Raw genomic sequence first — 144179 nt, 5'->3', positions numbered from 1 at the left:
TATAAAACTTATTGTTAATGACAATACCCCTATGAATTTGCTGGGAGCAGATGTGTTGAGTGTTGTCTAGGCCACCATACAGTACTCTCCTGAGGGTATTACAGTCAAAAGTCCCCTTTCATATAAACACTAGGGGCAGAGGGATGCCAGGATCTTCCACATGCACATTATACCACAGGAAAATCATGCCCTATTATAGTTACATTTAATTCCATTCATTTGCCAGTTTAGTAGTTTTCCTTATACAAGATGGTATAGTTACAGTGTATTTCTAAGTTGTCTTCATATGATATATAGTTTCTTTAGCCATTCATTCTATTGGCTCAAACCATTAGTCACTGTTTATTTGTCTTTTCCACTTCTTATACCTTATCGGAAGCAACGGGCATTGATATTGGTATTTTTCAAATCCCTTCTTTTTGTATTTGAAACTGTTGGTTATGTATTTATATAGGGCTGCTACATTCTTAGAATAAGCTTGTGCTTTGCTGTGCCCTATGGCATTGTGCTCCCCCATTTTATGACTCAGCACCTTTCGTAATTATATATATTTTAATATATACAATTTTCTTTTGGTAACATATTTTGTGAATCAAATTTAGTTCTTTAAGGGGTACTCTAGCTATTCTAATACGGGTATAAATAATATTTGGACATTAATGAGTGACTTATATAAACACTTGTATAAGACTGCAGAAATGGTGTATATGGCAAGAGTAGTGAAAGTAACACCTGACACCAGAATGTCTGAGGACAGGGAAATGAGTCAGGTCAGACACCGTTTGGGCAAGGGGAAAATCTGATATGGGTCGGCTGCCCATTGCCCCTGTCATGATAAATTAAAAGAAGGAACCACTCCTATGGCCCTGACCAGGGATATTAAAGAGTATGTTAAGGCAGGGGTTCTAGTGCAGAGATCTTCCCCCTGCAACACCCCTTTGTATCCCATTAAGAATAAAAAGGACCCAAGGGTTCCCCTGACACAGAATAGTTCATGACTTACGGGCTATTAATGATGTTACAGTGAGTGTGACCTCAATTGTCCCTAATACACACACCGTACTGTCACAGATCCCAGCTATGTCAAAATGTTTCACAATCACTGATTTGGCAAATACATTCTTCACCTCATCCACAGATTGTACTATTACAGTATGTGGATGACCTCCTGCTCTGCTGCCTGGACCAGATGTCCTTGCTGTGGTTTTTGGCAGGAAAGGGTTGCAAAGTCTCACGTGACAAACTACAGTATTGCAAACAAAAGGTGACATTTTTAGGCCAATAAAGGTACAAGACGCCTGATTAAAGAAGAAAACAGGCAGTGCTGACACAACAGCATAGAGGGAAACAGAGTCCGATAGCTTACTACTCAGCACAATTAGACCCAGTGATTAGAGGTCTCCTACGTGTGTCCATGCTGTAAGAGCTGCTGCATTACTGCTAGGCATGTGAGATCACACTGACTTTTCCTTTGACAATTTACACCCGACATGACATTAATGCCATACTCACACAAGTTCAACCAAAACACCTGTCTATGACTAGACAGCTCAGACTTGAATTGGCTCTAATACTAATCCCTGAATACGTCACCCTCAAAAGATAGAATGTTCTGAATCCAGCCACTCATCTGCCTGCGGATTCAGAAAAGGGGGAATTGGTGACAGCGTTGGCAGGTGAAAAAGAGTACTCAGGTACTTTGACATGACGCACGAACATGACTCCATAGGAACTGATGAGTCAGGAGACAGTGGGTTTTACATATATTCATGGAAAAAACCTGTTCCTAATGCATATTTTGAAGTTTTTATTTTTGTAGATGGCTCCAGATACCACCAGGATGGGCGATTCTACACTGGATATGCAGTAGTATCCTCACATGAGGTAATCCGAGCTGAACCACTCCCTCCTCACATGTCGGTGCAGGAGGCAGAGTTGTAGGCACTCACTGAGGCATGTAGAGCTGCTGCAGGTAAAGTTGCTAATATTTACACATATTAGAATTATGTATGGGGAATATCCCATGATTATGGCCCTATCTGGAGAAGCAGAGTGTTTCTTACATCAGCCGGTAAGCCCATTAAAAATGCAGAGCTGGTGAAACAATTAATGGAGGCATTGATGTTAGCAGTCCAGGTTGGCATCATCAAGGTGAAAGCACACACAAACGGTGACTCCATGGAGGTAGAGGGCAACAGAAGGCCGGACGAGGCAGCTAAAGTAGCAGCAAGGCAGCCTAGGGAGCAGTGGACGGTGGCGGGGAGTCAGCGTATTCCAGCCACACTGAGCCTAGATGTCCTGAAATCCCTCTAGCTGCCCAAACAGAGAAGGAACACTGTGGAAGAATGGGAGCTGAGCTGTACTCAAAAGGAGTATGGGAGAATAAGGATAAATTGTATATACCAAGATCCCTGGATCCCTATTCCTAATTATGGCACAAGCAACACATGGCCCCACTCACACCTCAAAATGTCACGTGTCCATGGTAGATGCCTTCTGGATCGCTCCTGGTTTTCGTTACGCAGCCGCAAAACTCATACAGTCATGCCTCATCTGTGCACAGCACAACCCAGGTAAAACAGTAAAAATCCCTAAGAAAGCGACACTCAGGCCTCTCTACTCGTTTCAGAGTCTGCAGACTGACTACATACAGCTACCCAAGGTAGGAGTATGTGAAAAATGTCCTAGTATGTGTAGATCTCTTCTCTGGTTGGCTGGAAGCCTGTCCGGTAAAATGTGCAAATGCTAAAGCGACTGCAGACAAACTGATGAAAGAACTGATCTGCATGTATGGTGTCCCAGAAACCATAGAAAGCGATAGGGGCACACACTTCACGGGAGAAATAATGAGGGAAGTCATGCAGGCCCTTGGAGTACAGCAAGCATTTTATACACCATATAGACCACAAAGTAGTGGGAAAGTGGAGAGACTAAACGGGACACTTAAGCTGAAAATTCAAAGGCCATGGCAGACACAAAGAGCTGGGTAGAGTGCTTGCCTCTTGCACTCTTGTCAGTCAAACACACTCCAAATAGAAAGACAGGCTTGTCTCCTTTTGAAGTCCTGTTTGTTAGTTTGCCAAAGATTGGTCTGTACTTCCCACAGGTGCTACAGATGCAGCACGGTGCTATGACAGCCTATGTTCAGGCATTGCAGAGAAGACTTAATGTGGTGCATTAACATGTGTTCTCATCCATTCCAGATCCTAATGCCAGTGCAGACGTACATCAGCTGAATCCAGGTGATTGGGTGGTCATACACAGACACGTGAGAAGGAGCCTAGATCCACGGTTTGACGGCCTGTTTTAAGTCCAGCTGACCACATTCACCTCAGTGAAACTTGAGGGAAAGCCCACCTGGATCCATGCCAGTCACTGCAAAAAGATCTTTTCACCAGCAGAATGACTGTTCTCCTAATCACCTTGCTGGCAGTGGTAGGATTTGTGCACCCTGCAGAGACACTGGATAAACTTTTAAATGTTGACAGGGACAACACAAACTTATTCAACATCTTGCTTTTCTTATAAAAGACGCGGAAGGACAAAAACTGTTGGACTGTTGGATCTGTATACACAGCACAGTATCTGCAAGGACTATGCTGTACTTAGCCTTAAGGTACCGTTACACTAAACGACTTACCAACGATCACGACCAGCGATACGACCTGGTCGTGATCGTTGGTAAGTCGTTGTGTGGTCGCTGGGGAGCTGTCACACAGACTGCTCTCTCCAGCGACCAACGATCAGGGGAACGACTTCGGCATCGTTGAAACTGTCTTCAACGATACGGAAGTCCCCGGGTAACCAGGGTAAACATCGGGTTACTAAGTGCAGGGCCGCGCTTAGTAACCCGATATTTACCCTGGTTACCATTGTAAAAGTAAAAAAAAAAAAACACTACATACTCACATTCTGATGTCTGTCACGTCCCCCGCCGTCAGCTTCCCGCACTGACTGTGTCAGCGCCGGCCGTAAAGCAGAGCACAGCGGTGACATCAGCGCTGTGCTCTGCTTTACGGCCGGCGCTGTCAGTCAGTGCAGGGAAGCTGACAGCTGGGGACGTGACAGACATCGGAATGTGAGTATGTACTGTTTTTTTTTTAACTTTTACAATGGTAACCAGGGTAAATATCGGGTTACTAAGCGTGGCCCTGCGCTTAGTAACCCGATATTTACCCTGGTTACACGTGAACACATCGCTGGATCGGCGTCACACACGCCGATCCAACGTTGACAGCGGGTGATCAGCGACCAAAAAAAGGTCCTGATCATTCCCCAACGACCAACGATCTCCCAGCAGGGGCCTGATCGTTGGTCGCTGTCACACATAACGAGATCGTTAGCGGGATCGTTGCTACGTCACAAAAAGCGTGACGTTGCAACGATATCGTTAACGAAATCAGTATGTGTGAAGGTACCTTTACCCCAGGAGCCAAGGAAGGTATTAACACCACACTGCATTTACAATGAGACTTGGACTCAGATTTTCTAGGCTCCTTAAGGCTCTTAATGAGACTAATACAATATAGAGACTCCTTTTTAAATCCAGCCAATTGGCTTAGTGGCCTAGCGGGATGGATTATTTTTTGTATTTTACAGACTTGCATGCAATTTTTATGGTTTTATTTTGTTTATTGCTTTATGTAGCTGAAAAAGTGCTAATATATGTATTACATAAGTTATTGAAGAGTATATGTTTAAGGAAGGAATTTAAGGCTGTGTCATCCATGGTGTATAATAGACCCCGGATAACCACTGCTGACTAGGGAAGTGAGTGTCCACACCGAGGGTGGAAGGGCGAAGCAGGTAGAAAGCCCCCTTATGGGTACTAGACCCATGAGACAGTACCTCCTTTGTGGACATTAGCTGACCCTGTGGCAGAGGTTATACCATTTACAAAAGGGGAAAATTGATATAGAAGGGTTAATAGTTTGCCTTTAAGTGCCTTTTGCCTTTAATTGCTAGAATTTCTAGAATCTATTGCTACAGTAGTCTGATGGTCTCCTCTTCAAGGAGATTAAACTTCTTATTATGTATGTTTTCAATAGTCAGCCACAACATGTTCTGGTTGAGTGGTAAATAAAGTATGACCCTGGGTAATGGTGGGGGCTAGATGAGTTACATTTGTTGTAAATGGTATAAAATACTGCCTCTTGCTGCATTACATCAGATAAAAGTGACTTTGCTCACTGAACGTGTGTGATTTCCTTTTTTCTCCAAGCGCTTGTAAATGAAGTGCGTAACCTCCTGATTTGGCCTCACTGGTGATCTGGCATGTCTGACATTGGGTCAGAACATGCATGCTAGAGTTCCTATAAACAGAATCAAACCACCAGTCATATGGGTTATGTCCTATCCTATATGGGGGACAGAGAGAGAGAGAACATCTGTGAGGACCTTATCTGAAGCCTTAGGCAGTAAGGGACTACAACACCACGGCGCTAGAGGAAGGCTTTGATTTCCACCTGGATAAGGGGACTCCTAACTTGTCTCCAAGCCGGCCGGACCCTGCCTGCCCTGTGATCTAGTGCCCTGGACTGTACCTTGCTTACTGAAGTCTTCAGGCAGCCAAAGAGACTGCAAACTAGTGTCCTCATTCCTTACTGCGCCATTCACCATCTTCCATCTACACACCGGGAGCCCTGGGGATATACTGCACCTGTGGGAAGTTATGCTATCTAGTTGCCATAACATCACCCCGGAGGACCCCTTAAAGCAGCGTTGATCCCCACTGACCAAATACCACAGGTGGCATCACGAACATAAACTTTATTCCCTTAAAAGATCTTTCCCCTTTTACATGGGCGCCCTGGGCCACGGACCGGGTCACCACCGTGACATCCCCCTGTGATTTCAGGACCCGGTACCGAGTACCCCACGGCCCTGGCAGGGCAACTCATCTTGGTGTCACGAACAGGATCAACTGACCTAGCAAATTGGGTCATATGTGCCTACAAGACTGTGCCTAAACTGTGATTTATTGAGACTGTGCACTGTGAAATACCGCTAAAATTGCTGCCGTTATAGCGCCAAAAGAAGCGCTGAAAAAGACAAGTGCGCCATCTTATTACTGTACCATGCGGACATGTCCATCAGCTACAGAGATCCGCCTCCTGATCCTGAATGGCGGAAGGAAGAGAAAGAAGAGGTTCCTCCCTCGAAGGAGGGAGCGGGAAAGACCTGGATGCAGAGAGCCACGTGGAGGACGCCATGGCCAGCAGCCCGGAACCAGAGTGTGGGGTGGAAGCGGAGGACTCCCCAGCAACCTGGAAGGAAGCCGAGGTAAGCCAGCACCTGACGTCCATGACCTCCTGCAGATCGGAGTAGAGGATTTAATCGACCAGCTCCTGGGGATGCAGCTGGACACGGAAACCACGTTCCAGGGCGATGCCAGCGGGGGAACTGCAGGAGCCGCGCCCCATCCAACAGCAACTGACACCAGAGGAGCACCGGCACCAGAGATGCTGTGGAAGGTAAGAACGACAACCCTGCCCTGGTAGCCAAAGACCTTTTAGTTGGCCACGTAGCTGCACCACCCCGTTATTGGTCTGCCCGACTCCAGATCTTAAGGGAATGGGACCAGGCCATGGCAATGGAGAGCTTCATGAAGGCCCCAATCCAGCTTACCACTTTGCCAGGTGAAATTTATGCGGAGAAAACCGTTTACTGCTGGGTAAATCCTGGACCAGACCTTATGAGGTTCCCCGGGACAACTAAGAAGGAAGGAGAGACTCTGGAAGTCCTAAGCTGGGATGAATACCAGCAGCAACTCGCCCGCAAATGGGATGCTAAGGAGGAGGAATACCAGGCCAGGGGCAAAGCCTTTGACCAGAGGGACTTATGTGCCAAGGCACAGGCCCGCAAGGACCGCTATACCAGCCAGGCCCCGCTGAAGCAGGGCACAGTGGTAGCCTTTAGACTGAAAGGAGGCTGGGGTTTTATAAAGGAGTCCAGTCTCTACACTGAGATCTTTGTTAACAGGAGGGATGTGGAGTCCCACCTCTGCGAAGGACACGTGGACAGGGATCTTTACCACGGTGACCGCGTAACTTACACTAGGCACCTAGGTGATAAAGGGTGGTACTCTCTAAATGTGCACAGATGCAGAGACACTGCCCCAAAGCCGGTTAAGCTGAAGATATTAACAGTGCCCCCTAGTGCTAAAGTAGCTACCACCACTACCACTCCCACTGTAACCCCTGCTTGCACCACCACCAAAACAGCAGTGGCATCCTCACCAGTTCTCACACGTACTCAAGCCACACAGACCCTTATTACAGGACGTGATTTGATTATGCGAGAAGACCAAATATCTGGCAGTTACGTGATGCCTAGCAACCACCCAAATCCGCAGGTACTACCCTGGAAACTGCCAAAATCAAAGTAAAAGAACCCTGACTGTTCAAAGTTAATTGTTTAAAAGTTTTGTTTCACCTGGCCAGGTAATCGTTTACCGTTCATCATCAAGTTTGATCGTTTACAGAACTGTGAATCATGAACTGTGCATGATCAGGAACTTTCCATTTGTAAATAGTTTGCACCTTCTTAAAAGTGCTTCCAACTGGTTTTACAAAGGAGCTTTTAAAAAGACTGCTTCTAACATTACTGTGCTAGTTGGTTTGTTTTATAGAGACCTGAAGAAAAACCCGTTAGGCGTGACAGGATTCCAGGTCTGGATACTCGCCCTGTAGCCTGCCCAAGTCCAACGTTGGGGGTTAATGACGAGTCCCTCGCATCGTTGCTGCTGTTATAAAGTTATTGATTGACTTGAGTATTAAATTGCACTACCTCAGTATTAAGAGACTTGTTTGCACCCTTAAAGGGAATGTTAATTTGATGCACTTTGCTGAATCACTATCCAATGTTAGTTAGAAATGTACTTTATGCCAGTTAGTTAGTATATTAGTGAGTTAATGTATTGAATAAGAATAAAATTCAAACTTGAAGCTAGATAGTGTTGTGTGCAGAAAGCATTAAAAATGTTAGATGTTGCACTTCTTCGTTGCTAGAAAATTTCTGCACTTTGAATAAAGATAAAGTTTGCCTTGTACTTGAAGCCTTAAGGGATAGTATACCCGTAGCAGGTAATACAGCTTTTCATAGTTAATTATTGTACTGTTCTATTAAATTGCTCTATTCTTAAAAGTAGGCCTACAATGTAAATATGTTCCTGTAACGTTCAAGTGTTCGCACCTCCCATAAAGGGAAGCTCCAGTTCCATTATTAATTTGGTTTACATGTTTTATAGCACTTAAAAAATTGTATGTCTTTTTGCCAAAATATTGTTGTTCTTCTTTTCCCAGTCCGGGAGTACTGAATTTAACGGTGGGGGAGTGTGGCGCCCCAGGGTCCTGGTCATCACAGTAGCATTGCTTTCCTCATGGGGAGAGTGATGTTACTTTGGAGGCAAGAAGGGATAACTGTAATTAGATAAACACAAGCATGCAACACATTCAGACTCCAGGCCACCAGGGGGAGCTTTTGATCCTATTTTCTATGTGAGATGCGAATCCGTGCTCAAGATTTCCTGGACTCATAAAGAAATTCATCTAAAGGGTGAGCTGAATATATCTTTTTTTCTACATAGTTAGCCTATGACTAAGGTTGTGTGTATACACCTGAAACATGTCTGGTGCAAAGCCTCGCCTTTTAATGTTTTAACTATGTTTGAATAAAGAATCCATTTTATCCCTGGATCTTCATGCTAGAATCTTTCCCCACTTTTTGTCTACCTTCCTGTGATCACCAGTGTAAATGGCACCCTCAGGAGGAACTCTGGGCCAAATTTCCAGCTACACATTCTCAGCGTGGTAACCCTTGTCCCTCTCTCCCAGCATTGTGCAGCATGTCCGACTCCGCAGGTGAGCCGCGGGCGTGTCTGTATGCATAGTGGACATGGGATTTCTTGAAATCCCATCCACTATGCTGTATCATCTGGACGCTGTGGGTTGGACTCTGCGCAAGTACGCAGCATCCAACCTGCAGCATTTACTGATTGTGTGCACATGCCCTTAGGCTATAATTCCAAAAGGTATGATTGGTGCAAAGTCAACACTGCGCATCACAAATGGAATAGAGATGAGCGAACCTTTCAAGATTTGGTACAGTTGGGCAAATGTCCCGATGTTCACCAAACATGTTCTCCAAACGGTTCGTCGAACGTACCCGAAAACCATTGAATTCAATGTCAGGCAAAACCAAATGCATAAACAGCACCTTCCGGGGGGGGGGGGGGGGGATGGGGAGCTGCCAAAACAGCTCAGACTAGGGGCAGACACCAGGAAAAGTGACATCAATTGACCCAGAGTACAAATAGTATAATTACGCAGCATGGAACAGGGCCTATCACAGGGTTTGGACCAACATTTCTAGCCTAAACATTGACCAGTAACAGGTTGATGAGTGGCAGGTGCTTGCCTGGCGCTCTGAGAGCTCTGCCAAATTCAACATGCATGAAGGAGACCCATCTTGGAGTCCAAACATTTACAACAATTAAGGGCAGACACCAAGAAAAGTGGCATCAATTGACCCACAGTAGAACTTTGATAATGGCACAGCAGTAGTCAGCCATGGGCCATGCATGAGGTATCAGGTTCTGGGCCAGCATTTAGAACTTTGAATTTAAGATTAAATTAAGGCAAGGTGAGTGAGGAATAGGTGTAAGCCTGCAGTACTGGGAGTCCTGATACCTGATGAAACAGCTCAAACTGTTTTTGTTGCTCAGTCACACTCAGGTGGCCCAAATATCAGCTTGGTAGACCACTGATGTTACAAAAATTTAAGGATAGATTAGTAACACAGGTAGTTGACTGAAAGTAAGTGCATGTCTACCAATCTGCTCTAGGCAACACACATGAAGGAGACCCAACTTGCAGTTGAAACATTAAAAAAATTAGAGGCAGACCACTAAAGTGACATCAATTTCCCCAGAGTAGAAATAGTATAATGGGGCTCTGACACCCCTTCCACTACAGGCAACCCACCAAACGGAGACCCAAGTTGTAGTCTCTACTTTTCAAACAATTATTGCCATACACCAGTAAAGTGGCATCAATTTCCCCAGAGTAGAAATAGTTTTCTAAGAAAGTAATGGAAACCATCTGCATCCACCAGGCAGTAAAGGCAGCATTTCCATGGCCAACAGTTTGGAGATGGTGGAGTTCAATCTCTTAGCTTTGGCATGTATAGGAGGAAACATTCTTTTATGTAACCACAACTGAGGGCTGGCTGTTGTGCTGAGAGAGGGTGGAGTAGGGTGAACACGACAGACTGCTGGATTGTAAGGTGCAGGCAGAGATCTTATGGTGGATTGAGAAGGATGTGGTGTACTCGGTGAAACAAAAACAGCAGGCATCTCCTCTTCTGTAACAGCTGATGGGTTCTCACTCACCCCGACTGTAGGGGTAGACAAGTGGAGGTTCTGTGGCCAGAGACCTGTGTGAGAACTCTTGCCATGGTTACGGAGGAGAAAGAAGCAGCAGACGTGGTTGATGGAATGGGCAGTAGTTGTGAAGGCTCGCTATTCCACATTTTAGTGTGGTTGAATCAATTCATGTTTGTGCAGCAAGCCACAATGTAACCTCCTCGACTACCTCCTCCTCCACCTTCTCTGCTGAGCTATTCAGCTGCGTGCCTGTGGGATCACACCAAGTGGGATCTACAACCTTATCGTCATCATCTATCTTCTCCCATTCCTGGCCCTGAGAGTCACACCCCTCCTCTTCCTGCCCTGACAGCACAGTGCAGTACGCGTGTACCTCAGGTATCTGAGTCTCATCAGAATCATCTCCATTACTGGGGGTTAATGTCTTGTGACGAGGGTATGGATTCTACTCAAACCCTACTTCGTCCGGCCCTGGGTCCAACAAAAAAAACATTTTAGGCATCGGTGCAGATGGTTTCATCCTCTTGAGTCTTTGAACTTTTGGAGCTCTCTTGACCAGGGAATTGAATGTGTGAACAGCTCTGCAGACTCTCCCATCTGTGGGTCCCCACAGTCACTTGGGCGGTTGGATAGTTGTGTAATGTTGGGAAACAAAGGTAATTGGGTTGCCACATCTGAGGGCTGTACTGTGTGTGATGTTAAGGTGGTGGAGGAAGAGGAGGAGAGACTGCTTAATGCACTGCTTGCCATCCACTGGAGCACATGCTCTTCCTAGCCTTCATCTACAAGGTATACTTGTGCGGCTACCAAATAAAGGGAGTTGAGCAGCCATCCAGTAGCTGATGTTGTCAGTTGTTTCTGGATAAGACAAGATGGTGTTTGTTTAGTAGAGCTTTCAGTAACATTACTACCCTGTTTCCCCGAAAATAAGACACCATCTTATATTAATTTTTGCTCCGAAAGTTGTGCCATGTCTTATTTTCAGGGGGGGTGTCTTATTTTCTCAAGAAAAAGAATTGACAAATTCTTTTTGAACAAAAAAATTAACATTTATTAACATACCAGCGTATGCTGAAAAGTAGTCATCACAAAACAGTAGAAACAAATAAATTGTGAATCGTTTCAAGAATTTCTTGTTACTACCTATAATTACGGTATTTCCAAGTACAACATGTAAAACAACAAACAATGGTTCATTTACTGATCTCAATATTTAATAACACAAAACAAGATTTATTCAATGACAACCATGTCATCATCTTCTGGAACATCATCATAACAATCCAAACTCTGAAGTCCCTGTGGAATTTCTTGTGACTCCATTTCTTTCAGAATCATTGGCCCATATTTCTCATGTCTAGCAATAGCACTGTCCTTAAATGAGCCCTAGGCCAATCAGAGCGCAGGAGCCCTGGGCCAATCACAGCCCAGGAACAGGCTATGGATGATGTCAGCTGGCCCATGTTTCCTGTGCTGTGATTGGTGCAGGGCTCATGGGCAGAGATCGGCACACAGCTCCGAGGCTGTAATTAACTCTTGCGAACAGCGCGGCTGCAGTGGCGGGCACCGGACAGCGGGAGCGAGACACAACTGCATGCCCCATGCACAGAACAAGGTATGCCTTATTTTTTTTTGGGGGGGGTTACCTTATATTAGAAGGCACAGTGCTCCCCCTAGCATGCCTTACTTTCGGGGGCGCCCTATTTTCGCAGGGTATCTAACCCAGGGGTGGGCAATTAATTTTGCCATGGGGCCGCATGAGAAATTGGGATGGTTTTAGAGGGCTGGACTAATATAATTACTGTATTTTTCGGACTATAAGACGCACCCCAAATTTGGGGTGAAAATTGCAGAAAAAAAGATTTTTTATAAGATGGGGGTCCGTCTTATTGTCCGAATTTACAGTATCTTACCTGGGGGCTGGCGGTGGCAGAGCAGGGTCACAGGAGGCATGGTGTCAGCAGAGGTGGGGTGATGCGGTGTGGCGTGCACCTGAGCAGGGTCCCTTCCTGCTTAGGTGGGCGACGCCACGACCTGGTGTCCATGGGGGGGATGCAGCAGTGGTGTGGCGACAGCATAGGTGCGGCGGCAGAGGTGCGGTGTGGCGTGCGCAGGGTCCCTTCCACTGGTGAGGCGACGCAGTGGCCCGGAATGCAATGTGAGCAGCAGAGAGCCGGGTTGAATATCGGTGGCGGCGGCCATCTTCCCGAGGCCGTGCGTGCGCAGATGGAGTGCTCTGCTTCACGGGGCTTCAGGAAAATGGCTGCGGGAGGCCGCGCATGCGCAGATGGAGATCGCGGCGGCCATTTTCCTGAAGCCGAGATCTAAATCTGCAAACTTGACTTCAGGAAAATGGCCACCGCGATCTCCATCTGCGCACGTGCGGCCTCCTGCGGCCATTTTCCTGAAGCCCCGTGAAGCAGAGCACTCCATCTGCGCATGCGCGGCCTCAGGAAGATGGCTGCCGCCACCGATAAACAGGTGATCAACCCGGCTCTGCTGCTCACATTGCACGTGACGTACAGGGCCGATGCATATGAGCTCGGGGCCTTCACTCCAGCCGCCAGCGGTCCTCCTCAGAAGCATCTGGCGGTTGGCCGAGCGGTGCCGGGGGCGGCTGTCAGAAGTGACAGCTAGCTGGTGGGCCGTTTAAAAACATCAGGCGGGCCGGATGCGGCCCGCGGGCCGCATCTTGCCCAGGTCTGATCTAACCCATTTACACGTCAAACACCAAGCCTATTCTGTTGTGAATTCTGTGGCTGAGTTCACTTCTGTGGTCACAAGTGGTATTGCAGTCTCTGGGCTTCCTCCCTCAGGTGTTTTGGTGAGCTCGTTGGCTGCCTTGCTATTTAGCTCCACCTGAGTCTGTCTTCCTTGCTCCTTGTCAATGTTCCAGTGTTGGATCTGAGCTACTGCATCTTTCCTTGGGCCTGCTGCTCTGCTAGATAAGTGCTTCTAGTTTGTTTTCTGTTTTTTTCTGTCCAGCTTGCTATTGTCTTTTGCTGGAAGCTCTGAGAAGCAGAGGGGTGCACCGCCGTGCTGTTAGTTCGGCACGGTGGGTCTTTTTGCCCCTTTGCGTGGTTTTCGTTTTAGGGTTTTTTGTAGACTGCATAGTTCTCTTTGCTATCCTCGCTCTGTCTAGAATATCGGGCCTCACTTTGCTGAATCTATTTCATTCCTACGTTTGTCTTTTCATCTTGCTAACAGTCATTATATGTGGGGGGCTGCCTATTCCTTTGGGGTATTTCTCTGAGGTAAGTCAGGCTTGTATTTCTATCTTCAGGCTAGTCAGCTCCTCAGGCAGTGCCGAGTTGCATAGGTAGTTGATAGGCGCAATCCACTGCTGCTTATAGTTGTGTGAGGATAGATCAGGTACTGCAGTCTACAGAGATTCCACGTCTCAGAGCTCGTCCTATTGTTTTTGGTTATTGCCAGATCTCTGTATGTGCGCTGATTACTGCACGCTGTGTTGCCTGATTGCCAGCCATAACAGTACAAGGAGCCACCCTAATGATTCCCAATAGAGGGAAAAAAGAAATCCTGACATCATTTTTTTTTCTTAGCTCTGTCTTCAGTCTTTTTTTTCCCCTAGACATTAGAGTGCTTCAGGACACAGCTGTGGACATGGATATTCAGGCTCTGTGCTCCTCAATGGATAATCTCGTTGTAAATGTACAAAAGATTCAAGATACTATTGATCAGAAATCGATGCTAGAACCAAGAATTCCGATTCCTGATTTGTTTTTTGGTGACAGAACTAAGTTCCTGAGCTTCAGAAATAATTGTAAGCTATTTTTGGCCTTGAAACCTCATTCTTCTGGTAATCCTATTCAACAGGTTTTGATTATTATTTCTTTTTTGCGCGGCGACCCACAGGACTGGGCGTTTTCTCTTGCACCAGGAGATTCTGCATTGAGTAATGTTGATGCATTTTTCCTGGCGCTCGGATTGCTTTACGATGAGCCTAATTCAGTGGATCAGGCTGAGAAAAATCTGCTGGCTTTATGCCAGGGTCAGGATGATGTAGAAGTATATTGTCAGAAATTTAGGAAATGGTCAGTACTCACTCTGTGGAATGAATCTGCACTAGCGGCTTTGTTCAGAAAGGGTCTCTCTGAAGCTCTTAAGGATGTAATGGTGGGATTTCCTATGCCTGCTGGTTTGAATGAGTCTATGTCCTTGGCCATTCAGATCGGTCGTCGCTTGCGCGAGCGTAAATCTGTGCACCATCTGGCGGTACTGCCTGAGAGTAAACCTGAGCCTATGCAGTGCGACAGGACTATGACTAAAGTAGAACGGCAAGAACACAGACGTCTGAACAGACTGTGTTTCTATTGTGGTGATTCTACTCATGCTATTTCTAATTGTCCTAAACGCACTAGGCGGTTCGATAGCTCTGCCGTTATTGGTACTGTACAGTCCAAATTCCTTTTGTCCATTACCTTAATGTGCTCTTTGTCATCGTATTCTTTCATGGCGTTTGTGGATTCAGGCGCTGCCCTGAATCTGATGGATTTGGATTATGCTAAACGTTGTGGATTTTTCTTGGAGCCTTTGCGGTGTCCTATTCCGTTGAGAGGAATTGATGCTACACCTTTGGCCAAGAATAAGCCTCAGTACTGGGCCCAGCTGACCATGTGCATGGCTCCTGCACATCAGGAAGTTATTCGCTTTCTGGTACTGCATAATTTGCATGATGTGGTCGTGTTGGGGTTGCCATGGCTACAAACCCATAATCCAGTATTGGATTGGAACTCTATGTCGGTAACCAGCTGGGGTTGTCAGGGAGTACATGGTGATGTTCCATTTTTGTCTATTTCGTCATCCATTCCTTCTGACATCCCAGAGTTCTTGTCGGACTTTCAGGATGTATTTGAAGAGTCCAAGTCTGATGCCCTACCTCCGCATAGGAATTGTGATTGTGCTATCGATTTGATTCCTGGTAGTAAATTCCCTAAGGGTCGTTTATTTAATTTGTCCGTACCTGAACACACCGCTATGCGCAGTTATGTGAAGGAGTCCCTGGAGAAGGGACATATTCGCCCATCGTCGTCACCATTGGGAGCAGGGTTCTTTTTTGTAGCCAAGAAGGATGGTTCGCTAAGACCGTGTATTGATTACCGCCTTCTTAATAAGATCACTGTTAAGTTTCAGTATCCCTTGCCATTGATTTCTGACTTGTTTGCTCGGATTAAGGGGGCTAGTTGGTTTACTAAGATTGATCTTCGTGGTGCGTATAATCTGGTGAGAATCAGGCAGGGAGATGAATGGAAAACGGCATTTAATACGCCCGAGGGTCATTTTGAGTATCTGGTGATGCCGTTCGGACTTGCCAATGCTCCATCTGTTTTTCAGTCTTTTATGCATGACATTTTCCGTGAGTATCTGGATAAATTCTTGATTGTTTACTTGGATGACATTTTGATCTTCTCAGATGATTGGGAGTCTCATGTGAAGCAAGTCAGAATGGTTTTCCAGGTACTGCGTGCTAATTCCTTGTTCGTGAAGGGATCAAAGTGTCTCTTCGGTGTGCAGAAAGTTTCATTTTTGGGGTTCATCTTTTCCCCTTCTACTATCGAGATGGATCCGGTTAAGGTTCAGGCCATCCAGGATTGGACTCAGCCGACATCTCTAAAAAGTCTGCAGAAATTCCTGGGCTTTGCTAATTTTTATCGTCGCTTCATCTGTAATTTTTCTAGCATTGCCAGACCATTGACCGATTTGACCAAGAAGGGTGCTGATTTGGTTAATTGGTCTTCTGCTGCCGTGGAAGCTTTTCAGGAGTTGAAGCGTCGTTTTTGCTGTGCCCCTGTGTTGTGTCAACCTGATGTTTCTCTTCCGTTCCAGGTCGAGGTTGATGCTTCTGAGATTGGTGCAGGGGCGGTTTTGTCACAGAGAGGTTCTGGTTGCTCAGTGTTCAAACCATGTGCTTTCTTTTCCAGGAAATTTTCTGCTGCTGAGCGTAATTATGATGTGGGCAACCGAGAGTTGCTGGCCATGAAGTGGGCATTCGAGGAGTGGCGTCATTGGCTTGAGGGTGCTAAGCATCGCGTGGTGGTATTGACTGATCATAAGAACTTGACTTATCTCGAGTCTGCCAAGCGCTTGAATCCTAGACAGGCCCGTTGGTCGTTATTTTTTGCTCGTTTTGATTTTGTGATTTCATACCTTCCGGGCTCTAAAAATGTGAAGGCGGATGCTCTGTCTAGGAGTTTTGTGCCCGACTCTCCGGGGTTATCTGAGCCGGCGAGTATCCTCAAGGAAGGAGTCATTGTGTCTGCCATCTCCCCTGATTTGCAGAGAGTGTTGCAGAAATTTCAGGCTAATAAACCTGATCGTTGTCCGGCCGAGAAACTGTTCGTCCCTGATAGGTGGACTAGTATCTCTGAACTTCATTGTTCGGTGCTGGCCGGTCATCCAGGAATCTTTGGTACCAGGGAGTTGGTTGCTAGATCCTTCTGGTGGCCATCTCTGTCACGGGATGTGCGTGCTTTTGTGCAGTCCTGTGGAATTTGTGCTAGGGCTAAGCCCTGCTGTTCACGTGCCAGTGGGTTGCTTTTGCCCTTGCCGGTCCCGAAGAGGCCTTGGACACATATTTCGATGGATTTCATTTCTGACCTTCCCGTTTCTCAAAAAATGTCGGTCATTTGGGTGGTCTGTGATCGCTTTTCTAAAATGGTCCATCTGGTGCCCTTGGTTAAATTGCCTTCCTCCTCTGATTTGGTGCCTTTGTTCTTCCAGCATGTGGTTCGTTTACATGGCATTCCTGAGAATATTGTTTCTGACAGAGGTTCCCAGTTTGTCTCGAGGTTCTGGCGAGCCTTTTGTGGTAGGATGGGCATTGACCTATCTTTCTCCTCGGCCTTCCATCCTCAGACTAATGGCCAGACCGAACGAACCAATCAGACCTTGGAAACATATCTGAGATGTTTTGTTTCCGCTGACCAGGATGATTGGGTGTCATTTTTGCCGTTGGCTGAGTTCGCCCTTAATAATCGGGCCAGCTCGGCTACCTTGGTCTCTCCATTTTTCTGCAATTCTGGGTTCCATCCTCGTTTCTCTTCAGGACAGGTTGAGTCTTCGGACTGTCCTGGTGTGGATTCTGTGGTGGACAGGTTGCAGCAGATCTGGATTCAGGTAGTGGACAATTTGACCTTGTCCCAGGAGAAGGCTCAGCTTTTCGCTAATCGCAGACGCCGTGTGGGACCCCGACTTCGTGTTGGGGATTTGGTTTGGTTATCTTCTCGTCATATTCCTATGAAGGTTTCCTCTCCTAAATTTAAACCTCGTTTTATTGGTCCGTATAGGATTTCTGAGATTCTCAATCCGGTGTCTTTTCGTCTGACCCTCCCAGACTCCTTTTCCATACATAATGTATTCCATAGGTCGTTGTTGAGGAGATACGTGGCACCTATGGTTCCATCTGTGGAGCCTCCTGCCCTTGTTTTGGTGGAGGGGGAATTGGAGTATATTGTGGAGAAGATTTTGGATTCTCGTGTCTCTAGACGGAAACTCCAGTATCTGGTCAAATGGAAGGGTTATGCTCAGGAAGATAATTCCTGGGTTTTTGCCTCTGATGTCCATGCCCCAGATCTTGTTCGTGCCTTTCATGTGGCTCATCCTGGTCGGCCTGGGGGTTCTGGTGAGGGTTCGGTGACCCCTCCTCAAGGGGGGGGTACTGTTGTGAATTCTGTGGCTGAGTTCACTTCTGTGGTCACAAGTGGTATTGCAGTCTCTGGGCTTCCTCCCTCAGGTGTTTTGGTGAGCTCGTTGGCTGCCTTGCTATTTAGCTCCACCTGAGTCTGTCTTCCTTGCTCCTTGTCAATGTTCCAGTGTTGGATCTGAGCTACTGCATCTTTCCTTGGGCCTGCTGCTCTGCTAGATAAGTGCTTCTAGTTTGTTTTCTGTTTTTTTCTGTCCAGCTTGCTATTGTCTTTTGCTGGAAGCTCTGAGAAGCAGAGGGGTGCACCGCCGTGCTGTTAGTTCGGCACGGTGGGTCTTTTTGCCCCTTTGCGTGGTTTTCGTTTTAGGGTTTTTTGTAGACTGCATAGTTCTCTTTGCTATCCTCGCTCTGTCTAGAATATCGGGCCTCACTTTGCTGAATCTATTTCATTCCTACGTTTGTCTTTTCATCTTGCTAACAGTCATTATATGTGGGGGGCTGCCTATTCCTTTGGGGTATTTCTCTGAGGTAAGTCAGGCTTGTATTTCTATCTTCAGGCTAGTCAGCTCCTCAGGCAGTGCCGAGTTGCATAGGTAGTTGATAGGCGCAATCCACTGCTGCTTATAGTTGTGTGAGGATAGATCAGGTACTGCAGTCTACAGAGATTCCACGTCTCAGAGCTCGTCCTATTGTTTTTGGTTATTGCCAGATCTCTGTATGTGCGCTGATTACTGCACGCTGTGTTGCCTGATTGCCAGCCATAACACTATTCCCCCTTCCACCACGATCTAGCTTTTTCTCACTCATGTTAGATGTACCCTTCCCCTCTGTTTCACAACCCTAGGCCCAGACACCTGTCAGTCACCTGTTACCAAATTAAAAATCAGTATTTATTTGCTGAGATAGTGTGGCTGAACCACACTAAAAGTTGAACTATACTCACCTTCCTTTGGCCCCTGGATCCAGGAAGCATTTACCGACGCTTCTCGCGCGCTCCGGTCTCAAGAGTGCATTGCGGTCTCGTGAGACCGCTACGTCATCATCTCGCGAGATCGCAATGCATGGACTGGTCACCGGAGCGTCGTGAGGAGCGGGAAAGGCGCCGGAAGGTGAGTATATGATGATTTTTTATTTTTTTTTTAATTATTTTTAACATTAGATCTTTTTAATATTGAGGCTGCATAGGCAGCATCAATAGTAAAAAAGTTGGTTACACAGGGTTAATTGCAGCGTTAATGGAGTGCGTTACACAGCGGCATAACGCGGTCCATTAGCGCTGCCATTAACCCTGTGTGAGCGCTGACTGGAGGGGAGTATGGAGCGGGCACTGACTGCGGGGAGGAAGGAGCGGCCATGTTGCCGCCGGACTGCGCCTGTCGCTGATTGGTTGTGGCAATGGTTGTGAGTGTTTTGCCACGACCAATCATCGACTTGAATTCCATGACAGACAGAGGCCGCGACCAATGAATATCCGTGACAGAAAGACAGAAGGACAGACAGACAGAAAGACGAAAGTGACCTTTAGACAATTATATAGTAGATTCCAAATAGTAGTCAATTTTACAACAAAACTTTCTGGCCTCTGCTTAAAAGCTGAAGATGAATTCAACTTTTCAGCTTGCCAATGACTCTAGGCATATATCCAAATCAACAAAATAATATAATGGCTTAGCCAGAAGAGGATCAAAGTTTTGGAATGATCCATCCAGAGCCCAGGCCAGGATTAAATTGACAATCCGTGAGTTGACCTGAAAGAGGTTGTACTAAGAAGATGCCCTCGCAATCTGTCACATTTGGAGTGGTACTGCAAAGAAGAGTGGGCAAAGATTGACAATTGAAGGTGTGCCATGCTGATAGAAAAAAGACAGAATGCAGTCATTAATTCAAAAGATACATCCACAAAGTAGTAGTTTATGTGTGCGCATATTTATGCAATCACATTATTTTAGTTATTTTTATTTTTCTACCTGCAAACATATACGTTTATTATTCGTATGGTTTTTTTTTCTTACATTATTAAATCTCTAAGGCTTGATGAAGCATTGATAATCCATTTCAGAGTAGCTATATAATTCTGATATAAAGATGAAATGAACACTAGTCCAGCTACACAATGGAATAGTTCATAAGTCCAAGTGTACCTCAGTCTCTCCATACTACATTGCCTTGCAAAAGTATTCACCCCCAAGGCTTTTTACCTATTTTGCAACATTACTACCTGTGTTTAAATAATTTTGTAATTGGATTTGTGTGGGTTGCATCAGCACTAAATAGTCTAAGTTGGTGAAGTGAGAAAAATTTAGGTATAATTTCAATTTATGGGATCAAATAATTAAAAATTGGAATGTGCATATGTTTTCATCCCTTTTTCTATGAAATTTAAAAATTTCTGATGCAAGCAATTACCTTCATAAGTTATGTTTAGTGAAAGGAAGATCACCTGTATGCAATCTAAGCATCACATGGTCTGTTAGTGTATACATTGACAAGCAAAAGGGTAGCAATTAGGGATGAGCGAACGTGCTCAGTGATAATCTGATGTCACTCGAGCATCTGGGCGCTTGGAAGTGCTCAGTACTCGGTGAGCATTAGCCGGTGTTCAATTTCAAACTCGAATCCCAGCTCAGCATGTTTGGCAAATTTTATACAGCTAATAGGCATGCAGGGATTGTCATAGCCATCTTAATAGTGGCATTACTGTGATTGGCTGGCCGTATGTATATCACAGAACATGAAATGAAGGTGCCACAATTATCAAAATTCACAGCCAAAGAACACAATATAAAGAAAGAATAATTTACTCAATAAAACTTAACATTTAATCATTAACTCTATAATAAAAACTCATACCACATACGACCTTAGACCAGTGCCAGTTGTTTGACACAAGAAAATAAGATACAGGGTGCACTAAATCCCTAATAAACGACTATCTGTCCCCTACCTTGCCGCGGAGGTTGGCACCCTATGTATCCTGCGCAATGGCGCCCCCGCTCAATGCAGGCAATCCCTAAATCGCCCTGATGGGCCCTTACGTGCAAGAAATGAAAGGTCAAACATATGAGTTTTTGTTATAGAGTTAATGATTAAATGTTAAGTTTTATTGAGTAAATTATTCTTTCTTTATATGGTGTTCTTTGGCTGTGAAGATTGGCTGGCCGTATGACATAATCAGGGGTTATAAAAGGACAGGCGCTGTCAGGCTCAGCACACTGACGCCAATTCACAGCTCTGTGACAGTTGTTATTGGAGGGGGAGTGTTTGTCCAGGGGTGTCTATGCACAGTTTTACCAATCGGAGTCCTGTAGTGTTGATATTGGTGCTGAAGCTGAACCATCTTGTTAGCAGTCCTTGTAAGGGCAAATGTTGTGCCTTGCTGTTTGTATCAGATACATTCTGAATTTAACCTAGTGAGGGAGACAAAGTTGCAGGAACAGGGAGAATAGCTGAATACAGTCTCTAGGCAGGGATTAAGGTTTTTACGTCCATTGCTAAATACACTGCACAAAAAATAAAGGGAAAACTTAAACAACACATTGTAACTCCAAGTCAATCACACTTCTGTGAAATCAACCTGTTCAGTTATGAAGCAACACTGATTGTGAATCAATTTCTCCTGCTCTTGTGCAAATGGCATAGACAACATGTAGAAATGAGCAATTAGCAAGACAATCCTTATAAAGGAGTGGCTAAGCAGGTAGTGAGCACAGACAATTTCTCTGTTCTCATCCTTTTTGGCTATTGTTTTGGTAACTTTTGCATTTTGTCATTGCTTTCACCCCTAGAGGAACTGTACAGTAGCATGATGCATTATCCACAACCCACAGAAGGTGCTCAGGTAGTGCAGTTCATCCAGGATGGCACATCAATGCAAGAAGGTTAGCTGTGTCTGTCAGCAAAATGTCCAGAGCATAGATCAGATACCAGGAGAGAGGCCAGTACACCAGGAGATGTGGAGGGGCTGGAGGAGGGCAACAACCCAGTAGAGGACCACTACTTCCTCCTTTGTGCAAAGAGGAACAGGAGGAGCAGTGCAGTTTAAAGTTTCAGAAACAGACTCCATGAGGGTGGTATGAGGGTCCGACGTCCGCAAGTGGGTGTTGGGCTAAGCCCAACACCATGCAGGGCAATTGGTATTTGCCAGAGAACACCGAGATTGGCAGATTCGACATTGGGGCACTGTGCTCTTCACAGATGAGAGCACATTCATACTGAGCACATGTGACAGACGTGACAGTGTCTGGAGACACTGCGGAGAACATTCTGCTGCCTGCAATATCCTTCAGCATGACTGTTTTGGCAGTGGATCAGTAATGGTGTGGGGAGGCATTTCTTAGGAGGGTTGCACAAACCTCCATGTGCATGTTACAACCCACAACCGCAGATCATCACAGAAGAGGGCAAAAAGGGAAAGGCTTGGGGGACAGCCTAGGCCTACGCAATAGCTGCAAGTTTATGACTTTAAGTAATGCTTGCTCTTAACTAAAGAGCCTCAAAGTAAGAAAGAGCACATGACTGAATACAGTCATAGCATTTAAATTATGCTACTTGGGAGTGTTTTCTGCATACAGATTTCTACAGTGTTTTTACATTAACTGCCTGGCTGTGTGAAGGGAAGCAGACGATTTGATGCTATAGCTGTGACCCTTAAAACAATATATTATGAAATGAATCAGCACAGTGTATTGGACCTAAAAACAAAAAGGCTGACTTTGAATTGAATTAAAAGCAAAAATAAAGAGTACCGTAATTGACCTATTAATATCAACACAAAAACATCCATATAAACGCCACCACACAAGGTCTTTGATATCACGTCAGGCATCGCGTTGGAAAACGTAGGGAAGTTTGGGAACATGACAATATTGTCAACTAGTAGAGTCATAATATACCCAAAAAGAGTAGCCTAGAATTGTGGCACTTCCATAAATATATAAACCAAAAAGAAAAAGGAAGCAAATGCCATAAAAATTACAAAATTTCTTGAAATATATTGGTTAAAACATGATTAAAAAGTAATGCAGGGACACAAAATACAACAAATGCCACTTTTAAAGGGAATATACCATATGTAAAGCATGATATCAATAGAAAATTCACCAATGATACTCAGCTCAGAGGCCTGTAAGTGTGACTGTTTGAGGTGTCTTTTATACTGATAACATGTTCAAACAGATACCATTACTATAGGTAATGAGTGGAGGACAGAGGAGCCTCTTAAAAAAAGAAGTTACAGGTCTGTGAGAGACAGAAATCTTGCATATTTTAGGTGACCAAATACTTATTTCTCACCATAATTTGCAAAATAAATCTTGTCAAATCAGACAAGGTGATTTTCTGGATTTGTTTTCTCATTTTGACTCTCATAGTTGTAGTCTACCTATGATGTCAGTTACAGGCCTCTCTCACCTTTAAAGTGGGAGAATTTGCACAATTGGTGGCTGACTAAATACTTTTTTCCCCACTGTATGTATCAAATATTCAAGTGAATAGTAGGGTCAAAAATTGGTACCGAAAGCAAAGTTTATTCTTTTGTAGTTATGTGTAATGCAGTTTTTATCTCTGTGGCAAATACATTCAATACATACTTAATTTAACTATTACCTATTACATTGAACATGAACTTTAAACAGCATGCAGCATGTAATAAAGTAAGAGAAACTGAACCGACTCTGCACACTGACGCCATTGCACAGCTCTGTTACAGTTAGTATTGGAGAGAGAGAGTGCTAGGACTGTGTATGCACAGCATAGTGAATCAGAATCCTGTAGTGTTGATACTGATGCTGAAACTGAACCATCATACTAACAGCCCTTCAAGGGGCTAATCGTTTGCTTTGCTGTTTGTATCACATGCATTCTGCATTTAGTCTAGGTAGGGAGAGAGTTGCAGGAGTAGGGAAAGTGGCATAATACAGTCTGTATACAGGGATTAGAGTTGTGAAGTCCCTTGCAAAATATATAGCGGCGTTATTTTATTTTGTGTTTGTGTGTGAAGAAATTGAATATATTGTGTGATATATTGAGTATTATGTGTTTTGTGGTACATTTTAGTGTTATATGACACTCAAAACAAGTTAAAAAATGGGGTAAATGTGGATTTACTCTGTGCTGCTGAATAACTGGAAGTCCGGGCGTATTATCGTAAAGAAGTGTGGTTTTATTCAATGCGTTTCAATTGTGGTATTTCCTGATGAAGAAGTCTTAGAACTTTGAAACGCATTGAATAAAACCACACTTTTTTATGATAATACGCCCGGACTTCCAGTTATTCAGCAGCAAATCCTTTATGAGTGAAGAAGTACAAATAAAAATATTTGAAAGCGGCCCTCCCATTGTTGTCTTTCAGGGGTCTTTGAATAACCTTCCTCATCATTTTTATGGGATTTGCACTTTCTACAAAATCTTTATGAGTGTAGAAGTACATAAACATCTTTCAGAACATTTACTTTCCAAATATAATGGATTCAAATAGTCATCCATACAGTTTAGCACAATTATTGGTACATTACGGTGGTAAAAAAAAAAAAAAAAAAAAAACAATTGGCTGTGTTAAGTTTCTCACCCATACACTATTCCATGGTCTGGGGTAAATTTCTGTGATATCTAACCCTCCAAAAAAAGTTCCTAAATGTATCTGGATTCAATCACTCATGCATAGAGTATTACATGTTCTGGGGTAAATTTCGGTGGTATATAAAACTCCAAAAAAGCATTAAATGTATCTGGATTAAATTAGTAATCCATAGAGCATAACATGTTTTGGGGTATACAAGCATGTTCTGGGGTATATAACCCTCCATTAATTGAGCGGTATTATATTGCTTATCCATAGTGTATTATGTCTTCTTGGGTGCATTTTGTTGGTATCTAACATTCCCTCAAAATTTCAGTAATATATATTGCTCATCCACACAGTTTGTGTTCTTGGGTACATTTTGGTGATATGTAACCTTCAAAACAATTGTTCAAAAATGTATCGGTATTATATTGCTCATCCATACAGTATTACATCTTCTTGGGTACATTTCTATGGTATATAACTCTCAAAAAAATTGTTTTCGGCATTGTAATACTCATTCGTAAAGTATTACATGTTCTTGCATACATTTTGGTGGTATATAACTCTCAAAACAAGTTGTCAAATTTTTGTCTGTATTATATTGCTTATCCATACAGTATTACATGTTCTTGTGGCAAGGCTTGTTAAAGGGTCAACATTGACTTGTAGGATTGCTACCTTCCAATAGGTGGCACTAGAGTTCTAGTCCTCTTCCTCTCTGAAGAGACAATTTGCATAATTAGCATATTTCCCAGAGGAGCATTGCGGCTTTAAGTCTCCTCATCTCGGCATGCTTAGCATATCAATCTCCACAAGGAGAAACGATACTTCTTGGATATCGGTCGGACGCCTCTCACACAGCCAAACCAGATCTCCACGTTGCACTGATGAGGGGCAGTACCCCGAAACACAGTGTCTGCAATCGAGATTCTGGTTTGGCTATTATACTGTGTTTCGGGGTGTCAAGATGAAAATATATGTCTTTATACACTTTTGTACTTTTATATATTCTTATGCTGTGAAACAATAAGTTTTTCCTTCATGCTTGCTAATGCATATGTAATTGTATTTAAGATGGCTGCCAGTATTCACCTTTGCCTTAGTTTTTGTTCTTGCCAAGAATCTACTTTCGTTTCTGAAGCTAAAGTATCGTTTCTGGAGAAATGGAAACTTAAAGTGACGTGGAGGAAGGAGGATCCATCATATGACGTCAGACCAACCAGAAGGACTGAATACTAGATACATTGCTTAAACCCTGCATATCCCCGCCCTCTGCACACCTTCCCCCAATTGATCATGTAGTGTTGTGTATTAGAAAATAAAGTAGTTGCTGTGACGTTCCAACTACGTGTGGACACACGAGCATGCAATGAGTTTGAACCAGCATTGTGTCTGACTCATTCTTATCCGGTACCAACATGCTCTTAATCTGATTTGGAATGACTGGTGGATGAAGGGTATTGTCGTGACGACCCTGACAATTTGGCGCAACCAACGTGGGGCGTGGCCGGCGATCCGAGACCCCCTGGACCCATGCCTGGACGTCCGTGGACGACACCCGTAGTGGCTGACCTCGAGGACTGATCACCCTCCAAACACGGTAAGTGGAGATCACATACTATGTATGTGTCACATTTGCTAGTGTTTCAGCCGTTATTGGTTAGTCTGTGGTCTCCTTGGGTCTGGGGAGTGACTGGTCGAGTGGTGAGACCGAGCGCGATCCCGTGCCACGCTTCGAACCAGCAACTGAGAGACGTCGCACTCTGCGCGTCCTCGTGTACACCACACCTCCTCCACCGGTCATTGTACTCCATTCAACCACCCTACCCGTGACTATTGTCTAGTAGTGATAGAGTGAAAGATTGAAGAAGTTGTGGATTGGGGGCGGCTGAGAGAAAGGGATAGGAGAAGCAGCCTCTGTGATATTGTACACATTGGTAATTAAGACGTCCCAAGTGGGGGGACCACCAGAATCACATTGGTAATTAAGACGTCCCAAGTGGGGGGACCACTAGAATCACATTGGTAATTAAGACGTCCCAAGTGGGGGGACCACCAGAATCACATTGGTAATTAAGACGTCCCAAGTGGGGGGACCACCAGAATCACATTGGTAATTAAGACGTCCCAAGTGGGGGGACCACCAGAATCTCAGTGGAGGGGTTTCACTAGGAGACCGCCTCCCAATGTTTAGAATATCGTGACAGGGCAGACTGTAATCACTGGTGTTCAGGTTAGGGAAAAATATTGAGCGCGAGGCTCTTTATTCATAGCACGTCGAACGTGAGGCTCCGTGCTTAGGACACAAGTGTTGCTGTCGCTGTCAGCGGCCTGCTGCAGAAGGGTGTAGTATTCTGTGAGTCATGTTGCGTCTCTTATAGCAGAAGAAGTCCGTGCCCCACGAGTTAAGTGAGGATGCTGTGGAAGTCAAGACAATAGTAGAGTCACGGGAGGGCAAGAAGGCAGTCAAGAATGTTGAGAGGTTGATGGAGAGGAAAGATGAAAGGATGCAGAGCCCGTGTTTGGTTATAAAATACCTCAATCATTAGTTTTTCTAGGGTGTTCTGGCATGAGTTGTGTGAAGGTTTTGTAGAAATTAATTAAGTCTGAGAACTGCTGTATTTCGTTACTCTGTGTGGTTTTCCGAGACACCCGATGGGAGGGGTCAAACAGCTGCGCTGTGCCTTTCTTCTTTGTGTTGAGGAATGCTGTAAATTCTTATCTCTGTGTTTATAGCTGATGGGAGGGGTGAACCCCTGCGCAAATTGTTTCTGATTTCTTCTCTTTGTGCTGCGGGCCAGAGAAAGGGGGGCCATGCAGCTGCGCTGAAGAATATGGTGGAGCTGTGTATATTCTGTCCTTGGTTCAGTACGCGCTGAGAGATTTGTGTTTAAAGCAATAGTACAATGTTGTATTGAATTAGAAAGAATTATTGAAAGTTTAAAGTGAAATATGGTATCCGGACGATGTATTAAAAGTAGTACAAAGATTCCAGAAGAACTTAACCCATTCTAAATCAGCAGCTGCGCTCTGTAGCCCCCACCGCAGCTTCAAGGAGCAGGAACAGCAGCTTCAAGGACACAGCTAGTTCCTTATCAGTGGCCCATTAGACTCCAGCTCCAGCCCCCCTCCCCAACACAAATCCAGTCTCATACTCCAATATTCATTTTAACCCTGTGTCTGGAAATCTCCCTCGCCATGTTAATTCTCAGACCAAGACAAGACAGATGGATTTGTAAACATTGCGGTCAGACAAACTCAGACTGGAGAAATGCTTGTATAATCTGTGCTGCAACCCAACCTAAGTGAATTACGCTGAATCCTGTCCAGATAAGATCACATGTAGTGATATAAGAAGCTGACAGAGGATTGTGGGTAGTGGGGACATTAACTTTTGGGAGTAAGCTGACAGTAATCCTTTTGGGAAGGAGCTGTAGACCAGCATGTCATGTCACCCCCAACCGGTCCTCTAGTCACCCCCACCACCAGAGAACCAACCACATCAGGTAGTGTAAGACAGATACAGGAGTATTATCCCTGGAAGCCCTCTGACTAGCTAGCTATGCTAAAATAATTGGCTGACCCTGAGAACAAACATTTCCCATTTTACAGACAAAGATAATATGATGGATGTATAAGTGCACCTGAGCAGACCTAGAGAGTTGGTGAGCCAAGATGATGGTCAAATGGTCCTTATGTTATATAACCCCTATGCAGATGAGTATAATGAGATGTGTATCTTGCACGCCCTTTCCCGATCAGTTTGAGAAAAAAAAAAGGGGGGGGGGATAGTGTCTCTAACCCTGGCAGTTAGAATATCCTTATGTCACGCTGCTTCAGTATGTGGGTACGGTAATTTTTTTTTTGTATTTTTGTTGTGTGCACAGACAGAGCAGGAAGCCATTGTTGCCACTGTTAGTTTTCGCAAGTATCTGGCAGATCTGAACTGTCGGGTTTCGGCCTCAAAACTTCGGTTCTGCCTTGGTCAAGTGATATTTTTGGGTTACTGTCTCCTTCAGGGTGCCAGACACCTCACAGAAGAAAAAAAAATAGCTGTCAGCTACAAAAGGATGAGACTGAACTCCAGCGTTTTCTTGGATTATGTACTTATTGTTGTCAGTGGATACCGGACGCATCCCGCATAATGCTACCTCTCTACAATGCCCTGAAAGACTGTTCAAAATATGGTGATGATTTTGGCAGATTCCACACTGGATACGCTGTTACTACGGAAGACACTGTAGTGCCCGCAGCTGCACTCCCTCCCTCCCTCATTGTCAGCACAAGAAGCAGAACGTCAGGCTCTGCCTACTGCATGTACTTTGGCCAAAGACAGGCGGGCTAATATATACACGGACTCACAGTATGCATTTGGTATTGCTCATGATTTCGGAGCCCTATGGGCCAATCGAGGGTTTGTTACTACCGCCGGGACTCAGTGAAGAATGTTGAAGCTGTTAAAACCCTTATGGACTCAATCGAATTACCTACCCAGGTGGCCATTATCAAAGTTAAGGAGCACGGTACTATGGAACAGGCCACAGACTGTTAGTAACACCTTTGCGGATATGCAAGCAAAAGCCGCTGCTCTTCTGCCCGTTGAACAGACCATACCAGTTATGGTGACCACACGCTCTCAGCATAAACAGTTACAAGAAACACTGACTCTACAGGAACCTGATGATCTATGCCAGACTGAGGTTTTCTGTCGGACCCCGCAAGACCGCTTAATGACGATGCAGAGAATGTCTCCAAAGGAAGAAGTGAAGCAGTGGAAAGCTGATGGAGCACGTATGGACAATGGTCGCTGGAAAAAGGACCAACTTGTGTGTCTCCCTAAGCGGATGTACCCTGCTATTGCCACGTGGGCGCATGGGCCCACACATCGAGGTATCTGTCGGACCTGCAATCCCGGTCAACTTCAACGTGTACCCCCGAAGCATCTTGCTAAGCCCGACTATCCTTTCCAAAGGCTCCAGGTGGACCTCAACACGTTGCCTAAGTCTGGAAGGTATGAATATTGTCTGGTGGTTGTCGACATGTTCTCCAGTTGGCCAGAAGTATTCCCCGTTACCAACGTGACTGCAAAGATCACAGCAAAGAAACTGGTGATGGGAGTTATATGCAGATATGGTGTTTCAGAAGTTGCTGAAAATGACCAAGGCCCGGACTTTTCTTCTCATGTGTATCAGGAGGTTCTGACAATGCTTGGATCCACTGTAGCCCTCCATACTCTCCACAATCTAGTGGGAAAGTTAAGAGGCTGAACGGCACACTGAAGGGACAATTGACCAAAATGATGCAGGAGACTACGGCTCCATGGCCAGAGCTCTTACACATTCGTACTACCCCTAAGGCAAAACATGGCCTGTCCCCATACGAGATATTGTTTGGTGCTAGGTTCTCAGTTGTAAATTTTCAGTCTCAGTAGTTGTCAGAAGAAACTTACCGTGCTGTTCAATATGCTATTCAGCTTAGTAAAAATGTTGCTAACACCCATGTTTTAGTTTCTTTTTCCCTTCCAGATTCAGCAGAAACCGATATTTGTCACAATTTGAAGTCTGGTGGTCTTATGGTCGTGAAAAGCTATGTCAGTAAAACTTGAAGGAAAGAGCACCTGGATCTACGCTTCACACTGCAAAAGAGACCGAACCAGCGCTTAGTCACAGTGGTGATCGAAGGAAAATGTAGCTGTTGTTTTTGGTCCTGAGGCTGAGGGCCATCTTCGCCCCTACCTTTCCAGCCCCTATTGTAAATAAGAATTCCGGTGCCACTATTCTCTGGGTAAATCTAACGGCCCCGGTAAATATCTGGTGATTTGATTTCTGCAATGTAGTCAAGTGCCCCGAGACTCAACGGGTGGTAGAGGGAATCATCCAGTATTATATATGTGTTAGAAGTTTTCTCCATAGAAACACAAACAGCCCCAAGGAAAAATTTATGATTAGAATGGGTAAGATACAATGTACGAATCCAGAATATCTCTGTAGGATGTATTGCTTGTGCTGCAGCGAATACACATCTATACACGCATGCATTGTTTTTTCCTGATGACAATACTACTGCCTGTGTTATGAATCTGTTGAGGGGTCTAAAGCCCACTGATTGTTCAGATTATGTCCCACTAATTCATGAAGCACCCAAACTAAAGGTCCCAGGAGGCATAACTGTGTTAGCTGATAATTATACCTGCTAAAATTCCCACGACACTACAGGTACACCAGTAGGGGTCTTCGAGACAGGTTTCTGCAAAGGGAACAGTTCCCTAGATACTGACTTGCTAGCTAATCATACACAGTACATGTACGACATTTATTGGTTATGTGGAGATGGTAAGCTCCATCCTAGGTTGCCTAATGCCTGGATAGGTCAATGTACCCTTGTTAAACTAGCTATGCAGTTCAAGATTTTACCTTGGGATCCGGAGACATCTGATGAATATACCAGAAAGAGGAGAAGTCTCGATCAGCTCCACATGAGTTATGAAGAAGATCCATTAGTATATGTCGATGGCATTGGAGTGCCAAGTGGGGTGCCTGACCAATTTAAAGCCCAGAACCAGATCTATGCTAGCTTTACTTCTTTAATCCACAAGTGCAGATTAATAAAAATGTTTATTGGATCAATTACATATATTACAGTGAACAAAGGTTTGTCAATTTTATCTGTGATGCCTTCCAATGTATGGTTGAGGAGTTAGGCCCTAACACTAGAATGACCCTCCAAAACTGACTAGCCCTTGATATGATCTTAGCTGAAAAAGGAGGAGTCTGTGGGATGGTGGGAGAGGAATGTTGTACCTATATCCCTCAGAACTCTGGGGTAAATGGAAAGACCATGATAGCCCTTAAAAAGATAAATGGGTTAGCAGCAGAATTAAAAATTAATGCTGGAGTAGACACATCTTTCTTTTCCGGTTGGTTGGGTGGGCTTAAAGGATTCCTCCAACAAGCTTGTCTAGTACTGATTGCTCTCCTTGTAGTTGGATCGATAATCCTCTGTTGTGTTATTCCCCTGTATAAAAAGGTTATCACTGAGGCAACTCCGACTGGCACCTTCCTTAACCAAGAAGTAGACCCACCAGAGTGCGATGGCACTGATCCAGGGGAGATCCCCAAGTACGTCCCCCTCAAGAAGATAGCATCATCTGAGAATAAGGGGTTTTGTCTAAGAGATTTAGTTTAGGGACAGCGGGAGAACTCCATGTGAAGCTAGTGAAGGGTTCAGCTGCCTGGAGGCCTCTCACAAGGGGAGAGCTTCCGAGGTGTCTGGATGAAGAAATCCACCTCCCCATTCCCCATCACATGGACAGTCTCGAAGGATCTTTCTTGTTAGGGAAAAACTTAGTGTTTAGGGGGGATTGTCAAGGTGAAAATATATGTCTTTATACACTTTTGTACTTTTATATATTCTTATGCTGTGAAACAATAAGTTTTTCCTTCATGCTTGCTAATGCATATGTAATTGTATTTAAGATGGCTGCCAGTATTCACCTTTGCCTTAGTTTTTGTTCTTGCCAAGAATCTACTTTCGTTTCTGAAGCTAAAGTATCGTTTCTGGAGAAATGGAAACTTAAAGTGACGTGGAGGAAGGAGGATCCATCATATGACGTCAGACCAACCAGAAGGACTGAATACTAGATACATTGCTTAAACCCTGCATATCCCCGCCCTCTGCACACCTTCCCCCAATTGATCATGTAGTGTTGTGTATTAGAAAATAAAGTAGTTGCTGTGACGTTCCCACTACGTGTGGACACACGAGCATGCAATGAGTTTGAACCAGCATTGTGTCTGACTCATTCTTATCCGGTACCAACATGCTCTTAATCTGATTTGGAATGACTGGTGGATGAAGGGTATTGTCGTGACGACCCCGACAGGGGTACTGCCCCTCATCAGTGCAAGAAGTATCGTTTCTCCTTGTGGAGATTGATATGCTAAGCATGCCAAGATGAGGAGACTTAAAGCCGCAATGCTCCTCTGGGAAATATGCTAATTATGCAAATTGTCTCTTCAGAGAGGAAGAGGACTAAAACTCTAGTGCCACCTATTGGAAGGTAGCAATCCTACAAGTCAATGCTGACCCTTACTGGGCAGTTCTCGCTTCCTTCATAAATTACACTGACATTTCCAATTTTTTGCTAAAAATTTCAGTTTTGGTTTACTTAAATTATTATTTTTTTTTTAAATACTTTTTAAATTCTGCCTTATATAAAAGTTATTATACAGGAAAGAATTTTCTCAGCAGGTTCTTCCCCATCCTGTTTTCCTTTCATTCAGCACTTTTTCCATTCATTTCAACTTTTTCACTGCCCCACAGACCTTTCTGTAGGGTCTGACGGTAAAATGAACGGATTTCCCATGGACGCCCATTGAAGTTTGTGCTGGTGTCCATGGGCCTCCACCCGTATGGGACCGGTTGCAACCTCGGTCATTACGCCCCTGTTGACCGACAGATTACTACTTTTGTCGACCCCTAACAGTTTAAATTTTCAGAATAAGAAGCTGTCTGGGGGCTTATTTTTGGCACCCTAATCTGATGTTTTTACGGATGCCATTTTGGGTTAGATACAATGTTTCCATCATCTCTCATATTGCAATATTGCGGCAGCGAAAGTAATTCAGATTTTTTTTCTCTTTATGCCAAATCGGATTAATTTATTTTATGCAAGGTATTACATGTAGGGTATTGTCACACTCCAGAAAAAATGGACTACACAGCTTGTTGTGCAATTTCTCTTAAGTCCTTATAAAAATGAAAAACTTGGGGCTAGAACATTTTAGTGGTAAAAATGTAATTATTCTTTGTGTCCAATAGTATAAAATTCCGTGATGCACCCGTGGTGTCAACATGATCACTGCACCCCTAGATAAATTGAGGGGTATAGTTTGTAAAATAGGGTCACTTATGGGGGTTTCTGCTCTTCTGGCAATGCAGGATCTCTGCCAATGTGACGTGGCATCCTCAAACTTTCCAGCAAAATCTGCACCTCAATATGGCGCTCCTTTCCTTCTGAGCTTTGCACTGTGAATCAAAAGTAGTTTTCGACCACATATGGGGTGTTGGCGCACTCAGGAGAAATTGATGCATTTTCTCCTGTTACCAGTCTGAAAATAAAAAATTTTGAACTAAAAACATCGTTGTGGGAAAAATTTGATTTTTTTTTTAATTTCATGGCTCTACCTTATACAAACTTGAGGCAGCCACTTGGGGGTTAAAAGTGGTCACCACACATCTAGATACATTCCTTGAGGGGTCTTGTTTCCAAAATGGGATCACTTGTGGGTGGTTTCCACTTTTTAGGCACATCAGAGGCTTTCCAACAACGACATGGCATCCAATCTTGATTACCGACATTTTTGCATTTAAAAAGTCAAATGGCTCTCCTTTCCTTCTGAGCTTTGCACTGTGCCTCAAAACTAGTTTTCAAACACATATGGGATACTGGTGTAATCAGAATAATTTCGTAACAAATTGACTTCATTTTCTCTTAATATCCCTTTTGAAAGTTGAAAATTTGGGGCCAAAGCAACATTTTTTGTGGAAAAAATTATTTTCCATTGACTCAGCCAATTCCTGTGAATCACCTGAGGGTTAGAAATGCTCACTACACCTATTCATGAATTACTCAAGAGGGGTAGTTTCCAAAATGAGATCACTTGTGGGGATGTCTGCTGTTTCCGAGCCCTGCCGTCCGCATAAACAGTTTCCTACTACCCTTCTGACTTTCTAACAAAAAATAAATGTTTCACAAATGATGCTATGTAAAGTAGACATGTGGGAAAAGTTATTAACTATTTTGTGTGATGTAACACTCTGGTTTAACCCCTTTCTGACATCGGACGTACTATCCCGTCGAGGTGGGGTGGGCCCCTATGACCACGGATGGGATAGTACGTCCAGCGCGATCGCCGGCGCTCACGGGGGGAGCGCGGCCGATCGCGGCCGGGTGTCAGCTGCCTATCGCAGCTGACATCCGGCACTATGTGCCAGGAGCGGTCACGGACATTCCAAATGGCACTCCTTCCCTTCCGAGCCCTCCCATGCGCCCAAACGGTGGTTCCCCCCAACATATGGGGTATCAGCGTACTCAGGACAAATTGGACAACAACTTTTGGGGTCAAATTTCTCCTCTTACCCTCGGGAAAATACAAAACTGGGGGCTAAAAAATAATTTTTGGGGGAAAGATTTTTTTTTTAATTTTCACGGCTCTGCGTTACAAACTGTAGTGAAACACTTGGGGGTTCAAAGCTCTCACAACACATCTACATGAGCTCCTTAGGGGGTCTAGTTTCCAAAATGGTGTCACTTGTGGGGGGTTTCTACTGTTTAGGTACATTAGGGGCTCTGCAAATGCAATGTGACACCTGCAGACCATTCCATCTAAGTCTGCATTCCAAATGGAGCGCCTTCCCTTCCGAGCCCTCCCCTGCGCCCAAACAGTGGTTCCCCCCCACATATGGGGTATCAGCGCACTCAGGACAAATTGGACAACACATTTTGAGGTCCAATTTCTCCTGTTACTCTCGGGAAAATACAAAACTGGGGGCTAAAAAATAATTTTTGTGGGAAAAAATTTTTGTTTTATTTTTACGGCTCTCCATTATAAACTTCTGTGAAGCCCTTGGTGGGTCAAAGCGCTCACCACACATCTAGATAAGTTCCTTAGGGGGACTACTTTCCAAAATGGTGTCACTTCTGAGGGGTTTCAATGTTTAGGCACATCAGTGGCTCTCCAAACGCAACATGGCGTCCCATCTCAATTCCTGTCAATTTTGCATTGAAAAGTCAAACGGCGCTCCTTCCCTTCCGAGCTCTCCCATCCGCCCAAACAGTAGTTTACCCCCACATATGGGGTATCAGCATACTCAGGACAAATTGTACAACTTTTGGGGTCCAATTTCTTCTCATACCCTTGAAAAAATAAAAAATTGGGGGCAAAAAGATAATTTTTGTGAAAAAATGATTTTTTATTTTTACGGTTCTACATTATAAACTTTTGTGAAGCACTTGGTGGGTCAAAGTGCTCACCACACCTCTAAATAAGTTCCTTAGGGGGTCTACTTTCCAAAATGGTGTCACTTGTGGGGGGTTTCAATGTTTAGGCACATCAGGGGCTCTCCAAACGAAACATGGCGTCCCATCTCAATTCCAGTCAATTTTGCATTGAAAAGTCAAATGGCGCTCCTTCGCTTCCGAGCTGTGCCATGCGCCCAAACAGTGGTTTACCCCCACATGTGGGGTATTGGCGTACTCAGGACAAATTGTACAACAATGTTTGGGGTCAATTTTCTCCAGTTACCCTTGGTAAAATAAAACAAATTGGAGCTGAATTAAATTTTTTGTGAAAAAAAGTTAAATGTTCATTTTTATTTAAACATTCCAAAAATTCATGTGAAGCACCAGAAGGGTTAATAAACTTCTTGAATGTGGTTTTGAGCACCTTGAGGGGTGTAGTTTTTAGAATGGTGTCACACTTCGGTATTTTCTATCATATAGACCCCTCAAAATGACTTCAAATGAGATGTGGTCCCTAAAAAAAAATGGTGTTGTAAAAATGAGAAATTGCTGGTCAACTTTTCACCCTTATAACTCCCTAACAAAAAAAAATTTTGGTTCCAAAATTGTGCTGATGTAAAGTAGACATGTGGGAAATGTTACTTATTAAGTATTTTGTGTGACATATCTCTGATTTAATTGCATAAAAATTCAAAGTTGGAAAATTGCGAAATTTTCATAATTTTCGCCAAATTTCCGTTTTTTTCACAAATAATCGCAGGTACTATCAAAGAATTTATACCATTGTCATGAAGTACAATATGTCACGAGAAAACAATGTCAGATTCACTGGGATCCGTTGAAGCGTTCCAGAGTTATAACCTCATAAAGGGACAGTGGTCAGAATTGTAAAAATTGGCCCGGTCATTAATGTGCAAACCACCCTTGGGGGTAAAGGGGTTAAGCAGAGGCGTAGCTAGGGTTTTGGTTCGGGGGGGCGAAGCTTCTGAGTGGGCCCCTAACCAGGTAACCTTGATTACAACTGGGTGATGCCCCCTAATAGTGGAGAACCACAGCAGATGACCGTGCCATTACTGAAGATAATCTCTATAGAAAGACCAACATGGATATTACTGCCATATGGTCAGTGGTAGATACCAGTCCTATGGAACATATAGAGATCAGAGTACAGTTACAGATGGTTACTTACCGCTGACGTTCTTTCTAATGGAATCGTTCACTTATCTCGTATTTTCTATCTGGCCCAGACCGACACGACAACTTCTTCCACCCATGACTCGTCTGCAGAGAATACAACAAAGACACATTTCACTTCTCATATTCCAGCCATCACCATCTATTCCCAACCTGCACAACCTCCTCATCCTGCTGATATCCCAATACTGAGCCGCTGCTGCCGTATGTGTCCCTATTACTGCACCTGATACCCCGCTACTGACGCAGCTGCTGTATGTGACCCTATTACTGCACCTACTGTGTGGTTCTCTGTGCCTTCTAAATTCTAAAGCAGCCCTATAGAAAATAGTAATGCCGGGTGCAAGTGCGCTAGAAAACAGTCCCCATATTCTGCCCCCTAGAAGGTAATATTGCCCTGTTTGCCCCTTTGATAGTCACAGTAACCCGAGTTCCCCTATAAAAATAAGTGCCCACTTTTCATTTAATAATGTCCCGAGTCTCCCCCCTGCACAGCTCCCCTATACACAGCATGATGCTCTCTTATACACAGTATACTGACCCCTTAATAGCCTCCAAACGGATTGATGGCTCCAACACTGTAATCCCCACACTGTATGATGCCCCTCTAGATAGTCCTCAATATAGTATAATGTACCAGATAGTCCTCAATATAGTATAATGCACCAGATCGTCCTCAATATAGTATAATGAACCAGATAGTCCCCAATATAGTATAATGAACCAGATAGTCCCCAATATAGTATAATGCACCAGATCGTCCTCAATATAGTATAATGCACCAGATCGTCCTCAATATAGTATAATGCACCAGATAGTCCTCAATATAGTATAATGCACCAGATCGTCCTCAATATAGTATAATGCACCAGATAGTTCTCAATATAGTATAATGCACCATATAGTCCTCAATATAATGTACTCCCCATAGGCCTACTCTATAGCACAAGGCAACACCCCCATAGGCAGACCCTGTACTATAAAAACAGCACCCCCTATAGGCAGACCCTGTAGTATAAGGCAGACCCCCCATAGGCAGACCCTGTAGTATTAGGCAGACCCCCCCATAGGCAGATCCTGTAGCATTAGGCAGCTCCCCCCATAGGCAGATCCTGTAGCATTAGGCAGCTCCCCCCATAGGCAAATCCTGTAGCATTAGGCAGCTCCCCCATAAGCAGATCCTGTAGCATTAGGCAGCTCCCCCCATAGGCAGATCCTGTAGCCTTAGGCAGCTCCCCCATAGGCAGATCCTGTAGCATTAGGCAGCTCCCCTATAGGCAGATCCTGTAGCATTAGGCAGCTCCCCCCGTAGGCAGATCCTGTAGCATTAGGCAGCTCCCCCCCCCATAGGCAGATCCTGTAGCATTAGGCAGCTCTCCCCATAGGCTGATCCTGTAGCATTAGGCAGCTCCCCGCCATAGGCAGATCCTGTAGCATTAGGCAGCTCCCCCATAGGCAGATCCTGTAGCATTAGGCAGCTCCCCCTATAGGCAGATCCTGTAGCATTAGGCAGCTCCCCCGTAGGCAGATCCTGTAGCATTAGGCAGCTCCCCCCCCATAGGCAGATCCTGTAGCATTAGGCAGCTCTCCCCATAGGCTGATCCTGTAGCATTAGGCAGCTCCCCGCCATAGGCAGATCCTGTAGCATTAGGCAGCTCCCCCATAGGCAGATCCTGTAGCATTAGGCAGCTCCCCCTATAGGCAGATCCTGTAGCATTAGGCAGCTCCCCCCGTAGGCAGATCCTGTAGCATTAGGCAGCTCCCCCCCCATAGGCAGATCCTGTAGCATTAGGCAGCTCTCCCCATAGGCTGATCCTGTAGCATTAGGCAGCTCCCCGCTATAGGCAGATCCTGTAGCATTAGGCAGCTCCCCCATAGGCAGATCCTGTAGCATTAGGCAGCTCCCCCTATAGGCAGATCCTGTAGCATTAGGCAGCTCCCCCCGTAGGCAGATCCTGTAGCATTAGGCAGCTCCCCCCCCATAGGCAGATCCTGTAGCATTAGGCAGCTCCCCCCATAGGCAGATCCTGTAGCATAAGGCAGCTCCCCTTAAAGAAATAAATACACGGTTCTCACCTCTCTTCTCCCTGGTTCCTGTGCTGGTCTGAGCTCCAGCTCATCTCCTGAGCTGGCGCTGGGCAGTGACTCATTGTGCCCCTTGTCAGCTTCGCCGCTGCGCTCCTTCCCTCATCATGGTGGTCAGCTGCATCGGCTAAATGCCGGTACAGCTGACCTTGCAGTGAGAGGCGGGGGGCCCACTGCTGGCCAGTGCCCCCCGCCTGCTCAGGGGCCCCATAGCGGCCAGAGGCAGTTCAGGGAGATCGATTCTCCCTGCTCTGCCGCAGAAGGTAACTGTATCGGTGCGCACAGCGCGCCGATAGTTACAGTAGCGTAGCTCCGGGTGGGCCCCCTCTGAGCACGGGGCCAGGGGCGACCGCACCCTCTGCCCCCCCGGTAGCTACGCTATTGGGTTTAAGGGTACAAAAAATACAAATTGGAAAATTGTGAAATTTTCAAAGCTTTAGCCAAAATTCTGATATGTTCACAAATAAATGCAAAACATATTGGCCTAAAATATACCACTAACAAAGTACAACACTTCATGAAAGAATAACTTCAGAATCAGTGGGATCAGTTAAAGCGTTCCACAGTATTTACTTCATAAAGGGACCCTGTCACAATTGTAAAATGTGGCCTGTCAAGAATGTAAAAACAGGTTTCAGGGTGAAGGGGATAAACCTCTTTTGATGAAGGAATATTTCCAGAAAGATTGTTGGTTTGTTGCTGGTTGCCACTGAACATCTATAATTTGGTTCAATGACTAAGGGCAATATGCACTTAAAGAGGACCTGCCACCAGTTTAACCAGGTTAAACTTGCCAAATCATGAAATAGTGGCCACAGAGCTCAATAAAATGTAAATTTTTTTTATTTTTTCCACTCCAATAGGGAAATATTGGCTAGTGAAGTTTATATGCTAATTTCACTATCAACCAAGGGGGCGTTATACTCTGATATGGGGTACTTTTTCCCCTGCATGAGGTTTAAGAATCATAAGCAGGAAGTGACAAAAATAAAGCATCCCCAGAAAAGGTCTGTACTAGCTCTCTCTGAGATACTGAAAGACATGTAATGACATACAACTGCGCTCTCAATACCACCCACAGCTCACCTACATGTGTGATTACATGTCTTTCCGTATCACACAGAGTGAGCCTGGTACTGACCTTCTCTGTGGGAATTTTCTTTAACCCCTTCCCGACCCATGACGCCACGTAGGCGTCATGAAAGTCGGTGCCATTCCGACCCATGACGCCTATGCGGCGTCATGGAAAGATCGCGTCCCTGCAGATCGGGTGAAAGGGTTAACTCCCATTTCACCCGATCTGCAGGGACAGGGGGAGTGGTAGTTTAGCCCAGGGGGGGTGGCTTCACCCCCTCGTGGCTACGATCGCTCTGATTGGCTGTTGAAAGTGAAACTGCCAATCAGAGCGATTTGTAATATTTCACCTATTATAACGGGTGAAATATTACAATCCAGCCATGGCCGATGCTGAAATATCATCGGCCATGGCTGGAAATACTAGTGTGCCCCCACCCCACCCCACCGATCGCCCCCCCAGCCCTCCGATCTGGCCGGTACACTGCTCCGGCTCCCCTCCGTCCAGTGCTCCGCTCCCCCCGTGCTCCAATCACCCCCCCGTGCTCCAATCACCCCCCCCTGCACTCCGATCCACCCCCCCGGTGCTCCGTTCCACCCCCCCGTGCTCCGTTCCAGCCCCCCCGTGCTCCGTTCCACCCCTCCCGCACTCCGATTCCCCCCCCATCATACTTACCGATCCAGCCGGGGTCCCGTCCGTCTTCTCCCTGGGCGCCGCCATCTTCCAAAATGGCGGGCGCATGCGCAGTGCGCCCGCCGAATCTGCCGGCTGGCAGATTCGTTCCAAAGTGCATTTTGATCACTGAGATATAATCTATCTCAGTGATCAAAATAAAAAAAATAATAAATGACCCCCCCCCCTTTGTCACCCCCATAGGTTGGGACAATAAAAAAATAAAGAAATTTTTTTTTTTCCACTAATGTTAGAATAGGGTTAGGGTTAGGGTTAGGGGTAGGGCTAGGGTTAGGGTTTCGGTATGTGCACACGTATTCTGGTCCTCTGCGGATTTTTCCGCTGCGGATTTGATAAATCCGCAGTGCTAAACCGCTGAGGATTTATGGCGGATTTACCGCGGTTTTTCTGCGCATTTCACTGCGGTTTTACAACTGCGATTTTCTATTTGAGCAGTTGTAAAACCGCTGCGGAATCCGCACAAAGAAGTGACATGCTACGGAATGTAAACCGCTGCGTTTCCGTGCAGTTTTTCCGCAGCATGGGCACAGCGATTTTTGTTTCCCGTAGGTTTACATTGAACAGTAAACTCATGGGAAACTGCTGCGGATCCGCAGCGTTTTCCGCAGCGTGTGCACATACCTTTAGAATTAGGCTATGTGCACACGGTGCGGATTTGGCTGCGGATCCGCAGCAGTGTTCAATCAGGTTTACAGTACCATGTAAACATATGAAAAACCAAATCCGCTGTGCCCATGGTGCGGAAAATACCGCGCGGAAACGCTGCATTGTATTTTCCGCAGCATGTCAATTCTTTGTGCGGATTCCGCAGCGTTTTACACCTGTTCCTCAATAGGAATCCGCAGGTGAAATCCGCACAAAAAACACTGGAAATCCGCGGAAAATCCGCAGGTAAAACGCAGTGCCTTTTACCCGCAGATTTTTCAAAAATGGTGCGAAAATATCTCACACGAATCCGCAACGTGGGCACATAGCCTTAGGGTTGGAATTAGGGTTGTGGTTATGGTTAGGGGTGTGTTGGGGTTAGGGTTGTGGTTAGGGGTGTGTTGGGGTTAGGGTTGTGATTAGGGTTATGGCTACAGTTGGGATTAGGGTTAGGGGTGTGTTGGGGTTAGTGTTGGAGGTAGAATTGAGGGGTTACCACTGTTTAGGCACATCAGGGGTCTCCAAACGCAACATGGCGCCACCATTGATTCCAGCCAATCTCGTATTCAAAAAGTCAAATGGTGCTCCCTCACTTCCGAGCCCTGACGTGTGCCCAAACAGTGGTTTACCCCCACATATGGAGTACCAGCATACTCAGGACAAACTGCGCAACAATTACTGGGGTCCAATTTCTCCTGTTACCCTTGTGAATCAAAAAAAATGCTTGCTAAAACATAATTTTTGAGGAAAGAAAAATGATTTTTTATTTTCACGGCTCTGCGTTGTAAACGTCTGTGAAGCACTTGGGGGTTCAAAGTGCTCACCACATATCTAGATAAGTTCCTTGGGGGGTCTAATTTCTAAAATGGGGTCACTTGTGGGGGTTTCTACTGTTTAGGCACACCAGGGGCTCTGCAAACGCAACGTGACACCCGCAGACCATTCCATCAAAGTCTGCATTTCAAAAGTCACTACTTCCCTTCTGAGCCCCGACGTGTGCCCAAACAGTGGTTTACCCCCACTCATGGGGTATCAGCGTACTCAGGAGAAACTGGACAACAACTTTTGGGGTCCAATTTCTCCTGTAACCCTTGGGAAAATAAAAAATTCTGGGCTAAATAATTATTTTTGAGGAAAGAAAACTTATTTATTATTTTCACGGCTCTGCATTATAAACTTCTATGAAGCACTTGGGGGTTCAAAGTGCTCACCACACATCTAGATAAGTTCCTTTCGGGGTCTAGTTTCCAAAATGGGGTCACTTGTGGGGGGTTTCTACTGTTTAGGCACATCAGGGGCTCTGCAAACGCAACGTGACGCCCGCAGAGCATTCCATCAAAGTCTGCATTTCAAAACGTCACTACTTCAATTCCAAGCCCCGGCATGTGCCCAAACAGTAGTTTACCCCCACATATGGGGTATCACCGTACTCAGGAGAAACTGGAAAACAAATATTGGGGTCAAATTTCTCCTGTTACCCTTGGGAAAATTAAAAAATTCTGGGCTAAATAATTATTTTTGAGGAAAGAAAACGTATTTATTATTTTCACGGCTCTGCATTATAAACTTCTATGAAGCACTTGGGGGTTCAAAGTGCTCACCACACATCTAGATAAGTTCCTTTCGGGGTCTAGTTTCCAAAATGGGGTCACTTGTGGGGGGTTTCTACTGTTTAGGCACATCAGGGGCTCTGCAAACGCAACGCGACGCCCGCAGAGCATTCCATCAAAGTCTGCATTTCAAAACGTCACTACTTCAATTCCAAGCCCCGGCATGTGCCCAAACAGTAGTTTACCCCCACATATGGGGTATCACCGTACTCAGGAGAAACTGGACAACAACTTTTGGGGTCAAATTTCTCCTGTTACCCTTGGGAAAATAAAAAATTGCAGGCTAAAAGATCATTTTTGAGAAAATAATTTTTTTTTTTTTTTCATGGCTCTGCGTTATAAACTTCTGTGAAGCACTTGGGGGTTCAAAGTCCTCACCACACATCTAGATTAGTTCCTTTGGGGGTCTAGTTTCCAAAATGGTGTCATTTCTGGGAGATCTCCAATGTTTAGGCACACAGGGGCTCTCCAAACGTGACATGGTGTCCGCTAATGATTGGAGCTAATTTTCCATTTAAAAAGCCAAATGGCGTGCCATCCCTTCCGAGCCCTGCCGTGCGCCCAAACAGTGGTTTACCCCCACATATGGGGTATCTGCGTACTCAGGACAAACAGGACAACAATATTTGGGGTCCAATTTCTCCTATTATCCTTGGCAAAATAGGAAATTCCAGGCTAAAAAATCATTTTTGAGGAAAGAAAAATTATTTTTTATTTTCATGGCTCTGCGTTATAAACTTCTGTGAAGCACCTGGGGGTTTAAAGTGCTCAATATGCATCTAGATAAGTTCCTTGGGGGGTCTAGTTTCCAAAATGGGGTCACTTGTGGGGGAGCTCCAATGTTTAGGCACACAGGGGCTCTCCAAACGCGACATGGTGTCCGCTAACAATTGGAGCTAATTTTCCATTCAAAAAGTCAAATGGCGCGCCTTCCCTTCCGAGCCCTGCCGAGTGCCCAAACAGTGGTTTACCCCCACATATGAGGTATCGACGTACTCGGGAGAAATTGCCCAACAAATTTTATGATCCATTTTACCCTACTGCCCATGTGAAAATGAAAAAATTGAGGCGAAAAGAATTTTTTTGTGAAAAAAAAAGTACTTTTTCATTTTTACAGATCAATTTGTGAAGCACCTGAGGGTTGAAAGTGCTTACTAGGCATTTAAATAAGTTCCTTGGGGGGTCTAGTTTCCAAAATGGGGTCACTTGTGGGGGAGCGCCAATGTTTAGGCACACAGGAGCTCTCCAAACGCAACATGGTGTCCGCTAACGATGGAAATAATTTTTCATTCAAAAAGTCAAATGGCGCTCCTTCCCTTCCGAGCCTTACCATGTGCCCAAACAGTGGTTTACCCCCACATGTGAGGTATTGGTGTACTCAGGAGAAATTGCCCAACACATTTTAGGATCCATTTTATCCTGTTGCCCATGTGAAAATGAAAAAATTGAGGCTAAAAGAATTTTTTTGTGAAAAAAAAAGTACTTTTTCATTTTTACGGATTAATTTGTGAAGCACCTGGGGGTTCTAAGTGCTCACTATGCATCTATATAAGTTCCTTGGGGCGTCTAGTTTCCAAAATGGGGTCACTTGTGGGGGAGCTCCAATTTTTAGGCACACGGGGGCTCTCCAAACGTGACATGGTGTCCGCTAAAGAGTGGAGCCAATTTTTGATTCAAAAAGTCAAATGGCGCTCCTTCCCTTCCAAGCCCTGCCGTGCGCCCAAACAGTGGTTTACCCCCACATATGAGGTATCAGCGTACTCAGGACAAATTGGACAACAACTTTCGTGGTTCAGTTTCTCCTTTTACCATTGGGAAAATAAAAAAATTGTTGCTAAAAGATAATTTTTGTGACTAAAAAGTTAAATGTTCATTTTTTCCTTCCATGTTGCTTCTGCTGCTGTGAAGCACCTGAAGGGTTAATAAACTTCTTGAATGTGGTTTTGAGTACCTTGAGGGGTGCAGTTTTTAGAATGGTGTCACTTTTGGGTATTTTCAGCCATATAGACCCCTCAAACTGACTTCAAATGTGAGGTGGTCCCTAAAAAAAATGGTTTTGTAAATTTCGTTGTAAAAATGACAAATCGCTGGTCAAATTTTAACCCTTATAACTTCCTAAAAAAAAAATTTTGTTTCCAAAATTGTGCTGATGTAAAGTAAACATGTGGGAAATGTTATTTATTAACTATTTTGTGTCACATATCTCTCTGGTTTAACAGAATAAAAATTCAAAATGTGAAAATTGTGAAATTTTCAAAATTTTCGCCAAATTTCCGTTTTTATCACAAATAAACGCAGAATTTATTGGCCTAAATTTACCACTAACATGAAGCCCAATATGTCACGAAAAAACAATCTCAGAACCGCTAGGATCCGTTGAAGCGTTCCTGAGTTATTACCTCATAAAGGGACACTGGTCAGAATTGCAAAAAACGGCAAGGTCTTTAAGGTCAAAATAGGCTGGGTCATGAAGGGGTTAACCTGCATGATGCCTCCTGCTTATGATTGGTCAATCTCATGCAGTGGAAAAAGTACACGCCCCCAAAGAAGGATCAGTGCTAACGTCCCATCAGTGGAAGGGCAAACAAGAATCTAAACTTTACAAGCTAATATCTCGCAACAGAGATGAGAGATATAAAAATAAAATTCACATTTTATTCAGCTCTGCAGCCACCATTCCATGATATGGCCAGTTTAACATGACAAAACTGGTGAAATGCCATCTTTAATCACTGTGTTGGCATTAGGATAGCTCATTAAACAATCGTTCAACCACGGCATACTTAAATTTTTATGGGGCCTTTAGTCTTTTCCCAAACTGTCTACCATGTGACATTTAATACTTCTCTACAAAATGCAAATGAAATCTCTCTTTAGTCAAGCAATCAGTAGTGATGAGTGAACTTGCTTGGATAATGTGTTATCCGAGCATGCTTGGGCGCTAACAGAGTATTAGGGGTTCTCGAATAATATGTTCGAGTCGCGGCTGTTCGACAGCTGCAACACATGCAGGGGTTGCCTGTTTGTTAGGCACTCAAGCATATTATACGAGCACACAAGCATGCTTGGATTTCATCTCATCAGAGCACGTTCGCTCATCGCTAGCTAATCTGCCCTAAACCTCCCGTCATTATCAGCTTGGCTAAGTCTCATATTGCTCTCTGAAAGGATTGGTCACAGACAGTAGTTGGGTAGGCATGATCTTACTGCATCTTCAAGGGCAAATAGTTTTAGGTTCTGTTCACACTGGCACAAAGGCTTCAGCTTCTGACTTTTCTTTTTACTGATCTGTGATTAATGAAATGTAACAGAAGACTTTACACCATTAATTAATAAGAGACAAGGTAGAAAAGAAGTAAAAGGTATTTTATAAAAAAATAATAGGTTTATTTTTCCCAGAAACATTTTTTTAAACATGACATACAAATCCATTAGGGAAACATAAAGTAATCCAAACAATCCAGAAGAGTAAAAGCAGCCCGTTCATTGAAAAACTCAACAATATAAATAATACATAATGCTGGAAAAACCACAATACAAAAATCGGGTACAAACTTTATAACATAAATGGCAAAAAGGAACAAGAACAGGAAGTGTTTGTAGTCTTTACAGTGAGTTTTGAACCATTGTTTTTTTTTTTAAATAGAATTTTTACTGTATATTAAATTTATTTTTTTCAAGACTGAAATTTTGCAACTTTCACACTAGCGTCAAACTTTATTTCTTGATATCTTTTTTATCAGTCTCATTATCATCACAGGCAGGATTGCAATGAAAGATAAAACTTAAGAGGTTTTATCTTTCATTGCAGGTATGACAGGATCCATGATTCATAATAGGTTATGTCCCCCCTCTCTACACACTGATCTTTGCCCAGATGTCAGAATGCACAGAAAATTATTTTATATACCCAAATAGGATCTGATTCAGCTTATTGGTGCTAACGTCCATGTAGCTGAATAGGGGATACAAGCAGGCCTAACCTTAATATTAATAGTAATCAGTGTGGGAAATTTATTTATTCTTTTACATAAATAATTGATAATGATCTGAAAAAAAGAATATATACCGTATATATATATATATATATATATATATATATATATATATATATATATATATATATATATATATATATATATATATATATATATATATAACATAAAAACCTGATTTAAACAATACATCATTTTACCTTTTTAAGACATTTCTTTTAAACAAATTGTACCATTATTGTCGTGCCAAAGGTCATGATGCATTTTTGTACTTTTAGTGACTAAAAAAAAATTATGTAACATTAAAAAAACAATAAAAAAACAACTTAAAATGCTTTCTTTACACAACACAATGATTGGAGTGTGCCAAGAGTCACATATAATAGGAGTTTTTGATGTTTTTTTTCAGAAGTCGACAATACAGAGAAAAGATACAGTATAATAGAGCTGGATTTACCAGAGCAAAATTTTAAAAAATACTACATCAAAAATTGCATGTGCGAATATATTTGTACACTTAATGTTATTATGTGAAAATAATGAATGTAAGGCAGCAATGGTACACTTACCTAACCAAGGAATCATTAATAGGATAGGTAGATTTCTGTGTACTCAAAGCATCATTGAAATCCCCGATAGCCATAAAGCCTCAGACTACTGGTGCATTTCATTGATAACATTTTTTCCTGTGCCCCTCCAGATGTGTGAGACATGTAATGACTGACATTTTTGTCATCATCACACACAGCTCTGCAGTGAGATCAGGGCTAACACAATACAGCAGCAGTGAACTTTGCCTCATTACAAACACATTTGCAGCAGCAGCTCTCTTCTCCCAATGCTGTGACAGCCCTGCTGTACTGCCCTTTCCACCACACTGGCTGCCTGTGAGATGAAAGGAAATGTGTTAGTAATGAGACTATGTTCAGTTCTGCTGTACCTTGTTAGTTTTGATTTCAGTACAGAGCTGTGTGTGATTATGAGAGCAAAGTGTGAATCATCATAAAAGGGGGCAAAGCCCCCTTTTATTTAGAGGCAAAGTCTCATATTGATCTGTGTCCAGCCCAGAGATCTAAACATGGATTTCTCCGAAATAGGACATCAGATCACAAATATCAAGGTATTTTATTCACCTTCCTAGGACCCGTGTGTCCGTATAGATATCTTATGAGGGTTGAATAGAAAAAAGTAGGCGCGCACTTACCCTGTTGCGGTGAATATCACTTTATTAGGACATATAAACAAACGGATAGCAGGGAGGGATAGAGTCAGCCACGGACAACGATCGTTTCGTGCTCTACGGCACTTCAACGGGTCTTATGAGGGTTGATTCTACGACAGGTCCTCTTTAAAAAAAAAAAAAAAAAAATCTGCTGTACATTTGGAAAAAATGTAAAATTTATCAGCAAATAGCCGATCCCCCTGACATTTCCATAAACACGCAGGCTAGTTAATTGGACACGTCTTGTCTCAAGAAAACTACAGGTTTGACTTGCTCATTTTAATGATTTGTTAAAAAAAATATATATCATCCAAACTTCTCTGAAAAAAAAATCACATTGTGTAAATTAGGATTGAATTTTAAATGTATTTTTATTAATTATTGGACAAGGTTTTTTTTTTGGGTCCCAATCTATATTAAAATAAAAATCTTGCAATTAGTCACTGGGGCTCTTTTTAGGCAGTGTCAGCAGGGATATCACCTATTGTGATTGGTGGCGCTTGTTTTATCAGCGGTATGCATGTCGTAATCCTGTCTCTGCTGATACGGAGCCTTCTGAAAACTCTACTTGAAAGAACAAGATTACCATTTTATTTCTTTTATAAAGATTAAGAAAAAAATGCCATTTTCTTTCTAGTACATTTATAAAAAAAATCTGTTTTGAACAATAGGTAATTTTTTGATAATAGTGGTAATTACTTTTACAAAACATGCTAATAGCAGCCTTTACAACTGTCATGTGGTACACAACATACTTTTATGGGTGCTGCTCTCTTTCACCACTTCTGATGTCTGGCATGGGGGTTAGCTGCTGTATTTGGTGCAGTTGTTGAGCCAACCATCTCAGGACTAGCTCAAAGACTACATCAAATTAACTGGAAGACCACCTGAACGTTGAATGCTTGCCGCCGCAACCTTTCCAATAGAGTACAAGTGTCCACACCACAATGTCAGATAGGCACGGAAATCATATTAGTTATACAAAGAAACAAGGGGGAACACCTCTCTGCAAACAGTGGTTACACTAGTAGTCACTAGGTTTCTCAGATAACACTGAGAGGTTAACTCTAGGTTTGATTTTGCATTTTAGAGGAAATGTTTCATCTAAATTTTCTTTTAACAATTAAAATCAGATGACGAAACATTTTTTTCCTAATTTGTTTTATTTCTCGAATATTTTATTCCTATTTCATGTTCATACTTCTATAAATCCTATTGTCTGAGATTCTGCTGATAGCATTCAGAGATACACTTTACAGAAGGCACAAGTACATAGCTCTGCAACTGTGCAGAGGTCACTGTGCGGGGAGGGGGAGGTAAGCGGTGACAACCACCTATTGTGAATCGTGGCATCTTGTGTTGTCATTATCATCCTACTTGTGATCATGTCAGCCGAGAAATGATCTCTAAAGAATGGGAAGTGTCAGCCTATTGAAAGATTTGGTAGTATTGGTAGTCATTGGGAAAACTACAAGAATTCAGGATTACTTTTAAATATAGACGAAGCGGACAAAAAGGAAAAACCTAACGGGAAATGTTAGAAAACTGGTTAACATAGAACCATGATTTAAAGGGGTTCTCCACTATACTGACAACCACCCCTTCTCAATACCCGTGTTTCTCACCTCCGAAGCCGGCTCTCCCGGGGCTCTTGTGACATTGTTGTGTCACGCAATCCCTGCAGCCAATCAGCACTGGCTTCACTCTCCCCCTCCCCTTAGTCGTAACTGACATCCAGAGGAGGCGGAAACTGAAGACTATGTAGATAAAAGAATGGGACAGTAAAAAGAAGCCTCTTCAATTGACTGTGGACATTACACTATTATATGATATCTTGAAAATGTACATAATCTGTGGAATGGAGTCTATACAGTTTTTTCTTCTTTGGTCTGAAGTATTTTAGAACATAGAGGAAAAACAGGAGAACTGCCATTGAGTTGATTGGCAGACTTATCCTTCTCCCCCTCAAGACAATAAGAACATTTGCAGTAATTAACCATAAGAATCAGCTAATAGGCAAATATACGGTAGCTACAATTTAATAAATACCCCGTTACGTATTGCCCCGTTTCGCTACAGAAATTTCATATCAGCATTGAAGTATACACATAACCCACAAAATATAGATTATATATAACTCTTATTACATAGTACTGTAAGGTCGTCCTTTAAAAAAATATTTGTTACCGCAGGTTCATACTGGGTAAAACTGCCATTTTGCGAAACAGAATTTTTTTTCACATGCAATATAAAATAGTAATATTGCAGCACTGTCCCCTAAAGTGGATACTTTATACTAATGCTAAAGGCAGTGATCAATGGACCACTTCATACAAGCCAATATCTCAACAACTACTATATACAAGCCTAAAATATGACCAATATCTTACACAAATACAGCAATATCTCTTATTATATTCACTACTGTGTTTTGATACCCGCACTGCTTGGTGAAATTTTATTGCATAGGCAATAGTGCATTAGCTGAACAAAAACTTTAAATATTCTCCCACATTTCATAGTCAATCCTTGGTGACCATCAAGACAAAATAGAAAGTTAATTTCACAAATCAACTGTGAAAAAAAAATTAAAATAATATCAATGACCGCTTTAACTATATAGATCCATAAACAGCAGTGCAATGTCCATCATTTCATTTACACGTCATAGAAGGTTCACTGTGAATGGCAGAGAACGAGCCTTCTTTTAAGAGTATTTTCCGTTAACATTACAGTGGTTGTGTAACCCCAGACACTGCCCAGATATGAAGGCACTATACATGCCAATCCTGAGGGCGGCTTATTTATTAGCCTTGTACTTTGAAGCATCCCGCGGTTCCCTGCTTGGGTTGCTCCAGTCATCAGCTTCTGCGGCATTCTTGTAGTGTCGCCATGCTGACTTGTTAAATACTGGCAGTCTCTCGAATGACTCGCCAGAAACAGCCTAAACGTATTAAAAAAAAAAAGAAAATAAAAAGGTAAATCGTAATTTATTCAACAAAATATAAAATGTATTAAAAGGCTTGCCTAGCAACAAAATATTTCTAAAATAAATAGTATGAAAAAAATAAATGAAACCAGTAAAAAAGGGATTTTTGTGTACTCACCGTAAAATCGTTTTCTCCGAGCCAATCATTGGGGGACGCAGGACCATAGGTGTTATACTGCTGCCACTATTAGGACACTAAGTTATACTCCCCTGCAGTATACACCCTCTCACTGGGCAATATTCAACAAGTTCGGTAGAAAAGCAGTAAAGGTACCGTCACACTAGACGATATCGCTAGCGATCCGTGACGTTGCAGCGTCCTCGCTAGCGATATCGTCCAGTGTGACAGGCAGCAGAGATCAGGCCCCTGCTGGGAGATCGCTGGTCGGGGAAGAAAGTCCAGAACTTTATTTCGTCGCTGGACTCCCCGCAGACATCGCTGAATCGGCGTGTGTGACACCGATTCAGCGATGTCTTTGCTGGTAACCAGGGTAAACATCGGGTAACTAAGCGCAGGGCCGCGCTTAGTAACCCGATGTTTACCCTGGTTACCATCCTAAAAGTAAAAAAACAAACAGTACATACTTACCTACAGCCGTCTGTCCTCCAGCGCTGTGCTCTGCTCTCCTCCTGCTCTGGCTGTGAGCGTCGGTCAGCCGGAAAGCAGAGCGGTGACGTCACCGCTCTGCTTTCTGGCTGCCCGGCGCTCACAGCCAGACCAGAGAAGCAGAGCGCCGAGGACAGACAGCGGTAGGTAAGTATGTAGGGTTTGTTTTTTTACTTTTTAGGATGGTAACCAGGGTAAACATCGGGTTACTAAGCGCGGCCCTGCGCTTAGTTACCCGATGTTTACCCTGGTTACCGGGGACCTCGGGATCGTTGGTCGCTGGAGAGCTGTCTGTGTGACAGCTCTCCAGCGACCAAACAGCGACGCTGCAGCGATCCGGATCGTTGTCGGTATCGCTGCAGCGTCGCTATGTGTGACGGTACCTTATGAGTATTAAACGAAATCCCTGCTGGGATAGGAGCACCCTTGACACGATAGGATTTCTGAATAGCCAATCGGATCCACTTGGCTAGAGTGGCCTTGGAAGTGGGTAAGCCCTTCCGTTGTCCCTCTGGAAGCACGAACAGGACATCTGACTTGCGGAAGGGAGCCGTCCGTGAGATGTACCGGCGAAGAGTCCTAACCGCATCAAGAGTGTGCCTAGCTTTCTCAATGGACTGGTACCAGACATAATGAAGGCAGAATAATCTCTTCATTGAGGTGAAAGGAGGAAACAACCTTGGGGAGAAAAAAAAAAGGAAGAAGTCCTCAAGACTGCCTTATACGGGTGAAAAATCAGAAACGGGGGTCGGCAGGAGAGAGCCACCAACTCCGAGACACACCTGATTGACGTAATAGCCACTAGAAAAACTACCTTCCAGGAAATGAAGGTCAGAGAGACGTCCTGCAGTGGCTCGAAAGGGGCCTCCTGAAGAGCTCCAAGGACCAAATTAAGATCCCATGGATCCAAAGGCATTTTATAAGGAGGTGCCACACAGGAAACCCCCTGAATGAACGTCTTAACGGGTAATCTGGTGGCAATGTTTCATTGAAAAAGAACTGACAATGCAGACACTTGTCCCTTGAGGGAACTATGTGCGAGACCCGATAGTCCTGATTGGAGAAATTCCAATATGGAAGGGATGGAAAATAGCAGAGGGGATCGTCCACGAGCGTTGCACCACGCGAAGAAGATTGGCCAGGTACGGTGATAAATGCGCATGGACACGGGCTTTCTAGCACTAATCATGGTGGAGGACACCTCAGGAGAGAATCCAGGATTCAACAGCCATGTCGTCAAAGACAGGGCCCCGGAGTTCTGGTGGTAAATCGGGCCCTGTGAGAGGAGATCCATGCGATTTGGAAGCCGCCAGGGAACGTCGGCAACTAGCTGAATCAGTTTTGCGTACCATGCCTGGCGCGGCCAGTCAGGCGCAATTAAGATCACTGGTACCCCCTGTCCAGATCTTTTTGATGACCCTCGGTAGCAGGGGGAGAGGAGGAAAAATGTACGGAGGGCGGAATTGATGCCACGGTAGAACCAAGGCATCTGCTCTGATGGCGCGTGGATCGAGTGATCGGGCAATGAACTGGGGGACCTTGTTGTTGAGCCTTGAGGCCATGAGGTCCACATCCGGGGTCCCCCAGAGATGGCAAATCTGCTGGAAAACTTCCGGGTGAAGGGACCACTCACCCGAGGCGAGACCCTGGTGACTGAGGAAGTCCGCAGCCCAATTCTCCACACATGGTATGTGGATAGCTGAGAATGGCGAATGGTTGCTCTCGGCCCAGCCACCGCTGTGGAGTTGTCGGACTGGATTCTGATGGGTCGACCTGCAAGGAGATGGTGAAAACTGAGCAAAGCTAGTCTGATCACTCGTATTTCCAGGATACTGATGGGGAGGCGCGACTCTAGATTGGACCACCGCCCGTGAGCTGTGTGGTGACTGAAGACTGCACCCCAGCCCAAAAGGCTGGCATCGGTGGTCACCACCAGCCAGCGCACTGGGAGAAAGGACTTCCCCTGGTTCAGAGAGGACTTCAGTGTCCACCACCTGAAAGTCTGCCTGACCTGCCAAGACAAACGGAAGCAACGGTCGAGAGAAGACGGGTTCCCGTTCCAAGCCGACAGCAGCGCATGTTGTAAGGGATGGAGATGGAACTGCGCGAATGGAACCGCTTCCATGGCAGCTACCATTTTGCAGAGAATGCGCATGCTGAAACGAATAGAGTGAGAGACTGGGCGGTAGAGACTCTGTGTTCCCTGCTGCAAGGCCGAGGCCTTTTCTGGAGGGAGAATGACCAAGCCGCGGGAAGTGTCCAGGGTCATCCCAAGAAGGAAATCCGCTGAGCTGGAACCGGAGAAGATTTTTCGAAGTTTATCTTCCAAACCAGGAGAGAAAGAGTATCCACCGTGATGTCAACGGACTCCTCACAGGCTGGATATGACGGGCCTTTTATCAGTAGTACCACCACTCCTCGAGCATGAAGGATAGCCATGACAGCTGCCATGACCTTGGTGAAAACTCTGGGAGCGGTGGCGAGGCCAAAAGGTAAGGCCACAAACTGGAAGTGTTCCTCGCGAAAGGCAAAACGAAGGAACTGTTGATGAGGGGGAAAAATTGGGATGTGGAGGTAAGCATCCTTGATATCTATGGATGCTAGGAATAATAATAATAATAATAATAATAATAATATAATAATTTTTATTTATATAGCGCCAACATATTCCGCAGCGCTTTACAAATTATAGAGGGGACTTGTACAGACAATAGACATTACAGCATAACAGAAATACAGTTCAAAACAGATACCAGTAGGAATGAGGGCCCTGCTCGCAAGCTTACAAACTATGGGGAAAAGGGGAGACACGAGAGGTGGATGGTAACAATTGCTATAGTTATTCGGACCAGCCATAGTGTAAGGCTCGGGTGTTCATGTAAAGCTGCATGAACCAGTTAACTGCCTAAGTATGTAGCAGTACAGACACAGAGGGCTATTAACTGCATAAATTGAATGAGAACATAATGCGAGGAACCTGTTTTTTTTTTGTTTTTTTTTTTAAATAGGCCACACAGGGATCGTTAGGTTAATGCATTGAGGCGGTAGGCCAGTCTGAACAAATGAGTTTTTAGGGCACGCTTAAAACTGTAGGAACTCTCCATTTTCCATGGATGCGACAACAAAACAGGGGGATTCCATTCTGAAGCATCAAATTTTTACAAAGTGGTTCAGAAGCTTTAGGTCCAGTATCGGTAGTAGCATCCGTCCTTCTTTGGGACCACAAATAGGTTTGAGTAAAACCCCTTGAACCTTTGGTCTAGGGGAAACGGAATGATGACTCCGTCCCCTTGCAGTGCCCTTATGACCTGGAGAAAAGCCGTTGTCTTTGTTTCGGGAGGACACGACTGAAAGAAACGTGTCGGGGGGGGGGGGGGGAAACTATATTTTGTATCCGGTTCTCCGACTCACTCGTCGTGGACGACCGAGAGCCAGGCTTGGCGGAACGAAAGTAAACGGCCGCATACTTGGTCCATGTCCCCTGGATGTTGCAACGAGTCATTGAGTGGAAGGTCTAAGGGATCTGGATCCCTTAGATCCAGATGACTTTGGTCTGGATTTCCAGCTACGGTTAGGTCTGTATGAGACCTGGGAACCTCTGTCTCTGCGCGAAGCTCGTCCTGATCCGGAGGAGGTGGAAGACCAATTGGGATTGCTGCAAAAGGGCCGGAATCGAGGTTGTTGTGGATACCGAAACGGCTGGGTAGGCGTCATGGATAATTTGGTCTAGCTTTTCACCGAATAAGCAACCCGCTTGGTATGGCAGAGATATCAAAGATTTTTTGGAAGCTGAATCTGCTCGTCAATCTCTGAGCCACAGGGCTCTTCTGATAGAGATTGCATTTGCAGCGTCTATTGAGGCGTTAACTACGAATTCCCCGGCTTGAGCGATCTGGTTGGCCAGGTTGATCGCCTCAGGGGGGAGATTACTGTCGTGGATGGTTGTGGTCAGTACCTCAGCCCAAGCGACCATAGCCACCCAAGTAGCGGCGAATGATGGAAAGAGCGACGCTCCGGTCGCCTTAAAGTCAGATCGAGCCAGGTAGTCAATTTGGCAGTCAGAGGGATTTTTGACTGAAGAACCGTCAGACAAAGAAAGGAGCGTCTTGGAGGCGAGATGCGATACTGCAGGGTCCACTGAAGGAGACTGCAGCCAATCCTTCAATAGTTCCTGAGCGAAGGGGTATTTGGACTCAATCTGCTTCTGACCCGTGAAACTTTCCCTGTGTTTCTGGACAATGTCCTTAAATTCAGGATAAGTGACAAATACCCTTTGGACACGTTTTGACTTTTTGAAAGACACCGCGTGTTCCTGAGTGGAAATGGATTCCTCGTCCACCTTCAGGGTCTTGTTGACCGCCTCAATAAGAGAATCAAGCGTCTCTTGAGAAGTCGAGGAATCCTGAACTAAAGATGCATCGGACTCATATTCAGAGTCGTGTGCATTGCGGATCTCAGAAGGGGAACGAGACATTGAACTCACGGAGGCTGAAGCACAAGCACGGTTGTGGACAGGGGACATGACATGGGTCCGTTTTCTGGCACCCTGAGCCCTTAGTGACAGGGCGCGCCCCCTGCTGCTGGACGTACCGTCCCCAGAGTCCTCTTCGGGAGACAGCATGGCATTCTGACTTAGAGAGGGACCCCAGAGGGAATCTATTGCCTTGGCCAATGAAGTCATAGAACATGACAGGGAAGCAGCCCACTCAAGGGGACTAGGCTCCGCAGGGTCAGAGGCAGCATTGGTGGCGGCGGGAGGCGACTGCACACATGCCGGATCTTTTGAGCTCGAGGCAAGGCAGTATGACAAGTGGCTCATGAGGTAAAAAACACAGTGTGCTTTTTGTTAACCTTTTTGGCCTCTTTAGGGTGAGACATAGTGTGCCTTTAAAGATGAGGGCCAGATATGCAGGGTATGCGCTTGCAGGGAAGGGTTAAGCTCTCCTGTACAGCTTACCCCACGGTCCTGTGCCTGTCCCCAGGGAGGAATAGGAGAAGATCGGCACCTTCAGAGCAGTCAGGTCAGCGTTTTCGGCCGGTTTCCCCGCAGAAGTGGAGTCCCAAGATGGCCCCCAAGATTTGCAGGGCGCTTCTCGTTCCAAACGAGAAGCGCCTGGATAGTGGGCGGGGCTCCGGCGGTGGGCGGGGAATTAAGCTTGCGGCCTAGTCTGGCTGAAAAGCCGGGGACTAAATTTCTGGAACCTGCTGGCGGTGCTCAGGCTCCAGAAATTCTGGTCTCCCCAGAGACCAGAACCGCACCTTCCCACACAGGCAGCTTGAGGAATAGAACTACTCACCGCCACCGAGTAGGAATGCAGCCTCCATTGCGAGGGTATGAGCTCAATCCATCCTCCCTTTGTCGGGGGATGGGGAGGACCCTTCGTTCATCTTCATCTGTGCCTGCCGCAGGGGACTTAAGCTGTCGTGGAGACTACATGACGCCATCAGGTGAGGGCCTTGATATGCGGTGGAGCCCAGGAGAGGCACATAAGAGCCAGAACTCTATGTGCTCACCATCTTACAGGGGTAAGATCGGAACCGTTGCCCCAAGCATAGATTAGGCATGCCCCAGTCGTCACAGGAGAGGGTACGGGGAGGTATACTCCGCGTGCTCGCCTGTTGATGGTTCGGGGGAGAGCGGACCCTTGAAAGGAATCAGTCGCCCCCTTCACTCAGTTAATTAAAATTTACATAAAATCAAAAAGAAAATAAAAACATTGGGGTCTGAAACAGACCCAAGTGCCTCTTACAGACACTAAGCAAGAACTGGTTGAATATTGCCCATTGAGAGGGTGTATACTGCAGGGGAGGAGTTAATCTTTCTGTGCTAACTTAGTGTCCTCCTAGTGGCAGCAGCATAACACCCATGGTCCTTTGTCCCCCAATGAGGCATAGGAGAAAACAATATTCAGGTGCTCTCACATTGCTTTTCGGCAACCGCTCGTTGGTCCGGACAGGACTCACGCCTGAACCTCCCACAAAATGGGATTCGAACGTATGTGCTGATGGGGTCATAGACTGTAAAGGTGCCAGCATAGGAAACATGCGCTCTACCGTGCATCATTTTCAGGTGTATACGCCTATTGGAGGCAGACACTCACACACAGTCTACTATGTCCGAATGTCTGCCTCCTGTAGCCGAATATGCATGAAAATGATGCAACGTTCGCTCTGACGGCACCATTATAGTTTAAGGTTCCATTCACACATAAGTCCGAATCTAGTTTTGCAGGGTGTTCGGGGGCTTCAGAAGGGAGCTTTGACGGTGCCACTGAATGGATGCCAGAATGCAATGTGAAAGCATCCTTACTCTCACCAATCCCCCACAACTCAAGTTTTGACACTTACTTAGCCTGCTTGGCCCCTTTTAAGCACATCAGAGATGACAAGAAAATGCCAGCTTAATTGCTGGTTAAGGCAATTCAAAGTGACGAGTAATATGATAAGCTGCATTTACTGCCATTTCTGATCTGTGAAGATGGACCATTAAGCGGAGGCCAGATGAAACGGAGCTTTGGATCAGGAGGTGTGGATGATTGAGGTTTTGCGACTGGCGTTTCAGAGCAAAAGCCTTAGTCTCCCGTGGGCTCTGTCTACATTTGTATATAGGGAGAAACCTGTCAGTCACTGGCAGTGAGCGGGGAGAAGCCTTTGGAGACCCACCTATGTGACTAGTCTCCTGTGCTGCTCAGTCCCCAGTGGCCTTTAAAGCATGTTTTTCTGGGAATTTACATAGCCAGTGACTGATACATGCTGCCAGTGGTTCAGGCAGCATGTACAGTTGAGTGAAAACTTATTTCCCCCCTTCCCAATTTCCTATTCTTGGCATGTTTGTCACAAATAAATGTTTCAGATCACCAAATTTAAATATTGGACAGAGATAAAAGAAGTAAACACAAAATGCAGTTTTTAAATGAAGGTTTTTATTATTAAGGGAAAAAGAAATCCAAACCTACAGGGCCCGGTGTGAAAAAGTGATAACCGGTTGGACACCCTTAACAGCAACAATTGGATTCAAGTGTTTGTGATAACTGGCAAGGAGTCTTTTACAATGCTTTGGAAATATTTTGGTCCACTCATCTTTGCAGAATTGTTGTAATTCAGTCACATTGGAGTGTTTGAGAATGAATCACCTTTTGCCACAGCATCTCAATAGGATTAAGGACAGAACTTTGACATGGTACCGCTCATTACAGTAATGAATATGCGGCTCCACCTCCCATAGGGGTGGAGCCGCATATTCATTACTGTAATGAGCGGTAACTGTGACAGCTCAACACAGGAAGCTGCGGCAGCGGGGAAGCAGGGACCGCGCCAGGAGAAGGCGAGTATAATGGGGAGGGGAGCACAGCGCTGTGCGATATTCACCTGCTCCTCGTTGCGGGCGCCGCTCCATCTTCAGCGTCTGCTGCAGTGACGCTCAGGTCAGAGGGCGCGGTGACGTGGTTAGTGCGCGCCCTCTGCCTGAACGTCAGTGCAGAAGATGCTGAAGATGGAGCGGCGCCAGAACGAAGTCAGGTGAATATTGAAAGTGCCGGAGGCCTGAGCGACGAGAGGTGAGTATGTGAAAAACATTTTTTTAATCGCAGCAACAGCAAATGGGGCAAGTGTCTGTATTGAGCATCTTATGGGGCCATAATCAACGTTTGTGCAGCACTATATTGGCGCAAATATCTCTATGGAGCATCTTATGGGGCCATAATTAACGTTTGTGAAGCATTATATGGGGCAAGTGTGTGTGGAGCATCTTATGGGGCCATAATCAAGGTTTGTGCAGCATTATATGGGGCAAATATCTTTATGGAGCATCTTATGGGGCCATAATCAACATTTGTGCAGCATTATATTGGGCAAATGTGTCTATGGAGCATCTTATAGGACCATTATTAACCTTTATGCACGATTATATGGGGCATACTTTAATATGGAGCATCTTATGGGGCCATCATAAACTTTATGGAGCATTACATGGGGCTCCTGATTCAATATGGCTATTCAAAAACACTTAACCTACTGATGTCTCAATTAATTTTACTTTTATTTTTACTTTGACATTTACCGGTAGCTGCTGCATTTCCCACCCTAGTCTTATACTCGAGTCATTAAGTTTTCCCAGGCAAAATTAGGGGGAGGTCGGCTTATACTCGAGTATATACGGTATTTGATCCCTCTGGCAAGCAAGACTTAATACTTGGTTGCAAAATACTTGTTGGCAAGCACATCAGTCAGACTTTTTTGTAGTTGATAATGAGGTTTGCGCACATGTCAGGAGGAATTTTGGTCCACTCATATTTGCAGATCACCTCTAAATCATTAAGATTTGAGGCTGTCGCTTGGCAACTCGGAGCTTCAACTCCCTCCATAAGTTTTCTATGGGATTAAGGTCTGGAGACTGGCTAGACCATTCCATGAGCTTAATGTGATTCTTTTTGAGCCTTACCTTTGTTGCCTTGGCTGTATGTTTTGGGTCATTGTCTTGCTGGAAGACCCTGCCACGACCCATTTTTAATTTCCTGGCAGAGGGAAGGAGGTTGTCACTCAGGATTTTACAGGACATGGCTCCATCCATTCTCCCATTGATGCGGTGAAGTAGTCGTGTGCCCCCAGCAGAGAAAGACCCCCAAAACATAATGTTTCCACCTTCATGCTTGACAGTGGGGATGGTGTTCTTTTGGTCATAGGCAGCATTTCTCTTCTTTCGAACACGGTGAGTTGATTTAATGCCAAAGAGTTCAAAGATTTTTGTCTCATCTGACCACAGCACCTTCTTCCAATCACTCACAGAATCATCCAGGTATTCATTGGCGACCTTCAGACGGACATGCACATGTGCCTTCTTGAGCAGGGAGACCTTGCAGGCACTGCATGATTTTTATCTTTACGGCATAATGTGTTAGCAATGGTTTTCTTGGTGACTGTGGTCCCAGTTGCCTGGAGATCATAAACAAGTTACCCCCATGTAGTTTTACCCTGATCTCTCACCTGCCTCATGATCAAGGATATCCCACAAGGTGAGATTTTGCATGGTGCCCCAGATCGATGTCAATTGACAGTCATCTTGTATTTCTTCAATTTTCTTACTATTGCAGTTGTCTCCTCCTCACCCAGCATCTTACGTATGGTTTTGTAGCCCATTCCAGCTTTGTGCAGGTCTATGATCTTGTCCCTATATATAAAAAGGTTGCACTCTATCGTGCCAAAGCATGTCTAATATGAAATACATGAAATATGAATAGCAACATGGCTTTTTTAAACATTAGGAAAATATTTGAGAGACGCTTTGCACAAAATTTGATCAAATAGTGTGAGCCCATCAAGCATCGTCAAGGTGGTCTCATTAAAACTGATGGGTCCCTGACCTCCCTGTCCAAATGTGAACACTTACCGAAGGCCAATGTCTGTAAGCCTGGGTGAATGTGGACAACTCTGTCAGCAAAGCCTACATATGGGTTGGCCGGAACCAAGTGTGATTAGATGTAATTAAAAATCACATGGTGACGGGAGGAGTGCCCAGTCAGTAAGCTAACATAGAAATGACAGAAAAATGACTGGCACATCCAAACTAGTGTGAATAGGTGCATACCAGGAGCAGATACCTCCATACACAATATACAAAAAAGGTTGTGTGCAACCTTACATCTAATCACACTTGGTTCCGGCCAACCCATATGTAAGCTTTATTGACAGGTGTCCACATTCACCCATGCATACAGACATTGGCCTTCGGTAAGTGTTCACATTTGGACAGCGAGGTCAGGGACCCATCAGTTTTAATGAGACCACCTTGACGATGGTTGATGGGCTCACACTATTTGATCAAATTTTGTGCAAAGCGTCTCTCAAATATTTTCCTAATGTTCAAAACCCATTTTGCTATTCATATTTCATGTATTTCATATTAGACATGCTTTGGCACGATAGAGCGCAACCTTTTTTGTATATTGTGTATGGAGGTAGCTGCTCCTGGTATGCACCTATTCACACTAGTTTGGATGTGCCAGTTGTTTTTCTGTAATTTTTATTATCTTGTCCCTGACATCCTTAGAAAGCTCTTTGGTCTTGCCCATGTTGTAGAGGTTAGAGTATGACTAATTGAGTCTTAAATAAAGGTGACTATGTAAGACAGTTAAAAGAGAAAAAGCAAACGAAAAAGGGGAGTGGTGCCTCACCGTGTATTATATGGTAGATAGCCTCTGATACTGCAGTCAGGATCCAGATTCCGTTTGACCATCGGATAAGTTAGGAAAGAAAATTGGATCAGCAAACTGAATTTCAATAAAAAAAAGTCTTCCTTATTTCATTCATTTAAACAAAGTAGTCCAGACACATGATAAAATCATGTAGCATTCTTACGCGTTTCTGGCCGTAGCCCTTAGTCGTAGAATATATATTCTACGACTAATTGCTACAGCCAGAAAAGCGTAAGAATGCTACATGATTTTATCATCTGTCTGGACTAATTTTTTTAAAAGAAAATAATTTTTTTTATTGAAATTCAGTTTGCTGATCCAATTTTCTTTGCTATGTAAGACAGTTGTTTTTAATGCAGGTAACAAGTTAATTAGGAGCATCTAACTGATCTGTAAGAGCCAGAACGCTTAATGGTTGGTGGGGGATCAAATACTTATTTCTCACTGCAAAATGCAAATAACTTTATGAAATGTATACAATATCATTTTATGGATTTTATTTTAGATATACTATATCTCAATGTTAAAATTAACCTACCCTTAAAATTATAGACAGTTCATGTCTTTGTCAGTGGGCAAACTTACAAAATCAGCAAGAGATCAAATAATTATTTTCCCCACTGTATGTCAGATGTAATGGGACATTTACCTTCCAAAAAGTTCAGCTTTTGTGTCATCAGTCAGAGTATTCTCCCCAAAGTCTTGTGGATCATCAAGATGTTTTCTGGCAAAACTGAGACAAGCCTTTATGTTCTTATTGCTCAGCAGTGGTTTTTGTTTGGAACTCTGCCATGCAGGCCATTTTTGCCCAGTCGTTTTCTTATGATGGAGTCATGAACACTGACCTTAACTGACGCAAGTGAGGCCTGCAGTTCTTTGGATGTTGTTGTGGGGTCTTTTGTGACCGCTTGGAGGAGTCGTCGTTGCGCTGTTGGGGTAAATTTGGTTGGCTGGCAACTCCTGGGAAGATTCACCACTGTTCCATGTTTTTGCCATCTGTGGATAATGGCTCTCACCGTGGTTCGCTAAAGTCCCAAATCTTTATAAATGGCTTTTTTAGCCTTTTCCAGACTGATGAGAAACAAAGTAATTGAGCACTATTTGTTCCTGAATTTCTTTGGATCGTGGCATGATGTCTAGCTTTTGATGATTTTTTGGTCTACTTCACTTTGTCAGGCAGGTCCTATTTAAGTGATTTCTTGATTGGGAACAGGTGTGGCAGTAATCAGGGCTGGTGTGGTTAGGGAATTTGAACTCCGCTTCACAATAATGTGATAAACCACAGTTAATTTATGTTTAATGGGGGCAATCCCTTTTTCACACAGGGCCCTGTAGGTTTGTGTTTCTTTTCCTCTTAATAATAAAGAGCTTCATTTAAATACTGCATTTTGTGTTTGTGTTATCTTTGTCTAGTATTTAAATTTGTTTGGTGATCTGAAACATTTGTGTGTGACAAACAAGCAAAAGTATATGATATCATGATGGGGCAAACACTTTTTCACTAAACTGTATCTGCTTTTACGTTGCCTTTAAGAGTTACTTTATAAGGTGGACAACCCCTTTATTAAATGTATTAAAGATACCATTATAAAAGCCATACATCTTGGCTGGAGCTTTGGAAGTAATACCTTAAGGTAAATAACTGCATCTGTACCAACACCTTCCATTGAATAGAGTTTAAGGTCTCCTTGGAAATAACGAGCGTAGAGACGAGAGATGGGTAATCCGTACCCAAAACCAGCCTAAAAGTAAATGACAATAAGGACACCTTTAGTTTCTAAAACATTTTTATGATGGGATTTAGAGAAGAAACCAGAAATCGTATTTAGCTCCATCATTATAGTGTATAATGTCTAGTTTTGTCTGGACACCCCTGTGAAATGAACTGTAACTTGTTTATTGTCTGTAGGCAGAGGATCGACTATCTAATTGACGCAGATGGAAGAGGGCCCTGTGCAACAACAATAAAGGGGCCTATGCAATCCAATAGATCATTATAATGCACAGTTCCACCTGATTTGTAGGTAAAAATGGGCACCTTATCTCGTCAGCCTCTGTATGGGGCACTGGTTTGCACCAATTTTATGTCCACCCCTGTGATGCCAGTAATACCATTGCATCTTATGACATTTAGGGTATATGAGCCGAACTTCTCTACCAACACTCCTTTGTTTTAGTTTCGGCTCATTCAGACATCAACCATAATTTTTTTTATGCAAAAAAAAAAAAATTATAATTTTCAGTGTCTGTTTCAATTTTTACCATCAGAGTTTCATCAGTTTATGCTTTGCATATGAGAAGTTTCTCAAGCTTCTCCTATCAAACATGAAGATCTTACAGCACACAGAGAAGGCACACATGATTTGTTTCCCACCCCCATAGAATTTCATTGCCTGCTTTGATCAGCGCTTCAGATCAAAATCAGACATGTCTCTTCATTTTGGCAAGGACCACTCCGTACGTAAAAATCCATGGAGCCCCATAGAACTCCTACTTATTATAGTCTATGAGTCATAACAATGGATAGAATTTGTATGTGAAAAACAGACGTCTAAATGCACCTGGATAGTGGGAGATGGTGGGGAGAAGGGGAAAGTTGGCATCTCCACTGATCAAATCTTCAGGTCTCTATTACAGCTCAAACATTTTCTAATAATTATATTAATGGTCTTGGGGAGGGGGGGTTTAAACATTTCTGAACGAATCCCCTTTAAATTACAATAGGGTTTTACTCTGGTGAGACAGCCCCAAGTCTCTATTATGTTATGATAAGTAGCAATACGTTTAATTGCAAAAGCGCTTAAAAAAATCAGCTTCATTTTATCCAGAATACCCACCCTGCCCTTTACTTTTTTTGTTTTATAAAAGTTGACAGTAGTAAGACATACAAGAAGTTTCTGGCTTACCAACGGAACCGCTCTGCTCGGCTCCAGGCTGGGTCTGGGTGCTGTGGAGTACATGTAGTTGAACAGGCGATCTATCTTCCTCAGGGGCACTCCTCCACCTTGGTCGCTGATCTAGGGATGGGGAAAGGGTCGATTTCTCATTTAGGAGCTGACAAGCACTGCATCTACAATAAATTACTCATCTTCGCTTTGATAGCTAAGGTTGATTTAAGGAGACTGTTGCATTTCTAGAACGATAACTGTTTATTTTGCGGCTGATATAGTTGTGTATATTTTTTTGTGGAAAACTTTTGAGTGGCACCATTTTGATATATACCCAGATGCTTGTATACTTCATAGATTACTGGCTGCAGTGGTGATGTCACCACTACAATGCACATCACCGCTGCCGCCAATCACTGAGCTCAGCAACTCATGTCAGCTTTCTCAGATGAGCCGCTGAGCTCCGCAATTGGCTACAGCAGTGACGTGCATGGTCGTTATAATGTCACCATTGCAGCCAGTAACAAAGACAAAAAAAGCATCAGAGAGGCAACTTTGAACCCGGCGAAGGTTAATAACATCTGTTTTTATTGTTTTGGAAGTGTACAAGTGTTTAGATACAGGTTTTGAAGGTGTAAAACCCCACTGACTTTTTCTGGGACTAAAACCAGCAATTCCACAATTTTTTTTGCATTATTTTGCTGCTTTCTATCCAGTATAAATAATAAGTTGACACCTGCACGCTATGGGGCCCACTAGTCGGAAAGGCCCGATGCCAACACCGGGCCCTCCACCCCCCCATCGTACTTTCAATGCTCCCTAACCCATCATTGCCCCTCTGTGTCTGAGCTCTGTGACATCTCAGCTCAGCGGGCGCGATGACATCACTAGAGCGCGCCCTCCAAGCTGAGCAGTGCAGAGGGTCACAAGGAAAGGGGGAACGGGGAGAGGCAAGTATTTGATTATTTTTTTATGTATGGAGCACTATGTATGGTGCCCATTATACTGTATGGAGGACAATGTGGTACCTATAATGTATGCAGGACTATGTGGTGCCTCTAATACTGTATATGGAGGACTATGCGGTGCCCATAATACTGTATGGGGGATTATATGGTGCCCATAATACTGTACATGGAGGACTACGTGGTGCCCATAATAATGTATGGATGACTATGTGGTGCCCATAATACGGTATATGGGGGACTATGCAGTACTGGATAAAGGACTATGGCGTCCGATCCAAATCGATAATTCTGCAGTTACTCTGTGTGACTGTAGACTTTTGAATCCCCCCCAGGCACGCACTGTGTGCTGCGAGGATTAGTCGTTTTCTGAACTATTGTAGAATTTACAATACATGACACTCATGTAATGTAAGAAGTGAAATCTGGCATTGTACTATAACTATATTTCTCTGCTGTATCTGTGCATCATGAATCGTGGTTTGTGTTAAAGGAGCCCAATGAGAACGTTTCGCCTGGTGCCCACGAAAACATGGAGCTGTTCCTGCATATCATCACTGACAGATGAAAACATCTGTTTAAGACCACAGCAACTATGGAGTTAAATGATCTATAACCAGCTTTACTGGTCTCCAAACAAAGATCGATACTAAAGTGAGCTCCCATGATCCTTTTATTACCATCCTATTGACCTCTACAGTTTCATGGCTGTAAATCCGCATAAACAATGGTGACAAATACAAACTTCTTTGTCATCTTCTATTTCCAATACATCATTAAAATATATTCATTTTATACAGGATGGGGAACAATGTACAGTATGAACATACCTTTATAGATAGATCTTCTTTTCCAAGTGTGACCAGTGTCTTTACAGGTGGCAGGGCCTCTGTGCGGCCTTCGTGCTGCTCCACTGTGGCTCTCATTGAATTCTGGGGGGGGGAACAGAATTGGCAATATGAGATTTTATTAGATAATTGGACCTTATGTTTATGCAGGTCTATGCCTCTCAATCTGAGGGAAGCATACAATGGGGATAGCGACCCTAATTCCAGTGATGTGTCACTTACTGAGCTTCTTCTTGCATTTTTGTAAATATCACTGTTTTACCTCCTTTAGTTGTCCCAGTGATGAGCTCTGTATGATCCTGCCAGGACCATTGATGACCGTTCTTTGTCTACACTCTGCCGAGGCACAGAGCTGCCAATCAGCGGTGGGGCCATTTATTTGTAGGAGTGCCGTGAACCACATTCTCTTAAATACCGGACTGTTCTGTTACTACAGTGCTGCTGAGCGTCATATTTGAAGCCTAGAGAAGTCCTAAATTGCCATCTCTGGACTATAATTGGGTGATGACCTGGATGGTTTTTACTGCTTGGAAATTATTGTCAGTGGATTCCGCTCTTCATGTGTACTGTCACCAGATTTGTCAAAGCATTATTAAACAGATCTTTCATACTTGATGAAAAGGGTGTACACACTTTGAAAATCCCTGTTAAATGGTTGTAAAAATCCCCTTTGAACATTTCTCTCTCCCCCTGATATAAAAATGAACATTTTACTGGACTCGATCCTTTAAAGAAAAGGATTATATAGTCATTCTGACAAATAAATCTCAAAGTAAGTACAACAACCTAATCGGGTCTAAGAGAGCTATTTAAAAGGGAACCTGTCAAATCATTGATCAGTGTGGGATACGATTTTCTCAAAGGTGGAGAGAAAAAACCCCCCCAAAAATAACGTTTCTCCAGCTTCTCGATTAGGTCAGTGAAAATTCGACCACACTTGGATGTCATTTTGAATTTTTTCCATGGATCCAATGGGCGACTGCCATCTGAATCCCAGAGGCAAATCAGACATGTGCACAGCCCCATATAACACGGGTACGAGTGCCATCTGTCAAAACGAAAGATAGGGCTTGTCCGATTTAGAAGGTCGTCTGCAGGATGAGAAGCTGGAAGTGCATCGTTACACCCCATACACTTCCATCCACAAGTTCAAAATCTGATTTCTCGCTGCTGGATCAGCACTTTGTGAGGCCCAATGGGGACAGTGATGATGATGATGATGATGATGTCTAAAGCGCTGTGGAATAAATGGCGCTGTATAAGTGAGTGAAACGCACAGTGAATTCGGATCATATAACCTCTTTAAAATGCTGATGGTCCAGGATGTGTTATTCCTGTTTAGTGGGGTCATTTGGAATATCGGTAAAATAAATCCAGACTATGATGGGCTTTCTGGTTTCATCACTATTACTAATCATCAGATGTGGGGAATCTAACGGAAGTGACAATTTCTGCACAACCAGAACTGATACAAATGGACATTTTGAATTATTCCAGCAACCAAAGACAATCCATCCTGAAGTGTCCCCGTAAACCATACTAACTCCCAAACAGCCTTGAAGATCAGACCCACAAATCTTTCATTCTTGGATTTACATTATGCATTAAAGGTGATGGTCAGTATAATGGAATACCTAGTAACTTGCGAAGATTACAGTACAACATATGTACAGAAAAGTCACCAGTAGATCAAGTGAGGACAGACCCAAGGCATGATGCGCCTGCGGAATGGGGAGCGGCATAATCTTGTTTTATTACGAAATTTTGGAGAGGAACCAACCAACTGATTATGGTGTAGGTATCGGCCGTGGAAGCATTGCCTGCCCGTATCAGTAGGGGAATGCTGTTGCTATGTGCTTTTTTTTTGGCACCAACATAATTAAAACTCTGACGACTGAACTCAAGTCTTCTTTGAGTCGAAATTACTACTTTCGGCTCCTATGATTACTAATTATAAAAGTAAAATAACAAGGTAATAGGCTTAACATCGGAATAAAGTAGCTATTTAAATGCCCAATTATTAATAAAATTGTTGCTCAAGGGCTGCGTGGAACAAGTCACCACAATATATCATTGTGGAAACTGCCAATCTTTTCTTATGAAATGAAATGCTTGCTGCTTCGCACCACCCAAGTGGCGTTATCCCTTATTATAGCAGTAAATTACTCTTGTAACCAGGTTGAACTAGAGCCAAGATCCGGAGAGTGATACCTCTAATTCGGAATAATTATGGCAAGGCGTTTTATCCTTAACTGGATTCCAATACACACTGTTATTACTCGGTTTCCGGAAGAATTATGTGTAAAATTCAAGGGAAACCTGTTTTACTGACCCATAATGCGAGAAGTAAGATTATTCCGGTATGTAAATTTGGCACAGAGACATTTTCCAATGACCATGTTTTCTCAGGAGTTTGGGCTTCACTCTTTATTACCTTTCTTGCCAATGTCTGGGAAGCCACATATTGTTGGGCTCGATATTCTAGAGACAACTGTTGGGATACACAGGGTGATTACTCAAGAGACATAATGCAACAGGGGGGCGCTGGTTAAAATGTGGCCAAGAGATCATAATGGATCTAGTGCAAGGTGGGTAGTATGTGTGCCACAAACTCAAATCTATGCCAGATTCAGCCTTAGTTCCTTCACTATCCGGCATTTTTAAATTTTTTTATTTACCATGCTTACTATACGGTAAAGCTGACCTAGTAATGGGATTCTACAAGTTTGTTCAAGTTCGCAGATGCCAAACATGTATAGGTTCTTGTTTATTTAGGTGGTGAAAAAAAATTGAATTTTTTTTTTTTACAATAGATTTGTTTTTGTTGCCATTTCCGAGACCCGTACGGTTTCCATTTTTCAGGATCTGGGGCTATGTAATGGCTTATGTTTTGCACCCCGAGTGTCGTTTTTATTGATACTACTGAAGTTGAGGTTGATACTAGGTTTTGATAGGCTCTTTTTTTCTTGTTATGCCATTTACCGATTGGATGAATTTGTTTTAGATTTTGATAGATCGAGCATTTTTGAATGCAGAAATACCAAATATGTGTCTTTTTTATGTTTGTACTTTCAATGGGGGGGGGATTTTTTTTTCTTCACTTTTTTAACTTTTTGATTTACTTCAATAGTCTTCTTCGTAGACTTGAAGCTGCGATCATCCGTTCGCCTGTGCTGCACGCGGCAGGGCTTCAGCACGGTTATGTATAGCAGAAATCATGATCTCCTATGAATGCCGGCCAAAAGATGGCCTTCACAGGAGGATCGTAATGACAGGTATGGGGGTCTACTGCAGACCCCTGACTGTCATGAAAACCCATTGGTGTACAACGATCACATGACAGGGGTGCCGATTGGCATGATTTGTGATGTACTTTCGGCTGGTGTGTGTTAAATTCCGCTGTCAGTGATTGACAGAGGAATTTAAATGGTTACCAGCCGGGGTGGAGCACTGCTCCACTTGTGGTTGTTAGAGGCACTCGATGGTTGGGACACAACCTTTGACATACATATATACGTCAAAGGTAGTGAAAGGGTTAAAGCATCACTCCAGCGTTGTTGTTTTTTTTTTATTGCAGTGCTGGAGTGGTGATACTATTCTAAGTTACCTGTCGCTAGTTCCTTTCTGGGGGAAAAAGTTGCACCCATTAAAAGAATTACTTTTGTTGGCGCTTTTTGTTGGAGTTTCAAAACAATAGAGACATTATCTTGATTGAATGACATCTAAAACTTTCACAATCTTCCTTCCTTAAAGGGCCACAGTCACCCCCTCCAGCCGTTATAAACTAAAAGAGCATTACTGCTGCACAAGGTGGCTCTTTTAGTTTATAACGGCTGGAGGGGGTGACAGTGGCCCTTTAAGCACTATCCGTTGAACTAGGATATTCTTGAGATATTTCCTCAGGTGCAAGATCTTACAGGGGTGCTGAAACCCATGACAAACACCACTATTTATCCTCTCCTTCTGGTTTATGGTTGATGGTGGTTCTCAATCTTCTCTTTTCACAATGAAGAATGGGCTTGAGTGAATATATAAATAATAACAACAAGAATGATGATGATAAATGGGGTGACTCCTCCTTGATTTCTTGGAAACCACACTGAAGGAGGAAGTGGGAGTTGCCTTTTTAATTTGTGCTCTCGGCTTCCTGCCCAGTGACCAGAGCGGATTCCTCTCAGGTGCTGTCATAGGTTTCAAGAAATTCAAATTACTAGTAAGTGATTGGGGTCTAAGGGGTAACGTTTCTCCTTGTAGAGTGACATACCAGCTGGCTTGTGATTTGGCTTTTATCCTAAGTCATATTGCACGACTCGTTAAAGGGTTGATTGTGACTTGTAGGATCGCTACTTCCAACAGGTGGCGCTATAGAGTTTAAGTCCTCTTTTTCTTGGAAGAGGCAATTTGCATAGCAAGTGATTATCATTTTCATGAGCTGATCACATCATTTATGAGGCTAAGGTCTCGTTCATATGTCAGTGATTTTACATATGTGTAAAATAAATTAAGAGTGTCACCAGTGTTTTGGATCTGAGCTCTATCAGTGTCAGTTTTTACCATCAGTGTGTCAATTTCAGGCATGAAAAAAAATAAGATTATGAAGCTTCTCCTATCTATATTACAATGTTAATCACTAGTGACAAGCGAGTGTGCTCGGATAAGGTGCTTGTGTGCTAATAGAGTGAGTTCGGCATGCTCAAATAATATATTTGTGTCGCCGTATGAATCGTGGCTGTCCGACAGCCGCAGCTAACAAACAGGCAATACCTGGATGTGTTGCAGCAGTTGAACAGCCGCGAGGCATGCAGCCACAGGAAGTCGCGCATATTATTCAAGCACACGAGCACGCGCAGAGAACACCTTATCCGAGCACGTTCGCTCATCTCGATGAATCAGGTATCTCCTTGTGGAGAGTGGCATCACAGCCCTGCCATGCCAATGTAAGGAGGCTTATACGCCGTGCAGCGTTGAATGTTAATCATGGACAGTGTGTGGATTGTACACTGATGCCATCTTTGTGCTGTCTGCCATTTCCATGGACCCATAGACCTATATGGGTAATTTTGATTTCTGAGTCCAATCAAAAATAACACTTTTTTTCTGGACACATGATCCACACAAATGTGAACAGACCCATAGATTGTGCACGTGTTCTATCCGTGAAAGACATATACAGATCACGTAAGTGAAAAACAGACGCCTGAATGAGACCTTAAAAGTAGTGTATGGTCGGCAGCACATTTGCCTGTAAACATGGGGTACGCTGTATAGAACAAAAACAATATTAATGATCATTTGTCCTGATAGAGTTTGCTGTGTGAATGGGACTTTGAGCGCTTTTTAGGACATTATTTCTGCTTGTTAGGCCGTGTTCACATGCTGCAGCCGCAGTGCAGTTTTTGTGATTTTCAAAAATTGCTGCACAAATGATTCCGATTTACCACAATTACTGCATAAAAGTGTACCAAGCCTGCAATGTGCGAATACAGGTGAATTTTTCAAAACTTGTCAGATTATTCCATTTCTTTTGAACTTCAGGTGGAAAGATTCTTTGTACAGCCCGATAGCATACATCTATAGCGTGATATTAGCTACAGTAAGACCATATACGGCATCCGTAGCAGCTAAAGCACAATGACTCAATTGCGTCCAGTTCTGTGGCATATTGTATTGCTATGACGGCTCCAGCCCCCGCTGAGAAAGCGAATATGTGAAACGCGCGTCCGGGGGCGCCAAGCAAGGAGGGGGCACTCTATTCACATGACTGTAATGGGTAAGCTTGATCCTTCATTTGCTGCATTTAATGTATTGTATCTGCGCTACTTTGTCTAAGGGGATACCGGCTGGACCCTGCATATGTGATCATCGTCTTACCTTTATTGCCAAATCAAAAGGGATGTATATTTACTTTGCTTGGCTATCGTCATGTCTCCTTCCTGTGGTCCTCTTTTAAATGCATAGTGCATACAGCACTTTATTGCAATTGTTGATAGCGTGTTATTTTTATAATAAATAAAGACTTTACATATTTTTATAATTACGGTATGTGGTTTTGGACGTTCTTGCTCCGTTTTTTTGTGTTGAATTTTGCTTGGAGTTGTCCTGACGCTTTGTCGCCTGCTGGGCATTTTGGGTGAGCTTATTTGGTTTGTTCTCTTTCATTATCTACCGTGGTGCTTCATGATTCAGCTATTAGATAGGGGAAAGCATTCAAACTGGAAAATACTCCTTTTTAGGGCTCACTCACTTGCGCGAGACTCGGATGAGTCTTGCACGGCAATACTCGGCACTGCACCTGGCACAGAGGAGCGGAGCGTGCAGCTGCATGTATTCCTATGCGGCCTCACGCTCTGATCTGAGTGCCGGCAGCAACACCGGGTATTGCCGTGCGAGACTCATCCGAGTCTCGCGCAATTGAGTATGAGCCCTAAAGATGAGAGTGGGGCAGAGATAAATGGACAACAAATAGCAATCACAACAATAGATTTGGACACTAAATGTAGGATTTTTATTAGGGTTGTGCCCCCTACAAGGTGTGGAGATTGGTTTTCACAGTCATTTTGTGCTGAAAGATTTCCTGTAAGAAGGATACAGCGATGATCAGCACATCCGGCTCTGAGGTGCACACAGCTCTAGTACGGAACTCATTGTTATAGGAGTGTGAGGGAACGTCTAGCAACAGTTACTCGGGGTCCTATTTCTTCTGGAGTTCCCCTCACCAAGGGCTTTTTTGGACACCTCTAATCTCCGACAGGGCCTCTAGTTGCTCCAAACAGTAATGTCCACACTGCTCCATGTTTTATGTGCTGCCCCTCAACCAGTGTCACGGCAGAGCGCCAGAACGCTTTGTACAGGTCAGCGGCAGGCTCTACACTTCCCCCGCTAACACACTGTCCTCTTCTGCAGTTGCAGCAGCCATTCTCTGTATTTGGTGGCACACCTGCTGCGGGTGTACCACTGATCTCATGCTCTGCATAAGGCCGGGTTCACTCGAGCGCAGATCCTCTCATGCGAAAGAATATGATCAATTATGCCAATTACACTCTAATCAATGCTCTCCATTCTTTGCGTCCACACTAATCGGACAGATCCCACATCAGAGTGCAGTCCGATGATTTCCTCACATCCACAGACTTGAAGGGGTGCACGCCAATCAATTTGTGCACCCACTCGCAACATGCACTGGTCTGGTCTCAGTAAGGGACAGAGTAGTGCAAGTCAATAACAGGCAGATCATTTCAATATGTAACTGCATCCCAACAGAATTCCATAGGGCAAAAAAAAAAAGTAAAACACACTTAACAACGCACAGTCCAACAATATCTCTAAACGCACACTGGGCATAAGTGTTCTGGAAATCACTTCCACTTTGCTAGAATTGCTAAATAAAGTGGATTTTCTGGAGGAGAAAGAAAAAAAAAACTCAGCAGAAACAAATACAACTCCGTGTGGATATGGCCTTAAAATTCGCCACAAAATCTGCTCATCTATGGCTACATTCCCACAATTAGTTTTTGGTGAGTTTTTTATGCTGCATATTTTTAAAAAAAAAATGCAGGTAACTATTCTACTTAATGGATGCAGAAATGGTGCAAAAAATCTGTATCATCAAAAACTCACTAAAATCTCAGTGGGAACATAGCATAACATGTAAATGGATCGCCCCCACGTAAGGGCAATGGGGTACTCGGTACCGGGTCCTTCAGTTCCCTCAGCGAGGATGTCACGGTGGCCCGACCCAGACTGTGGCCCTATGAGGAGCGCCCAATAAAAGGCAGAGTTCGTAGATAACGGTAGTGTTCATGACGCCACCTGTGGTATTCGGTCAGAGTGACAGACGCTGCTCAGGGGTCCGCGGGGGTGATGTTATGGCAGCTAGATTTTATACCTTCCCGCAGGTGAAGTATATCCCCAGGGCTTCCCAGAGGTGTAGATGTTGATGGTGGATGGTGCAAGGCGCGGTGAATAACGAGGACACAATGGGTGCAGTCTCTTTACCTTTACTGAAGGCTTCAGCATCCACAGTCCAGAGTGCCGGATGACAGGGCAGGCAGACTCCGGCCGGTCTGATGGAAATTCCAGAGTCCCCTTATCCAGGTGGAAATCAGTAGCCTTCCCCTTGCGCACAGTAACGTAGTAGGTCCCTACTTTGCATAAGCTACCATAAGGTCCTCACTGTTACTTCTCTCGCTCTGTTCCCCAGATGGATAGGACAAACCCGTATTACGGTGGTGGACTGAGGCTTGTTTATAGGGACCCCAGTGACGCCCCTCCTCCACAATTGCCACCGTGTCTGCTTAGGTTCTTAGGACGGACAGCCAACTTGGAATTGACTGCCTTGCCGGTCTCTGAAGTAAAGCGTAGAGTCTATTACTCCCTCGATGTTCCGGCCACCGGCCCGCGCTCCAGAAGAAGGCAGCCTCTCTCAGGACAGGACTCCTTCTGGTTTTTGTTCGCCTTTTACTGTGACTTCGTGGCTCACTCCCTACAACACAATTCCTTTCGTGTCCTTTCTTAGGATGCTGCCGCATGGGATGCAGGCGCAGCTCCGTGTCCTTCTTTCCTTTCTCCTCAGACTTCAGTCTGGATCTGACCAGGGATCACCCCAGCCAGCTCGACCTGCAGACCTTTCCTCGTCGGTCTCTAGCCAGGAACTCTCCTCTCCTCCTTCTGACTAACTTCCTAACCAACCCACCAGTTTTACCCTGTGTGAGGAGTGGCCTAGTAGATAGAACCCTTAGCTCCCCCTGGTGGACAGGCGTGTGAAGTGTGTTTTATGATACCTGGCAAGGTGAACTCCTTTGGTGCCATCAGACGTAACATCACTCCCCCTGGTGGAAGGACGACATTACTGCAACAACCAGGACTCTGGGGCGCTGCATAAATTTGCCAAAAATTGACATCCTGATTTTTTTTCTGCAACATGTGGATTACATTTGGGAACATGTAATCCACTCTAATACTGTAACATGCTGCGGATCTTCTGATCAGCAATTATCCAATCGTATTCACCAGGTGCCAACATACCCGAATGGTCTCAGTTACATTTCCTCAAATAGATGTTCCATCAGGACATCTTTATTAAAGGGAATCTGTCAGTAGGATGAACCCTCCTAAGTCTATATGGGCATGTAGGTCATAGGAAGCTGAATAAAAGGAAACCTTGATATCTGCAATCCGATGTCTTATTCTACAGAAAATCACGTTTTTCTTATATGTAAATGAGCTGTTATGGGCACTGATCTGCACATGAATCTGCCTCCAGAGATTATTATAAATAAAAGGGGTCATGACTAGGGTGAGCGACTTTTGTTTTTATAGGATCGGGTCGGATTTCACGAAACCCGACTTTTTCAAAAGTCGGGTCGAGTGAAATCGGCCGATCCTATAGAAAAGTCGGGGTCGGCCGAAACACGAAACCCAATGCAGTGCATTGGGTTTCTAATGGTTCCCAGGGTCTGAAGGAGAGGAAACTCTCCTTCAGGCCCTGCGATCCATATTATTGTGTAAAATAAAGAATAAAAATAAAAAATATTGCTATACTCACCCTCGGACGCGCCCTGGTTGTAACCGGGAGCCTTCCTTCCTAAGAATCAGCGCTTGAAGGACCTTTCGATGACGTCGCGGCTTGTGATTGGTCGCCTGACGCCCATGTGACCGCTCACGCGACCAATCACAATCCGCGACGTCATCGAAAGGTCCTTCAGGCGCTCATTCTTAGGAAGGAAGGCTCCCGGTTACAACCAGGGCGCGTCCGAGGGTGAGTATAGTAATATTTTTTATTTTTATTCTTTATTTTACACTTAAATCTGAATTCCGATACCGATTCCCGATATCTTAAACATATCGGGAATCGGTATCGGAATTCCGATTCCAGATTCAGAAGATCGCCGACCTCATGGCCGACCCCACACAGGGGTCGGGTCGGGTTTCATGAAACCCGTCTTTGCCAAAAGTCGGCGACTTCTGAATCTGGCCGACCCGTTTCGCTCAACCCTAGTCATGACCAGTGTGATGTGTAATGGCCACTCTCTGCTCTCACTGCAGAGCTGTGTGTGATTACACCCGACACATCTGGAGGTTCCTCTGAGCTTCCATCTCACAGGCAGTCAGTTTTGCAATACAGCTGAGCTGTGAGAGCTGCAGCTGCTAACGTGTTTGTTATGAGACAAAGTTCAGTTCTGCTGTTTTATGTTAGTTCCACGTCTCACCTGCTAATGGCCTCTTATTTAAAACAATCTCTGGAGGCAGATCAGTATCCAGCCCATAGTCCTGAACAGATCACTTACATAAAAGAAAAACATTGTTTTCTCTGGAACAAAACATCAGATCGCAAATATCAATGAATCATTGTACTCTGTTTCTTATGAACTTCATGCCCATATAGACCGCTTAGGATGGTTGATCCCACTGACAGATTGTCTTTACCCGAAGACTTATATCCAGCTGTTAAACCACAAGGGCTTGTTCACGTGTTTCCTGTGGCATGGGCCATCTTTAAAATACATGGTCATAATGACCCCTGCAGAGCGGCGACCACTGTCTACAGCGTCTTATTTACATCAGGTATATGATCAGATATCTATATATATAATTGCCTAAGGGTTTTTCCGTCTGTCTGTCTGTCCTGGAAATCCCGGCTCTCTGATTGGTCGAGGCCGCCAGGCCTCGACCAATCAGAGACCGGCACAGCATCGACGTAGAAATCCAATCAGCAACGGGCACAGCGACGATGATGTCATAAAGGACGTAGACATCCCGCGTCTGATTGGTCGAGGCCGCCAGGCCTCGACCAATCAGCAACGGGCACAGCGACGATGATGTCATAAAGGACGTAGACATCCCGCGTCTGATTGGTCGAGGCCGCCAGGCCTCGACCAATCAGCAACGGGCACAGCGACGATGATGTCATAAAGGACGTAGACATCCCGCGTCTGATTGGTCGAGGCCGCCAGGCCTCGACCAATCAGCAACGGGCACAGCGACGATGATGTCATAATGGTTGCCATGGCGACGATGATGTCATAAAGGTTGCCTCGACCAATCAGCGACGGGCACAGTCTGCCGCGAATTCTGGAATCATCATTGTCCATATACTACGGGGACATGCATATTCTAGAATACCCGATGCGTTAGAATCGGGCCACAATCTAGTCTATATATTTAACTAGATTGTGGCCCGATTCTAATGCATCGGGTATTCTAGAATATGCATGTCCCCGTAGTATATGGACAATGATAATTCCAGAATTCGCGGCAGACTGTGCCCGTCGCTGATTGGTCGAGGCAACCTTTATGACATCATCGTCGCCATGGCAACCATTATGACATCTACGTCGATACTGTTCCCGTCGCTGAATCAGAAACGTGAGATGTCTACGTCCTTTATGACATCATCGTCGCTGTGCCCGTTGCTGATTGGTTGCGGCCTCGACCAATCAGAGACGTGGGATTTCCAGGACAGACAGACAGACGGAAAATCTACGTCGATACTGTGCCCGTCGCTGAATCAGAAACGTGAGATGTCTACGTCCTTTATGACATCATCGTCGCTGTGCCCGTTGCTGATTGGTCGAGACCTGGCGGCCTCGACCAATCAGAGACGCGGGATTTCCAGGACAGACAGACAGACAGAAAGACAGACAGACAGACGGAAAAACCCTTAGACAATTATATATATAGATTGCCTAAGGGTTTTTCCATCTGTCTGTCTTTCTGTCTGTCTGTCTGTCTGTCTTGGAAATCCCGCGTCTCTGATTGGTCGAGGCCGCCAGGCCTCGACCAATCAGAGACCGGCACAGCATCGACGTAGAAATCCCGCGTCTCTGATTGGTCGAGGCCGCCAGGCCTCGACCAATCAGCAACGAGCACAGCGACGATGATGTCATAAAGGACGTAGATATCCCGCGTCTCTGGCCTCGACCAATCAGCAACGGGCACAGTGACGATGATGCCATAAAGGACGTAGAAATCCCACGTTTCTGATTCAGCGACGGGCACAGTATCGACGTAGATGTCATAATGGTTGGCATGGCGACGATGATGTCATAAAGGTTGCCTCGACCAATCAGCGACGGGCACAGTCTGCCACAGTCCATACACTACGGGGACATGCATATTCTAGAATACCCGATGCGTTAGAATCGGGCCACAATCTAGTATTACATAAACACTGAACATTATTCAGAATATTGGCAAAAAAAAGAAGCAAAATCTTAAAGTACCTTGCTGTGAACCTACCTTAAATAATTCAAATAACATATGAAACAGGTGAGAAGGCACATACACCACCTGCAGCGGTCTACCGGGAGCTTTAGCTGCCAAAGAAATAAACACTATGTATAAAAAGCTAATAAATATAACAGAAGTATGTGAAATACAATACATACAAAAGATAACTACAAACTAGAATTATCTAGGAGTTGCCAAAATGCCAGATTATTGGTAATTGTGAACCACTGGCCATATAAACATTAAGTATCTATATATATAATTGTCTAAGGGTTTTTCCGTCTGTCTGTCTGTCTGCCCTGGAAATCCCGGCTCTCTGATTGGTCGAGGCCACCAGGCCTCGACCAATCAGAGACCGGCACAGCATCGACGTAGAAATCCCGCGTCTCTGATTGGTCGAGGCCGCCAGGCCTCGACCAATCAGCAACGGGCACAGCGACGATGATGTCATAAAGGACATAGACATCTCACATTTCTGATTCAGCGACGGGCACAGCATCGACGTAGATGTCATAATGGTTGCCATGGCGACGATGATGTCATAAAGGTTGCCTCGACCAATCAGCGACGGGCACAGTCTGCCGCGAATTCTGGAATCATCATTGTCCATATACTACGGGGACATGCATATTCTAGAATACCCGATGCGTTAGAATCGGGCCACAATCTAGTGGTTAATAAATATGTAGGGGTATGCACCAGCAGGTATGGCCATGAGCGGTATTAGAGTATGTGAACACGCTAAAGACATTTCAGCATCAAAAATTAGTCTTGTGGCAGAAAAAAAATCTCTGCATAAAAAAACACGCATTTTTACCACTTTTTTGTGCATTTTTTTTACATTGTTTTTTTTTCAGCTGTTTTCACCATTTAAGTCACTGATAGATTTGAAATGTTGCAGATCTGAAACGCCGTCAAATCTGCAAGGAAAAAATAAGCAGCGTGTGCATGAGATTTGAAAAAGCGGATACAATTTGCTGGGACAGTAAAATAACAAAAAACGCAAGGGCAAAAATGGCAAAAAAAAAACAACCTACAGTAAGTGTGAACAAAGCTTTAGCGCTGACACGCACATGCATCAATTTTTACATCAAGATCCAATATAATTGTCTTCGTGGACATAAAGGGCCTGTTAGGTAAAGTCCTGGTTATCTGGCAGGATACCATTTACTCATACGTCGCATTTGTGGACTATGGGATACTTTATTACAGCTGGCCTCACACATCACTTTATTAGATGAATATGACAGTGGATACTTTACCATTAAATTCTTCAATTCTAAGCTCCGGTGCAGCCAAGTAGTATTGCTCACACAGCATTTTTGCCGTATCATAGGCATCTGTCAAGAAGAATATGTAGTGATGTATAGAAGGTTTAAGCAACCTCGTAATGCAAGTAAAGAGTTAAAAAAAAAAAAAATTAACCGATTCCTTTACAACAAGTGACTTCAGCTGATCAAGGATTTATTCCATGATGACAACTACTTTCTATATGCGCTGTTAAAGGGTTTTCCTACCGATACATCTCCGAGGGTGCTCAGCTAATAGTACCCAACTTCCTGCTTTGCCGGAGGTGGAACGCTTCTAAAAATGGACAGTTCAGGCCGGTAGCATGGTTGCTGGCAACTTTACCTCTGCAGCATGGGGGAGGGGCAGAGGGACTGAGGCTGGCGTGTACTACGGAGGACAGAGAATGAACTTCAATCCAATATTGCAGCCAGCATGCAGCCAGCGGGTAAGGAAAGGGTGAATCAAACACCCGAAAACCCCGCCCCTATGGCTGAAAATTGTTCCCTCCAAATTCAGGTGACAGAGTCCCTTTAAGAGCGCTGCTCAACAACAGAGGTGGCCGGTAATCTAGCCAACAAGTTGTACTCTGTGAGGTTAAAAATATCTCCATTATTGAAGGCAGAGAGGATTTTTAATAGGAGGTAGATAGCAAAGTTGGATTGTTTTTACAAGTGATTTGCAATTTACCCACTTAAAAACCTGAGTAAACCCCTTTAAAGGAACATGGACATCAGAAGAGAGTCCGCAATTTGGGACTGTCAATTATGGATCAGAGAACCACTCAAGAGCAGCTTGAAGATGCAGAATGTTCATGCAATATAATATTTGGTAGGCCATTCACCTACATTGATGGTGTAGATCTGCCTCTACTGTACATAAATCCCTAAAGGGGATACCCAGGACCATAGAACACTATATTATTGTGCCCTGCCGATCTTTGCCGGGACAAAGCTTCTGCTGGAGATCCTCCTACCGCTCCCACTGACGTAAGATCAACAGAGCTGTGCCTTCTCTTCCGCTCTGTTGATGGTGGGTCACTGCCAACATCATGTTTGACAGCTATTACTCCCTGCTGTTTAACAACGGAAAGCTGGGTGTCAATCAGCATGACAAAAGAAATCACCCCCATTGACAGAGCCGCCTGGAAGCAGTGCTCTCCTGTTGATGTGGAGCAGATGAATCACAGTTGGTGACTGCTCTGAGTCAGCACCAGGCAGGTAGATAATAAGTCCTGGTTAACCTCTTTAAAAGTAAATTCAAATCTCCCAGCATCCATTGCTTGCTGAGTGTTAAAGCTAGCCCTGGGGATAAACATTCATGCAAATGTCTCTAAAACATGAGATTAGCTGTGCTGTCAGATGTGTAAAGGAACCTTCACACATAACGATTTCGTTAACGATATCGTTGCAACGTCACGCTATGTGTGACAGCCACCAACGATCAGGCCCCTGCTGGGAGATCGTTGGTCGCTGGGAATGATCAGGACCTTTTTTTGGTCGCTGATCACCCACTGTCATCGCTGGATCGGCGTGTGTAACGCCGATCCAGCGATGTGTTCACTTGTAACCAGGGTAAATATCGGGTTACTAAGCGCGGCCCTGCGCTTAGTAACCCGATATTTACTATTTACCCTGGTTACCATTGTAAAAGTTAAAAAAAAACAGTACATACTCACATTCCCATGTCTGTCACGTCCCCCGCCGTCAGCTTCCCTGCACTGACTGTCAGTGACGGCCGTAAAGCAGAGCACATCGGTGACGTCACTGCTGTGCTCTGTTTTACGGCCAGCGCTGACACAGTCAGTGGGGGAAGCTGACGGCGGAGGACGTGACAGACATCGGAATGTGAGTATGTACTGTTTTTTTTTTTTTTTTTTTTTACTTTTACAATGGTAACCAGGGTAAATATCGGGTTACTAAGCGCGGCCCTGCACTTAGTAACCCGATGTTTACCCTGGTTACCCGGGGACTTCGGCATCGTTGAACACAGTTTCAACGATGCCGAAGTCTTTCCTCTGATCGTTGGTCGCTGGAGAGAGCTGTCTGTGTGACAGCTCCGCAGCGACCACACAACGACTTACCAACGATCACGGCCAGGTCGTATCGCTGGTCGTGATCGTTGGTAAGTCGTTTAGTGTAACGGTACCTTAAGCTTACAAGCTTATCAACTAAGGCCTCTTTCACACTTCCGTCTTTGAGCTCCGGTCGAAATCCATTGATTTTTGAAAAAACAGAATCCAGCAAATTTTTCTTTTGGATCCTGTTATTTCCCATAGACTTGAATTAGCAACGGATTGTGACGGATGGCCATCCGTTTCATCCGTCGTGCATTGGATCCGTCGGAAAATCGCTGTCCGTCGGGCGAGGACAACGCACAGAGGAAATTTTTTCTGCGGAAAATCGCTCAGTGACGCGTCCTGCGTTGCCCATCATTGGCTATAATGGAAGCCTAGGATCCGTCACCGACTGTCAAAAGCAGGAATCCAGCGACGGGTTCAGTCTTTTGAAACTGAGCATGCGTGGAAGAATTTCCAGTCAGGGAAATTCTCTCTCGCTTGCGCTCTCTCTCTTTTTACTATTGATGCTGCCTATGCAGCAACAATAGTAAGACGATATAATGCTTAAAAAAACGCAATATTCTCACCTTCCAGCGTCCCGCACAGCATTACCGATGCTCGCGATGCTCCCGGCAGCTTGCGTTCCCATGGATGCATTGCGAAATGACCTGATGACGTCGCGGTCTCGTGAGACTTCTACGTCATCAGAGGTCATTGCACGCAAGGCATTACTGGGAACACTAGCTGCCGGGAGCATCATCGCTGCGCGGGACGCCGGAAGGTAAGAATATTGCGATTTTTTTTTACTATTATTTTTAACCTCGGTTTTGTTGTGTATGCGTTTTCGCAGCGGAAAACCGCTGCGAAGACACATACACAACAGGTGCACATAGCCTTGACCGGTCCGTCAGAAACACGGGCCCAGTGCACCCGTTTTTTACAATCTGCAAAGGATCCGTCATTTCAACATTTTGATGGATCCTGTGCAGATTGTAAAAACTGAAGTGTGAAAGAAGCCTTAGGCTATGTGCATACGTTCAGGATTTCTTGCAGAAATTTCCTGAGAAAAACCTGAAATTTTCTGCAAGAAATCTGCATGCGTTTTTGGTGCATTTTTTTTTTGCGGATTTTTCCGGACATTTCCCAATGCATTACATAGTGGAAAATCCGCAAAAAACCCGGAAAATTAATGAACATGCTGTGTTTTTTACCGCAATGCGTTTTTTTCACGGAATAAAACGCATCATGTGCACAAAAATTGCGGAATTCATTCTAAATGATGGGATGCATAATGTATGCTTTTTTGCGGTTTTATAGCGTTTTTATCGTGAAAAAACGTGAAAAAAAACGTGAAAAATCAGCAACGTGTGCACACAGCCTAATAGAAACCAGCAGAACTGTGAATGCAGCTCTGGAAGAAAATACACCATAAGAAATAGCTATTCATTTGCAAAGTTACTTGATTGGTTTTCTATGTGGAGTATTCAGAACTGTAAACTACGACCTTCGGACTGAATACCGTTCGATACACATTTTTGAGTTACACCAATATTTTCAACTAGAATTAATAAAAACTGTAGAAAACTTACCTTTCACCACTTCTGGAACATTGCAGGAGGGATCAATGCTGCCAATATGTTTTGGATGTGCAGGATTTATGTCCCCTCCGAACAGAAGAGCTTAAAAGCAAAAAGAGAAGAGAAGTCACCTCTATGGATTCAATAAAGAAATGATATACTGGTAAGCATACACTACAAGAGCACCGGAAAGGCAACAGCTAGGCCACAAAGAATGGAATGATGGTGGCCACGAATAATCCCTCTCTTTATCCTTCCAGACTGACACTTCTCCGCTTTTGCTACAAGTAATATGAACCTGCAGCCGACTCTGGTTGCACAGGTAACCTAGCTCCGCCAAGATGACATCTATATGTCCTGTTGCAAGAAGGTTTCCTGTGTCTCCTAGAAAGAACAGTATCAAAAACATGGAGCAGACAGCAGGACATGGGCTCTTATATGAGGACTAGATGGTGGCCCGATTCTAACGCATCGGGTATTCTAGAATATGTATGTCCACGTAGTATATTGCCCAGCTACGTAATATATTGCCCAGCCCACGTAGTACATTGCCCAGCCACATAATATATTGCCCAGCCACATAATATATTGCCCAGCCACGTAGTATATTGCCCAGCCACGTAGTATATTGCCCAGCCACGTAGTATTTTGCCCAGTGACGTAGTATTTTGCCCAGCCACGTAGTTCACGTACTATATTGCCCAGTCACATAGTATATTGCCCAGCTACGTAGTATATTGCCCAGCCACGTAGTATATTGCCCAGCCACGTAGTATATTGCCCAGCCACGTAGTATATTGCCCAACCACGTAGTATATTGCCCAGCCACGTAGTATATTGCCCAGCCACATAATATATTGCCCAGCCACGTAGTATATTGCCCAGCCACGTAGTATATTGCCCAGCCACATAATATATTGCCCAGCCATGTAGTATATTGCCCAGCCACGTAGTATATTGCCCAGCCACGTAGTATATTGCCCAGTGACGTAGTATTTTGCCCAGCCATGTAGTTCACGTACTATATTGCCCAGTCACATAGTATATTGCCCAGCTACGTAGTATATTGCCCAGCCACGTAGTATATTGCCCAGTCACGTAGTATATTGCCCAGCCACATAGTATATTGCCCAGTTACGTAGTATACAGCACAGAGCCACGTAGTATATTACCCAGTCACATAGTATATTGCCCAGTCACATAGTATATTGCCCAGCCACATAGTATATTGCCCAGCCACATAGTATACAGCACAGAGCCACGTAGTATACAGCACAGAGCCACGCAGTATACAGCACCGAGCCACGTAGTATACAGCACAGAGCCACGTAGTATACAACACAGAGTCACGTAGTATACAGCACAGAGTCACGTAGTATACAGCACAGTCACCTAGTATACAGCACAGAGTCACGTAGTATACAGCACAGAGCCACATAGTATACAGCACAGTCACGTAGTATGCACCATATCCCTGTTAAAAAAAAAAAAAGAATTAAAATAAAAAATAGTTACATACTGACCTCCTGGAGCCTCCGGATCGAAGCGGACGGTTCCCGATGCTTGTCGCGCGCTCCGGTCTGAAGATTGCATTGCGGTCTCGCGAGATGATGACGTAGCGGTGTCGCAAGACCGTACGTCATCATCTCGCGAGACCGCAATGCATGCAGCGGTCACCAGGGCGTCGCGCGGAGCGGGAAAGGCTGGTTCCTGATCCGGGGGGCCACCGGAGGGTGAGTATGTAACTATTTTTTTTTTTTTTTTTTAAATTATTTTTAACATTAGATATTTTTACTATTCATGCTGCATAGGCAGCATGAATAGTAAAAAGTTGGTCACACAGAGTTAATAGCAGCGTTAACCGAGTGCGTTACACCGCGGTCAACGCTGCCATTAACCCTGTGTGAGCGCTGACCGGAGGGGACTATGCGGACGCCGGGCACTGACTGCGGGGAGGAAGCAGCGGCCATTTTCTTCTGGACTGTGGCCGTCGCTGATTGGTCGCGGCAGCCATGACAGGCAGCTGCCGCGACCAATCAGCGAATGAATAACCGTGAAAGAAAGAAAGAAAGAACGAACAGACGGAAGTGACCTTTAGACAATTATATAGTAGATAGTGGGACATGGCCACAGAAGAGCATCAACCATCCAGCAGGAATCCCATCTGCTCTTTTGTGAAAAGAGGAACAGGAGGAGAACTAGAGCACTACAAAATGTCCTCCTGTGGGGCTACTAGTGTGTATGTTCCTGAACAATTGGTAAAAAACAGACTCTCTGAGGGCAGCATGAGGACTTGCAGTGGGGCCTGTGATCACAACCATGCATCTTTTCACAGACGAGAACAGGAACAATGAGCATGTGCGCGACGTGAAAGTCTGGAGACCTTGCAATGAACATCACACAGATTGCAACATCTTCCATCACAGCCAGGTTCACGATAGGTTAGTGATGGTCTAGGGAGGAACAATACTTGAAGGGTTGTACAAACCTCTATGTGATTGGTATAGGAGGTGGATTTCTCCATCAGAGGTGCTCACTTGGGGCGGTTATCCGAGTCACTTGTCTGTTTCTTCACTTGATAAAAACGCCAGTGTGGCATTAATAAGGGACAATAAAGAACCTTCAAATATTACTGCAGAAAGAGTCTTTATTCCAGTAGCACAGCCAACTTAAAAACTTTTTTTTTTTAATCCTCGTTTGGCAAGATTTGCAACCTGAATCTGATGTGTGATTTATGTGTTCTTATTATTTTTTTTGAGCGGAGTACACATAGCCAGTATTAACCAAGGCTTGACTTCAGGAAGCAATCCCATTACGCTTTTAATTCATTCAATGTGTGTATTTGTGCAAGTAACAGTGTGAATGTATGAATATACTCCCTTACCGCTGCTCTCTCGGGTGTCCAGCGCCATTCTCCTCTTCTGAGTGAAGTCACCGCTCTACAGACTGTCTGGGTCACGCTGCTCTTTCTGTGACCAGAATATGGCTTTTACAATGCAAGTCTATGAAGCGTCAAAACCAGGCTCAATGCGTGGCACCATAGGCTTTTATTGTAAGAGGCTTCCGGCTCACGCATAGAGTGATCCGGAGAGTCTGAAGAGCGGTGACATAACTCAGAAGAGGAGAAGAACAACACTGGACACCAGAGAAAGTGGCGGTAGGCGAGTATATTAATACATTCACACTACATTATACACATGTTTAGTGAATAAAAAAAATCCATAATGGGAGTGCTTCTTTAAAAGGATTTTCCCATAAACAAAGTACATTATAATTGAAGAACTTGCAATAATAACAAAAAGTTACAGAACACAAAGTAAATAAAAAAAAATTGTTCCTGTGCTAAAATAATCTTGTAAGATTATCTCAGCACAGGAACATTTCTTATTAACACATCCAATTGAGGAAATTATTATTATTATTAGTCCAAGATCTAGAGGTTAAAATATACTTTGTTCGTGGAAAATCCTTTAAGCTAGATATGACTTTGGTCTACATAAAATGCTTAGAAATATAATAAAATTGGTGTAATTGTCCAATTCTTTTTTTCTTTTGCAACATGACCACCATCGTGCATGAACAATTTCCTTCAGGAAATATTTGGAGTCAAAATACCGCACACTTATATTTTCAACAGGCCGCTTTGGATTTCGACAAGATACTTACTGTGTTGATTAATGAGCATACGGAACGAGATCCTATTTGTGTAGAACCTGTCCAGGAAATACTGAATATTACTGCTGACAAAAGGGTCAAATCCATATTTCTCTTTGTACTCAATCACACCTTGGGCCATGGTGGGGACCACATCATTGTGTCTATTTCTCACTTGAATGAGGATATTTAAAAAGCTAAAAAAAAGTGGAGAAAAGGAAAAAAAAAGGTCTGTAATTGTATTAATAGAGCAGCATGTTCTTGCACAATGTAGCACAGCAGCAGGCTCTATACATACAAGGCTAGAGGTAATCAAATGAAAGCTGAAAATCATAATGTTTGCACTGTACAAATTTCCCCACAAATGATCTATGGAAACTTAAAATTTGTTTTGTCCTGAGTCTGCAGCAATAAACCCATTCCAGGTGTTCTGGATCTATTGAACCAAAATTCACCACCTGAACCAATAGTTCTTTAGCATAAAAATAAAAACAAAAATAGAGGTCTTCTGCTCCAAATGAATTTTCAAGACTTCTGCGGTTCTTCCTGGCAGCTGGACATCGGCTTCTGGGCCAAAATCTTACTCATGCCCATTATTGTTTAATAAGTGCTTGTAGTTAATCACAATTTCTGTGTTTTTTGTTTGTCCTCCCACTTTTTGAGCATTGACCACAGGATCTCAATGGGTTTGCGATCTGGAGTTTCCTGGTCATGGACCCAAGATGTCAATATTTTGCTCACCGATCCACTTGGTTGTTACTTTTGCCTTTTGACATGGTCTTCGTCATGTTGGAAAAAGCCTTGTTCACCAAATAGCTCATGGATCGTTGGGATAAGTTGCTCTTGGAGGATGTTTAAATACCATTCATTATTCCTGGCAGTGTTCTTAGGCTAAATTCCGAGTCAGCCCACTCCCTTGGATGAAAAGCATCTCCACACATGAATGGTCTAAAGATGCTTGTACTATTGGCATGACACAGAACACCATGATGACACTCACCTTCTCTTCTCCAGAAAAACATTCTTCCAGATGTCCTAAATAGTCTGGAGGGAGCTACATGAGAGAAAATAACTTTGTTTGGAACATCTAGAATAAAAATGACTGTCCAGAGAAGAGAAGGTGAAGCTACCGTAAATCCTGTGTCATGCTAACAACAAAGCGTCCTAAGACCATACATGTGAGGAGTTGCTTTTCATCCAGGGGAGGGGGTCATTCACTATTTTCACAAAGAACACTACCATGAATAAAGAATGGGATCTAAACATCCTCCAAGAACAACTTCTCCCAAAGATCCAAGAGCAATTTGGTGATAATGTTTTTTCTAGCATGATGGAGCTCCAGGTCAAAAGGCAAAAGTGATCAAGTGAATCGGTGAACAAAACATTGACATTTTTAGTCTAAGGACAGGAAGCCCCCAGATCTCAATGCCAATAAGAATCTGTCAATCCTCATAAAGAAGGACGACAAAAAAAACAAACAAACAAACACAGAAATTGTGATAAACTCTACGCACTTAGAATGGGTTGCTATCAGTCAGGATTTGGCCCAGAAGATGACATCCGGCACCCATGGAGAACTTGAAGAAAAAAAGGGTCATCACTGCAAATATTAAGTCTTTGCAAAAACTTGATGTGTTTATCAGTAAAAGTTTAACATCTTATGAAATGCATCTGACAGAAAGATGGACAACACTGACACGGCAAATCTTTTTGAAAACCAAAATTTGTGTCAGTCTCAAAATCTTTTGCCTCATCTAGTCTCAAAAGATCTGTCTAAGAATATGAAGTGCTGCAATGAAACAAAATAGGTTTATTGGCTTCTTTCTGTATGGCACCAAGTGCTTATTGTAAGAGGAACCGTTTACTCACTCATACAGGACGTCAGGGTCATCAGGACTCTTATTCTCATACTCTAAAACTTCAAGAAAACTCTGCATATACCTAAAAGGGAAACAAACAATTGTTTCACTTTACTTTCTTTGTACTTGAAATCTGCAGGCTTTTCTTGTGCTGCTATATTATCTTATTTGCTATATTTTAATTGAAACAAAAAAATAACATGAATACTGGATTAAAAAGTATACATTATAAAAGGGCGTTTGAATTTTGTCTATCAGACATGAGCATAGTGGACGTCGTCAGTCACTGCAGGTCACCATGAGCTTCAGTGGTGTTCCATCTGACCCGTCAGCTGTCATCCTGACCCAGAGCTGTAGTATCATGTCACCGATGTGACACCATAGCATCCTACTACATGCTGTCTACAGTCGCCAGATCGAGATAGTGATGTTATGTCAGGTTACAGAAACACTTAAGGGGGAAATACTCCAGTAATTACTTGCTATTTCCTATTTACGTCCTATTCATGAACCAGCTTACCCTGACCCTGCTTTGATCTGACTGGTGGCGTACAGAATTAGATTCCTGGACTTCCCATGTTCTGCCCGTTACCAATCCAGATTTGTTTCAACCAAGTCTCCTAACCATCCCCCACCTGGGACCTCTCCATCTATTGACGACTATCATGAGTGCTGCACCCTGAGTGTTCAACCGGTAAAGTCCACAACCTGCAGTCAAGAACAAGAGAATAATGGAGATGCCACATCTTAGGTTAAGCAACTCAATAAGTCTACGGGAACTTTCTGCACTTTCCAGCTGTCAAGCTTCTTCAACCTCATAAATCTAACTTTGTAAATTGATGTACCTGTCATGAGTCGGCCACGTGTGTACTGACTGCCATCTTACATGGAACCACCATCTATGCACTTGCTCTTTAACAAGTCTATTAGAGAGTATTATAGACACAGCTGTGGTTCAGGTGGACATCCAGATACCACGATTTTGTGGGATATATTTACAAAAGTTCCAAATATAGATAAAATGCTGAACATCTTGATAAATACACTGGTTTACTCATCTTATTTTGATTTTTTTTTTTTATTATCTGAAATATACGCAGGTAAGGCTACGTTCACATTAGCGTTGTTGGGCGCAGCATCGTCGACGCAACGCACAACGCATGTCAAACGCATACACAACGCAGCGTTTTTTGACGCATGCGTTGTCCTATACAATTGAAGATCAAAAACGCCCCCAAAAAATACATTAAGTCAAAAGGCGCATGCGTCAAAAAACGCAGCTCAACGCAGGCACCTGCGCCCTATCCGTTTTTCATAGACACTTATGTGTTTTTTTGGCGCATTTACAACGCAGGTGCGTTGCATGTGTTTTTCTTCGGAAATGTGACGCATCAAAACTGCAACCTGTAGCGTCGTCCGCCCTGTCTGGTGCGCCAAAAAAAACGCATGCGTCATACAACGCATGACAACGCATACCGGCGCATGTCCATGCGCCCCCCCATGTTAAAGATAGAGGCGCATGACGCATGCGTCGGTATCCGTCGCCGACGCTGCGCCCAACAACGCAAATGTGAATGTAGCCTTAAATGCCCTGTTTTTTACTTGCGGATTTTCTATGGTTTTTACATGCGGTTTAACACCTGCGTATTCCAATTATGGAGCAGGTGTAAAACGCTACGGAATCGGCACAAAGAATTGACATGCTGCGGAAAATAAACCGCAGTGTTTCCGCACGTTTATTTCCGCAGTATGTACACTGCAGATTTTGTTTTCCATGCGTTTACATGGTACTGTACAACGCATGGAAAACTGCCGTTAAATCCGCATCGTGTGCACAGACCCTTACATGCCGTTAGCAGATCAAATTTATCTAAAGTGTATCGGCCTCCAAGGAAACATTACCAAGAGGACATCAATGACCGTGGTGAGTTGTGTTTGGTGCTCACTAGAACAAGATGATGGAACTGCAAACAAATGTTGGTTTCTACAACGTCAGGGCTATAACGCTCCAGACGTCTCTCTGCTGACCACAGTTGTCCCCGCAGTTGGATCCCCACAGACCATGAACTCCCAGAAACCCCATTTAAATTAATTTAATAGGAATATCAAAAAGGTAACTTACCAGGATCGTACTAATTTCACTGATGGCCTCTGGAGCAAGTTTTCAGGCAGCAAGTTAACTTCCTTAAGTGTGTTTGCAAGCCGAACTGGTAGTTCTTTCCGCAAAAAGAGGTATGACGTTTTTTCACAGGCATTGTTGCGCCCTGCAATGTATATGCAGATTAGGTTACATTTAGATTACGGTATGTTTTCTGACAAGAATGGGGGAGGGCATACTGTAGCAGAGAAACCATCACATTGGACATGCTCTGTGATCTGCAGGCAGCATGGAAAACGGAGCAGAATGATTTTGTATAAATTACACATATATGCTAGCCACCTTAGGGAGAGACCCAAGTTGGGCAGGGCCTAAAGCCCGAAACACGTGTCCACAGGTAGGAATTGGTTGGCTGTGTAAATTTAGAAACTAATCCGCAGCATTGCACGCTTGGCGGTTCCAAGCGCTGTGGAATAGACTGGGGTGGAAAGATGATTTGCATAGCTCCGCCTACTGCAAAGGATTCTGGGTAAACCTGCTATTCTTTGTATTATGCTGCTTGCAAGTACTTTCCGTTTCAGGAAAGCATCCACTTTGTATAAATTGTAATCCATTTATTCTAATCCTTACTCATTTTGGGTATAGGTATCCTGAATGAACGAATCCAGAAAACTATCATACAAGTTAACCCCTTCAGTGAACACTTAAAAATTTATATATGTTTTTTCATCATACCGCAAAAACAAAAAAATAGGGGGGGGGGGGTAAAACATGATCAAAAGGTCAAATGGAAATACAGAAGGTATAGCTGAAAACATCATCTTGTCCGCCCCCAAAAACAAGCTGCCATCAGCGGAGAAATACATAAAGCTATAGCTCTCAGAATATTGGATGCAAAACAATTCATTTTTCCATAAAATAGCTTTTATTGTGTAAAAGCGGCAAAATAAACATGAAAAAATATTATAATCCCTCCCTCTTGAGAAAGCGAGCAGCGAAACGTGCGTTGGGGTCTCTGTGGCATCGTGGACGGGCTTCTACACATATAGGTCTGCTTTGAGTCTCTTATTACATACTCTGCAGACCTGTATATTTGCACTGTTAGCACTTTATTATGTTATCTGAGCAGCACTTGCTGGGTTGATGGGGATAGGTCTGCATCATGTTAGATAATTTGCAATGACCCAGTGCCTGTTATTTTCCACCTTGCCACCACGTGTGTCTCACTCTTTTCCTCTTACCTATCTTTTCATGTCAACTGTGACTGTATGAGATTTTATTCAATGTGTGTATTGTCTAGATTTTATGCGACATAATAAATCATATATATATATATATATATATATATATATATATATATATATATATATATATATATATATACACATATCTCTTTGGTGAGTGATGTATTAACAAAAAGTAACCTGAATTCACCTCCCTTTTGTAAATGTTCCTACACAACGAGTCCTCTTCTAATAGCTGCCCTGTCCGGAGTATAAACACCGACTCCCCCACATTCACTTACATTATTGAATGCCCACTGCTTACAACATTAGACTAATTAGCTGACATTACGGTGGGCCATTGAACAAAATGTCTCAGGTTAAGTATTTACTAAACACGTCTTTTTCTGGCTGGATTTCCTCTAGGTTGGCAAAATCCACTTTTATTTTGATAATCAGGGGTTTATTCTACAACATGCTAAGAATACTCAGTGCGAAATATAACACGGTCAGGAGGCCAAGCTAGGGGTCAGATCTAGTATTTTTTTGTTTTTATCACGATTTTAATTACCCGCAGTAGAAATTATGTTCTGCTGCCTTATGGATTTGTTTTAAAAGGACAAACATTTAAAGAAGTTGTCCACTGCTTGTACCACTTCTTCTCATACAATAAAGCCTATATTCACCACCCACAGTGTCAGCCCTCGCTCTCCCCGGGACTCTCGTGCGGCGCTGTGACACGACGCCGATGCCCAATCAGCGATGGCGTCACTGTCCCCACCTTCAGAGAAATCGAACATGAAGAAGCCAGGCATCAGCTGCACAGGCTTCCAGTATCTGTATATGTTTCAGATGCTGCACATCTCGTATCTTCACGGCATAGACAATTGCCTTCAGATGACCCCAGCATCTGAAACAACGGATACTGGGAGCCTGTGCTAGCATTTCTTCTGCGGTGTTGTCATCAGTGTGTCAAGAGTGGAAGAAGAGGGTTGCATTGACAATCCAACACAATGGGCAGCACTTGAACACATTTTATAAGTGGTCATAAACTTGTAAATAACTCATGAAAGAATAAAGGTATGTTAAAACCAAGCACACCATTGTTTTTCTTGTGAAATTCTCAATAAGTTTGATGTGTCACATGACCCTCTTCCCATTGGAAAAAATAAAGATGGATCCAAAATGTCCGACTTCAAAATGGCCACCATGGTCTCCACCCATCCTGAAAGGTTTTGCCCCTCAAATATACTAATGTGCCACAAACAGGAAGTTGATATCACCACCCATTCCCATTTTATTTAGGTATATCCATATAAATGGCCCACCCTGTTTAGCAGTAGTTGGGTTTTAATTATTTCTTCCCCACCACCCTGAGGCCACTCAAAATGGGTTAAGATGAGGGCAACGCTTATAGGGAAATCAGTCACCAGGTGGTTTTTGCCACTTAATCTTATAACAGAATAATGAAGAGACAGAGACTCCGATTCCAGTGGTGTGCCACTTACTAGGCTGTTTGATAATTATTTTTTTTTATAAAATCACTGTTTTATCAATATAGGACTAATAAACCTGCTAGCACATGGTCCTACATATTCGTGAATTCCGTATAACCCCACCCTGAAAATAGGAAAGGATTAACCAGCTCACCCCAGCTTGGCGTCCCACGAGGCAATGGATCTGCAAGGAACAACTTGTGGAAACGAAGAGAGGAAATGATGCAGCTTCCATGATGAGTGTAGACACAGCTACGCGTTTCGAACATCCTTTGCGTTCTTTAACTTTAACCTCTCTTCATAACCCCACCCTCCACCACTGATTGACAACTTTCTGCCTATGCACAGTGTACACAGAAAGTTGCCAATCAGTGTGTGGGGGGGGGGGGGGGGAGAAAGAGCTATACAGAGCTCAGCGTTCAGAGAACTGGTAGATCTGCAGTAGATAAAACAGGGATTTTACCCCAATGGCAACAAGCAGCCCAGTAAGTGGTACACCACTGGAATCGGGGTGTCTGCCTGATGAGGATATCCAGACTTTTTCCTGAAAGCAGATGTCAGGGTAAAGAAGATGATGAAGTTTGCTGGATGTCACCATGCTCAAAGCTTTGTTATGGCTGGAGAGGGGCTCCGTCCCACAGATTAGTACACATGTATGCTCTTCATATATTTTTCTGTACATACCCACCATATTGTAAGCTGTATCCTGGAGGGCATCCGCGGGTCAGCAGAATGGTGACCAGTCCTTTAGGATCAGTGTGCTCGCTCCTTCCTACGTGGACCATGACTACCATTTCTCTTCCATTATATTGGTAATACCACCTGATATTAGAAGATGCTCTACAGCGGTGAATGGCAGCACAGTTCTCTATGACCTGCAATTTCTTAAAAGCTTTTACAATTTTTTTTCATTGAATTGTGAGTACAGACGTTTCCGTACCTCAGACCCACAAAGATTGCCATCTACAATGGACAGTTAATTAACACGGCTGCTGAGAAAGCACCATTACAATCATTTTATAAACCTCTCTAATCAATGCGTCCTCTTCTATTTTCGGCCCATTTTTTCACTATGCCGGAAAAGGTTATTCTTATAACGTGGCTACAAACCTTTTACAAAAGGTTTCATCAAATGTTTACCCTTCAAAAGAACCACAATGTAATGTCCAACGGGTTTATGAGGCGGAACACTTATCAGGAGCCATTTATAAATGAATTGCCAACCCTCAGCAAGACAACAAATGCCATGGCTTCATTTCTGCCACACACTTTGTAATGCCACAATGTATTCTAGAATATAGGATTGTGACAGGTACATCAGGTGTAGAATACTCTCCTCAGACGGAGTTCATCACCTTGATGCTTGGACAAGGGGTCATGGCTGACCCCATGCAGGTGCTCACCATGTGAAGAATATTTCATGATAACTTAGGCAAAAACATAAAGGCTATGGAAATATTTTAATTTAATTTTTGCTTCTCCTATTTAAAGTTAAAAAAATGCAAATAGAGATAATTAAAAATTGTATATTGCTTTGAGTTTACAGCTATAAGGCAGACCTTTGCATTACTATGGTAACAGACCACAGACTGACAGATTCCCATCAGGGAAAAGGACCATAGATTCTATCAACCGAGAGGAATTAGGCTGATTATTCAAATGACACTCTGATCAGAGTTTGATCACTGTGAGAGCATACAGTAGTGTGCTCCAAATCTATTGGATGAGAAGAAGATGGAGAAAAAAAATCTCTAATTTCTCCAGTGTAAGTCCATGGAAAGCAAACTGCGCTCAGATGTCATCAGAGCGCAGTCCGATGTTTTCCCACACATTCATTAGCTTGCATAGCTGAGTGGGATTCAAACATTGGATCAAACTGACATGCTGCAAGGAGGCTTCAATAAATTGCAAATAATGAATGGGGCCCACAATGTCTTCCATCTGCTACTTGTGCCGTCTTGTGCGCATTTCTGCATTACCATGGATTTGGCTTTTTCGGCTCCTAGGACCAGGCAGACGGAAGTATACCAGCAGATAAGAAGAAACTCTCAGTATACAGTGACCACTTTCAGCATTGTGTGAAAATTACTTGCATGATAGAACTGGGCCAAACCCATCTTAGAAGTGAAAATAGAAGCTACGTCCTGTGCCAGACAAGTACCAGCTCTGGTACAATTAATCGTTTGCAGCTTTACGGCCTCACAAAACTTTCTGCCATTTGATTAACACTGTCCGCCATATTGGTGGAAACCTTAAAGGGAACCTGTCACCTGAATTTGGCAGGACTGGTTTTGGGTCATATGGGCGGAGTTTTTGGGTGTTTGATTCACCCTTTCCTTACCCGCTGGCTGCAATATTGGATTGAAGTTCATTCTCTGTCCTCCATAGTACACGCCTGCACAAGGCAAGATTGCTTTGCACAGGCGTGTACTATGGAGGACAGAGAATGAACTTCAATCCAATATTGCAGCCAGCATGCAGCCAGCAGGTAAGGAAAGGGTGAATCAAACACCCGAAAACTCCGCCCATATGACCCAAAACCAGTCCCGCCAAATTCAGGTGACAGAGTCCCTTTAATCTATTCATAGCCACTGAAATGTTAAGGAGTTGGCTTGCAGACACAATTTTCTTGGTTGCTGCTGGAAATAGACTTGGGACATTACGCAGCATCTCTAAAGGGCATTCATCACCGCACAGGATATTAGCTGCCAGTTCTCTAGATCTCCTGATCTACAGGAATCCATGGGATCCACATCCTAGTAACGATTACACAGAGATCACTTGGGCATCTTATAAAGGGCAATTCCAGCTGTAATTAGAATATAGTGGCTAAATATACAGCTACTTAGGTCAGACGTAGGGCAGACAGAATGCAAGTGGCGGGAGGCCATCTATGCAGCAGCAGACGGAGGATTTACAAGAATATCATTTGGTCCCATTATAAAAAAAACAGTTATTGCACATTAGATTTCGATCCAAAACAAGAATAAAACGCGTGGACTTGCTGCTCTCACCATCACACAAAGAGTTAAAGCTGCTTTTGCTTCATGCGTCCAGTAAGTATCCCAAATCCAATGGCCTGAACTAAAAGCTCATCTCCCTGTTGTACCTGTATGCAATGTGACAGACAGGAGATCAGGAGCAGAACGACTAAGACCCATCTCCACACTTCCCATATTCTGTCACCGCATCTCTACTGCTAGAGGTGGATTACACTTGACAACTGGCAGCAGACAGCAAGTTAGACAAGGAGATACCTTGGTTGGCACTTTATTATTGATTTTCCTGGGAAAGGTAACAAATATACCGTATATATTTTTTAAATAAAGTTATAAGCAGATTGTGCATTTATCACCATGCAGGCAGTCCCAGACTTACGATCATCTGACTCAAACATTTCCTAGTTACTGGAATTCACCTAAGCGCTCAGCTCTCCAGCCGCCCTGCTGCCAGCCGTTCCATTCACGTCTTTCCGACATTGCGCAACACATTTCTGGCTTTTTCTGTATAGGACAAGACTTCTGGCCATGTCCATGCCTCAAAGGACACTGTTATAACATCACTACTGGGCCAATACTTCTGGCCATGTCCATGCCTCAAAGGACACTGTTATAACATCACTACTGGGCCAATACTTCTGGCCATGTCCATGCCTCAAAGGACACGGTTATAACATCACTACTGGGCCAAGACTTCTGGCCATGTCCATGCCTCAAAGGACACTGTTATAACATCACTACTGGGCCAAGACTTCTGGCCATGTCCATGCCTCAAAGGACACTGTGTTATAACATCACTACTGGGCCAAGACTTCTGGCCATGTCCATGCCTCAAAGGACACTGTGTTATAACATCACTACTGGGCCAAGACTTCTGGCCATGTCCATGCCTCAAAGGACACTGTGTTATAACATCACTACTGGGCCAATACTTCTGGCCATGTCCATGCCTCAAAGGACACTGTGTTATAACATCACTACTGGGCCAATACTTCTGGCCATGTCCATGCCTCAAAGGACACTGTGTTATAACATCACTACTGGGCCAAGACTTCTGGTCATGTCCATGTCCATGCCTTGAAGGACACTGTGTTATAACATCACTACTGGGCCAATACTTCTGGCCATGTCCATGCCTCAAAGGACACTGTGTTATAACATCACTACCGGGCCAATACTTCTGGCCATGTCCTTGCCTCAAAGGACACTGTGTTATAACATCACTACCGGGCCAATACTTCTGGCCATGTCCATGCCTCAAAGGACACTGTGTTATAACATCACTACTGGGCCAATACTTCTGGCCATGTCCATGCCTCAAAGGACACTGTGTTATAACATCACTACTGGGCCAAGACTTCTGGCCATGTCCATGCCTCAAAGGACACTGTGTTATAACATCACTACTGGGCCAAGACTTCTGGTCATGTCCATGTCCATGCCTTGAAGGACACTGTGTTATAACATCACTACTGGGCCAAGACTTCTGGCCATGTCCATGCCTCAAAGGACACTGTGTTATAACATCACTACTGGGCCAAGACTTCTGGCCATGTCCATGCCTCAAAGGACACTGTGTTATAACATCACTACTGGGCCAAGACTTCTGGCCAAGTCCAGGCAAGGAGAGGCTGACGATGCAGAATGCGATGGCGTAAAGAAGAGGACCGGACAGCAGGTACCTGAAGAGGTCAGCAATGAGTGACTCAGGGGATTATAAGTTTTAGGCATTTTATTGCTTGGTCTGTTGTACAAATTCAGGTTACAAACAAACCTACCTTGTACCTGGGGGAGGCCTGTATAGCAAATGAGATCAAGTTGTTTGAAAGTTCAGGGCCAATTAAAACTAAAAGTTTTTAACATTTTTTGCAACCGGCTATAAATCTTCACCAAAGTTGGGTCATCGCTTTTAGGTCTTGTATTATTCTACATTATGCGAGTACATTACCAATCATGATTTCATTAGACAGATACTATCTGCTTGGCGAGCTGTCTGATAATCTGCTGTATGGGGAGCAGAACAATATCCACAAGCGATGCAGACTGCCCAATTCTCTGCCAACACAAATGACCTGATATGAACTTCAGCCAATCAGTAATCCACAATCGGCTCCTTCACCAACTGCTTGTTGTGGAACAAAATCCAAAAGGATGAATGTTTCACAACTATGAAGCGCGAAGGCAAGCCAACAAGGTGTGGAGGGACAAAACGTCCGTGTGTGGATAAATGGGAATATAATTAAATCGGTTTTAAACCAGCTTTTCCAAATTACTGATACTTACGCTGCATGTTACTCAGCTGGGGTACAGGAAATAACAGCTATACTGACCTACACCAGCTTTGCAAGCCATCCCACAACAAGGAGCTGAACACGTAGTCTTATTACTCTAGACCAGATCTGGGTAAAGTGCGGCCTGCGGGCCACATCCGGCCCTCTGGCTGTTCCCATCTGGCCCACGGACCGATATAGCTGAGGGGCTGAAAACAGTGGCCTACGGGCACACCTTACCCTCCCGCAGCCGCCATCTGCATCCTGGGGATGCCGCCTCTTTCTCCAGTGAATTGGAGAGAGCAAAGGCAGAGCACCCGGGAAACGGTGTTTTTTTGTTTGTTTTGCTTTTTTACATCTGTGCATAGGATGTTTGGCTTGACGTGGGGAGGCTGCGGGGCTCTTATGCTGGACGTGGGGAGGCTGTGTGGGGGGCTCCTCCTGTATATTAGAGGCTGCGTGGGGGCTCCTCCTGTATATTGGAGGCTGTGTGCGGTGCTCCTCCTGTATATTGGAGGCTGTGCGGGGGCTTCTCCTGTATATTGGATTCTGTGCGGGGGCTTCTCCTGTATATTGGAGTCTGTGAGGGGGCTTCTCCTGTATATTGGAGGCTGTGCGGGGGCTTCTCCTGTATATTGGAGGCTGTGCGGGGGCTTCTGTATATTGGAGGCTGTGCGGGGCTCCTCCTGTATATTGGAGGCTGTGCGGGGGCTCCTCCTGTATATTGGAGGCTGTGCGGGGGCTCCTCCTGTATATTGGAGGCTGTGTGGGGGCTCCTCCTGTATATTGGAGGCTGTGTGGGGGGCTCCTCCTGTATATTGGAGGCTGTGTGGGGGCTCCTCCTGTATATTGGAGGCTGTGCGGGGGCTCCTCCTGTATATTGGAGGCTGTGTGGGGGCTCCTCCTGTATATTGGAGGCTGTGTGGGGGGCTCCTCCTGTATATTGGAGGCTGTGTGGGGGCTCCTCCTGTATATTGGAGGCTGTGTGGGGGCTCCTCCTGTATATTGGAGGCTGTGTGGGGGCTCCTCCTGTATATTGGAGGCTGTGTGGGGGCTCCTCCTGTATATTGGAGGCTGTGTGGGGGGCTCCTCCTGTATATTGGAGGCTGTGTGGGGGCTCCTGTATATTGGAGGCTGTGTGGGGGGCTCCTCCTGTATATTGGAGGCTGTGCGGGGGCTCCTCCTGTATATTGGAGGCTGTGCGGGGGCTCCTCCTGTATATTGGAGGAAGTCAGCATACTATTTTGGAAATCTGCCCAGTGTCACTTTATATGGTAATAACTCGGATAATAACTCACTGATTCTGAGACTTTTCTCGTGACATATTGCACTTCATGATAATTGTAAAAATTTTTTCAATATGACTATTTCACTATTTGCGAAAATATCGAATTTTGCAAAAATATAGCAATTTTCATGTCCCTAAGGCCGGAGTCACACTACAGCGAGATACGGCCGAGTCTCGCAGGTTAAAACCAAGCTCTGGCACCGGCACTCTGGAGCGGAGCGTGCAGCTCCATGTATTGCTATGTGGCCGCACGCTCCGCTCCGGAGTGCCGGTGCCAGAGCTTGGTTTTAACCTGCGAGACTCGGCCATATCTCACTGTAGTGTGATCCCGGCCGAAATCAGAGTCATATTGCACATACTAATTCTCACATGTCTACTTTACATCAGCACAATTTTTGGCAGGTTTCTATTTTGTTAGGAAGCTACAAGAGTTAAAAGATGACCAGCAATTTCACAATTTTCCAACAAAATTTACAAAACATTGTTTTTTTCAGTGACCACAACAAATTTAAATAGACTTTGAGGGGTCTATATGACAGAAAATAGCCAAAAGTGACATCATTCTAAAAACTGCACCCCCTCAAGGTGCTAAAAACCACATTCATGAAGTTTATTAACCCTTCAGGTGCTTCATAGGAATTAATGGCATGTGGAGAAAAAAAACAAAAAGATTTAACTTATCACAAAAAAAAAAAAAAATGTACTTTAGACCTAAAACTGGAAAAATGGACACCAAAATTTGTTGTTCAATTTCTCCTGGGTATGCCAATATGTGGGGGAAAACTACTGTTTGGGCGCACGGCAGGGCTCGGAAGGGAAGGAGCACCATTTGATTTTTTTTATGTAAAATTTGCTGCAATCATTAGCAGAGAGAGTTCCTGATGTTCCTAAAAAGTGGAAATCCCTCACAAGAGACCACATTTTGGAAACAAAACCCCTTAGGGCTCATACTCACTTGCGCGAAACTCGGATGAGTCTCGCACGGCAATGCCCGGCACTGCACCCGACACTCAGGAGCGGAGTGTGCGGCTGCATGTATTGCTATGCGGCCGCACGCTCCGATATGAGTGCCGGCAGCAGCACCGAGTATTAACATGCGAGACTCATCCGAGTATGAGAGTATGAGCCCTTAGGGAACTTCTCAAGATGTGTGGCGAGCACCTTGAACCCACAGGTGCTTCACAGACGTTTATAACGTGGCCTGTAAAAATAAAAATATAAAAAATTTCAGAACACCCCCATACGTGACCCCATTTTACAAACTAAACCTCTCAATAAATTCATCTAGGGGTGCAGCGATCATAATGACACCATGGGTGCGTTACAGAATTTTATTCCATTGGACAGCTTTCTTCTCTGATTTTCTAAATAAGACTATACTTTATTCAAGATATTCACTTCACTAGTTAATATACAATAGCAATACTTTGCACATATAATCCCCATTAACTCTTCAATGTAAAACCCCCATAACCGCTGAGCCCCTTAGTGACAAAGGCCAAGATCTGGCTTGCAACAGTCAAAAAAAAAAAAAAAAAAGTAAAATATCATACAAGCCCAAAACTCTTCAAAGACGCTCTTTAATTGCAACCATACAAAAGGGATTAAAAGATACAAAAATAAAATTGAGTTGTGTCTGGGTGGTGGATAATGTGCTGATTATAGGAAAGCACCATTTCACTGTGTGGTGGCTTTAATTTACAGATAAATAGCCGCTGCCGTGACTTGCTTTTTTCTTGCGGAGCAGCACAATTATTTCAGCTTATTATGTGGCCACTTAAGTATCTGAAAAATATATATTTGACCAAACCAATCACATGTTCAATAGGAGCAAAGACCATTTACCTGATTTCTATTCTGTTAAAGAGCTTAATTTATTTGCACTGGCGCGCGTCTGCCCGGCGATTAGTATGTTAGACGCCCTTGTGCAGAGGTCAGGCGGTATACAATCTACACTTTTCATGCTGTCAGCTTATCTGGACTAGCAATGAGCGGCGGCCACCTCACTCCACGCTGCGACTAGCAATTTGTACGGGCACAGAAGCAGGAACACAATTTGACTGCAGATAAGAATCAATTAGGCTGGCTAGGATGTCAATTGTCACCCAATCTATAAATACATGGATACATTTTATGATTAAAGCATGTATTCTCTATGGCACCCTGGGGAGATTACTTATTTACTACACTAACATTTTCAAATGCATTTCAATTGACTTACATTAAGTACTTCATGTAGTTTATCCGCTTTACCTAGGAATACCGTAAAATAATAAAGTCAAGAACATGTTTTATTACCACCTCTCTGCAATTTATTCTCATGATTTTCCCTCTTATCACAGATGCACAGAGACCGGAATATTTCATTTGTTTTACCAACTCTAAAAAGTTTATTGAAGCTAAAATGAAATAGTGCGCCAATAAAAGCACGTGGCACCAACACCGCACCATACAACCTCCGAGTTATTAATGCACCTCCATATGGTTATGATTTTATATGGAGACAACCATATGAAAAGTCCTATATTGTAGGCAGCGTTCAGATGTCCATTTTTTTCTTGACCACCATATAAACTGTGTGCAGAATTATTAGGCAAGTTGTATTTTGATCACATGATACTTTTTAGACATGCTGTCCTACTCCAAGCTGTTCAGGCTTGAGAGCCAACTACCAATTAAGTAAATCAGGTGATGTGCATCTCTGTAATGAGGAGGGGTGTTGTCTAATGACATCAAAACCCTATATAAGGTGTGCGTAATTATTAGGCAACTTCCTTTCCTTTGGCAAAATGGGTCATAAGAGAGATTTGACGGGTTCTGAAAAGTCCAAAATTGTGAGATGTCTTGCAGAGGGATGCAGCAGTCTTGAAATTGCCAAACTTTTGAAGCGTGATCACCGAACAATCAAGCGTTTCATGGCAAATAGCCAACAGGATCGCAAGAAGAGTGTTGGGCAAAAAAGGCGCAAAATAACTACCCATGAATTGAGGAACATCAAGCGTGAAGCTGCCAAGATGCCATTTGCCACCAGTTTTGCCATATTTCAGAGCTGCAACGTTACTGGAGTAACAAAAAGCACAAGGTGTGCGATACTCAGGGCCATGGCCAAGGTAAGGAAGGCAGGCTGAAAAACGACCACCTTTGAACAAGAACCATAAGATAAAACGTCAAGACTGGGCTAAGAAATATCTTAAGACTGACTTTTCAAAGGTTTTATGGACTGATGAAATGAGAGTGACTCTTGATGGGCCAGAGGCTGGATCAGTAAAGGGCAGAGAGCTCCACTCCGACTCAGACGCCAGCAAGGTGTAGGTGGGGTACTGGTATGGGCTGGTATCATCAAAGATGAACTTGGACCTTTTCAGGTTGAGGATGGAGGGAAGCTCAACTCCCAGACCTATTGCCAGTTTCTGGAAGTCAACTTCTTCAAGCAGTGGTACAGGAAGAAGTCGATATCGTTCAAGAAAATCATGATTTTCATGCAGGACAAAGCTCCATCACATGCCAACTACTCCACAGCGTGGCTGGCCAGTAAAGGTCTCAAAGAAGAAAAAATAATGACATGGCCCCCTTGTTCACCTGATCTGAGCCCCATAGAGAACCTGTGGTCCCTCATAAAATGTGAGATCCACAGGGATGGAAAACAGTACACCTCTCGGAATAGTGTCTGGGAGGCTGTGGTGGCTGCCGCACGCGATGTTGATCGTAAACTGATCAAGCAACTGACAGAATCTATGGATGGAAGGCTGTTGAGTGTCCTCATAAAGAAAGGTGGCTATATTGGTCACTAATTTTTGGGGGTTTTGTTTTTGCATGTCAGAAATGTTTATTTGTAAATTTTGTGCAGTTATATTGGTTTACCTGGTGAAAATAAACAAGTGAGATGGCAATATATTTGGTTTTTATTTAGTTGCCTAATAATTCTGCACAGTAATAGTTACCTGCACAAACAGATATCCTCCTAAGATAGCCAAATCTAAAAAAAAAAAAAAACACAAAAAAAACCACTCCAACTTCCAAAAATATTAAGCTTTGATATTTATCAGTCTTTTGGGTTGATTGAGAACATAGTTGTTGATCAATAATAAAAATAATCCTCTAAAATACAACTTGCCTAATAATTCTGCACACAGTGTAGTCCCATACACTTTCATTGATCCATACACACATCCATTTTACAGACAGTTCCGTGTCTCTGGTCCGGAAGATCCAGAGCTTGTTCTGTTCTCCTACGTTTGGCGGATCAGACCTGGCCATTAAAGTCTTTGGGATCCGCATAAAACAAATGGAAAATGGAGAACAGACTTTGTACATCAGTGATCCATCTTCGTTTCAGCTGTTTTAACTGATCAGAGTCAATGGATAAAACAGTTCAGACAATTTACTTCTGTGGAAAAAAAACAGATGACAAAAAGAAGAAACAAATACAACTAGGATAACATCGGAGTAGGCTAAGGTTGTGGTTGCCGAAGGTGGGTTGGGGGAGTAAGGGGTCAAATCCGTCCAGTTCTCTCATATGGTAAAACTCAGATGTGTGAATGTAGCCTTGGACTATATGCACATGTTGAGTATTTGCAGCAGAAATTTATGTACCAAAAATGCATCCTCTTTACTGGAAAAATGCTGCATAAAATATACACGTTAACGCCTTTTTCGCCATTCACTTGACTCGACACGCTGCAGATGTCAATCCAATTCAAATCCGCAAGGAAAATAAAAAATGAGTGGAGCGTGCATGAGAATTCAGAAATCTCATTTATTTTGCCGTTATTGTAAACGGCAGCTTTTTAGGTGTGCACAAAGGCTGATAAAAATTGTTACATGGTATTTAACCCCTTCCCGACCTGTGACACAGCGTATGCGTCATGAAAGTCGGTGCCAATCCGACCTGTGACGCATATGCTGTGTCACAGAATGATCGCGTCCCTGCAGATCGGGTGAAAGGGTTAACTCCCATTTCACCCGATCTGCAGGGACAGGGGGAGTGGCAGTTTAGCCCAGGGGGGGTGGCTTCACCCCCCCCCCACCGTGGCTACGATCGCTCTGATTGGCTGTTGAAAGTGAAACTGCCAATCAGAGCGATTTGTAATATTTCACCTATTATAACTGGTGAAATATTACAATCCAGCCATGGCCGATGCTGCAATATCATCGGCCATGGCTGGAAACACTGATGTGCCCCCACCCCACCGATCGCCCCCAGCCCTCCGATCTGTCCTTTACACTGCTCCGCTCCCCTCCGTCCTCCTGTCCGCTCCCCCCCGTCCTCCTGTCCGCTCCCCCCGTGCTCCAATCACCCCCCCGTGCTCCAACCACCCCCCCTGCACTCCGATCCACCCCCCCTGCACTCCGATCCACCTCCCGATGCTGCAATGCACCCCCCCGTGCTCCGATCCACCCCCCCCCCCCGTGCTCCCCCCACCCCATCATACTTACCGAGCCTCCCGTGGTCCGTCCGTCTTCTTTCCTGGGCGCCGCCATCTTCCAAAATGGCGGGCACATGCGTAGTGCGCCCGCCGAATCTGCCGGCCGGCAGATTCGTTTCAAGTGCATTTTGATCACTGCGATAAAACCTATCGCAGTGATCAAAATAAAAAAAATACTGAATGACCCCCCCCCCCCTTTGTCACCCCCATAGGTAGGGACAATAATAAAATAAAGATTTTTTTTTTCTTCCACTAAGGTTGGGGTAAGAACTAGGGTTAGGGTTAGGGTTAGGGTTTCGGTATGTGCACACGTATTCCGATCCTCTGCGGATTTTTCCGCTGCGGCTTTTGATAAATCCGCAGTGCTAAACCACTGCGGATTTATGGCAGATTTACCGCGGTTTTTCTGCGCATTTCACTGCAGTTTTACAACTACGATTTTCTATTGGAGCAGTTGTAAAATCGCTGTGGAATCCGCAGAAAGAAGCGACATGCTGCGAAATGTAAACCGCTGTGTTTCCGTGCAGTTTTTCTGCAGCATGTGTGCAGCGATTTTTGTTTTCCATAGGTTTACATTGAACTGTAAACTCATGGGAAACTGCTGCGGATCCGCAGCGTTTTCCGCAGCGTGTGCACATAGCCTAATTCTAATGGTATGTGCACACGCTGCGGATTTGCAGCAGTGTTCCATCAGTTTTACAGTACCAAGTATACCTATGGAAAACCAAATCCGCTGTACCCATGGTGCGGAAAATACCACACGGAAACACTGCGTTGTATTTTCCGCAGCATGTCAATTTTTTGTGCGGATTCCGCGGCGTTTTACACCTGTTCCTCAATAGGAATCCGCAGGTGAAATCCGCACAAAAAACACTGGAAATCCACGGTAAATCCGCAGATAAAACGCAGTGCCTTTTACCCGCGGATTTTTCAAAAATGATGCTGAAAAATCTCACACGAATCCGCAACGTAGGCACATAGCCTTAGGGTTAGGGTTGGGTTGGAATTAGGGTTGTGGTTAGGGTTAGGGGTGTGTTGGGGTTAGGGTTGTGGTTAGGGGTGTGTTGCGGTTAGGGTTGTGATTAGGGTTATGGCTACAGTTGGGATTAGGGTTTGGGGTGTGTTGGGGTTAGTGTTGGAGTTAGAATTGAGGGGTTTCCACTGTTTAGGCACATCAGGGGTCTCCAAACGCAACATGGCGCCACCATTGATTCCAGCCAATCATGTATTCAAAAAGTCAAATGGTGCTCCCTCACTTCCGAGCCCCGACGTGTGCCCAAACAGTGGTTTACCCCCACATATGGGGTACCAGCATACTCAGGACAAACTGCGCAACAATTACTGGGGTCCAATTTCTCCAGTTACCCTTGTGAAAATAAAAAAAATGCTTGCTAAAACATCATTTTTGAGGAAAGAAAAATGATTTTTTATTTTCATGGCTCTGCTAGGTAAACGTCTGTGAAGCACTTGGGGGTTTAAAGTGCTCACCACATATCTAGATAAGTTCCTTGGGGGGTCTAGTTTCTAAAATGGGGTCACTTGTGGGGGGTTTCTACTGTTTAGGCACACCAGGGGCTCTGCAAACGCAACGTGACACCGGCAGACCATTCCATCAAAGTCTGCATTTCAAAAGTCACTACTTCACTTCTCAGCCCCGACGTGTGCCCAAACAGTGGTTTACCCCCACACATGGGGTATCAGCGTACTCAGGAGAAACTGGACAACAACTTTTGGGGTCAAATTTCTCCTGTTACCCTTGGGAAAATAAAAAATTGCAGGCTAAAAGATCATTTTTGAGAAAATAATTTTTTATTTTATTTTCATGGCTCTGCGTTATAAACTTCGGAGAAGCACTTGGGGGTTCAAAGTCCTCACCACACATGTAGATTAGTTCCTTTGGGGGTCTAGTTTCCAAAATGGGGTCATTTGTGGGGGATCTCCAATGTTTAGGCACACAAGGGCTCTCCAAACGTGACATGGTGTCCGCTAATGATTGGAGCTAATTTTCCATTTAAAAAGCCAAATGGCGTGCCTTCCCTTCCGAGCCCTGCCGTGCGCCCAAACAGTGGTTTATCCCCACATATGGGGTATCAGCGTACTCAGGACAAACTGGACAACAACATTTGGGGTCCAATTTCTCCTAATACCCTTGGCAAAATAGGAAATTCCAGGCTAAAAAATCATTTTTGAGGAAAGAAAAGTTATTTTTTATTTTCATGGCTCTGCGTTATAAACTTCTGTGAAGCAGCTGGGGGTTTAAAGTGCTCAATATGCATCTAGATAAGTTCCTTGGGGGTCTAGTTTCCAAAATGGGGTCACTTGTGGGGGAGCTCCAATGTTTAGGCACACAGGGGCTCTCCAAACGCGACATGGTGTCCGCTAACAATGGAGATAATTTTTTAGTCAAAAAGTCAAATGGCACTCCTTCCCTTCCGAGCCTTACCATGTGCCCAAACAGTAGTAGGTGTACTCAGGAGAAATTGCCCAACAAATTTTAGGATCCATTTTATCCTGCTGCCCATGTGAAAATGAAAAAAACGAGGCTAAAAGAATTTTTTTGTGAAAAAAAAGTACTTTTTCATTTTTACGGATCAATTCGTAAAGCACCTGGGGGTTCAAAGTGCTCACTATGCATCTAGATATGTTCCTTGGGGTGTCTAGTTTCCAAAATGGGGTCACTTGTGGGGGAGCTCCAATTTTTAGGCACACGGGGGCTCTCCAAACGTGACATGGTGTCCGCTAAAGAGTGGAGCCAATTTTTCATTCAAAAAGTCAAATGGCGCTCCTTCCCTTCCAAGCCCTGCCGTGCGCCCAAACAGTGGTTTACCCCTACATATGAGGTATCAGCGTACTCAGGACAAATTGGACAACAACTTTCGTGGTTCAGTTTCTCCTTTTACCATTGTGAAATCAAAAAAATTGTTGCTAAAAGATAATTTTTGTGACTAAAAAGTTAAATGTTCATTTTTTCCTTCCATGTTGCTTCTGCTGCTGTGAAGCACCTGAAGGGTTAATAAACTTCTTGAATGTGGTTTTGTGCACCTTGAGGGGTGCAGTTTTTAGAATGGTGTCACTTTTGGGTATTTTCAGCCATATAGACCCCGTAAACTGACTTCAAATGTGAGGTGGTCCCTAAAAAAAAATGGTTTTGTAAATTTCGTTGTAAAAATGAGAAATCGCTGGTCAAATTTTAACCCTTATAACTTCCTAGCAAAAAAAAATTTTGTTTCCAAAATTGGGCTGATGTAAAGTATACATGTGGGAAAATGTTATTTATTAACTATTTTGTGTCACATAACTCTCTGGTTTAACAGAATAAAAATTCAAATTGTGAAAATTGCGAAATTTTCAAAATTTTCGCCAAATTTCCGTTTTTATCACAAATAAACGCATAATTTATTGACCTAAATTTACCACTAACATGAAGCCCAATACGTCACGAAAAAACAATCTCAGAACCGCTAGGATCCGTTGAAGCGTTCCTGAGTTATTACCTCATAAAAGGACAATGGTCAGAATTGCAAAAAACGGCAAGGTCTTTAAAGGGAACCTGTCACCCGGTTTTTTCAGATTGAGATATAAATACTGTTAAATAGGGCCTGCGCTGTGCGTTACTATAGTGTATGTAGTGTACCCCGATTCCCCACCTATGCTGAGAAATACATTACCAAAGTCGCCGTTTTCGCCTGTCAATCAGGCTGGTCAGGTCGGGTGGGCGTGGTGACATCGCTCTTTTCTTCCCCAGCTTTCCGTTGGTGGCGTAGTGGTGTGCGCATGTCGCAGTGACGAATCCACTGCGCGCACGTGAAGCAAAAGCGCGCGTTCTGCGTTATTGCCCCCTGTCATCGGTGGGGGCTGCCATCTTCCTGGGGCCGCGCGTGCGCAGATGGAGTGCTCTGCTGCACGGGGCTTCAGGAAAATGGCCGCGGGATGCCGCGCGTGCGCATTAGAGATCGCGGCGGCCATTTTCCCAAAGCCGAGATGCAAACTCGGCTTTGGGAAAATGGCCGCCGCGATCTCTTCTGCGCACGCGCGGCATCCCGCGGCCATTTTCCTGAAGCCCCGTGCAGCAGAGCACTCCATCTGCGCACGCACGGCCCCAGGAAGATGGCCGCCCCCACCGATGACAGGGGGCAATAGCGCAGAACGCGCGCTTTTGCTTCACGTGCGCGCAGTGGATTCGTCACTGCGACACGCGCACACCACTACGCCACCAACGGAAAGCTGGGGAAGAAAAGAGCGATGTCACCACGCCCACCCGACCTGACCAGCCTGATTGACAGGCGAAAACGGCGACTTTGGTAATGTATTTCTCAGCATAGGTGGGGAATCGGGGTACACTACATACACTATAGTAACGCACAGCCCAGGCCCTATTTAACAGTATTTATATCTCAATCTGAAAAAACGGGGTGACAGGTTCCCTTTAAGGTCAAAATAGGCTGGGTCATGAAGGGGTTAACAAAGTGTTTTCCTCTAGAAGCACTGATGCACCTCCAGCACAGAGGCACCACAGTTGGGGCCTCTATTATTAGAATGTCCAACCTTGAACATGCAAAGTGAAAAATACTATTACTCATTCTTATTTGGGCAATAGATTGCAGGATTTGCACATCCAATGTCAGAACGATTGATAAAAGAATGGTGGGAAATTCAACCAAATCTACTATGATCAATTCTACGAAAAGCAAATTTCTATTGTGAAATGTAGACTGCCAGGTTTGGTACAAAGTGTAAAACACAAAACAAAAACGGATTTCTGAAAGATGCCTTAGGCCATGTGCACACGTTCGCGTTTTTTTGCGCTAAAAACGCTATAAAAACTCATTAAAAACACATACATTATGCATTCTATCATTTAGAATGCATTCTGCATGTTTTGTGCACATGGATGCGTTTTTTTCCGCGAAAAAAATGCATCGCGGTAAAAAAATGAGCATGTTCATTATTTTTGCGGATTTTCTGCGTTTTTCCCGCAATTCTATGCATTTGGGAAAAAAACGCACAAAAAACGCGTCAAAATCGCGGTAAAATCCTATTTTTGTCAGGAAAATTTCTGCAAGAAATCCTGACGTGTGCACATACCCTTATACTGGCCGATTTATACACAGAGCAGGTAAAATAAGTATTGAACGTGTCACCAATTTTCTAAGTAAATATATTTCTAAAGGTGCCATTGACATGAAATTCCAACCAAATCTCGTCAACAACTCATCCAACTAACACAGGCAAAGAGATCAAACCATAGGTGTCTGCAGATTAAGTTAAATGTAATAATGAAAAATGACACAGGACAAAAGTATTGAACACGAAGTAAGAGGTGCAAAAAGCCATAACACCTGATGAAATCCATCAGTAACTAGAAAGCAATCCTGCCACTTAATGAAAATAATATCAGCTGGTTCAACTGAAGACCTATAAAAAGGTGTCTAATTTCCAAGGTGCCTCACAAGAAACATCTCATGATGGGTAAAACCAGTCAGCTGTCTCAAGACCTTCACAACCTTTTTGTTCCAAAACATACTGATGGCATCGGTTGCAGAAAAATGTATAAACTACTGAGGACTGCTGGGGACAAACTGGAAGAAAAAAAAAACAATTTCACCATAAACCAACCACAACCAGCTGCTCATGACAAGATATAATACGGAGGAGTGAAAAGAATTATCAGAAGAGTCGTCCAAGAGCCAAGGAACACCACTGACCTGCTATTTTAAGCATATATGCCCAGTATGAGCAATTGTACTAGTAAATATGGATGAAATTGTTAATTTCTGCGTTGGTGAAATGATTGTTCAACCACCATCTACTTCTCTCTGATGTGTGTGGCCACTTTTAGTTCAGTCTACCACGATATTTCAGATTTGTTACATACAAGTACTAATTAATTAGTGTAAACTTGGATAGGTTCAGTTGCCCTAGGCTGCTGTACCATGGCACAGGCGCTAATCGTGTAGCTAACTAAACATTTACACATGAGAAAAGAAAATGAGAACGACTTGGTAAATGTAGCAAAAGAAATGAAACAGTTCTACAAACACAAGTCGGTGCACTCAGCCCATATTAGTTCTTGTCCAGTAAGCAGACCAAACACATAATAGGAGCCACTCTCTACGGAACGGTGCAGCATTAGCACATTTATCAAAGTAAACTGACTAATGAGTTAGAATGATCGTGTTTTGCAGGTAATTTATACTCACCGGTTAAAACAAAGGTGACAATTTCTGCCCTTTTTTTTCTTTTTTCTATGAATCCAGGTAACAAAATCACAATTGATGGGAACATGAGCCATATTTCAGTGGAGAAAAATAATGAAAAAACACAATGAACAAGCCATCCGAAAACAGACGAATCAATAATACAAAAGCCTGGTTAGATTATTAGAACATAAGAACTTCTAAAGACACGAAAAATCAAAGGAACTGTAGGAGAAATCATGTACATGTGGTCAATAGAAACCATCCACAAAAAAACACTTTCCTCGATAGAAATATGAAAGAAAAAAAATTAGATGCCAAGAGAAAGTTCCTAGGAGTTTAGGCTATCCTGATTACCAGGACTAGTAAAGAATCCAACTACCTTTAGCCTGTCTTCAGTTTCACATCAAGGTACAGTAACTTTGCCAATCGCCCTTTCATAAATCAGTAACTAGCTGTTCTGAACAAGCTGGCTGAAGGTTTCCTGTAGAAAACAACATGGAAGCTACTACGAAGAGACTGTCCAAGCTAATCTCTTTAAAGAGGTCATGCAAGTCATAAAAACTGGAAAACATCAAGGACACAGTAGGAAAAAGTAACAACACTTAAGAATGACCTTGATTGCTACGGCATTGATTACTAATAAAATGTGATCTGTTATTTATACAATAATTAGTGACAAAATATAACTCAAGATATAAAACGCAATAGTTAAACAATAAGTAAGGCTACTTTCACACTAGCGTCGGATTCAGCCCGTCACATTGCGTCGGGCCGAGATTCCGACGCTAGCGTTGGATGCGCTGCACAACGGGTGCATTTCTCCGGCGCATCCGCTGCCCCATTGTGAGGTGCGGGGAGGTGGAGTTCCGGCCGCGCATGCGCAGTCGGAAAAAGCGGTCCGTCGGCAGCAAAAAACGTTATATTTAACGTTTTTTGCTCCCAGCGGTCCGCCACAACACGGCGCAACCGTCGCACGACGGTTGCGACGTGTGACAATACATAACATAACATAGTTAGTAAGGCCGAAAAAAGACATTTGTCCATCCAGTTCAGCCTATATTCCATCATAATAAATCCCCAGATCTACGTCCTTCTACAGAACCTAATAATTGTATATAGTAACATAACATAGTTAGTAAGGAACATAACATAGTTAGTAAGGAACATAGTTAGTAAGCAATGCGTCGGTAATGTTACTCTATGGGGCAAAAACGCATCCTGCAAACAACTTTGCAGGATACGTTTTTTCCCCTAAACGACGCATTGCGACGTATTCAAAAAAACGTCAGTGTGAAAGTAGCCTACCACCACAGTGCACGGAGAAGATGTGAACCTGTTAATTAGTTAGAAGAGGCCACCTCCACCAAATGTATACTGCAGCGGCATAGAAGATTTCCACAATGTCGAGAGGGAATTTTGTACCATTCCATATTGACTTTATGCTTTTCAAAACTATTTTTTTTTTTTGCAACCAATCTTTTATCTGCTTCATAAACAAGAGCTGGTGGCTCATAGGAGACCCATAGAGTTCTGCTAAGCAACTAGGAGGTTGCATTTACCTTGTAAGGGTACGTTCACACAGGGCGTTTTTGCTACTTTTTTTGCTGCGTTTTTTATGCTAATTTTCAGCTGCTCTTTACAATACCAGCAAAGCCTATGAGATTTCAAAAATCTCATGCAAACACATTGGTTTTTTGTGTGATCAGTATTTTGTGCTTCGCTGCTTTTTTTGGACATAGAGCATGTCACTTAGGCTACGTTCACACTAGCGTTGCGCCGCCCTGCGTCGGCGACGCAACGCGCGACGCACGGAAAAACGCGCAGAAACGCGCGCGTTTTGCGACGCGTGCGTCGTTTTTTGACGAAATCGGACGCAAGAAAAATGCAACTTGTAGCGTTTTCTTGCGTCCGACGCTAGCGTCTAAAACGACGCACGTGTCGGAAAACGCGTGCAAAAAGACGCACGCGTCCCCTATGTTAAACATAGGGGCGCGTCGCCGCTGCGTCGCCGACGCAACAGCGACGCGACGCTAATGTGAACGTAGCCTTATTTCAGTGTTTTTGCTGCTTTTTTTTTCAGCGTTTTTCACCCATTGACTTGAATGGGTGTTGAAAAAACGCCGCCAAAACGCCGGTACCATTATTTGCTGCGTTTTTGCTGCTGAAAATTCAAGGACATTAGCATGGACAAAGAAAAAAAAAATGCACCAAAGAAACGCACCAAAAAACGCCCCAAAAATGCACCTAAACCTGCATTTTTACACAGTTTCTTTCCCTGCCAAGAAGATGAGGTTTTGCTGCAAACCCCCCCCCCCAAAAAAAAAAACGCCCTGTGTGAACATACCCTAACTGCGGAGAATATACCAGCCCCAGTTGCAATGGAAATAAAAATATTTCATTAACTACCCCCAAAAAATCCTTTGTGAAGATTTATAAAAAAAAGTACGTGTAAAATAATGAAAAAAAAAAAAAGCTTTGATCAATCCAAATCTTCACTAATCCTGCCTCCATAACACACACACACGTGATATATTAGAATATTTGTTACAGAATGGGGAACAATTCAACCCCTTAGTGACCAAGCTAATTTTGACCAGGCCAAATTTTGAAATCGGCGTCTGACCACTGTCACTTTATGTGCCAATAAGTCTTGAACGTTTCAACGGATCCCAGAGATTCTGAGAAAGTTTTTACGTGACATGTTGGACTTTATGATTGTGGTAAAATTTGTATGATATGACTAGCGCTTATTCGTGAAAATATTGCAATTTTGAAAAAAAGTAAAATTATATATCACAATTTTCAAAACTTAATCTTTACATCCTTAAACCAGTTACTCATACTGTACACATTTAATAAATAACATTTCCCGTATGTTCATTAATAATATGCCCTGGTGTTGGTAAGGCTGTATCTTTTTCTGTAATGCTCCTTCAGGTGCTACAGAGGAATTAATGCAAAGTGGAATGAAAAAAATAAAATAAAATTGCACCTCTAAAAATGTTGCTTTAGCCCCATTGCTTTTACTTTTGCAAGAGGTAACACCAAAGAGCAAACCCACAGTTTGTTACCCATTTTGTTACGAGTGCCGCAATACTCTACATAGAGTCAAAAAGTTCTATTTGGACAAACGCCAGGCTTTGGAACTGAAAAAGAAATATTTGAATTTTGGAAAACAAATTTGGCTGAAAGAGATGACGGACGCCACGTTGCATTCGAAGGGTCCCTAAAAAGTTGCCTAAACAGCAGAAACCCCCCACAACTGACCCCATTTTGCAAACTACCCCCCTCAAGGATTTTATCCAGGCGTATAGTGAGGATATTGAACCCCCAGGTACCACACAGAATTTGGTAACATTAAGTCATATTGAAAATGTAAAATTTTTTTTCCCCCCACAAAAATCTTTCCATTTTTTCACTTTAACAAGAGGTAAAAACCTACGGTACTTTCTTACGAGTCCAGTGATATCTCACATGCAGTCAAAAAGTTGTGTTTGAATAAATGGCAGGGCTTGGAAAGGAAGGGATACAATTTGAATTTTGGAACACAAATTGGCTTTGTTTGGAATAGACGCTCATATTTGCAGAGCCTATGTGAATCAAGAACAACGGAAATCTCCATAAATATATCTTTTTTGTAAATTATACCCTGTAATGTATTTATCTAGGGAGATAGTGAGTAGTTTGATACCACAATTTTGTTTGCAGTTGATGCAACACAAGTTTGAAAATTTACAATTTATATTTTTTCCACTGTCACGTTTATGAATTTTTTTGTACGTTCTGAGGAAACCACCTCAAATCTAAAATTTTATTGCACTATTTTTTCAGAGTTTAGAAATACATCCAATATGGCATCAATGTGAGTACTGGACACATGGCTGTGCCTATAATAATACTTGGTACACCATTTGGCCTTTAGGGTAAAATTGAAGGAATTCCAGGATCCATCCAAAGCTTTCAGAGACATTGAGGTACCGAACAAGAAAATCCTTCTAGGAATTATTACTCACAGAGGGAGGCATGCCCCTAAAAACACATTGGCGGATTATAAAACGTGGTCTTGCTAACAAAACAGTTATCCCGCAATTGCGTATATTGTAACAGGCAGAATGGCAGACACTTTCAGAGACTTGTCATACAACGTCCGTTTAGCTCCATCAATCCCTATATGAGAGACAAATGTGCCAATAGACGTGGTACACCATACCAAGCTCCTGCCCGCCAAGGTAGGAACCGCTATATGCACAAAACAACCAATCCCCTGCAGAATCCTGAAAGTATTGTCTGGTACAGAAGGTTCGGCAAGAACCATGCAGTAAAGTCCCTAGGGTATGAGTACAGAACAGCCTTATTAGAGATCGTCCAATAAAATAGCCCACGCAGGATATAACACAGCCCACATAGTAGATAGCACAGCCCACGTAGTATATAGCACAGGCCACGTAGTATATAGCACAGGCCACGTAGTAGATAGCACAGGCCACGTAGTAGATAGCACAAGCCACGTAGTAGATAGCACAGCCCACGTAGTAGATAGCACAGCCCACATAGTAGATAGCACAGCCCATGTAGTAGATAGCACAGCCCACGTAGAAGATAGCACAGGCCACATAGTATATAGCACAGGCCACGTAGTATATAACAGCCCATGTAGTATATAACAGCCCATGTAGTATATAACAGCCCATGTAGTATATAACAGCCCACGTAGTAGATAGCACAGCCCACAAAGTATATAGCACAGAGACGTATATAACACTGGAGGGAAGCGTGGAGGGGGGCAGTGGCGGCAGCTTTCTGGAGACCGTCCCCGGCCGTCCGTCCATGAGAGGAGCAGATGTATGGGCGGTGGTGACAGCAGCGGAGGCGCCATCTTCGGCAGTGCAGGAACAGCACACGGTCCGCGCATAACAATAACAGGACACGTGTGTAGATGACGGAGAAGCCGAGGGCCCGGCTGGGAGTGTGGCTCACATGGGGCGCCCTGCGGGACTTCACAGTATCGGCACATGGGCTGGCTCCGAAGAGCTGTTCACGTGTGGGGTGATAGTCCGCCCTTCCTGCAGTGCGGCACGGAGGCCGCTGCTGGCGGAGGACATCGTGGCTGCTCCAGGGAGTGTGCAGAGCCCCGGGCACAATTCACATGATGGCGGCTGCTGTGATCTCCCAGTTGTATTTCCGTGTCCCGCATTGTGAGCGCTTGCTGCTTCCTCCCCATTATAACCTCGTGCACCGTGTGTGGGTCATGTGTCAGCAGTGACGCACGCAGGGGGCACTGACTGGAGGGGAGTAGGGAGGGGGCACTGTGCCGGCCGCGACCAATCAGCGACCTGGGATTTCCGTTACAGACAGACAGACGGCTGGAAGTACCCCTTAGACGATTGTATAGATAGATAAGTAACAGAAATAAAAACTACATTTTTGTGTAACAAGGCATAATCGTAAAAACAGTCAAACGACGACAAATGGTCAAAAATGTTTGAGTAATCAAGTCCTCGAATTGTCAGATGGACTGACTTTCTTTTTCCAAGAACATTGGTGGAGACCACATTCTGGAGTATACAGACGTGGGCATGTGGATGAGAATTTGTCTGAATAATAGTTTAGTATGTGAGTGATCAAAGTCCTGGAATTGTGAACTGAGGGAAACTGTTTTTTACCGATAAAAATAATTTTATTACATGTCCAATAAAAATGACTCTCTACTGGGGCTCATTAAACAGAAAAGGGGGGGGGGGGATTTTGCAGGGAAAAGGAATTGACGGGATACCACAGTGAAGGGGAAACTGTGGAACATGGTCTTGCCTCTGACACTTCAGCAGTGATGGCCGACTCCATTAACTAGTTGTCGGATCCTGTGGAGGAAGAGCCGTCGTCACTGCTGTGCTTCAGGAGCCAGATTCCACTTCACTCTCAGAACAAAGCATGCAAGTTTGCTCTTCAGTAAATGGTCTGCAGGACATTATTTTATTTTTTATATGAATGCCTATAAAAAAAAAACCTAATCTAACACTACTAGAGCTTAAGTGTTTCAGATCACCAAACAAATTTAAAAAGAAGATAAAAGATAGACATGTAAACATAATATGCAGCTTTTAAATGAAGATCTTATTAGGGGGAAAAAAAAAACTCACAGGGCCCTGTGTGAAAAAGTGATCCCCCCATTAATGAAAATGTGGAAGGAAAAAAAATGAACATTTAAACTTTTTTACAAAAATGTGACTTTAGATAGAATTTTTAAAATTTTCATGATGGTAACAGGAGAAAATGCAGAGTTCAATTTACATAGTAACATAGTAACATAGTAAGGCCGAAAAAAGACATTTGTCCATCCAGTTCAGCCTATATTCCATCATCATAAATCCCCAGATCTACGTCCTTCTACAGAACCTAATAATTGTATGATACAATATTGTTCTGCTCCAGGAAGACATCCAGGCCTCTCTTGAACCCCTCGACTGAGTTCGCCATCACCACCTCCTCAGGCAAGCAATTCCAGATTCTCACTGCCCTAACAGTAAAGAATCCTCTTCTATGTTGGTGGAAAAACCTTCTCTCCTCCAGACGCATAGAATTCCCCCTTGTGCCCGTCACCTTCCTTGGTATAAACAGATCCTCAGCGAGATATTTGTATTGTCCCCTTATATACTTATACATGGTTATTAGATCGCCCCTCAGTCGTCTTTTTTCTAGACTAAATAATCCTAATTTCGCTAATCTATCTGGGTATTGTAGTTCTCCCATCCCCTTTATTAATTTTGTTGCCCTCCTTTGTACTCTCTCTAGTTCCATTATATCCTTCCTGAGCACCGGTGCCCAAAACTGGACACAGTACTCCATGTGCGGTCTAACTAGGGATTTGTACAGAGGCAGTATAATGCTCTCATCATGTGTATCCAGACCTCTTTTAATGCACCCCATGATCCTGTTTGCCTTGGCAGCTGCTGCCAGGCACTGGCAGCTCCAGGTAAGTTTATCATTAACTAGGATCCCCAAGTCCTTCTCCCTGTCAGATTTACCCAGTGGTTTCCCGTTCAGTGTGTAATGGTGATATTGATTCCTTCTTCCCATGTGTATAACCTTACATTTATCATTGTTAAACCTCATCTGCCACCTTTCAGCCCAAGTTTCCAACTTATCCAGATCCATCTGTAGCAGAATACTATCTTCTCTTGTATTAACTGCTTTACATGGTTTTGTATCATCTGCAAATATCGATATTTTACTGTGTAAACCTTCTACCAGATCGTTAATGAATATGTTGAAGAGAACAGGTCCCAATACCGACCCCTGCGGTACCCCACTGGTCACAGCGACCCAGTTAGAGACTATACCATTTATAACCACCCTCTGCTTTCTATCACTAAGCCAGTTACTAACCCATTTACACACATTTTCCCCCAGACCAAGTATTCTCATTTTGTGTACCAACCTCTTGTGCGGCACGGTATCAAACGCTTTGGAAAAAATCGAGATATACCACGTCCAATGACTCACCGTGGTCCAGCCTATAGCTTACCTCTTCATAAAGAGGTAATTTGAGTTCATTTGGGTGCACGGCAGCGCTTGGAAGGGAAGGAGTGCCATTTGAAGTTTGAATGCAAAATTTGCTGGAATCATTAGCGGAAGCCATGTTGCGTTTGGAGAGCTCCTGATGTGCCTAAACAGTGGAAACTCCACAACTGACCCCATTTTGGAAACTAGATTTTAGATTTTCACATGGGGTAAGGGGTTTTATTTTTCCGCTGATGGAGCTGTATGGTGGCTTGATTTTTTGTACGACAAGATGACATTTTCAGCTGTACCATTTTTATTTACATTTGTCTTTTTGATTGCGTTTTATTCCACTTTTTGTTCCCCAGTGTGATGATAAAGCATCTTTTTTGCCTTTTTTTTTCTTCTGATGTTCACTGAAGAGGTTAACTAGTGGGACAGCTTTAGGTCGGGTCATTATGGATGCAGCCATACTAAACATGTGTACTTTTATTGTTTTGTTTTTTTTACATAAAAATTATTTATTTATGAGTACAATACTTTATATTGCCCCTGACATGTTGTAGCAGTGGCGTCGATCGAAGAGCAGAGGGGGTCCCCGTCCTCTGCCTGCATTCTAAATGCTACGATCGATATCGATCGCTGTATTTACAGGGTTAAGTTACCAGGAGCAGTGCGGGCATCGCTCCTGGCAGTGTCATCAGGTGACGTATCAGCTGAACACTCGGCAGCGATCTCACAGCTGTTATCTGTGTATTGGGGGGAGAAAAAAAAAATTTCGCCTGAACGTCCAAGGTCTGTTAAGTACCTACCAACCTGGGTGTATGGATACGTTCAAGGTCGTGAAGGTTTTTTCAGCATTGTGGAAGGAAAAATTGAAAATTCTACTTTTTCCCATAAAAATATTGCGCCAGCTCCAAATTTTGCATTTTCTAAAGAGTAACGGTAAAAAATGGACTATGCAATTTCTCGAGAGTACTGTCTGGGTACACGGCAGTGATGAGAAGGGAAGGAGTGCCATTTGACTGGAATAGATTGCGCCATGGCGCATTTGCAAAACCCTTGATGTGCCTAAACAAGGCAAACCCCCCACAAGTGACCCCATTTTGCAATGTACACCTCTCAAGAAACTTACACAGGAATGGAGTGAGCACCTTGAACCCACAACGTGCTTCACAGAATTTTATAACATTGAGCCATAAAAATGAAAATACATTTTTCCAGTAAAAACGTTGCTCTAATTCCAAATGTTTCCTTTTCACAAGGGTAACGGGAGAAAGTACCTCCCAAAATATGTTGTGCAATTTCTCCTGAGTACATAGATACCTCAAATGTGAAGGAAAACTACTGCTTGGGCACAGCAGAGCTCGGTAGGGAAGAACCGCCAACAGAACTCTGGAGCGCATTTTTGGCTGGATTAGATTGTGAATGCCATGTCACATTTGAAGAGTCCCTGACATGCCAAAATAGCAGAAACCCCACTGGTAATCTCATCTTGAGGAATTCATCTCAGGATGTTGTATTTTTAACCCTTAGGCAATTCACAGAATTATATAATATTTGGCTGAGTCAATGGAAAAAAAATCATTTTTTTCCATTAAAATGTTGCTTTGGCTTCAAGTTTTCAATTTTCAAAAGTGATTACAGGAAAAAAAAAATGGACCATTCTATTACGTAATTTCTCCTGAGTATACCAATACCTCATATGTGGTCAAAAACTACTTTTGAAGCACAGTGCAAATCTCATAAGGGAAGGAGCGCCATATTGGAGTTCAGATTATACTGGAATGGCTAAGGCTGCCATATCACACTGGCAGAGCCCCAGAGAAGCCAGAACAGCAGAAACCCCCCATAAGATACACCATTTTACAAACTACACTCCTCAATGAATTCATCTAGGGGTGCAGTGAGCATGTTGACACCACACGTGTCTTTCAGAATTTTATACCATTGAGCAGCAGAAAATAATTACCGTACATTTTTACCACTAAAATGTTGTTTTAGCCAAGCTTTTAATTTATATAAGGCCTAATAGGAAAAAATGGTTCTCTCAGTTTCTTGTGTAATCTACCCTACATGCAGTCAGGCAGAGTGGCACAGCTCGGAAGGGAAGGAGCGTCGTATTATAGCGCAGATTTCACTGTTATTGTTTGTGGGTGTCATGGCCCACTGAGAGAGACCCTGAGGTGCCAGAATAACCCCCCACCATAAGTGACTCCATTTTACAAACTATACCCCACAATGAATTATTTTAGGTTTGCAGTGATCATACTAACTCCACGGGTGTCACAGAATTTTATACTGTTGGGCAGGGAAGAAGAAGAAAAAAAAAGAAAAAAAGACCTTTTTACCACAAAAAAAAAAATTGTTTTAGCCACTGATTTTACATTTTTCACATGGGAAAATTGGAGAAAATGGCACCAAAATTTGTCACACACTGTCTGGCGAATGTGGCAATACCCCCATATGTGGCTGTACCGTACTGCTTAGCCACACTACACAGCAATGCATTATACCAGTCAGAAGCTTCCTAGACCATGCTCCTGGCATCGTCCAAGCAGGCCACCATCGCTGCAAGAGGTCGCCATGACAACAATCGGGTCCTCGTGATGATGTCGATCAGATGGGAGAGGGAGCCCCCTTCCTGTTCAAATGCTGTGATTGATATTGATCTATGCATTTGGGGGGTTAAACAGCCAGGGACAGTGCAGGCACCTCACCTGGCTGTGACAACTGGGGCTTGGCTATCATGTAAGCTGCAATCGTGCTGGAACAGGTCCTGTGCCATGCACAATCGCCATGACGTAACTATATGTCAAAGGTCGGGAACACCTACCGGACCATGTTGTATAGGCATTAGTGATGGGCGAACGTTCTCGGATAACGTGCTAGCCGAACATGCTCGGGTGCTGTCCAGGTATCTTGGGCTTGGATAATACGTTCGAGTCCCTACGGCTACGTTTTGAAGCTGTTAGACAGGGGCTAACAGCCACAGGGATTTGAACATATTATCCGAGCACGTCCAAGTTACCCGGATGACACCCGAGCACATTCGCTCATCACTAATAAGTATATCAAAAGGTCGTGAAGGAGTTAGAGAGGACCTTCCACTCCATTTTTCATGTTGAATTGAACACAATATAATAATTATTAATTTTATTTTGGCTGGGCACATGTACTTCTCCCAGTATAATGCTGACCAATCATAAGCAGGCAGCAATGCACAGTAGAAAAAGATCACACCCCCATAACCGCTTAGAGCAGGTTATTCAGGGTATGAAATGTGATGATACAGCCCTATCTTCCTGGTCTAGCCTCCCACAATTAGAAAGTAGTGGGAGTAGAGCACAGGTGACTGGCATCTTTAAGATAAGACCATATGAGCAGGTTGTAACTATGTCTCACACAGCAGGAGCCCAATCTGCTCTCTCTGCACAGCTATTACGAGTTGCTGTGAACACAAAATACGCAGGTGTAATATAAAAAAAAGAAAAGAAAAAAAAGAAAAGGATCCACATGGCCATATGAATAAAAATGTGTAGCTTTATTTCACATGGTTAAAAAAAAAAAAAAAAAAGATGTATGCAGACAATTAAAAAAACAAAACAAACGTGCCCATTCTGATGCGCGATTCTGGCCGAAGCCCTTAGTCATAAAATGTGGCATACCACCAGCAGAAGAACTACATAAAAGGGTTGCACTTATGTGACATCACAACATACATTAGCATATAATACATATTCATGAAAAAAAAAAAATAACGGAATATATACAGGACTACATATTCACGACACATGGAGGCTATGCAGAAAGAAATCCAGGGGAAATAGCAAATAAGCGACAGAATGTAGAGGAGTGAAATTCGCAAAAGTATATTTCTATATCAAAAAACAGGATGAAACAGCGTGAAATTTTCCACCAGCCATAATTGAGGCGAGGCATATACAGTGGGGCAAAAAAGTATTTAGTCAGTCAGCAATAGTGCAAGTTCCACCACTTAAAAAGATGAGAGGCGTCTGTAATTTACATCATAGGTAGACCTCAACTATGGGAGACAAACTGAGAAAAAAAAAATCCAGAAAATCACATTGTCTGTTTTTTTAACAATTTATTTGCATATTATGGTGGAAAATAAGTATTTGGTCAGAAACAAAATTTCATCTCAATACTTTGTAATATATCCTTTGTTGGCAATGACAGAGGTCAAACGTTTTCTGTAAGTCTTCACAAGGTTGCCACACACTGTTGTTGGTATGTTGGCCCATTCCTCCATGCAGATCTCCTCTAGAGCAGTGATGTTTTTGGCTTTTCGCTTGGCAACACGGACTTTCAACTCCCTCCAAAGGTTTTCTATAGGGTTGCGATCTGGAGACTGGCTAGGCCACTCCAGGACCTTGAAATGCTTCTTACGAAGCCACTCCTTCGTTGCCCTGGCGGTGAGCTTTGGATCATTGTCATGTTGAAAGACCCAGCCACGTTTCATCTTCAATGCCCTTGCTGATGGAAGGAGGTTTGCACTCAAAATCTCATGATACATGGCCCCATTCATTCTTTCATGTACCCGGATCAGTCGTCCTGGCCCCTTTGCAGAGAAACAGCCCCAAAGCATGATGTTTCCACCACCATGCTTTACAGTAGGTATGGTGTTTGATGGATGCAACTCAGTATTCTTTTTCCTCCAAACACGACAAGTTGTGTTTCTACCAAACAGTTCCAGTTTGGTTTCATCAGACCATAGGACATTCTCCCAAAACTCCTCTGGATCATCCAAATGCTCTCTAGCAAACTTCAGACGGGCCCGGACATGTACTGGCTTAAGCAGTGGGACACGTCTGGCACTGCAGGATCTGAGTCCATGGTGGCGTAGTGTGTTACTTATGGTAGGCCTTGTTACATTTGTCCCAGCTCTCTGCAGTTCATTCACTAGGTCCCCACGCGTCGTTCTGGGATTTTTGCCCACCGTTCTTGTGATCATTCTGACCCCACGGGGTGGGATTTTGCGTGGACCCCAGATCGAGGGAGATTATCAGTGGTCTTGTATGTCTTCCATTTTCTAATTATTGCTCCCACTGTTGATTTCTTCACTCCAAGCTGGTTGGCTATTGCAGATTCAGTCTTCCCAGCCTGGTGCAGGGCTACAATTTTGTTTCTGGTGTACTTTGACAGCTCTTTGGTCTTCACCATAGTGGAGTTTGGAGTCAGACTGTTTGAGGGTGTGCACAGGTGTCTTTTTATACTGATAACAAGTTTAAACAGGTGCCATTACTACAGGTAATGAGTGGAGGAAAGAGGAGACTCTTAAAGAAGAAGTTACAGGTCTGTGAGAGCCAGAAATCTTGATTGTTTGTTTCGGACCAAATACTTATTTTCCACCATAATATGCAAATAAAATGTTAAAAAAACAGACAATGTGATTTTCTGGATTTTTTTTTCTCAGTTTGTCTCCCATAGTTGAGGTCTACCTATGATGTAAATTACAGACGCCTCTCATCTTTTTAAGTGGTGGAACTTGCACTATTGCTGACTGACTAAATACTTTTTTGCCCCACTGTATCTGGCAAATGCGGCCTTTGGGGAAATATAAAAAAGAAAGAATTTAAACATTAATTACTTTTTTATAAAAATGCATTTTATTTTTAAAGTGGAAAAAATACATTATTAAATCCATAATATAAACATCACAATTTGAATTGAACGTCAAGGGCTTTGGCCAGAAACGTGCATCAGAATGGGCATGTTTTGTTTTTTGGTTAAATTGTCTGGACCACCCTTTTTTAACCATGTGAAATAAAGGTACATATTTTTTTATTTAAACGGCCATATGGATCCTTTTCTTTCTTTTTTTGTCAATATTCCACGGTATTGAATCCATGCTGTGTTAACAAGGAGCAATGCTACATTTACCACATTTTTTTTTTTTTACACAAGTGTTATAGTGACACCTTTGAGCTTTCATCAGACAATAGTCAGTGTGGATTAAGGTGAAGTACAATAGAAGGGACAATGCTATGAAAAGAAGGAGGTCTGATAGAAGGGCTTGTAGTGTGACATAGCTAAACTCAGCTGTGCTTCCCCTCTCCTCACTCTGGGCCTTATCTGCACTCTACTCCCACCACTTTCTAATCATGCAGGAGATCACAGTTTTATGACTATATCTCACACACTGAGAAGCCTGCTCCAAGACATACTCTTTTTCCATTGTTTTGCTGTCTGCTTACGACTGGGCAACGTCATACAATGAGAAGTGTACATCCATAGTGAAAATCATCTGATCACTTATGTTAAGTCAAAGTGCGTGTTAAATAGGTTTTCTAGCCCAAACCTCTAAGTTTACAGTCACTCTGGATGACTGCAGACTCATGAATCTCGCCAGCGCACGCACTGTACGCCAGAGTTGAGACTGAAGGGCATGTATGAGTTATGCACACTTCTAGCCAGTTGGTGTGGTCGCGCTCTCCATACACTTGTATTCAGTGAGTCCGCGCCCCGTCTAGTGACACAGCTCACTAGCGGGTGCAGCCTCCCTCGATACAAGAATATGGAGAGCGAGGCCACGGCGAATTTAAAACAAACAACTTTTTATTCCGAAAAAAAAAAAAAAATTATATATATATATAATATTTATTTTTTGTGAAGATTCATTTTCATACAGCAGAAAGGAGCATGCTCTCACATTGCCAACTTCAATATCTGTGCTGTAACCATTACAAGCCACGAGAAGTCTCCTTTAGTTGTGAAAACCTCTATAAATGTCATATTGTGAGCTTCTGTGTTATCTTTCTATATTTTTTATCCCATGGCATTCTTATATTGCTGGTTTGAGTGGATAAAGATGGTCAAGTTATTAGTACTTCGAAAAACAGCAGTGTAAATATTAAAACTTAGTAAATTTTTCCTCTAATTCTACAGTGATTAAAATTTGCTCAGACCTAAAATATTCTGCTACTTCAGCAAAGCCTCAGAAATGATAATAATGTCTAGCTCATGATTTTACGAGCGATGGTACAGTCATACTGCGTCTTTGGACGGTGAAGAATAGAGGAAGAGCGCTTGCTGAGTCATCCTGAGGAGTCAAAAAAATACTCCAGAAAATCTGAACTTCGTAAAATGTGAATCGTGCCGAGATCACAGTAGACGTGTAGTAATGACATCTGGGGCATCACGAGCGATGGAGTCTGATCAGTTCCACATGCAGAATGTGGAAGCAGCAGGAGGATGTGACTATCCTCCCAATGACCCAGTGACCTTGGAGGAACCAAGAGCAAGAAGATGGTGATCTAAGATGTCTATGACGGCCATGCAGTCCTGACTTACTAGCTCCTTTGTAATTCCTATGGACAGGTCAATTTACTGGCCGACCAGTTGACGCTGCTGAGACAACTGTGCAGACTCATTATTTAGTTGTCCTAATACCAGAGAAGCCTCACACATGGTCAGGAGGTGAGCAGGGTAGGTAGCATGATCCCGAGTGCGGGATCTCAGATGCTGTAATATCAGTCTTGTAGATATGCTTTTCTAGATATTTTCAACAGAGCCTCACTTTACCAGCACTGTCTGGATGACGATAGTAAAGTGCGAGGCCTCATGCCCTGGTTATTAATATGGCTCCGGCTTGTGCAGCCATAGTAGGGCTCAGATGCACCGGAGGTGTACCGTAGAATACATGCCATGTCTTATGCCCAATGTTCTCCTCCACTAGCAGCTACAGGTTCTAGGGGACAATGTCAGTGACCGCCAGATACTGTACATGGAGGGCACACAGCTCCACTCCACAGGATCGGTGGTTGTGATCTAATTTTCTTTGACCTTTTTGTAGGACTTACGAACTGTGAACACAATGCGGCTGGGGGGGGGGGGCAGAAGATATAGTAAAAACTTCTATCGTTGTTGCTTATTACAACTAATCACAGAGCAGCCCTCATTTTACCAGAACGGTTTTAAAAAAAAAAAAAATGGAAGCCGAGCTTTAGCGGCTATGAGCAACAAGGAGAGTTTTGATAGAATCATAGAATGTTAGAGTTGGAAGGGGCCTCCGGGGGTCGTCGTGTCCAACCCCCCGCTCAATGCAGGATTCACTAAACCATCTCAGACAGATGTTGTCCAGCCTCTGTTTGATGTCTTCCATTGAAGGAGAACTCACCACCTCTCGTGGCAGCCTGTTCCCCTCATTGATCACCCTCACTGTCAAAAAGTTTTTTCTAATATCTAATCTGTATCATCTCCCTTTCAGTTTCATCCCATTGCTTCTTCTGTTTTTATGTGCAAATGTGCATAAGGATGATCCCGCTACACTGTGACAGCCCCTCAGATATTTGTAGACAGCGATTAAGTCTCCTCATCTAGCAAGGAGAAGAGAAGGCCCAGTCTTGCAGCCATCACATCCCTACAGTGTCATGTGACCGCATTATCCATGTGCTCAAGTAAATGCAGTTGCTGATTCAGACCACGTCGTAGATGGATAATTTGAGGAATTAGGTCTTGTGACCTCAGCAACCCTAATGAACAGGTAATTACTACTTGTGGCAGGGATACCATGCATCAATAACACAGCAATTATTTCTTTATATAGTTAAAGGGAATCTGTCACCAAGGTATTTCCACCTACTCCTAGAGCAGGATAATGTAGAGACAGAGACTAATTCTAGTAATGTGTCACTTATTGGGCTGATAGCTGTAGTATTTTATCAGAAGGAGATTATCACTAGAGGGCTAGCAAGTCTGCTGCCACGTAGCACAACCCTGCCCACACCTTGGCAGCTTTCTGCCTATGCACAGTGTACACAGAAAGCTGCCAATCAGTGGTGTGGTCGGGTTTATAGAGAGCTCAGCATTCAGAGAATTGATAGATCTGTAGCACATAACAAATCTGTAGATTTTAACAAGACTGAGGAAAGCAGTCCAGCAAGTGACACATGGCTGGAATCAGGGTCTTTGCCCCTACATCATACTACTTTCAGAGTGCAGTAGCAAAACCCTTGCTGACATATTCCCTTTGAAGGGGTTGTACACTATTAGGACAGCCCCTTCGTGATCTAAATGTTTGGCCACCATAACATAATAAAGCCTATACTCACCTCCCTTGATGGCGCTGTTCCTGCGGTGTTAACCCTCACACTCTCAGGGCTCCAATGCTGCTGCTGTAACACGTGACGCCAGTACCCAATCAGCGCCAGCATCACTGTCCCCGCCTGCGGACAAATTGAACAGGAAGAGGAAATCCGGACTGCTGCTGCTATCGGACTTCCTCTTCCTGCTCAATTCGACAGGAGGCGGGGACAGTGACGCTGGTGCTGATTGGGTGACGCGTCACAACAACAGCACGGGAACCCTGGGAGATGGAGTGCCGACACTGAGGGAATGGCGCCGACACCGGTGGCGAGTATAGACTTTATTTTAAGGGGGGCCAAGCGAGGGGTATGAGACGTTGTCCAGAAGTGGACAACTATGTTAATTAATATAAGGTGAAAAAAAAAAGTGCCGAGAAGCTCCAAGCATCACATAGAAGGCTTCTTTCACACTTCCGTTGTTCGGGGTGCGTCATAATGCAGCGAAGTGACGTATCGACGGATGTTGTGGATATAGTGATAAACGTGTGTAACGCATCTAGTGTCGTGACGGATGCGTCAAACGAGTTCCGAGAGAGAGAGCTTTTCCAGAGTTGAAAAATGGTTCCAGGCATGCTCAGAATGAAAAAACGCGATACGTCGCTGGATTCCTGTGTGTGACGGACAGCGACGGATCCTGCGTCCATAGGCTTCCATTATAGCCGCCGACGGGCAGCGCAGGACCCGTCACTGAGCGATTTTCCGACGTGCAGAAAAAAACGTTCCTCTGAACATTTTCTCCGCCCCACGGACAGTTATTTTCTGACGGATCCAGTGCACGACGGATGATACGGATGGCCATCCATCACAATGGAGGAGAGAAGGTTTTTCCACCAGCATAGAAGAGGATTCTTTACTGTTAGGGCAGTGAGAATCTGGAATTGCTTGCCTGAGGAGGTGGTGATGGCGAACTCAGTCGAGGGGTTCAAGAGAGGCCTGGATGTCTTCCTGGAGCAGAACAATATTGTATCATACAATTAGGTTCTGTAGAAGGACGTAGATCTGGGGATTTATTATGATGGAATATAGGCTGAACTGGATGGACAAATGTCTTTTTTCGGCCTTACTAACTATGTTACTATGTTACAATCCGTCGCTAATACAAGTCTATGAGAAAAAACAGGATCCTGCAGAAAAATTTGCAGGATCCTGTTTTGTCAAAACTCGACGGATCGTGACGGGAGATGAAAGACGGAAGTGTGAAAGAGGCCATCTGACTTTAAGGGCCATTAACCATTTCTTGGCTGTCACCATACAACATTGTACTCATGTTCTGTGTAAATTGCCCGAGTTTAGCGGCGGCTAAGAACCGCTCTCTATAACCGCTGAGCCCTCATCTCCGGGCAGGTCCTGGATCCCACGTATCCCCCTCATAGGCTACTTTCACACTGGCGTTTTTTGCAATACGTCGCAATGCGTCGTTTAGGGGAAAAAACGCATCCTGCAAAGTTGTCTGCAGGATGCGTTTTTGCCCCATAGATTAACATTAGCGACGCATTGCCACACGTTGCAACCGTCGTGCGACGGTTGCGCCGTGTTGTGGCGGACCGCCGGGAGCAAAAAACGTTACATGTAACGTTTTTTGCTGCCGACGGACCGCTTTTTCCGACCGCGCATGCGCAGCTGGAACTCCGCCCTCACCTCCCCGCACCTTACAATCGGGCAGCGGATGCGCAGGAAAAATGCATCCGCTGCCTCCGTTTCACTGCTAGCGTCAGAACCTCGGCCCGACGCACTGCGACGGGCCGAGTCCGACGCTAATGTGAAAGTAGCCTAACTCTCTGGAATGGGTCTCAGCAGACCAGGTGAAGGTTTCTGCAGTTTATGAAGCGCATAAGAAAAAGAAACTTTGTGTTAATTATTTTCATGGATCCAATCAAGTGTGAAGGATTTGCGGAGGGCCGGCCGATTCCAGGACTTGTCGCATCAGCCTCTGCAGGAACATCTCAAAGGTTAAAAAAAAGAATTGTGCGTTCCGATATTTAACAGATTTTTTGGGTGACCGGCGCTGTGATTTCAATCCGCAACCAGACTTTCTCCTGTGGTCCTGATACGTTTTATTTGCATATTTTACACTTGAATGATATATGAAAAATCCGCGCATGACTACGAATAAAGCCAAGTGCCAGGAAGTAAAAAACAAAGCGGCTCTACGTAAGGCGACATTGGGGTTCAAATAACCCTCCAGCACCCCAAAACGACAAACCTGCAGAGCTGAACATGCACTGACAGCCCGGCAGGGAACCGAACCTACAGAACTGACGCAGAGGATCATATATATAGGGTTCATTGGCCGATCTTAGACCTTAATTATAGAAGTAGAGTCAGCTGGGTTCTCCATGGGCGGACTGATGGGACCGGACCACCGATGGGACCGCACACCTGCCCCAATACTCGGCCCCCTAGGATCTCGGTATACCACCACTGCATCCTATGGGTGGGACACATCCACCTGATCCTGCACTGGAGGATGTGGGATCTGCTCGCTATGACGTCATCACACCTGACATCACACATCTACTCACCGAAATCCAGGAACTGCTTGATGGAGAGCGGGGAGGGGGAGAACTTGGAGTAGTACTCGATCTGATTGGGGACGGTGCTCTTCAGCAGGGTCGCACACAGCCTCATGATGCTGCTCCGGAGGTGCGGACCGCAGCAGGGATGCCGGCGCCGCCAGCTGTCACATAGTCAGGAGCGCAGGACGGACAGCGCCGATGCTGACTGCGCCCCCTGCACAATGCCGGCCACTAACAAGAAGCCCAAGGCTTAGGCCAGCGATCACTGGAGCCCGCCCACCCCAGCGGCAGAGGCCTGGACACGCCCCCATGCCCGCGCGCGCCCGCACACAGCACGTTCTGGTGGCATCCCTGCATGAGGAGACAAAGCGCGGCCACTGCCCGCAGGAATGGGGCGTGCCAGCGACTCAGTCCCCGCCCCTCCATTGCTTCCTGGTTCCTGATTGGTTAAGGTGTGAAAGCCCTTTTTCTCATTCAGGAAGGTTGTGCAGGTAAACAGTGGGCGGGGCGCTCTGACGTCACCTGGGAACTGGAGAACCTCGGCCGTGTGGTGAGCGATGTCCAGGGACGGGAGCTGCCAGCTGGTGACGTCACGGTGCTGACGGTGGTTTCTTATGCTGCAATGTTTTTTTTCTGTTCTTACAGGTTTATCAACAGAAATCACAATAAAATACAATGGAGAGAGCCCTGATGGGACTACACTACAGAAATGATAAAACTGGCGCAAAAATGGGCACCAAAGGGCGGTATTGAAAGGGTTAGGTGACTTTTGGCCACTGAGCTCACTCTGCAGACACACAGGCATTGATGCCCACGTCTAACTCCGGGCGCCCCAGCCAGGCCCGAATGGGTTCTGGGCATCAAAGTGGGCAAATAGCAATTTATCACAGATTTTAATAAGTTACTTGTGGTTTTAAAGGGTTAAATCACCTTGGGCCACTGATCTCACAGCACCAGCACAAAAGTAGGTTATTATTAAGGCTGACGGAGGGGTTACCGGTTACTGATCAAAAAAGCTGCCATCAAAGTGAGCAAATTGCAGCTGTGCGCTGATCTGAATAAGTTACTGCTTTGTTTTAAGGGTTAAATTGTCTGCACTTAGGCGGCAAGTCTGCAGTCTCTCTATGTGACTATGTGACTGCAGACTTGTCCCGCTCACTGTGACCGGCGGCCGTGTGACCGGAAGTATGTGATTTGCATACAGCCCATTTGGGCCAGGCTGCCGTGACTTACTCAGATCTGAGAGAATTGGTTATTTGCCCACTGTGATGTCCAGAACACATTTGGTCCAGGCTGCAGTGACTGAATATGATGCAGGGCGTCACTGCCTTTGTAATGGTGCTGTGAGATCAGTGGCCGTGCGGGCCTGTTGCGGGTTGTCGTGCGCCAGTTGAATGGCCATCAACGTCTCCTGATCTGATCCACTTAGACTTTTATCTTTGGTGTCATCTGAAGGCAATTGTCTATGCTGTGAAGATACGAGATGTGCAGCATCTGAAACAACGGATACTGGAAGCCTGTGCTAGCATTCCTTCTGCGGTGTTGCTATCGATGTGTCAAGAGTGGGAGAAGAGGGTTGCATTGACAATCCAACACAATGGGCAACACATTTTATAGGTGGTCAGAAACTTGTAAATAACTCACAAAAGAATAAAGTTATGTTAAAACCAAGCACACCATTGTTTTTCTTGTGAAATTCTCAATAAGTTTGATGTGTCACATGACCCTCTTCCCATTGAAAGAAATAAAGTTGGATCCAAAATGGCTGACTTCAAAATGGCCGTCATGGCCACCACACCCATCTTGAAAAGTTTTCCCCCTCCCAATATACTAATGTGCCACAAACAGGAAGTTGATATCACCAACCATTCAAATTTTATTTAGGTGTATCCATATAAATGGCCCATCCTGTAGAAACACATCACCACTTATAATAATACTTCTGTATTTATCATCCACTCCTGGTTTTGGCTTACAAATATTGATGTCAACTACTGAACGTGTGAACATCGCCTTAGTAGAACTACTGTATATATATAGAATGATGGCCTATGTTGTCCATATTAAAAAATAATGAAGTTTATACTCACCTCATCCTGATTCCCGGCACTGCAGCCTCCATTTTCTCTTCCGGTTCACAGAGTGGCATGAGGCAATAATGTAATCGCGCCGCCTGCATGAGCACACTGAAGTCTCCAGAAGCTGCAGTCTGCAGCTTATGAAACAGACTAGGGCTTCCACTAGGAATTTCGGGGCCCCATACTGGCAAAATTTTCGGGTTCCCTTGAGACTCCTCCCAGGCTCCACACCAGCTCCGCTTCCACCGTCCCACCGCCTACTCTTGGAAAAACTCAACTTCACCACCACATCCTCACCGATCAGATATTAACAGTTCCTATCAAACACCAGATCATATTCATAACCAGCAGCTTTAGTTCTGGCCAAAAGAATTTTTAAGCTGACACCACGACAGGGTAGACTCTTTCGGCCGGGCCCTAACCTACTCTAAACTGTTAAATATCAATATATTTTTATGTATTTTTCTTTAAGGGAACGAGTGACATACATTTACTTTTTTTTTTAAACAACCATTAATACCACATACAAAGGACAAATATCGTCACACCATGACCAGACCACATATTACCACTACATAGTGACCGAATAATACCACATACAAGGAACAAATACCGCCACACCATGGCTAGACCACATATTACCACCACATAGTGACTGCATACTACAATACTGATCATTAGTTTAAAAAAAAACTAATACACAATACTAAGTGCCATTGAATACAGGAACTCTGTATATACTGTCAGTGTACAGGTAATACAGTGATCACTGGTGACATTATACACAGGAGCTCTGTATATAGTGTCAGTGTACATGTGCTTGATAAAGGTCTGTTGACCGAAACGTCACTACAGGAGGCAGAATAAATGTAAGCTCTTATTTTTTCACCATCCATTGAGGCCCTGTCTTTTTGTTCCTTGTGGTACAGGTAATACAGGGATCACCACTGCCAGTGACATTATACACAGGAGCTCTGTATTTAGTACAGGGGTTCAAGAGAGGCCTGGATGTCTTCCTGGAGCAGAACAATATTGTATCATACAATTATTAGGTTCTGTAGAAGGACGTAGATCTGGGGATTTATTATGATGGAATATAGGCTGAACTGGATGGACAAATGTCTTTTTTCGGCCTTACTAACTATGTTACTATGTAGTATATAGTGTATAGTGTCAGTGTACAGGTAACACACTGACTCACCAGTGACGTCTCTAGCTGAAATCCTTCATCTTTGCTTTTCTGTTTCATCCAGCGCAGACCACTGTCACTTTTTCCAGCCAGGACTCGTCTCTGCATAAAATAACACAGTTACCTAGAGCACGGCTTCCAGAGCACATTCCCCACTTTTTCCCTTTCTTTTACACTACAAATCTGAAACAGAGGTGCACCCACAATCAATATATAATTGGTTATTATGCAACCTCATAGATTGTAAGCTTGCGAGCAGGGCCCTCATTCATTTTGGTATCTGTTGATCTATGTGTTTATTGTTATGCTTAAAGGGAACCTGTCACCCCCAAAATCGAAGGTGAGCTAAGCCCACCAGCATCAGTGGCTTATCTACAGCATTCTGTTATGCTGTAGATAAGCCCCCGATGTATCCTGAAAGATGAGAAAAAGAGGTTAGATTATACTCACCCAGGGGCGGTCCCGGTCCCTTTCTGGTCCGATGGGCGTCGCGGTCTGTTCCGGGGCCTCCCATCTTCTTATGATGATGTCCTCTTCTTGTGTTCACGCTGCGTCTCGTGCGCAGGTGTACTTTGTCTGCCCTGTTGAGGGCAGAGCAAAGTACTGCAGTGCGCAGGCGCCGGGAAAGGTCCCTCAACAGGGCTGCCACTAGAAATTTCGGGGCCCCATACTGGCAAAATTTTCTAGGCCCCCTCGAGACTCCGCCCAGGCTCCACCTCATCCCCGCCTCCACGCTCCACCCCTCGAACTGTCCACAGTCCCACCGCTCTCTCTTGGAAAAACTCCGCTTCTTACCTATCACACATTAACAGTTCCCATCACCAGATCACATACATAGCCAGCAGCTTTTATTTTGGCCAAAAGATTTTTTAAGCCGCCACCATAACACGGTAGACACTTTTGGCCGGGCCCTACTCTACTGTAACCTATTAAATATTTGTTAAAATATGCAATACAATTTAGGTATATTTTTATTTATTTTTCAATTTTTAAAATGACCAATAATATCACATACAAAGAACAAATACCGCTACACCATGACCAGATGACATATTACCACCACAGTGATCGAATAATATCACATACAATGAACAAATACCGCTACACCATGACCAGACCGCATATTTCCACCACAGTGATCGAATAATATCACATACAAAGAACAAATACCGCTACACCATGACCAGACCGCATATTACCACCACAGTGATCGAATAATATCACATACAAGGAACAAATACCGCAACACCATGTCCAGACCACATATTACCACCACATAGTGACAGAATACTACAATTCTGATCAGTAATTTAAAAAAAAGCACCATACTATCACCATAAGTGCCATTATACACAGGATATCTGTACTTAGTATGCAGTGTCTGTGTACAGATAATACAGTGATCACTAGTGAAATTATACACAGGAGCTCTGTATACAGTATACAGTGTATAGTGTCAGTGTATAGGTAACACTGACTCACCAGTGACGTCTCTAGGTGAAGTCCTTCATCTTTCATCCAGCACAGACCGCCATCATTTCATCCAGCCAGGACTTCTCTCTGCAGGAAATAACACAGTTATCTCGAGCTCTGCTTGTAGAATACATGACTTAATTTTTCCCAACTTCTACATTACACCACATGAAGAAAAAGAGGCGACATAGTGTCAGTCTACACAGTAACAAGACCGCCCCCCCATTTAAAACCGTGTCCTCAAAAAATAAAGTAAATACATCACTGCAGTAATAATATCCCTAAATTAGCCCCTATGGTAATAATATTCCCCATCCTGGCCACCGTGTGTCTCATTCCTGGCGTCAGCCATATGTTCTCCCATCCTGCCCTCATGAGTATCCATTCTGCCCCATATGATCTCCCCATCCTGCCCCATATGATCGCCCCATATGATCTCTCCATCCTGCCCCATCTGTCTCCATCATATCCATCCCGCCCAATGATCCTGCACGATCTGTCTCCAATTCTGCCCCCAGTGTCTCCAATCATGCCCCATGTCTCCATTCTGCCCCCTATGTCTCCAACCATGCCCCCATGTCTGAAATCCTGCCACTTGTCTCCAATCATGCCCCATGTCTCCATTCTGCCCCCTATGTCTCCAACCATGCCCCCATGTCTGAAATCCTGCCACTTGTCTCCAATCATGCCCCCTGTGTCTCCATTCTGCCCCATCTGTCTCCAATACTCCCCTATCTGTCTCCAGTCATGCCCCCATGTCTTTCATCCTGCCCCGTGTCTCCAATCATGCCCCGTATCTCCATTCTGCCCCGTGTGTCGCATTCTGCCCCAATGTCCAGCATTCTGCCCCAATGTCCAGCATTCTGCCCGTGTCCAGCATTCTGCCCCCGGGTCTCACAGTCTGCCCCTGTGTCCAGCATTCTGCCCCTGTCACTGTGCCCAGCATTCTGCCCCTGTTACTGTGTCCAGCACTCTCTGCCCCAGTGTGTCCAGCATTCTGCCCCAGTGTGTCCAGCATTCTGCCCCAGTGTGTCTAGCATTCTGCCCCTGTGTGTCCAGCATTCTGCCACTGTGTTTCCAGCATTCTGCCCCTGTGTGTCCAGCATTCTGCCCCCCCGGGCCCCTCGGATCGCCGCTCTCAAAGAAAAAAAACAAAACACGAGTTCTTAGCTGGCCATGCTCCTGCGCCGGGAGAAGCTCCCTCCAGGCTCCACACAGATGCACTCACCTGGCCTGGCGGCTGAGAATGACGTCAGACGTCGGCGAGTGCACACTGCAGCCCTATTCAGCCGCCAGCCTCAGACTGGCTGGCGGCTGTTAACTATTGACGTGCGGGCGCGGGCCCGCACGTCAATAGCGTGCCGCAGCGCCTGCAGGGGGGGCCCGGTGAGCAGATGAGACGGGGCCCGATGCGGGCCCCCTCTGCTCACCGGGCCCCATACGCCAGTCACGGCTGTAATGCCCTGATGGCGGCCCTGTCCCTCAACAGGGCAGACAAAGTACGCCTGTGCCAGAGCAGCAGCGTGAATACAAGAAGAGGACATCATCGTAATAAGATGGGAGGCCCCGAACCGGACCGCGACGCCCATCGGACCAGAACCGGACCGGGACCGCCCCTGGGTGCCGCCCTCTTTTTCTCATCTTTCAAGATACATCGGGGGCTTAACTACAGCATTACAGAATGCTGTAGATAAGCCCCTGATGCTGGTGGGCTTAGCTCACCTTCAATTTTAGGGGTGACAGGTTCCCTTTAATGTCCATTGTCTGGACAAGTCCCCTCTAAAATGTAAAGTGTTGCGGAATATGTTGGCACTATAGAAATAAAATTATTATTATTAACCCACGATTCCAAATATAAATTATAATCCACCACTGTGCACCCACTAACTATAAATAGCCACTTTCCCCATTTAATATATAAATTAATTTGCACCTATACTCTTTCCCCCAATTCATTACCAGTCACTTCATCCTCAACGACCCACACTATGTACCTCCTGCTCTAACTCTAACTCTGCACTTTCTGTGCAGTCCATCTTACCCACCACTTCATCATATGCAGTCCCCGTTAACCCCCAATTCATCATGTGCAGTGCCCCTTACCCCCAAATTCAACATGTTCAGTCCCCCTTACCCCCCACTTCATCATGTGCAGTCCCCCTTTCCCCCCACTTCATGTGCAGTCCACCTTACCCCCACTTCATCATGTGCAGCCCCAGTCCCCCTACTTCATCATGTGCAGCCCCACTTCCCCTTACTCTCCCCACATCATCATGTGCAATCCCCCTTACCACCCACTTCATGTGCAGTTCCACTCCCCCTTCATCATGTGCAATCCTCCTTGCCGCCCACGTCATCATGTGCGGCCCCACTCCATCATGTACAGCCCCACTTCCCTGCTTCATCATGTGCAGTCTCCTATAACACCCAAACTACATCATGTGCAGCCCCACTTACCCCCCACTCCATCATGTGCCCTCTCCTTTAACCCACAAACTCCATTATGTGCAGGCCCACTTCCTCTTCATCATGTGCAGCCCCACTTACCCCCCACTCCATCATGTGCAGTCTCCTTTAACCCCCAAACTCCAACATGTGCAGCCCCACTTCCCCTATTTCATGTGCAGCCCCACTCCCCCTTACTCTCCCCACTTCATCATGTGCAGTCCCCCTTACCGCCCACTTCATGTGCAGCTTCACTGCCCCTTCATCATGTGCAATCCCCCTTGCCCCCCACGTCATCATGTGCGGCTCCACTCCATCATATACAGCCCCACTCCCCCACTTCATCATGTGCAGTCTCCTTTAACCCCCAAACTCCATCATGTGCAGCCCCACTCCCTCTTCATCATGTGCAGTCTCCTTTAACCCCCAAACTCCATAATGTGCAGCCCCACTCCCTCTTCATCATGTGCAGCCCCACTACCCCCCACTCCATCATGTGCAGTCACCCATACCCCCCACTTCCTGTACAGTCCACCTTACCTCCACTCCATCATGTGCAGCCCCACTCCCCCTTCATCATGGGCAGCCCCACTTACCCTCCACTCCATCATGTGCAGTCTCCTTTAAACCCAAATGCCATCATGTGCAGCCGCACTCCCCCTATTTCATCATGTGCAGCCCCACTCCCCCTTACTCTCCCCACTTCATCATGTGCAGTCCCCCTTACCGCCCACTTCATGTGCAGCTTCACTCCCCCTTCATCATGTGCAATCCCCCTTGCCCCCCACGTCATCATGTGCGGCTCCACCCCATCATATACAGCCCCACTCCCCCACTTCATCATGTGCAGTCTCCTTTAACCCCCAAACTCCATCATGTGCAGTCCCACTTACCCCCACTTCATCATGTGCAGTCTCCTTTAACCACCAAACTCCATAATGTGCAGCCCCACTCCCTCTTCATCATGTGCAGCCCCACTTACCCCCTACTCGATGATGTGCAGTCTCCTTTAACCCCCAAACAACATCATGTGCAGCTCCACTTACCCCCAACTCCATCATGTGCAGTCATCCTTACCCCCCACTTCCTGTACAGTCCACCTTACCCCCACTTCATCATGTGCAGCCCCACTTACCCCCCACTCCATCATGTGCAGTCTCCTTTAACCCCCAAACTCCATCATGTGCAGCCCCACTCCCTCTTCATCATGTGCAGCCCCACTACCCCCACTCCATCATGTGCAGTCACCCTTACCCCCCACTTCCTGTACAGTCCACCTTACCCCCACTTCATCATGTGCAGCCCCACTTACCCCCCACTCCATCATGTGCAGTCTCCTTTAACCCCCAAACTCCATCATGTGCAGCCTCACTCCCCCTTCATCATGTGCAGCCCCACTTACCCCCCACTCCATCATGTGCAGTCTCCTTTAACCCCCAAACTCCATCATGTGTAGCTCCACTCCCCCTTCATCATGGGCAGCCCCACTTACCCTCCACTCCATCATATGCAGTCTCCTTTAACCCCCAAATGCCATCATGCGCAGCCCCACTCCCCCTTCATCATGTGCAGCCCGACTTACCCCCACTTCATCATGTACAGTCACCCTTACCCCCCACTTCCTGTACAGTCCACCTTACCCACTTCATCATATGCAGTCCCTCTTAACCCCCAATTCATCATGTGCAGTGCCCCTTACATATATACAGTATAAGCTGTCTGTCTGTGGGGTCAGTGTCTGCAATACAGATCAAGTATATCAATTCTCTCAAGCCATCACCGGAGCCTGCGGCTGAGTATCTTCAGCTCCTGTCTGCAATTATAGAGGTTGTTGGTTTGAGTCTGGGGGAGACTCACAAAATAAGAGAAAAATAGTTATTATTATTATTATTATTATTATTTTTAGTGGTATTAAAGAAACAAAAAAAAAATCTGACTTTTTTCCCCCTGTAGAATACAAATACATATGAACATGTATAATCTGCTTCTGGGTTCAATGACTGCAGTACCACCCAAGGTTACCAAATTCTCCTATCTACATCATTGTAGGCTGTGGCTGATCTGTAGCGCGGCTACTTGCAAACATGAGATCGTCAGTTTGAGTCTCAGGGAGAACAGACCACAAGAAGGGAGTAGTTAAATTAATTTATGCACTGAGCAGAGAGATGTAGCCCCGCCCCTGAGGAGGAGCTACAGAGAGGTGAAGACATCGGAGGGGAGTATTTAGAAGCTTTTAAATCGGGACAGTTGCACTGAATCAGGGACGGTTGGGAGCTTTCGTGTCTATACTTATATTGTCTCCTTTGGAATAATTAGTAGTGCATTTGCGCTCTTTAACACCTACTTTGTGCGCTCCTGTACTTATTAAAGGGAACCTGTCACCCCCAAAATCGAAGGTGAGCTAAGCCCACCAGTATCAGGGGCTTATCTACAGCATTCTGTAATGCTGTAGATAAGCCCCCGATGTATCCTGAAAGATGAGAAAAGAGGTTAGATTATACTCACCCAGGTGCGGTCCCGCTATGATGAGTGTCGCGGTCCGGTCCGGGGACTCCCATCTTCTTACGATGATGTCCTCTTCTTGTCTTCACGCTGCGGCTTCAGCGCAGGTGTACTTTGTCTGCACTGTTGAGGGCAGAGCAAAGTACTGCAGTGCGCAGGTGCCTGGAAAGGTCAGAGAGGCCCAGCGCCTGCGCACTGCAGTACTTTGCTCTGCCCTCAACAGGGCAGACAAAGTACGCCTGCGCCGGAGCCGCAGCATGAAGACAAGAAGAGGACGTCATCATAAGAAGATGGGAGGCCCCGGACCGGACCACGACGCCCATCGGACCGGGCCGCAGCGGGAATGCCCCTGGGTGAGTATAATCTAACCTCTTTTTCTCATCTTTCAGGATACATCAGGGGCTTATTACAGAATGCTGTAGATAAGCCCCTGATGCTGGTGGGCTTAGTTCACCTTCGATTTTGGGGGTGGCAGGTTCCCTTTAATATGATTTCCGGAAATTTAGAGTGATGGGACACATTTTGCGTTCCACTAACCACTGGAGATGAACTCACTTCCGGTTCGAGAGCAGTTGGACCGCAATATGCGTTCCACACACTGTTCTGCTGCACACGGACGGAAGTGACGTCGTTCACCATCATCAGTGTTCCTACCTGATTTAATGGCAGCACTTGCACAGGTAACACCATACACAGCAATGACTTCAGCAGCGGGGGGTTATTGAAGCCCTCATTTGGATCCCCTGATGAACCCTTGTATTCTGAAGAATGGGTAAATGCATCAGCAATAGGACTTACTCATGGCTGGTAAGTGCTACATTTTTACTGGTCTTTTTTAACATGGTATTATTTTGAATTTATGTTTATCAATATACTTGCAAGATGTCTGATGGGTATCAGAGGGTATTATAAATGGCTATTACCGTATTTTTCTGACCATAAGATGCACTTTTTTTCCTCCAAATTTGGGAGGAAAGTGTGGGTGCGTTTTATGGTAGGGATGTAACGTGGGGAGGGGGCAGCAGCTAGTGGGATTGCACTGGGAGGCAGGAGGCAGAAAAATATCCCTTCCAGGCTTCAGGAATCAGTGCTGGGGAAACCACATGGTCCTGATCATTAAAGTGCAGTGAATATTCATTAGCTGCTTCCCCGCCCACCTGTCAGCTGAGTAGGGAGCAGCAAATGAATACTCCTTCACAGGGACACACATGGTTTCCCCAGCACTGGATTCCTGCAGCAGCTGGGGAGATCTGTGTGTCTGGTGGAGGAGGCAGGAGCAGGGGCCAGATGGGACAAGATCGCTGCATGCCTGCCTGCTGGGGCTGTGCTGGATGCTGAGTGCTCCAGCACAAGGACCTGTGTGATGTCATGAAGAGGGCGGGCTGGAGCATCACATGGCAGAACAGAGCCCTCCCTCTTCTGATGTCATCACAGGTCTTGCAGACACCACACTACAATCTGCAAGCTTCCTCCTGTGCTGTGGAGAGGCAACAAGAGGGAGCGCTCTGTGATGTCATGGGATGGGATGCTCCAGCATTTTACCTCACCACAGTGTGGCTGGCTGCCACAATTAAAGGTTAGTCTTTACAACACACAATAAAGCACTCTGCCACTCCTGTAGTGAACTATAACTCCCAGCATGCCATAGGATCTGCAGGACATGCTGGGAGTTATAGTTCTGCCATGGGTTCTTAAAGCAGCACTCCAGTGTTATTTTTCAGTGCTGGAGTGGTGCTTTAAATATAAGCCCTGTGCCCCCATTCTTATACTCACCCTCCAGCGTCTTCATATAGTAGTTTACAGCCACCACACAGGTCCTGTAGCTTCTAACATAAAAACATACTATTATATATAATAACAACACATATAATAGTATGTTTATGTTATTAAATATTTTTCCACCTTTTTTGCTTCAAATATTTTTTTCCCTATTTTCCACCTCTAAAACCTGGGTGCGTCTTATAGCCCGGTGCGTCTTATAGTCTGAAAAAATACGGTAGGTGCCTGATTTGTATGGGACCACTGTATGGTGATTCGGTGAATTTTCATTGCTAATTTATATGTGCTTCCCTGTCTCCTATTTGTTTTATTCAGTTGGACATTTATTTAAACTTCTAGGAGGAGGGAATTTTGTCCACGACATGTTTTGACCATTTAATAACCTATATATCTGGTCAATGGTCCGTCCTTTTAGTCCTATTAAAAAAGGACAAGAAATAGGATTCTCCTACAGTATTCTAGTGTGGACTCTGGCTCTACCCTACAATCGTTATACACAGCACTTTATCACTTCGAGATAATTTAATTTAATTCCCCATGAGACCATTTTTTGTCTCCCCATTAGGGATATTTAAATGTTTTTTTCTATGTGTGTGGGTTTTGTCTGTTTCCCTATTTTGGTATGTTTAGGGTGTTTCAGGGTCTACAGGACTACCAACGTGGAGCGGAGGCGCCATCACGTCAACAACTGGGGTGCCAACCTCCGCTGGTAGGTAGGGCAACTCTCAGGGCTTTTAGGGGGAGAGTAGACCCCCTATTTTTTCTGTACATTGGTGGTTATTAGACCTTTGACTGGTAATATTGTGTCTGTGGTGGCCCTTGTTTGCCCTTAGCACATTTTTATAGTGTTTTGTATACTTTTAAATACATTAATAATAGTTAATTTTTAGAGGTCTTTAGTATTTGTTTGGTTTCCTAGATTACACAGGAATTAATGGTGCTATATAAATAAATAATAATAATATCTTGAGAGCCATATCCTTTGTTCAGTCATTAGAGTTGTGTGAGGGTTTGTTTTTTGAGGAGTGAGCCCATATAACTTTTTTTATCTGTTTTTATTCCATTGCTTTGGAAGGTGACATTTTCAAAAACAGCAATTCTCATTTTTTTTTTCTATTTCACTGTTCAATGTATCAGATAATATTTTTATATTTTATTAGTTTGGCCATTGAAGCACTCAATGCCAACCATAATTTTTCAAATATTTTTAGATTTCACTGTCGGCATTGTGTAAAGAAATGTTTTTTTTATCCTTTGTATTTTTTATTTATTTATTATCTCCTCTGCAGCA

The 144179-nt window shown here is 44.3% G+C and overlaps 1 protein-coding gene across 1 annotated transcript; it reads right to left on the bottom strand.

The window, feature by feature from the left end:
• Positions 1–48552: 48552 nt before the first annotated feature.
• On the bottom strand, positions 48553–131756 carry PDK3 (pyruvate dehydrogenase kinase 3). Its single transcript, XM_069761535.1, has 11 exons — positions 131429–131756; positions 91425–91566; positions 89313–89384; positions 87456–87640; positions 83802–83891; positions 80129–80206; positions 78876–78952; positions 66621–66722; positions 64844–64954; positions 63566–63679; positions 48553–51095 (listed from the first exon to the last, which is right to left on the bottom strand). The coding sequence occupies exons 1-11, from the start codon at positions 131532–131534 to the stop codon at positions 50952–50954; spliced, it is 1221 nt and encodes a 406-aa protein (XP_069617636.1). The 5' UTR covers positions 131535–131756; the 3' UTR covers positions 48553–50951.
• Positions 131757–144179: the final 12423 nt, after the last annotated feature.

The sequence above is a fragment of the Ranitomeya imitator genome, chromosome 3, assembly GCF_032444005.1.
Source record: "Ranitomeya imitator isolate aRanImi1 chromosome 3, aRanImi1.pri, whole genome shotgun sequence".
NCBI lineage: Eukaryota > Metazoa > Chordata > Amphibia > Anura > Dendrobatidae > Ranitomeya > Ranitomeya imitator.
Note: the sequence above shows the minus strand (reverse complement) of the source record. Positions and strands in the feature narration are given on the sequence as shown.

Bases quoted from the DNA above. Each gene is read 5' to 3' on its own strand.
- PDK3 (XM_069761535.1), bottom strand. From the start codon at position 131,534: ATGAGGCTGTGTGCGACCCTGCTGAAGAGCACCGTCCCCAATCAGATC. The intron at 89,385-91,424 runs GTAAGTTACCTT...TTTCCCTTTTAG, and splicing joins GTGAAATTAGTACGATCCTG to GTATATGCAGAGTTTTCTTG. The intron at 51,096-63,565 runs GTATTACTTCCA...TAATACGTTTAG, and splicing joins ATGCAGTTATTTACCTTAAG to GCTGTTTCTGGCGAGTCATT.